The sequence below is a fragment of the Notamacropus eugenii genome, chromosome 1 (assembly GCF_028372415.1).
Source record: "Notamacropus eugenii isolate mMacEug1 chromosome 1, mMacEug1.pri_v2, whole genome shotgun sequence".
NCBI classification, from domain to species: domain Eukaryota; kingdom Metazoa; phylum Chordata; class Mammalia; order Diprotodontia; family Macropodidae; genus Notamacropus; species Notamacropus eugenii.
The window spans coordinates 415,828,133-415,960,687 of record NC_092872.1 but is presented as its reverse complement, the minus strand read 5'-3'; the positions used below and the strand labels follow the sequence as shown (position 1 = coordinate 415,960,687).

The 132,555-nt window shown below is 38.3% G+C and overlaps 1 protein-coding gene across 1 annotated transcript; it reads right to left on the bottom strand.

Moving 5' to 3' along the window:
* Nucleotides 1-18,997: 18,997 nt before the first annotated feature.
* On the bottom strand, nt 18,998-80,951 carry GFPT2 (glutamine-fructose-6-phosphate transaminase 2). The gene is made up of 19 exons (XM_072631222.1): nt 80,626-80,951; nt 58,403-58,510; nt 53,191-53,289; nt 52,434-52,559; nt 50,633-50,691; nt 48,530-48,664; nt 46,280-46,341; nt 42,355-42,434; nt 41,631-41,748; nt 38,420-38,583; nt 35,794-35,889; nt 35,592-35,689; nt 35,153-35,273; nt 34,147-34,304; nt 33,571-33,685; nt 32,849-32,976; nt 21,570-21,737; nt 20,317-20,478; nt 18,998-19,880 (listed from the first exon to the last, which is right to left on the bottom strand). Exons 1-19 carry the CDS (start codon nt 80,630-80,632, stop codon nt 19,836-19,838), a joined length of 2,049 nt encoding a protein of 682 aa, XP_072487323.1. The 5' UTR covers nt 80,633-80,951; the 3' UTR covers nt 18,998-19,835.
* Nucleotides 80,952-132,555: the final 51,604 nt, after the last annotated feature.

The window sequence follows — 132,555 nt, the reverse complement described above, 5'->3', positions numbered from 1 at the left end:
CTACTATTGCAATAACCTTTTAATTGGACTCATGCTTCCAGTCTCTCCTCTAATATATTCTCTACATAGATGCCAAGTAAATATTACTAATGTTATAATAATAGCTAGCATTTATATAGAACCTCCTATATGCCAGGCACTCCTATGTGCTAAGTGCTCTACAAATATTGATCCTCAAAGCAACACTAGGAAGTATATACTATTATTATCCTCTGTTTTACAGATGAAGAAACTGAGGCAAGCAGAGGTGAAGTGATTTGCCCCGGTCCACATAACTGATAAGTATCTGAGGCTGGTTTCAAATTCTGGCTTTCCTGACTGCAGAGAGAGCACTCTGTCCAGAGCCACCTGCACTAGTAAAGGTCTGACCATAGTATTACCCTGCTCAAAAAGGTTTAGTGGCTCCCTGTTGCTTTTAGGATAAAATACAGCCTCTTCCTTTTGGCTTTTTAAAGTGATTTGCAATCTGGCTTCAGCTAAGTCTCCAGGCTGACAGCACATTACTTCCCTATGTGCACTCTATATTTCAGCCAGACTGGCTTACTTTTTATTTCCCATACATTCATCTCCCTCAGACATACCTTTGCTTAGGCTATGCTCCATGCCTGGAAGGCATTCTCTCCTCACTTCTGTCCCAAAGACTCTGTGGCATCCTTTAAAACCCAGCTCAAGTGCCACCTTCCAGTTACTAGAGCCCATGAGCCCCCAAGAATACTTTGTAAATATGTTGTATTTGCCTTTTTGTGTACATGCTCTTCCTTAGCCAATAGAATATAAGCTCTTTGAAGGCCAACACTGCTCCCTTTCTGTTGTGAATCCCCAACCCTGGTACAATGATTGGCACAAAGGAGGTGCTTAATAAATGCTTCCTGAATGAATGAATGAACAAACAAATGAAAGGGAGAGCATTTTAGACATGGCAGTTGGCCTGAGATACATAATAATAATACCTGACACTTTAAGAATATTTATAAGATGCTTTACATGTGTCATCTTTTTTGATCCTCACAACTACCTTGTGAGATTAGTATGACCTCCCCCATTTTGCATGTGAGGAAACTGAGGTTTAGAGAGGTTAAGTGCTTTGCCTATGTTGTATGATCATATAATTAGTAAGTCACTGCGTTGGGATTTAATCATAAATCTTTCTGGCTCCAATGTCAGAGCTCTATCCATTACCTTGACACTGCCACACCGATTAAATCAGAACAGTCAGTAAGTAGTCCATTTGGACAAGAAGCAGAACTCATGAAGGAGAAGGATGTGATATAAGGCTGGAAAGGAAGGTTGTAGCCTGAATATAGAGGGGTTGACCTTTCAAAGAGAAGGGCCAACTTGACCTTTAAAAATAGTCATGGAAGTTGAGGTTGATAAATGAGTCATCAATGTGAACACTGGTCACCAACTATGAAGGCTGGTGTTGAATTAGAGAGGAAGACTAAGTCATTAGGAGAGATGGGAGAGTGCCTTAGAGGATGGACAATACAACAAGAATTTTTGAGCACTTACTACGTGCCAGGTATTATGTTAAGTGAAAGGGATGCAAAGACAGAATAAAGCAATCCTTTCCCTCAAGCTTATATTTTATTGGCAGAGAAGGGACAACATGTACATGCTTAAATAAAAACAAAATATATACAAAGTTGTTTCTCCACCCCCCCGGGGGAGCAGAGGTTTATTGAGAAGGGAAGTTTATTAAAAACAGAATAAAACATTCCATCTAGCCAAATGTGGTAGAAGTAGTACCTACAAGAGTCTCTGCCTTGTAGATTAAGCTAATTTCTTTCCCTAAAAAGCAGGAAAGCCATTTCTAAGACTTGATCAATCATTGAATTCTTTCTGTAAGCAATGATGGTATTGATTTGATTACAGTTCCCAGACAAGAGGTGGAAAGTGGGAGGACTGGTACAGCAGTACATCAGATAGGTGTCATAATGGGTCAGTTGAGTAGAAGCTGCCAATCCAGGTTAGGAAGGTACATGGCAGCAGTCAAGCACACCATGACAAGAAGATGGTTATAGTGAGGTCCCTGGGGCTGGTGTTGAAAACCAGGAAAGACTATAGTCTAGTAGTTCAGATTCAAGATTGAAATGAAATAAGACATCTATAGACCACCTAACAGTAAGAGAAGTTTTGTTCTGCCATATAATAGAAAGGGAGCAGCAAGGTGGCACCACAGTGTACAGAGTGCTGGCCCTGGAGTCAGGAAGACTCATCTTCCTGGGTTCAAATTTGGTTTCAGACACTCACTAGCTGTGTGGCTCTGGGCGAGTTACTTAACTCTGGTTGCCTCGGTTTCCTCAGCTGTGAAATGGGGATAATAATGGCCCCTACCTGGCAGGGGTGTTGTGAGGATTAAATAAACCCTTGGCATGATGCCATTGACAAGCATGATTGACTGAGAATTGGCTGATCCTGACCTGGTTTAAGTTCCCAAGCCAATGAATTGCCTGGGGCTGACCAAACATTGTCACTCTGGCCTCTGATTATTTTATAAATCTCTTAAACTCTCCCCTCTTCAGATTCCGTACCTTTCTTTAAGACCTTTGCATGGTATAGAAAACAAATTATCTGGTGATACTGTGAGATACCTAACCCCTTCCACCAGTGACCACTGTCATTCTCTCTGCCTTGATATTCTATGTAAACTCTGTTCCCAGCCCCCTTCCTTGGGTACCCTAGCACTTGCTGTGCAGTACTGCAAGCCACAACTCCTTTGTCCCGATTAAAGACCTCCATTTTGTTGTATTGACTGTTTTCATTACAATTTCAGGTTGACACCATGCACTTAATAAATGATTGTTTCTCCCAGTGCCAGCTCCCCCAAAAGAAAGTCAGGGCCTTTGAAGGGTGAGAGCCAAAAGCATGAAGAAGGGGAACACTGGAACTTTTCAAAAGTTTTACATTTAGGATGCCACAAGGATTCAAACAAAGACACCTTTATGTGCATATATTGGACTGTATAATAAAGATACTGAGACAGCAAAGAGATTGGGAGGAAGTGTAAGGTGTTTGAATTCTGATCACTTGATTAAAGAAAGAAAAGGAAGGAGAGGCAGGAAGTTGGATTTCTACTTAACACCTTCTTTGAGACAACAGCTGTGCTTAGTTTCTGTTTTCATTTCAGCTTTGGCAGAAACCTGCTAATTACGGATCAAAGCTGCAAGTAGTCTCCTGGAGTAAGAGTAAAGCCCAATACAGATAAAAGTATCTCTTCGGAACTACTGACAATTAAGCCCCTCAAAAAGCAAATAGGGGCCCCCAAACTAGCACCAAAAGCAAGAGAAAATTTTGGCTCATAAGAATCCCATGAAATTTTAACGGGCTTAACATATATTATCTTATTTGAACCTCCCAACAATTCTGTAAGGGTTGATACTAGGGTTGTTATTATCCCCATTTTATAGATGAGGACCCTGAGACTCAGGTTGCAACTTGTCCATGATGCAGAATCAAGATTCATGCCAAGGACTACCTTGAATCCAAGTCTTGCCTCTCAAAATCTCAGTTATAGTGATTATGAAGAGCATGGATACTTTTATAGTAAACTACTGAGAGACTTGTAGAAAATATGTAGGGGGTTCCCAACCAAAGAAGAGCAATTGCTTTCCAGATTATTAGGAAGAATGATGTGTTCATTAACAGAATGGAAGCCAAAGGAAGAGATGGTACTAGGAGGATGCTGGTGAAACCAAACAATGTCAAAAGGTGAAGAGATGTCAAGGGAGATGAGGTCTAGGAAACGGGCCTCATGTTTGGCAGTGGATGCTGTTGTTCTGGAATTCATGGATAATCTTGATGACAGCAATTTCAACAGTCTAGGGGGCTGGAAAACAAATTGCAAAGAGTTAATAAATGGATTAGAGATGAGGAAGTAGAGGTAACTGTGAAAGGGAAGACAATAATTTGAGGAGATGAAAAGGTTGTGAATTTATGAGTGTAAAACTGTAGAAGCTTCAGAAGAGAAATACATATTTGAGAACTGAACAATTTCCAAAGAAATTGTTGTCCAAGAATGAGCTTTGATTAAGATATAGGAATGAACCAGTGATAGAATATATCTAATGAGAGCTGGAAAAAAATAAATACATTTAACTGGACACACATAAATCTAATCATAGAGACTTAAAGCTGAAAATGAAAGAGCAAGGTGATAAGTGCTCACATATCTGGCAAACTAGATAACACAGAAGTGAGCATGTGGAAAGACAAATATCAGTGGAGAGGATAAATAATTCACAATATATAAGAAGAGAGACATCAATAAAACTCATAACTTCAGATGTCTGAATAAATAACAAATAACAAAATTTTGGTTAAAAAACTGCACTAGATAGCTTAGTGTAAGGAGGTAGATTCAGCCTCTTGAGTATCATTGAGATTTGGTAGGATGTGACTCATGACTATAACTTGACCATGAAAGGACATAACTTATATAAAATTAACAGATTAGGTAAAATGGGCAGTGGGATAATAGTGTATACTAAGAACATACTTCTGGGAAAATCAACAACTCATTTCTATATTGCTTTTAAGATTTGCTAAGAACTTTCCTTGCAACACAAGTCATACCACAAAAAAATACAAGTGATTGAAAAATGAGGAAATGACTAATTTAGGATTATAACCTCAATAGATCAGAATTTGAACTTGAGGTTGTACCAAAAACAGAGCAGCTAATATTAATTTTTTTCCTTAATGTTGATTTCATTCTTCAAAAAAGAAAAGTGGCAAGGGAACATGTTATTGTGGACCAGATTCAGATCACATGAAAACCTTAGAAGGAAGTAACCACTCAGACTTAGTTTATAACAGACAATGGGGAGTAAGGTGGGTCAACATGTATCCTAGATTTGGGGAGAACAGATTTCAAAGAATTTGGAGAGATGTCCCTAGGGGGGTACAGTGGTCCCAAGAGGAAAATTCTGATGAAACAAACCTGACTGTGATGAGGAAGATAAGGTGTCTAAAGAGACCAATGTAGACACAAGTGAAGCTCACTGAACAAAGTAAATTTTAAAACTAGCTATAAGTAAAATATCTATAGGTATAAAAAGATCTATAGGTAAAAGGATTTTGTTCCTCCCTGAACAAGACACTCTATTTTCTATCTCTGAGCCTTTTTTACTGGTTGTCTCCCATCCTTGAAATTCTCTCCCTCCCTACCTTGGTCTTCTGACTTCTCTGGCTTCCTCTGAGTCCAGTTAAAATCCCACTTTCTGCAGGAAGCATTTCCTAATCCCCCTTAATGCTAGTGCCTTCTGACTGTTGATTATCTACATTTTATCCTGTATATTTTTACATAGTTATTTGTATGGTGTCTCTCCCATTAGACCATAAATTCCTTGAGAGTAGGGACTGGCTTTTGTCTGTCTTTATATCTCCAGCCCTTAGTACAATGCCTGGCACATAGTAGATAATAAATGCTTGCTGAAGACTTGACCTATGCAAAGATTTTCCTCTAAAATTAAAAGAAAAAAGATTGGTAGAATATTTGCAATAAAAAACATGGATAAAAGTTTGCTATCTGGAGTTTGTAAGGGTCTGGAGTATTACAGTAGCCTAATTGATCTGCAAGGGCAGCTATTTGGCTCAGAGGATAGAGTGCCAGGCCTAGAGGGAGGAAGACTCTTCCTGAGTTCAAATCTGATCGCAAACCCTTAATAGCTGGGTGGCCCTAGACAAGTCACTTAGCTTTATTGAGTCTGTGACTCAAGTTTCCTGCCTCTCCAGGATATTTCCCTTTCCCAAATACCGAAGTGATATTACTAAAGCATAGTTCTATCTTACTTCCCTACTCAGTAAACTCCAGTGGATCCCTATTGTCAATTAAAACCATGTATTGGCTCCTATATACAGCCTGACCCCAGTTGATCTGTGTAGGTTCCTTCATGTGCTCTATAGTTTAACCAAGATGACTTTGTTATTGTTTCCCACATGTGACATTCCTTCTCCACCTCAGTACCCTTGCACAGGCTGTTCCCATCCATCGCTTGAATGCATTTTCTTCTTGCCTCTGCCATTTAGAATACTGAGTTTCCTTCAAAGTTCAGCTCAGATGGATCCCACCTCTTACATGAAGTCTTTCTAGATCCCACTATATACTAGTGCCTCTCCCTAAAACAATCTCATATATATATATATATTTTGCATATACTTTTACGTGTAAATGTTGTTTCCCCAATAGAATGTAACCTCTTTGAGGGCAGGTACTGTATGGTTTTTGTTCCTCTATCTCCAGGATTTAGCATACTGTCTGACATATAGAAAGTGTTTAATAAATACTTAGATATATCTGCACACATATGTGTGTATGTACATGTGTATACATATATATGCTATATATATTATATATGTATATATATATGTACTTCCCATAGTGCAACGGTGAAATGGAAGCAAATTCCTTAATAATCAGGGAAATACAACTCAAGATGTGTTGGGGATGGAAGCTCAATTCCAGGTGGACAGTCTCGGGCGGGTAAAGGTGGGAACTTCTAAATCTTAGAGTTCTCACGAGACCCCCCAGGAAACGGCTGGGAATCGAGGTGAACCGAGCTATCTCGTGTATTTCCGCCTCTTCCCGTGAGAAACGTGATGGGAGAGAGCTCTCCCCGCCCTCGAGATTGTCCCGGATCTGGGCACACCTAACAGCACGGTATTCAGATGCAAACTATGCTGCTGGAGGGTTTAAGTAGGATCAGGAAAGCCTGAAAGTTCTCTTGGGCGGAGGGGCCACGTGTGAGGACAACAAGGCTCCGCTTTTCCTCTCTCCTCTCTCCCCTCCCCCTCTCTCCCCACTTATACTTCTACTTCCAATCTCTTCTTGTAAGATCTTTGCCTCCTTGGGAGATCTTTCTCTTTCCCTCCTAAGGAAGAATTCCCCTGCACTTGTAACTAGACCCTGAAATAAAGCTCAACCCTTGTTCGACTCTGGAACGTCCTTTCTCTCATACGAGCATCCGGTTTGGCCAACCGAAGACCTCCGATAGAGGTAAGGGAAGACTCGGGTAGCCCTCAGGCCTCTAGGCCTGGCAAAGATGACCTTAAGATAAAATGATAATAATAGGGCATTTATATAGTGCTTTAAAGTTTACAATGTACTTAGACAAGATTTTCATTTTATGCATTCATTTTGTCTTCATCTTGGCAGGTACAGTGCTATTATTATCCCCATTGTACTCATGAGAAAATTGAAACAGACATCAAAAGACTTACCCAGGGTCATATGGTTAGTAAGTGGAAGATAGATCTGAACCAAAGTCTTCCTGAATCCAAGTCAAACACTCTATCCAGTGAACCACCCCGTTGTGTCAAGTCTCTATACAACCTTATAATTTGTAGAATGACAAAAACAGCAAAAAAAAACCCCCAAACCAACAAAAAACAATGGACAGAATTCAACATTGGTGGGACTGTGAGGAAAAGTACTCTATTATATCTTTGGAAGTATTGCAGAATGGTACCTACTAACTTTTGGGAGACAATAATCAGACATAGTGACATATGTGGTTAGAGAGCTGGCCTCGGTTCTGGGAAGATTTGGTTATAAATCTTACTTCTGAAAGATATTGACTGTGTAAGTCTGAAAAAAAAATCTATCCTCTCAGTGGTCTAGGAAACGCTTTAAGATTAAAAATTGCAGAGATGGTGCTGAAAGGCATTGGTAGGAGTAGTTTTTTCATTTGAGAGTTCTCTCTATTTATGAAATTAAAGCATAATGAAATAAAGGTACAAGCCCTGTCTTAAATATGATAATATGCAATCAGTCACAAGACTGATCATACCCTTTGACCCAACTATTCAATAGCTAGGATTTTATTCCTAAAAAAAAATCGCAGAAAAAGAAAAAAATATATTTAACCCCAAAACAATCATAGCTGCTTTATTTGTAATGGCAAAAACCTAGAAATTACCTACATATCCAGTGATTGAAGAATGCCTGAGCATATGACGGTATATTAATATAATGAAATATTATGGCACCATAAAACAACAAACATAAAGAATATCAGAAAACGTGGAAAGTTCCATATAGAATGATACAAAGTAAGATCATCAGAGCCAGAAGAGCATGTACACTAATGACAGCTATAATTTAAAGAAGGAAAATAAAACCAAAGTTAACAAAGCTTCAGGAGGACACTGTGAAGGAATATAGAACAAATATATTTTTGTGTGTTGCCATTAATTTGGTGTCTATTTCATTAAATGTGAAAGATTTATATAAGCTTTTATGTCTCATTTTGCATGTTTATTTGATTATTTTTATTAGTACTTAATACTTTTAAAATAAACTATTTTTGAGATAAAAAAAGATGGAAACAAGTACAGGTAACTCCAGATGAAAACAAAATAATGATGTAGTCTTGTAATGTCAGGATGTCAGGACTGTTCCTAGCTAAAAGCTGGTTATCACTGCCACAGATTGCAAAACGTTTTTTAAAGGTTGTTTGGAGATCAAAAAGAAGATAGAAGGAATAGGATTGATGATTCCCAGTGATGATGGTAGTGCACAATGGGTCAGTGGAGAGAAGGTAGGACTATTTAAGTATCTTTTACTTTTTTTTATAAATTTTTTGTTTGGTGGGGGGGAAAGCAAGGCAATTGGTGTTGTCACTTGCCCAAGGTCACACATCTAGAAAGTATCAGATATCTGAGGCTGGGTTTGAACTCAGGTCCTCCTGACTCCAAGATCAGTGCTCTAGTCACTGTGCCATCTAGCTGTCCCTCAAGCATCTTTTAAAGAAAGTTTTGTAATGTCTTTTGTTCTTCATGTCATAGTCAGTTTAGATGGTCATATAGCCCTCTTGTCTTAAATAGTTAAGCAAAACCAATTGATGCAGTGTATCTGACAGCATATACAACATTCAGAAGCCATATTCCCAACTTCTCTATCAAAAAGAAGGAAGTTATTTAACTCTTTCTTTGGTCTGGGAAGCCCTCCCTTTTTTAAAGTAACCAAAGATTGAATCAGTTTTTTTGGTTGCTGATTCATATTGAGTTTATCATCCCACAATACATGCATGCTTGCCCTACCTTGTATTTGTAAAGTTCACTTTTTGTACTCAAGTGAAAGACGTGACATTTACCCCTGTTCAGTTTCATCTGACTAGATTCAGTTCAATGCTCTAACCTTTCAGGTTTCTTTTGAATACCAACTCTGTCATCCGCTGTGTTACTATCCCTACCAGCTTTGTGTTATTGACAATTTTATGAGTCTGCCATCTATGCCTTTATCCGAGGCATTGATAGAAATGTTTAACAGCCAAGGACAGGTTGCTAGGGCATTCCACTAGAGACATCCTTCCAAAGCGCCACTAAACCATTAGTATTTCTTTTAGTCCAGTCCTCCAATTAGTTGCATTACCATGTACTCTGTAAGTTTCTATCATCTCCACAAGATGATAGATGAGATATGATTATGTATGAGATATTATGATAGTATGAGATAATTTATAAAACTTCATTGAAGTCTAGATAAGCAATTTCTACAGCATTTCCCATAATCTAACAGGTCAGTCAATCAACTAGCATTTACTAAGCTCTTACTATGTGCCAGACACTTTGCTAAGTGCTGGGAATACAGAGAAAGGACAAAAACCAAAACCAAACAAGCAAAAATCCAATCCTGGCATTCCAAGAACTCAGTCTAATGTGGGAGACAACATAGAAACAGCCACGTACAAATATATACAGGATAAATTGGGGATAGTCTCAGAGGGAAGGCACTAAGACTAAAGAAAACTAGGAAAGGCTTCTTGCAGAAGGTAGGACTTTAGCTGAAACATGAAATAAGCCAGGGAAACTAGGTGAAGATATGGAGGAGGAATATTCTAAGAATGGGAGACAGCCAATGATAATATTTAGAGTTGGAAAATAAACTATAGTGTACTGAAAAGAGCATGGAGGCTATTTTGCAGAGTATGTGGAGGGCAGTGAGATGTAAAAAGATTGTAAAGGTAGGAAAGGTCAGGTTATATAGGACTTTGAGAGCCAAACAGAGAATTTATTTGGTCCTGGAGGTAATAGAGAGCCACTGGAGTTTAATGAATGGGGTTATGTGTGTGTGATACGGTCAGACTTGTGTTTTAGGAAGATAATTTCAACAGCTGAGTGGATAATGGATTGGAGAATGGATGGAGATGGAAAGTCTTGATGCAAAGAGACCAACCGACAAGTAGGCCACTGCAATAGTCCAGGTATGTATGAGGTGAGGAGGACCTGCACTACAGTGGTTGCAGTGTGAAAGGAATAAAGGAAGCATGTACAAGAGATGTCACAAGGGTAGAAATGACAGGACAATTGAATATGGAGAGATATGGTGTTATGTATGAGAGTTCATCTTCTGTTAGTTTTGCTTCGATCTTCTGTACATTTCTTTTAAAAGTGTATGTTAGTGATTTAGATGTCCTCTGAGATACTTTCCAATTCTTAGTCTGTGACCCACGATTCTATTATGATCCCGTGGCTCCCAAAACAATGAAATTGAGAATGGTGACAAGAATCTGACCAAATCAACACAAAAGAAGTCCAAGATAGAAGCAACAAAGTTTAAAGGCAAAAAAGAAAAAAAAATTAAGTTGGTTAGTGAGTTCACTGTGCATTCCATGTCAATTGCTTCTGACAAATACCGTTTTTCCTCTTAGTGGAATTATTCCCCTTTGTTCATTCAGAGTATTTTTTTGAACATCTACCATCTCTCCTAGATTGACTTCCCCTGAAGCATTTTACTCCGTAGAAGGGCCTACCTATTTTCCCCCTGAACTCTTTGAAATCTGCTTTCCCAAAATCTATAGTGCAGGTCAGACTGACTAAATTCCCTTTCTCTCTCTATCATAAGCTCTAGGACAGAATGATTACTTCTCCTCAGGGTTCCCATGATTTCTACCCCACAAGCCAATTCCTCCCTATTATTAAGAATCAGGTCCAGAACAGAATTCCCCCTTGTTGGTTCCTTCACCTCTTGAAAGTGGAATTATAACTTAGTGAAATTATCACACAAGCAAATCTAGAAGTTCTAGCAGCAATGCTACCCCTTCCCATTTTAGTAGTTCTATTTCTTTTGAATAAGGTATACCTTTCTATAGTCATTTTCCTGAATGGATTTTGCCCAGTAGTATGCTGGTAAATATTTAATAATTGGGGGTCTGAAAGAAAGGTTGTATACAATACATTTTAAAGTTCAATCTGCATTATCAACACTTCCTACATCACTTCCTTAAGTCTGGACAATCCATAAAACAATAAATAAAGCCCTAATTAGTAGCATTTTCTGAGTTCAAGGTATAAATGTTTACATTGAAAATTTAACAATTGGCAAATTGGTTTGAGCTGGCCCCAACACACTCCTAGTTTCATCCCACCAAGTCTCACAGATTGTTGTTTGTCTCTTATTCTCAAAGAGGACATCAGCAGGGTGATGCAAATGAATTGGATTTAAGTGAGGCAGTACTGTTCAAGGTCATAAGCCTCACTCTTTTCTCCAGAGTCATGGGAGCCAAATGGCAAAACATAAATCAAGATGACTGGTGATAGCCCATCAAGTCTTAGTGATACCTATAAAGACAAATGTTTCCTTACTTTATGACTTCTAGTTTCTATTGTTGTTAAACTTTGAATATTTGTGTATAGATATTTGAGGCCATAGGATTTTACTACTGTTCACTTTCTTGGATCATGTCTCTTGTAAACTTCTGGGTATCTCAACTACTATTCTTTTTCTATCATTGTAACCATTCTCTATAATATCTAACTTGTGAGTCATTCAAAACCAGTCTTCCTTCCTTATTCTTTTTAACTTGAAGTTCTTGTGATTTTATTTGTAAGACACCTGGCAAATGTATTCTTACTAGCCTTTGTTAAGTATACTCCATCTGTGGCCAGCTATCTGTCAACTTTTTATTGTAAGCTGTAATTCAAAAATTTAAACTCCTTTTTTAGACATCACCCTCTTAGCTAGATGTTGGTGAAGAAAGATTGAAGATACACTAGAGAGAAGGGATAACTACCTGGACAATTCCTTGCAGGAAGAGAAGGGAATGGGATCAAAGGCACAGGTAGGATAAGTCTTAGTGGGTTGTGGAGGCTACCTAGAAATATTGATTTGAAGTTGGAGAATGGTGATCTTGGAGACAAGGGATTCTAGATTAGAAGGTAGTGAAACATGCAAGCAGTAGATCATGTGATTAAGATTAGTTTATGGAAGCAAGGGATGCCAGAGTGGGGAAAATAGATTAGGAGAATAACATTTGCTCAATTAACTATGCTTATTCTCCCTTACAATGACTGTTAAATATAGGTTAATCTAAGAGGTGAAAGTAGTGAACGGCTAGATAGTTGTGATCAGAAAGTGAAATTTCAAGTTCTGAATCAATCAACAAACATAGATTAAGCACTTACTGTGTGTGGGCTCTCTGTATGTTTGTGCTGAGAATAAAAACATAGAAAGTTTACGGCTGGTGCTCAGGAGTTTTGCTGCTGCTTTCTGGCTGTTGTGAGCTTGATAACCTATGCTTTAAGAATGTCATTTTGGCAACTGTGTGGAGAGTGAGCGAGTTGTAAAGGGGAGAGACTGGATGGATGGAGATCAATTAGGAATCTGTTGTAGTAGTTCAGATGAGAAATGATAAGGGCCTGGACTTGGGTGATGGTAGTGTAAGTAGAGAGAAGGGGACAGACACCAGGGATCTAAAGCAGTAGAACTGGTAATACTTGGCAACTGATTGAACGCTGTGTGTATGTGTGTGTGTGTGTGTGTGTGTGTGTGAATAACATGTTTACTGACATCCCTGAAGATGACAGCAGAGTTAAGGGGGGATGGAACAATGTGATATACATACTGAAGTTATTTTTTTTTATTTTAAAAAAATATATAATTCATTTATTTTTCAGTTCTCAACATTCACTTGTACAAGAATTTGAATTAAAAAATTTCTCCCCATCTCTCCCCACCCCCCCACCCCAGGACAGCATGCACCCCATCCATCCCTTCCTCCAGTCTGTCCTCCCTTCTTTTACCCACCCTTCTTCCATTCCCCTCCCCCTCTATTTTCCTGTAGAGCAAAATAGATTTCTATACTCCATTATCTGTATCTCAACTTCCAGTTGCATGCTAAAACAATTTTAACATTCTTTATTAAAGCTTTGAGTTCCATATTCACTCCTATCCTCCCTCCCCATCCACTCTCACTGAGAAAACAAGCAATTCAACATAGGTCATACATGTGTAACAATGCAAAGCACTTTCATAATAGTTATGTTGTGAGAGACTAACCATATTTCTCTCTGTCCTACCCTGCCCTCCATTTATTCCATTCTCTCCCTTGACCTGTCCTCCCACAATACTGTTTGCTTCTGATTATCCCTTTCCCCAGTTTGCTGTCCTTTCTATTATCTTCCCACTCCTATTCCCTTCTCCCTTGCCTTCCTTCATGGTGAAAGAGATTTCCATATCCAATGGAGTGTGTGTTATTTCCTCCTTAAGTCAAATCCCATGAGAGTAAGACTCACTTATTTTCTTTCTTCTCCCCCTTCTTCCCCTCCATTGTAAAAGTTCTTTTTTGCTCTTTTATGTGAGATGATTTGCTACATTCTACCTCTCCCTTTTGCTTACTCTTAGTACATTCCACTCAATAGTAAATCTTATTTTTTAGGTATTCTCCCTCATATTCAGCTTACCCTGTACCCTCTATGTGTGTGTGTATATGTGTGTGTGTATACACACACATATACACACACACACACACATACACATACGCTCACCCATGTACATATACACACCTGCACATGCATTATAAACACATACATAGCCATACATACCTACATATATGCATGCATGTATATACGCATATACATGCATACACACATATTTACATGTATATATATATACACGTATATATATATATATATATATATATATATATATATATATATATATATATATACACACACATATATATATATATATTTCCTCTAACTACCTTAGTACTTAAAAAGGTCTCATGAGTTACAATTACATCTTTTCATGTAGGAATGTAAACAGGTCAACTTTAATGAGTTCCTTAAGGCTTCTCTTTCCTGTTTACCTTTTCATGTGTCTCTTGATTCTTGCATTTGAGAGTCAAAATATCTATTCAGTTGTCTTTTCAACAAGAATACTTGGAAGTCCTCTATTTCATTGAAATTTCATTTTTTTTCCCTGAAGTATTATGCTCAGTTTTGCTGGGTAGGTGATTCTTGGTTTTAATCCTATCTCCTTGACCTCTGGAATATCATATTCCAAACCCTTCAGTCCCTTAGTGTAGAAGCTGCTAAATCCTGTGTTATCCTGATTGTATTTCGACAATACTTGAATTGTTTCTTTCTGGATGCTTGCAATATTTTCTCCTTGACTTGGGAACTCTGGAATTTGGCTACAATATTCCTAGGAGTTTTCCTTTTGGAATCTCTTTCAGGAAGTGATTGGTGAATTCTTTCCATTTCTATTTTACCCTCTGGTTCTAGATTATCAGGGCAGTTTTCCTTGATTTTTTCTTGGAAGATGATGTCTAGGCTCTTGTTTTGATCATGGTTTTCAGGTAGACCAATAATTTTTAAATTATCTCTCCTGAATCTATTTTCCAGGTCAGTTGTTTTTCCAATGTGATATTTTACATTGTCTTCTATTTTTTCATTCTTTTGGTTTTGTTTTATAATTTCTTGGTTTCTCATAAAATCCTTAACTTCCTTCTGCTTCCTTCTAATTTTTAAAGAACTATTTTCTTCAATGAGCTTTTGAACCTCCTTTTCCATTTGGCTAATTCTGCTTTTTAAAGCATTCTCTTTATTAGCTTTTTGGATCTCTTTTGCCAATTGAGTTAGTCTGTCTTTAAAGGTATTAATTTCTTCAGCATTTTTGGGGTCTACTTTAGCAAGCTGTTGACTCACTTTTCATGGTTTTCTTGCATTGCTCTCATTTCTCTTACCAATTTTTCCTCCACTTCTCTTACTTGATTTTCAAAATCCTTTTTGAGCTCTTCCATGGTCTGAGACCATTGCATATTTTTTGGGAGGCTTTGGATGAAGAAACCTTCATCTTACTGTCTTCCTCTGATGGTATGCTTTGCTCTTCCTCATCCAAAAGGATGGGAATAAATACCTTTTCACAAAGAAAGTAACCTTCTATTGTTTTATTTTTTCCCCTCTTTTTGGGCATTTTCCCAGCAAGTTACTTGAATTTTGAGTCCTTTGTCAAGTGAGGGGTATACTATCCTAGGCTTTAGAGGTTTTGTACAGTTGTTCTCCGAGATATCTCTAGGAACATGTAAGTTCTCAGTACCTCCAAGGTGGCACAATCAAGGGATCCTCTCTTGGACTACACTCTGGTCTGTGTGCAACCTAAAGCACTCTTTTCTGTCCTGGAACTGTGAGTAGGATTACCTCTCCACATCTGCCACCAACTTTGCCATGCCAGTACTCCTCCTTACCCCAGGACAACCACTTAGGATTGAGACTCAGATCAGCTGCTCGATTCCTCCAGTCTTTAGGCCAAGGACTCCAAAAGTGGACGCTCCTGGCACAGGGGCTGCTGCTGCCCTGGGGCCAGGACTGGGGCCTGACCTTGTTCCCCTCTCATCCAGGTGAAAGGGCTTTCTTACTGACCTTTGAAACTATCTTTGGCGTTTGTGGGTTGAGAAATCTTGGAACTGCAGCTGCTACCCATGATTCCATGCCTGGAAGCCTGTTCCAGAACTGTCCATGCTGCATGACCTAGGCTGGGCTGTGTTCTGCTCTGAGATTGGTGCAATAGACCTTTCTTGTCAGCCTTCCAAGCTATTTTAGGCTGGAAATCTGTTTCACTCTTGTCATTTTGTGGCTTCTGTTGCTCTAGAATTTGTTTAGAGTTATTTTTTAGGTATTTTATGGGCTATGGGGGAAGAGTTAGAGTAGGACCATCCTTCTACTCCGCCATCTTGACTCCACCCCTCAGGTACTAAAGTTATTGAGGAGGTTGGGAGAATAAACTGGATATTCATAGAGGAAAATAATTAGTATGGGTAGAAAATGCTATAAATGAACATGGATGTTGAATGAAAAGGTCTTTTTGAGGGATTATTATACCTTAAAAGAGGGAAGAGAAATAAGAGAAGGGGAAGAAATGAGTATATCTACCTTCTTCTTGGCCCTGAAAGTCAGGGATAGTGGAAGGAGTAGCTTCTGTTGGAAAAGATTGTATCTCAGAGAATGAATGATCAGATTTCATTTAAAATGAATAAGTGAAATTAATGTTGAGAAATTATAGACTGTTAGGTAGAGTTTTTGTTTTTGTGAATAGAATTGGGGTTCCAAAGGGCATGGTGCAATGAATTTAATGAAAGATGAATTATCCAGGATTGGTTATAAGGAAGGGTAGAATTGTTTACAAGGATGAGGGTGAAGGAAAAGGTAATGTGAGTGTATCCCTCTTGCACCCGAGGCGGTAATGACCAGGATTGGAGAACCAGTGAAATCAGAAACAAATTGGTGTTTGCTCTATTAAAGTGAACTTGAATTCACCTAGAATCCCAAGAATGTAGAGCATTTTTATGAGATTATTTCCCTAGGTATCCTTTGGTTCCTTGATTGAGGGCATCTGGCATATGGAGTAACAAAATGCTATTTTTTAAAAAAATATAAGTATATTGAGTAAATATATATTTCAGTGTATTGGTGATCTCATTAACATAGATGTTCCCTTTAGTGGTGCAGAGTGCAAGCTACTATATACTTCCATTTTTGTATGTGTTTTCCCATAGATGCTCCACTAAAGAATCTATCAAAAATCATGAGGTTTTCTTGGCTTTCTTCTCCTAGACCTTTTTTCTATCTTGTGGTTATCAGTTGAGCACTTTGCCTGCCCATCTGTTATCCCTTTCTCATAATAACCAGACCACCTACTTCCTCTTCCAGTTATATTTATTTATTGGTGTGCATTACACTGCATCTTGTGTCATCAGTGGAAACAAGTTGTAGCCAATTTGTACTCCCCATGCATTTTTTCATTGCCTTTTGGGTCACCTGCAACTTTGATTCTTCTGGGATTGAAATATTCAAATATTCACAAACATGCAGCATTGTCAGATGAACATATATTTATTACAAAGATATTTCTTTAAGCCAGGGAACAGCATTCAAGGCATTGTATCACTTTTTAAATTACATCAGCTCGCTCCCTTCCTCTTATTCCACTTTTCTGCTTGGTTTCAGTTCCAGGGAACAAGATGTTCCTCTCAGGATAAGCTGATCACTCCAAATCTCTTCCCCATACCACTGATTTAACTCCTTCCTAGCTCCCTCAGACTCCTCTCCCCTTTGATTAAAGGGCAGCATTTGGCCTTTCCAACTGACTCTACATCTACAGCTTTGTTTGGTTCCAACTACACAGAACAATATATCCCCAGATGGATTACTCCTTGTGGTCCCCCCCACCTTTTTCCAACTTCTTCTCATATGCCATCTTCCTCTGTTGCATTGTGAGCTCCTCAAGAGAAAGGACTAGCTTTTTTTTCTTATTTGGATCCCCAGTGCCTAGCACAATGCTTGACACATAGTAGGTGCTTAATGTTTGTTGAACTGAATTATTCACTGGAGAGTTCCATTTATCATTCATCTTCAGTGCTTGTTCCAGGTATGTGTACTACTGATGTGCTGACTCAATGAGCTGGTCATCCAACTGCCTGTCATGATTTGGATAACAGGCATTTTTCATACCTTCAGTTTTTCCTGTGTTAGTACGATCTCCTTTAAGTACTCATGGATCTCATCTAGGAGGCCATCTAATGTTCTGGAGCCTAATGCAATCAGTATCACATCCACAAACAGGAACATTTGGAGGATTTATAGGTATCTCTCTCTCCACTGCATATACTTATTCTTATATGACTTTTTTAGAGCAACACTTATTTCTAGCCCATTTGACTCAGTTATTGTTCATTTATGAAAGTCACATTTGATAAGTTACACTCTCTTACCCATTCATTGGATCCGTGTTACATGCCTGGAATAAGGAAAAGAAATGGATCTTAAAGGATGAAACCTGTAACAAAAATGACTATAGTACCAAATAGGAAGTAACTAATGCCACAAAAATGGAGACTAAGCTCCTCAGTTTCAAAGAGGGAAAGATACTTTCTGGCTGGAGAAATCAGAAGTGTCTTCATTGAGGAACTGTTGGATCTGGACCTTGAAGGGTACAGATGAACCATGTTACTTCAGTTCTTTTCAGCCCTCATTGAATGCTGTGGCTATTTAGTAAACACTGATACATAATAATGTCTCTCATCCAGCCATCACCCAGTGGCACAGTTATAAAGCAAAGTGAGTGCTAGGACTTGGGGTAAATAATAGTAATGTTTTCAATGTACATAACATTTTGTAGTTTACAAAGTGCTTCCATATGCATTCTCACACTTCAGCCTCATAACATGACTTTGGCAGGGTAAGAATTCTTCATCTATTCAGAGGATCAGAGACATCAGATGCTAACACTGCTCACAGTACCTGTGTTCCTGTTCACCTAGTGTAATTCCCAATGTAACAGATTGGAGATAACCTCAATTGTCATTCCTACTAGCAAAACAACTTGATTTAAAGTATTCTGAAAAATCACACAGACATGGTAATAATCCAGGCTTGAAGGGCTAGTGTATAGAGATGTAGACAAATGGCTGGATTTGTTTTCCCCTCATGACAAGACATAGTCAACAGCTTACGTATGATACGAGTGTGAAGTCACAGACTGCTTCACCATGCTGTAGTGCCTATACTCAGGTGAGGCCTTACATCTCTGGAATAAGTATTGTGTAAATTATAAAACTGAAGGAATTTCTCATTTTTATATTAGGAGACCCACAATCCAAGAGTAACACTTTATTAGAGAGGTCACTGGGGAAAGGGGCGTGTCCAACTCCCAGAGATGCTAAATGCACTCGTTATTTTAAGGGTACGAAAGGACCCAGGTAAAAGACTACACAAGAAAAAAAATTGCAATATCTTTATTTTGATTGCATAGTAATTTAATTGTACACTCATAAATAGAGATCAAAGTAGCCACTTGAAATTATCCTCCTGAAGGAATTAATTTCAAGCAGCTTTAATGAACCAAAACATGGCTTTGGCTTTAGGAGAGCTATTGTTAGATAAGACTGAAGTTTGAGAGCTTAAGGAAATTCAGCCATAGGTAAGAGGGAAATTGCCAAAGAATTACCAAAGATACAGGGGCTTTGCAATGGTATAAGAAGTGTTTAGAGATCTAGGTCAAGAAAGAAAGAAGGGAAGCAAAGTGACACTTTTCCATTCAAATCTATGTGGTGAATTATACCTGTAGTAGATTGGGGTCCCAAACAGACAAAGGACTGGTGCACATTCGGGATTTACAGGCTGGGCATTACCACTGCTATAGACAAGCAACATACTAAAAAAATAACTTAGAAGCTATACAATTGTAGTTATAAATATTTTGTCTTTTAAAACTAAAGTATTGGCTAAAAAAATGTTCACAGTTACTCTGAAGAGAGCTGTATACACATATATATATTGCACAGTAGTAGAAAAGTTCATCCTGTATACCATATGTAAACAATGATTTTCCTTCTCCTTTGGCAATTCCAGGACATCTAGAAACAGTATTTGCCATAAGCAAAAGCACTTGGGTACAAGGCACATTGAGAGCTTTTAAAGCTGCAATTAAACATTGTACTCTAGAACGCATTTTCTTTCCAGTTTATCTTCTCATTCTATTGGCAGATGTGTAACCTACAAACTACTTGAGTTTGTAGAGCTTGGATGGCAAACAATATTCCCCAAATCTCATGTTCTTACTCCACGGTTACAGATTTAGCCAGATTTCTAGGAAAGTCCACCTAGAAAGAGAAATCACAGGATCTCAGTATGCAACATTACAGCAATCTACTCTACATATTAGCATGATAGAATATGATGGAAGGTACCTTAATAACCTTCTCCTATAATCTATAATTCAAAAGCAAATGAAATTCTAATAGCACAAATATTGCTTAGGCAAAAGACTGTCAACTTCATGCTCTATTTCCACAACACGGCTCATGTTCTAAAGTACAGGTAAAAAAAATCCATTACTATATAGATTTCTATGCCAAAAGTGTCTTTGAAAAACCAGAGAAGAGCTTTTTCATTTAAGTTGAATACAGTAACTTTAATAGAACCACTGCATCACTCTTATGAGAAGCTCATTTCCTCTCCATCTGAAGAGAAAGGCATTAACAAGTGCCCTCATCCTTATTGCCCTAATTGGGAAATCTAAGAATAGATTAGACTTACATCATATCCTCTGAGAACAGCCAGGTGGAATGAAAGGAGCTGTAAAGGAATAACACTCAAGACTCCTTGGAGACAATCAACTGTATGTGGCAGTTCAATAGTTTTATATGCATACTTTGAGCTCTCAGTATCATCCTTTGAACACAATATAATCGGTCGACCCTAAAACAAATATAAGTGTTACCATGAAAACCAGCAGACACCCTAAATATAGAATATAGTTACCTTTTGTGTATTGCTTCTCCCATTAGAATGTAAGCTTCTTGAGGGCAAGGAATGCTTTCATATATTATATTCCCAGAGATTAACGTAGTAAGCACTTAAATATTCTTCCTTCTATCCTCCTTCCCTCCTTCCTTTCTTCCTTTCCTCCCTCTCTTCCTTCTTTCCATTCAATTTCTTTTGAGTTAAGTTTGGCATGGCTGTCACTAAGCTTTTCGCTGTGTTTCTATTTATGGGTAAGGTGATAAGACATCTTCCAATGGGTAGGGAATTCTTGGGTTTCAGCTTCCTATCTTTCCTGACATGTCTTCAAAATGTCCTTCACTAATATATTTAGCTCCTCACTGGGCTTCCCACCTTCCCTTATGCTTCTTCTTTCTGCTATTTCAACCCCTTCATTTAGAAAAAGATTTTATGGCTCAGAGGAAAGACCTTCTCAGAGTCACACAGGTAGCAAGCAGGAGAGCTGGAATTTGAACCAGATCCTAACGCTAATTCCAGTTCTCTCCCTCAAAATCCATGAATCTTTCCCTAAGAGTCATATTTACTTGCTAAACTCTAACCTTTCTATTGCTTTTATGTTTATGGAAATTTTGTGGTTTGGCCTCTTTTCTTTGTTCAATAAAATCTCTTTTCTCACCCAAATTTCCAAAACCAGGACATATCCGGGGGAAATTCCTTTACCCAAGAACGTTTCGTACTGTGTGTCCTAAACTGATGAAACTTGAAGTCAATTACTTTGTTCATGAGTTATCAGCAGACTGTATAACTATTTATTTGCAAAACCATATTACAGTGCCACATTTCAGCAGGCTAATTCAATTCTATGACCTTGACAAATTACATTCTTACCCCTAGTCATACATTTCCCAAATGTATGCTGTTATTCCAATATAAAGGATTGGGAGAGTGATGGTTCACTGCAGCTCATTTCAAAGTAAATGACCAGAGAAAGCATTAGCAAGGACCATGTTCCCATGTGAAGAAAAAAACAGCTATAAACCTGGTTCAATAGTAGAATCTGCAATTACCTGACGAGCAGTGACCTGCTGCAGGGCATTCTGACATTTAGTGAAGCAAGGATCTTTCATGATGACCATGATAACTGGCATGTGCTTATCTATTAGAGCCAATGGTCCATGTTTCAGCTCTCCTGCTAAGATGCCTTCTGAGTGCATATATGTGATCTCTTTGATTTTCTAGTAAGTGAATACAAAAGAAAAATGAATATATTTCAATTAGCCATGTCGATTACTTCCTTTGTTCAAGACATCAATAATTTAAAAACATGTACTATTATTTCAGAGTAGTCTAGCACATTGTTAATTTAGACAACCTTACCTCATTTATATAAAGTGAATTTCCCTTTGTTAGAATGTGATTATTTTCATTCTACTTCTAATCTCCTGTTATTATTTTTTAATCACTTCTAAGTATATACAATCTTATTTTCAATTAACAATAAAGTTGGGTCATTTGATTGAAGTGTATTAGAAAACATTCCTCAAATTCTCCTTTTAGAAATATTTAATAAGTGTTTATAAATTATTGCTTAGATAAAGTGAATTAAATCATTAAACAGGAAATTCACGTAATTAACATAGTAACTCCCTTGAACATGCAGACAATCAAAGGACTGGTACATAAGGAGCACTTCAGAAAATCCATTGATAGTATACAAGATCTTCTCTCTCTTTCAAAAGTATAAATGTGACAAACTAGAGAAGCAAGAAGAAACTGCTTTTCAGACCTATGGCTAGAATTCAAGAATTCATAACCAAACAAACGAAAGAGAGAATAAGATCAAATTGATAATTTTGATTATATAACATTAAAAGTTTTTGCAGAAACAAAACCAATTTGGCAAATTTTAAAGGGAAACAGATCAATGGGAAAAATATTTGTAGCAGATTCCTCAAATAAGAGTCACATTTCCAAGATATATAAGGAACTGATTTAAATTTATAAGCATGACACATTTCTTAATTGATAAATAGTCAAAGGATATCAAAAGGCAGTTTTCTAAGGAAGAAATTCAAACTATCAATAGCCGTGTGAAGAAATGCTCCAAATCACTGACAACTAGTGAAATGAAAATTAAAGCTAGTCTATGGTAGCACCTTAACTCATCCAGACTGGCAAACTTGACAAAAAAATGGAAAATTGCAAATGTTGGGGGAATGGCCAAAAAAAATGGGCACATTGATGCACTGTCATGGGACTGTGAACTGGCACAACCATTATAGAAAGCAATTTAACTATGCATCCAGACTTGCTAAACTGTGGGAGCCTATTGACCCAGGGAATACTCCCACTAGTGGTCTATAACCCAAAATCAACAAAAGAGGAAGAATATCCATAGACATGCAAAATTTTATAATAACTTATATTTTATAGCTCTTTTGATGGCAAAGAACTGGAGAAGGGGAGAGCTTATCAGTTAGGGAATTACTGAACAAATTATGGTATAGGAATATTAATAGAATAGTATTATGCTATAAGAAATGATATATGGGATTTTTTTTTAGAGAAACCTGGAAAGAGTTATATGGACTGATGCAGGGAGAAATGAGCAGAATCAGGTACACAATTTGTATAATAACAACATTGTAAAAAACAATTTGGATAGTTTGGAAAGACTGGAGAGCTCTGATAGACACAGTGGCCAACCATAGACAAAAGAGGTGGTTTTATTAAATATCTAAAGACAACAAGGAACATCTTTTCAAGGTTGCATAATATTACATTGCTTATAAGTATTTGCAAAAAGATCACCATGAAAATAATCATAGCTTATGTACCAATGTTTTTTGGAGAAGGTGAAAAGGTAGAGAAATTCTATTAAGAACTTAAGACCCTCTGAAATAAAATCAACATATACCATGATAGAGTGACTTCAATGCAAACATGAGAGTAGTTGATGACAGTTAAAAATGTTGATTTAGGAACAAAGAATGAAAGAGGCAAAGCTTGAGGAATCCACTGAAGCCTCGCTCCTACATACAGTTTCTCAGTTGGTCAATCTGCTCAGTTCTTGTAACCTATTTCTCCACTCTATCTTAGCCACACACAGAGATGGCCATACTTTTGATCTTGCCATCAGACATTAATATCCAACTTTCAAGGGGAAAGAAAGGAGGAATCAAATAAATATTTATAATTCCTACTATGTGTCAGGCACTGTGGCAAGTACTTTTTATGAATATTATCTCATTTGAGCCTCACAACAACCCTGTGAGGTAGATACTCTCCATTTTACAATTGAAGAAACTGAGGCAAACAGAGCTTAAGTGACCTGTATAGAGTACACAGCTAGTAAGTGTCTGAGGTTGGATTTGAGGTCTTCTGACTTCAGGCCCAGCACTTTATTCATGTTCATTAACTCTGAAATTCCTTTATCTGATCATAATCTTGTCATTTCATCTGTTTCCATGCCTTATAACCCTTAATCTTTATCTTTATTATCACCTCTAACTCATCCACCCCTTAGTATTTTCCTAAGCTATCTCCCCTACGCTACCTATATGGTCCTCACTTCCTAATCTTGATTCTTTGGTGAACCATTGTAACTCTACACTATCAATTACTCTCAAATTCCTTGCCTTCTTGTCTTACTACTGATTATGCTTTATTGTTGTTTAATTGTATCCAACTCTTTGTGAACCCATTGCAGTTTTTTTGGCAAATACTACATAGAAATAGTTTGCCATTTCCTCCTCCTGGTCATTTTGCAGATGAGGAAACTGAGGCAAATGGAGTTAAGTGACTTGCCCAGGGTAGCATAGTTAGTAAGCTTCTGAGGCCAGATTTGAACTCAGGAAGATGAGTCTTCCTGATTCCAGGTCTAAGGCTGTATCCACTGTGTCACCTACTTGCCCAACCAGACCTTACTAAATCTCAATACTGGGATTACATCTACTATTGTCCTCTGCTTTTATTCACATGCTGCTAACTGAGCTGGAGGAAGCCACAAAACTGGGTTAATTAGATTCACTACACATTCTCAACTAGGCCTTCAATGCAGCAAAACAATTCTTCTACTCCTCCTAATAGAGAGTTGATTCTCTATCCCATTGATCATAGTGGCTGTTCCAAACTTTTTTCCCTCTCTTTTAGCCTCCCAGGGCACCCCTTTCCAGTTGAGCACCTCTGTCCCCAACTTGATGGCATTTACCTGGAGCTTCCTCTTCTTCTCTTCTCATCATTATATATCCCCTTGACATCATTCCCTACCATTTCCTCCTTCACTCAAGTCTCCAATGATGAGATGATCTCATGCTTCGGGAGCTCTGCCTGTGCCTTTTCATCTTCAACAAACTGCTGTCACTCACCATCTCTCCATGATCTAATTTCCCCCTAATGAATTGTTTCTTCTCTGCTGCCTACAAATGTTCCTATTCTACCACATTCTTTAAAAACCTCATTTAATTCCCTATTCCCCACTATTGTCATAATATCTCTCCACCCCTTTTCATCTAAACTTAAAACGGCTGTCTGTACTTGGTTCCTTCCTTCCTTCCTTTCTTCTTTCCAGACAAAAAGATACTTCCCAGTAAATGCTCAAATAATCCACCTTACAAAGTCCATTTCCTGAAAAAAGTTAGTTACTAATTGTTAACAGAATAGAGATAAGTGCCCTTTAATTTTGACATACTTCACAGGGATCCTTTATTTCTCTGAAGTCTCCATGTTTGTCTAACTGGAATTTCTACTGTTACTTTTGATAGAGATCACAAGGAGCAAGGATCCCTGGTAATATCTCACCTTACGACAACATACTTCTTGTGAATGTATGGGATGTTATAAATGATTATTCTTTATTAAAGAACTACAATAAGACCCAGCTTAATGAATTTGCTCAAGCTATTATTATTTATCTTAAGCAAAGTTTAAATTCAATAAAAAAGTGAAAATTCTATTCAAATTTTTGTTCAAATTAATCAACAAACAGTAACTCCCAACTAAAAGAAGGTATAGTGCTATGTTCTGGGGGAAAATTTTAAAAATTCACATAGTCCATGCCTTTGTGGAGGCTGTTTTCCACTGGATGGGATATGACACATATGTGTAACACAAGAAAGAGAGTAATGAAAACAAAGGAGTTAGTCATTCTGGTTTCAGAATATATAGTCAGAAAGGTAAGTGGGCAAGTCTAAGAAAGATGAGATGTCTTAGTTGAAAAAGACAGAGCAGCAGACTAATGAATTGCTTTAGGGAAAAGCAGAAATGCCTATTACCTAAAGATGATCTGAGGCCAAGTTCATCTTAGGTGAACTTGAAGAGGCACCAAGTTGATTTCATGACGTACCCAGAGGAAATGAGAAATACAATTTATGGGATGCTCAATCATGTTGTCTTGCATGCAAGGAAAATGTGCAAACAGATAATAAGAAGATAATTTCTATTTACGTGTCAACATTTGTTGTAAAAGATTTTAGAGGAATTTCTATAAAGAATTTAATAAAATCCTCCAAACTCAGCCAACAGATATTCTAATTCTCTTAAGTTCAGTGTGAAAGTGAGTATTGAGGAAAGAGGCAAAAAAATAGGCTAAAAAATATGATTGGAGATCAAGAAATGAAGGATGTCAAAGACCTAGGTTACTCAGATGTCTCATATCAGTATGTCATGAATATTTTTTAGAGTCAGAAAACAATGAAAATTGTGTGTACTGTATTATGTAGAATTTCATATCTTTTTAAAGACATCTTTATATTTTGTGTACCATATTACATAAAAAATTAATATCTTTATAAGAGTAGAAATGAGTGGTTGTGGACATAATTAGTTCAGAATCAGCTATAAAATCATTGATGGATTAGAGATAAGTCACAGCAAATAACAAATTGGATAATAAGACAGTAGCACTGGATGCTCCAAGATAGCCATTCCAACAAGATATACTCGACATTTAAAAATGAGAAATGGAGAGAAGTAAAAATATTGATTCTATCTATTAGTGGTAACTGGTGGTACAGTAAATACAGTGTTAGGCCTGGTGTCAGGAATCCTTGAGTTCAAATCAGACCTCAGATACGTAAGAGCTATATGATCCTAGCAAGTCACTTAACCTGTATCTGTCTGTTTTTTCAACTATAAAATGAGGATCACCTAGCACCTAGCTCACAGGGTTGTTGTGAGGATCAAATGAGATAATATTTATAAAACATACTTAGCACAGTCCTGGCATATAGTAGGTGCTAAAGAAATGATTATTCCCTTCTCTTTCACCTACTGCCATTTCTAAGAAAAAGTTTAACTGGTAAAAAATAATCATCAAATTTAGGAAGCAGAATGGGAATTAACCCACCTCAGCCAGCAAACACAATCTCATTGTCAAACAGAAAGATATGACAGTCAAAGAGATTCTGTCCCAGAGTACAAGCTCGAAAGGAAATGGCAATGACACTAAGGAAGATAGGCGGAAACTGACCAAACATAGGCTAAAATTTATAATTTTAAAGACACTCAAGGACAAATTTTTAAGATTTTTTTTTTTGAAAAGGAGAGATATGGCAGAGCCAAGATGGCAGATTAGAAAGACACATATACTCTGGTGCTTCCCTCACAGCCCACAAAATACCTGTAAAAAATGACTCTCAACAAATTCTAGAGCAGCAGAAGCCACAGAACAACAGAGCAAAAGACGTTTCCAGCCAAAGATAACCTGGAAGGCCGACAGGAAAAGTCTATCTCATGGGGGGGGAGTTGGGGGGGAAGGGATAGACCCTGAGCGGAGTAGAGCCCAGCCCTGGCCATGCGGCAATGCGAGGAACAGGACATGAACAGACCTCCAAACTCCCAGCAGGGAGAATCTCAGATCCCTCAACCCACTAGTGACAAAGAAAGCTCCAAAGGTTAGTGTGGGAGGGCTTTCCCAGCTGGGCAAGAGGGAACACGGTTCCTCCAGCAATAGCCCCAAGCTACAGCAGAGACTATGGGCAGCAGACTGCAGGCAGCTACTGTGGCTGGCTGGGAAGCAACCTGGGTCTATTGTCTAAGCAGCTCAGCTTAAAGCCTCTGGTGGTAGGGAATAGCTGATCTACTCTTCAGCCCGGAGTGAGGGCCCCAGCCCCGCTCCCACCCAAAGCCCCAGGAAATCAAGCAGCTGAGTCAAATCTCAGCCTTCAACTTGGTACTGGGGAGAGGAGAGACAATAGGACCATCCTCTTGACAAAGGACTCAGAAGTCAAGTAAGTAGCTGGGAAAATGCCCAAAAAAGGGGAAAAAAAATAAGACCATAGAAGGTTACTTTCTTGGTGAACAGGTGTCCCCTCCCATACTTTTGGATGAGGAAGAACAAGGCATACTGTCACAAGAAGTCAAGGCCCCTGCCTCCAGGGCCTCCAAAGGGAACTTAAACTGGGCTCAGGCCATGGAAGAGCTTGAAAATCAAGTTAGTAGCTTGCTAAAGGAGAACCCAAAAAATGCTGAGGAAAATAACACCTTTAAAAAGAGGCTAACTTGATTAGAAAAAGAGGCAAAATAAATATTGAAAGAATCCATCAATAACCTCCTGAAAGAGACCTGAAAAGGGAAACTCCTAGGAATATCATGGCCAAATTTCAGAGTTCCCAGGTCAAGGAGAAAATATTGCAAGCAGCTAGAAAGAAACAACTCAAGTATTGTGGAAATATAATCAGGATAATACAAGATCTGGCAGCTTCTACATTAAGGGATCAAAAGGCTTGGAATAGGATATTCCAGAAGTCAAAGGAACTGGGATTAAAAGCAAGAATCACCTACTCAGCAAAACTGAGTATAATACTTCAAGGGAATAAGTGGTCATTCAATGATATAGAGGACTTTCAAGCATTCTTGATGAAAAGACCAGAAATGAAGAGAAAATCTGACTTTCAAACACAAGAATCAAGAGAAGCATGAAAAGGTAAACAGGAAAGAGAAATCATAAAAGACTTTCTAAAGCTGAACTGTTTATAATCCTACATGGAAAGAAAATATTTATAACTCTTGAGACTTTTCTCAGTATTTGGGTAGGTGGAGGGATTGTACATACATACACACACACACACACAGAGTATAGGCTGTGTTGAATCAGAAGAGATGATATCCACAAAAAAAATAAAATAAAAATTAAGGGGTGAGGGAGGAAAATACTGGGAGGAGAAAGGGAGAAATGGAATGGGGCAGGCTATAACTCATACAAGAGATAAGAAAAATCTTGTTCAATGGTGGAAAAAAAGGGAGATGCAGAGAGAGGAAAAGTGAAGCTACTCTCTCCATATATGGCTTAAGGAGGGAATAACATGCCCACTAAATTTGATATGAAAATCTATCTTACACTACAGGAAAGTAGGGGAGTAGGTGACAAGCAGGGTAAGGGGAATTATAGAAGGGAGGGCAAATGGGAGAAGGGAGTAACTAGAAATAAACAGTTTGGGGAAGGGACAAGGTCAAATGAGAGAATACAAAAATAAGGAGGGATAGAGGGCAATATAGTTAGTATTACACAGCATGATTATTATGGAAGTCTTTTGCAAAATGACACATATTTAGTCTGTATTGAGTTGCTTGCCTTCTCAGTGGGGATGAGTAGGGAGGGAGGGAGAAAGAGAAGTTGGAATTCAAAGTATTAGAAATGAATGTTGAGAATTATTATTGCACATAACCGGGAAATAAGAAACACAGGCAATGGGGTATAGAAATTTATCTTGCCCTACAAGAAAAAAGAGAGAAGATGGGGATAAGGGTAGGGTGGGGTGTGATAGAAGGGAGGGTACACTGAGGAAAGGGGTAATCAGGGTGGGGGAGGGGAGAGATGAGGAGAAAAATTGGACATGTTACAAAGTGATGTAGAAGCAATTAGTATTAAAATAATTGACTGAATTAATTACTGAGACTATATCAGAGACATCTCTAGTTTGGGGAAAAGAATTTTAGTCTAAATTTCCTAGAGGGAGGTAACTTCAGGTAAAATTTGGCATTGATAGAAAAGGTAAGGTTTTAATGGTAAACTTGATTTTATGATTGTTATTTAATCAGGAACTAGAACATGAATAGAAAGGCATGTAAGCCACTTAAGACTTGCCTCAAAAGATGTTCCTTAGCCAGTGTGAAATTATAGTCATATCTGAAACCTGGTTATTGGAACTTGCTATTTTAAGATGCTATGGGATTATTAAATGACTGTTCTTCTGAGTCTAACTCCAGGTATGGATAGCAAGAAAGGTGGTCTGAGTCTCCAATCCATGATGCCAGTAAGCCTGTGAGATGTTGATATGAACTGCAAAAGGTGATCTCATGGGAAGGGTGGGAGACAGGCTGTTCAGCCTGGGCTGAGGTAAGATTCTCCTGACTCAGTTTGTCCACTGACACCTGGCAGACTTTAAGCCTGACTGAATGCAAGCTGACAATCTACTTCTGCCTGGAACTGACATGAAGTTGGAGAGATATTGTTTCTCTACAATGTCCCTACTCTTAGTGGCAATTTCTTATAATCAAAAGGTTTGTAAGCTTAATACCAGATCTATTAAATTATAGATTGTTAGTAGGGGAACATCTGAGGTTAAGTTTAAAACTAAGCTATTAGGCTTAGGACTTCAGACCAACAACAATAAGTCAGGGTCTTTTAATTCTTAGTAATACTGTGGAGACAATTAGGTCAAGGGCTAGTGAAGTTAGCATATATAATTATTATTTGTGTCTCGGTTAATGTTAAAAAAAATTTGTTTGTGGTCTATATTGTGAATGCTTTAAAAGAAGTATCATCTGACCAAAAGTTGAAATTGTCTTATGTAATATGAACTGTGTTAAAAATGAAAAAAAAAAAAAACAAAGAAAACCCAGTTCTTAAATTGCCAACCTCAGTTTTACATCAATTCCTAGTCATTTTAAAGGTCCCTTTTAAGGAATAACTGATCTGTGAATTTTGTTTGTTTGTGGCTGTTGTTTTCATTAAACTCTACAGAGTTTGATAGTAGTTTATAAACTCATCAAAATACTTTATAAAGACATCCACAGTATACTTTAGAAATGAAATAAATTTGATTATTCTTTTTTCACAAAAAAAAAAAAGAAAAGGAGAGATACCTCTTTCTTTACCATCCTTACATTAAAGAAAGTAGTGATTCTATGGCCATGAAACTTCCATCTGTCAACTTAAATGTTTTCTTATGTAAAAAAAATTGTTTATGCCACTGGTCTGCGCATGTATTGAGGTTAATCTTGGATTTAAATATGAGGGAACAGGCAGATTTTTATGGTCGAATTGCTATAGCTAAACACATTCATCATAGTCATGTCTAAGTAAAATTGAATGTAGCCACAAAACATTAGGAGATTACACTGAGACTCAGCAGAATGTCACACACCTGTCTGAGATGTCACCAGATTCTACTCTCTACTGTTCATCGAGTTAAAACAATACAAGAATAAAATTCAGTCTTAAAAGTTCTCCTCAAACAAGGTGACCATGAAATGTGAAAATTACATGAGATTGACAGATACAACAACATAGTTAACTTTTTTCAGTGATCCTTTGAATATTATCTAGTGAAGTACAAAACAAGGAGACAAATGTTAACCTAAAGGGGTTGTTAGCATAATGGAAGATATCTTATACAGGGTCTAAATGTTGGTATTCAGTCTTTTCAGTTGTGTCTCACTCTTCATGAGTAAGTATCTCCAAATGCACAGATAGCATTATATTAACTGCACTGAACTCTGGAACAGTACTCCCTCTTAAGTGAAATACAGAATAATGAACAAGAAATTATTTGAACTATTCACACTGAAAAACAAAGTGTAAAAATAATGCCTATTGTACAAATAACGAAAAACAAGTGGATAGACAATTCATTACTACTGATTTATGACAGGCATTTGTAGATAGGCACTAAGTTCTTCTCAGAACTGAGTAGGAGGTGAAAATCAGGCTGCACCATTTGAATCAGGGCGTTTGAGAAACTGTGCCATGCTTTCAATGATCCCAAACTGCTCAATGATGCAAAAACCAATCTTTTTAACACTAATAATTCTCCCAGTAATGCTAAGTGGCAAAACATCATGTAATAAACAATCTCAGATAGATTAAAATTACAAGTAACTTAAGGGATGATGGAAAGATACATAGTAGGTATGCCTATACTTCGGCATTTTATCTAGAGATCTTGAGCACCTGATAAGTGGCATAAAATTGAGAACATGTCCAATAGGAAAAGGAAGTGGGTCAGTCATAGAGTAGGAATGAGAAATGACAATCTGATTTCCCAAGTGCTACATCAATACCCTTGAGATGATAAATAACCCAAGGAAGGCTGCTTCCAGATTAGACAAATCCTTTATGGAAGACTTTTGGAAACACAAGATTAACAATCATGCTACTTATTACATCTGTGACCTTGAGTAAATTATTTAACCTTTTTGCCTCAGTTTCCTCATCTATCATTGAACTAGAGGACTTCTGGGGTCTCTTCCAGTTCCAAATCAATGATATTAGGGTAAAAAGGCATGGAAGGGTTGGCATTTAGCTTCGGAGTATTACCATTAGGAATATCACCAAAGTATTAATCCAGACATATAATTTGCATATAATCTATACAGCACAGTGCCTGATATTTAGTAGGTGCATAATAAATGCTTATTGATTGGTATCTGTAATTTAAATGTTCTTAGATTGTGTGTATATATCCCATGCTTGCTTGTCTGAGGGCAATGTTACAATCTAAGATCTTATAGCCCTGTAACTGTCTCTTTTATAAAACCCACCTTTATTCCTCATTTAATGTTATGAACATATACATTTAGTGGCTGTGTGTATCTAAAGTTTTCCTTTGTCTGTCAGCCAAGGCTAAACACAGGAGTCATGATACGACTCCTAGTTTTGGTTATTTCCTACAGAATGGTGAGTTTGGATTAATAGCACCAGAATCATCTACCCTCTCATTTCACTAAGTTTTCCCCCTCTCTGTGGATAAGAAATTCCCAGAGTTTTCTCAGCATGTGCTGAGAACGATAGCATACAATAGCCCCAAGTACTCATTGATCTTACATTTATCATTCACGTTACAGTTAAGTATTTGGGAGAATTTTTAACAAATGATACCAAATGAGGGAGTTCGCCTAGAAGATGTCTGGGGTCTCTTCCAGTTCCAAATCAATGATGTTAGGGTAAGAAGGCATGGAAGGATTTGCATTAAACAAAGGCAGCTTCCTCAACACTTTAGACACCAGAAAACTCCAAAGGAGCCATTAGGACAGTCACTGAATAAATTTACAATGGCATAGTGCATCATGCTGAAAGTTCTATACCCAAAGAGAAAGAAAAAGACCCAGAATCAAAAAGACCTACCAAAGCTCCTTCCAGGCAAGTAGCATAGTTATACCCACGGCCCATCACCAAAAGGGATCTTTGCTTATAAAGTTCAAGGGCCAAGTCATGGATCTTCTCATCCAAAGACAAAACTTCTTTAATCATCTCTAGAGTACACAGACAAAAGAAAACACTATTATTTATATTTCTCTAAATGTGACACATTCAAAATTGTAAAGAAATCAATGATGACCTCAGTCTTTTTTTTTTTAATTTCAAACATGTTTTAGGTTTACATTAGAAAACTTTTGCCCGTTAAACTAAAATTTGTCATGACAAATCTGGGGTTTTAATTAACTTAGTGATTTCCTTATTTTCATGGTCTATAATACAAAAACATCATTTCACATGGAGTTTGAAATGTAGTTTTCACCTGAAGGGAATTATATTTTAAACACATTTAACAATAAACTAATTTCCTGAAAACCCCCACCCTCTGTCCATATCTTGTATTATCCCTATTCTATATTGGGTGCAGCTCTACTGGAGTGATCTGAATAGGAGCTTCGTTCTACCTGTATATGACCAGAGGAGGGGCTGAAAGGTAAATCAGAGAGCACGCTCTCTTGTTATCTGATGGGGGCAGACCAGGAAACCTTCCCACATTCCCACTAGCTACCTACTTTTCAAAACCTGATTTTCAAAATCGTTCCCCAAATATGACTGGGAATGTTTTCATGTTTTAAATATAACCAACATACCAGGTAAACATCTCAGTCCATTGATGATTTCTTGTCTCCTGCTTTGTAATGAAATTCGATCTTCAGACATCATCAGGCCAAACATTACTAGGGAGATGAACTGACTGGTGTAAGCCTGTAGATAAGAGTAACACCACCTCACATTTGTGCAGTGATTTATAGTTAAGTGTTTTCACACATATTATCCTAATTTTCTCTTCAAAACTACACTATGGGATAAACAGAGCACATATCATATCCACTTCACAGATCAGGAAAAATTTTCCTAGGCAAGAGAATTGACTTTCCTGAAGTCATATGACAGAGCTAGAATGAGAATCTAGATATTGCAGTCTCTTAGTTCAATTCTAAATAACTCTCTCTATATGTAACTATAACATGGTCTCCAAAAAAGGGATATTCAAGTAATATCCAGTTCTCAAGGTATAAAACTTAAGTGTGGTTAACGATGGCAATTGTTAACACAAATTAGTAACCTCATCTATCAAACATTTAGGATGCTTTGTCCTGTCCCAGTATTTGATTTATCAGATAATATCAAAGAAAGCTACACAAGCTGGAATCAACAGAAATTACCTTTGTGCTTGCCACGCCAATTTCAGGCCCTGCATTGATATGTACACCACAGTCAGTCTCCCTGGATATGGAACTCCCCACTGTGTTTGTAACACCAACTGTTAGAGCTCGGCGATCCTTACAGTAACGCAGGGCCATAATTGTATCAGCAGTTTCACCTACAAAGTAAGCACATTTCACATGTATTAAACTTAAAAATTTTTATTCTATGTGTCTTATGCAAGAACCTTACTTTGATCTATTGCAATGTTCATATGTACATAGAAAGAAATATATTCATTTTCCCAGATTATTTCCAAGTTAAACCCAAAGTATAAGCAAGCAAAAATTCCTTAAAGTTTCAGAACAAGCTACAATCAATCCCATATATTTTAAAGGAGTACTATTCTGTGGATTTCTTGAAATCAGAACTGCAGTGGATCTCAGCAATGTACAGTCTCCCCATTTCAAAGACAAAGAAAATTAGGGATCTACTCAGAATTAGGAAAGGGTTAGTAATTTGTAGGTACAAGGCGATATAGTGGCAGATCCTGGATTGTAAACCAGAGATGACTCTCAGTCCTTTGTTCTTTATGCGACACCACACTATCTCCCACTTCTCAGGAGAGGTGACTCTTATATGCTGCAGGAGGAATGATCCCTAAACTGTGGAGATGATGCAAATATCTGGGCTAATCATGAATTACTGGGTATCTGCTCAGTCATAAAGTGGTGATCCCATGGGCCTGATGCTTTACTAAACTACACATGCCCATTTGAAGCAGATGTTCTATATTGTGCAATATAGACTTAGGCAGAGGTGGAAAGAGGAAATGAAAAAAATTCTCCATTCTAAAGTTCTTCATGTGTTATGCATGTGTGCATACACGTAGACATGTATGTGCTTCCATGTGATTCAGAGCAAAATGAAAAACTAAAGGGGTTAAAGCCAACATTGACTTTCAAATTCTGTGTTTAAATAAGAAAACCCATAATGAACAAATAAATGAAGACTGACAACACTCACCTGATTGACTTATGAAAAAGCAAACATCATCCCTGAATACAGGTGTATTTCTGTCCAGAAAGTCACTAGCAAGTTCAACCATCACAGGTAACTCTGTCAGTTCTTCCAGCACCTGTCGTGTCTAAAAGTAAGAATAAAATGTTAACCTCAAAGAGTTGAAACCAAGCGATAGAAGAACAGTTCTACTTTTAAGGCAAAGTCTGATAAAAAAAACTAATTTCATCACTATGTCTGTGCTTCTCTGATTTTAGTCAAGTGTAGTTAATGACACCCAAGAAAGGAATTGATTTAATTTTGTAATGATGAGTCAAGGGAATGGATGGAAGGAAATTTATTTTGCATTGTGTAGTGAAGATCCCACATCAAATTTTGAAGAAAAACTCAGTGAATTATTATTCAAGAATAATTTCTTATTCTACTTCTTGTTGTAATTACTTACAGCAACTGCAGCATGATAACTAGTTCCACAGCCAATGATGATCAATCGTCTGCATCTTCTTATTTCTTTTAAGTGATCTTTCAAGCCACCTAACAAAACTACAGAACATGAAAATCAGTGCCAGTTCTCTTACTTAAATGAGTATGTCCAGTTTTGAAGGTTGAGGCTATAACTTTCATTATGTATTAATTATCTGGATCACCTGTGTTTGTCTCGAAGTTCACTCGGCCCCTCATAGTATTGAAAACGGATTCTGGCTGCTCGAAGATTTCCTTCTGCATAAAGGCGCTGAAGTTACCTATATAAACAAATAGGCTTAGTGTTAAATGAGTAAATTTTTCCTAATTTTAATTCTATCAGAAAACACATTTTTACTCTGGTATAGGTGACAAAGGGGACTGATAGTTTATTACCCTGCTTGGGACAAAAAGAACCAAGGAAAAAATTCTAAGAAATCCACACATATTTAAGTACAAAATGAGCATGCCCAAGAAAATGAAACAATTTTCTTAGTAATAAGTGCTGAACCTAGAGCAGTTCTCCTAATTCATAATCCCATGGAAGTTTAGGCCTTTGCTTCTCCATTTTTGGGGACCTGGAAACCTTTAGGAGCTCAGAGATCCATTGTTCTGTTCATTGAAATAACACCTAAAGAAAACTCTAGTTGGTAAAAACAAAAACACCAGCATGCTAGACTTTGCCTTGGACTCCACAGTATATCTACATATGTTACATCAATCTACCTCCTATTGTGCTAGGTCTTCTTCTGTCAATCCAGTTTCACCACCTTAGCTACAAGTAGTACACTAAATGGATAGAGGGCTGGGCCTGGAGTCAGGAAAATATGAATTCAAATCTGACCTCAGACACTTATTAGGTGTGTGTCCTTGAGCACATCACTTAACTTCTGTTGGCCTCAGTTTCCTAAACTGTAAAATAGGGGTAGTTAATAGCACCTACTTCCCATAATTGTTGTGAAGATCAAGTGAAATAATATTTGTAAAGTGTTTCGCTGATACACAGTAGGTGCTTTGTAAGTGCTAACTATTATTATGTTGACACTGCTGCTTTCTTCTCTAATCTAACTCTTCATTCTCCTTCCCAATCCCATTTTAAAGTAGTTTATCCACTGCTTCTAGACTGTACCACTGGGTCCTTTGGAACCCTCTCTCTATTCACAAAACTTCCCTATATCCTAAAACTCTTCTACCAAAATTCCTTTGACTTTTTATTTTAACAGAAACCTGGTTCTCCTCTCAGGATACAGCATCCCTTAAATTCCTGTCTACTAGTTAGTTATCCCACTAAGGTTCCCAGACTTACTTGGCCTATCTCCTCCTTAAAAAAATTATTCAGCAGCCCCCCTGGAAATCTATTTTCTTTAACCTTTTAGTGGTTTTTAAAGATTTGCATCATTTCAAATAAATATGAAATATAATTTTTAAATGATACATCTTAAATTTAATAATTTATTGTAATTTTGTGGGCTTTTTCCTGTATTGAAATTCTGATAATGCAATGCTGCATCATGTAACTGTATAGTATCTCACTGTAAATAAGTCATTACACACATAATGGAGACAATGCATGTTGGATGCCTGATAATGAGTGACATGCTCACCTACCAACACTTGCTTGTTAAGACCTGTCAGTGGACTTGATCACTGATTGGTTATAACTTGCATTTTGTGTGTTAATTTGGAAAATACTGTAATTGCTACAACTTTAACTCTGTTACACAACAGATGAAACATATACCAATCATTTTTCAAATATTTCTTCTCTTCTTTCCTTATATTTCTACCATCCCCTTATTTTATTCAATGTTCCCCAATTATACCTGAGGTACTATCTTTCCCCCGGATCTTTCCAGTACACCCCCAGGGGCTAGTGTCACCCACTTTGGGAATCTATGCACTAGCACTTCAACTTCATGAAGATATCACATGATTAAGATGATAAAATATGTATCTAGACGTCCTGAGGCAGAGAAAATAGACTATAATTAATATTTTTTTAAAAAGGGATGGAGATCTCAACACTTAGGCTTGCAAAGATAATATAAAAGCAAGAGAAGGGCTAGGATTTAGAACTAGAAAGTACCTCACAGATGAAACTCCATTTTAGAGGAGGAAACTAAGGTCCTCAGAGAAGTTGAGTGACTTTCCCATGGCCATTTATGTAGTAAGTAGCTGTACTGGAGCTTGAGCCTTGGTCTTTGACTTTAAGTTCAGTGATTTCCCCCTCACTGCACGCTGCTACTTACATGGAGGGGATTTGCCTGAGAAACTCATGCTAAGACCAAGTTCCATTTCTAACACTTCAGAACAGGAATCCAATAGCAATATTTACATTCTTTGAAAATTTATCAGTCGGTGGTAGTGGTAGTGGCGGAGAAAGCTGTGAATTTGTTCAGTCATTTTCGAAAGCAATTTGCTTTCCAAACTGCCCCAAAAGTTATGACCCAGAAATATCTAAAGAGAGCCTAAAGAGAGCAAGTAAAGGGAAAAGACCCATATGTACAAAAATATTTATTGTACTCTTTTGGTGATGGCAAAGAAGTAAATTACCCTAAATTGGAGAATGGGTGGACAAAGGATGGCACATGAATGTAACTGAATACTATTATCCTGTGAGAGAGGATGTTCTGGAGCTTATTTTTAACTTGAGCACTTGGAGTCATCTGGAGGGTAAAAAGACCTAATACCATTACTTCTGAACCCTTTCCTCTTATAAATCTAATATAGTCTTTATTTAGGGAGGGCTAAGCTAAAAATACACTAAATTGTGAATCAGTTTATGTGTAGGACTTCAGATAAGATACATGCCTTTCATAATTTGCTGTAATTCCATCTGTAAAGTCTGGATAGCTCGAGATGGATCATCACTAGCTGAACGTTTCACTCGATGAATAGACAGCTTCCCATCAGCAACGGCTGCAATGTCATCATCTTCAAGGAAAATTACTCTGTTGGTATGTTCGATAATAGCACTAAAGGGAAGAAAAGTAGGCATTAGAATCTGGAACTATCTCTAATATTTCAGAACAAGGGCTGTTTAATTCCGTAACTCACTGGGGAAAAAAACCAGTATTCCATTGGCACTGTTTTTGAGGGAATTATAGAAATCAGATTAAAATCTGCTAGAGAAATCTCTTTCTAATACAGGGAGTAGGAGATTGGCTATAAGATAAACCATAGGCTTTCATTTGAAGTGTTCTGGGTACATCCAGGCATAGCTTATTGTGCTAGAAACCCTTTTATTCATTGGGGTTGCTTGGGATCTGGAGTTTGTCAGAGACTGGGGTTGTTTTTCCAGCCTCTGGGGTTTCCTGGTTGTTATGGACACAATTTCATTTGCTTCCTTGTTCCATTTCCTACTTGTTTGCCCTGTCACCTCTCAGAGGTTCTGAAGTAGGAGAAAGGAGGTGAGTCTAGTGACTTGGTCACCCTACAGTCTAGGGCCCCTCCCTCTATGACCTTACCCTCTTGCTATGGAGCTGCTACTGCTCTAATAGTACTTCTGCATGGCAGAGCCCATTTCCTATTAGGATCAAGTGAGGTATTTTTTCCCCTTCTTTCTACCCTTGGGAATCTTCCTTTTGCCCTTAAATTCTTAAAAGCTGAAGTACAGACAGGAGAAAAAAATCAATTAAGATTTAAGATTTCTCTGGCTCAGCCTGTAGTATGTGGCACTGAGACTTTGTATGGTACTGGTAAAGAAGGCAGAAAGTTAAAGATTCAAATTTCGAGAGGATATACCTGACCCTTGTCCTTCATGGCAAATTGCAGGGACAGGTGAGTAGGGTCCAGCTAGCAAGATGATTTTTTATTTTTTGTAAAAAAAAAAAAGTTATTCTGTATTTTGGGGGCAAGAGGGGGTTTTATTCAAAGAAAGCCCCCCTCCTTTTCTGGTCTACCTCACCAATTTGTTTGATGACTGTAAGGCAAAATGTCAGGGCTGCTTTGATTTGCATTTTTCTAATGATTAGTGACTTGGATCATTTTTTCTTTATGGCTATTATTGATAGTTTAGATTTCTTCCATCGAGAATTTTCTGTTCATATCCTTTGACAATTTATCATTTGGTGGTAGTGGTGGGGAAAGCTGTCAATTTGTTCAGCCATTTTAGAAAGCAATTTGCTTTCCAAACTGTGCTCAAAAAGTTATACCTACCTGTTGACCTAGCAATACCACTATTAGGCCTAAAGAAAGCAAAGAAAGGAAAAGGACTCAAATATTTATAGCAGCTCTTTTTGTGATAACAAAGAAGTGGATTACCATAAATTGGGGAATGGGTGAGCAAAATATGGTTCATGAATGTAATTGAATGCTATTATATTAACCTGCAAAAGATGATGAAATAGACAGCTTCTGAGAAAATGTAGAAGACATATGAACTGATGCACAGTGGAGTGAGCAGGACCAGAAAAACAACTATATTATGACAATAACATTATAAAAATAGACAACCTTGAAAGATTTAATGTAATGGCCAACTATGATTCCATAAGACTTATGATGAATTCATAATTCCATCTTGTGGCAGGATGCAGACAAGAACACAAAGTTTTGGACATGGCTGATATGGGAATTTGGTTTTGACTGACTATTCATATTTGTTATAGAAATTTTCTTCCAGTGGGAGTGGGGGAAAAGAATGTGGGAAAGAGGGGGAATAAATTTAATTATTTTTTAAAAAATTAATGAATAAGAATTATATTAAAAGTTCTTTGTAAAATTTATATTCTTAAAATAAGTTAAGCTTTTAATTAAAAAATAAATTTGATTAAGTTTTAGTTTCTTTAGTGCTGTTTGATCAATAAAAAGAATGTCCTTTATGACTGAGCATTAAATGTTCACCTTTTAAAAGAATTATAAAAATTTCCTGGACACATACCTTACTGATATGTACTATGAAGACAAGAGAGATCCTATGCCATTCCTGAATGTTTTTTTATCAGTCGACATAGAGGGAAGCTGATTTTATTAGGCAATGAAGACTTTTCCACTTGCCATCTTGCACTGAGCTCCATCTTCCTATCTCTCCCCATTTTTCAGTAAGTCTCCATTGAAGATGGAGTCACTCTTTGTGACCTTTTCCAATTCACTTTACCAATGAGGAAACTAAGGCAAACAGGGTAAAATAACTTGCCCAGGGTCACACGGTTAGTAAGTGTCTGAGGCCAGATTTGAACTCAGCAAGATGACTCTTTCAGCACTCTATCCACTATACCGCCTAGCTGCCTCCATTGAAGATAAAGAGAACAAGGTCAACAGAAGGTTAGTATGATAGAATCCAATACCACAAACTTCTTCGTATACTAGTAGTGGGAATCTATCCTAAGTAGGAAGGAAAGAAGAGAGATAGGAGACAACAGACACATGGAGAATAGAAATGAAAAAGAGCGATATAAAGCTGACTTTTCTGTAGTGGGGTTGCCTTTTTTCTTTTGACTGGGGGGGAGAAGGGTGTCTTTTTGCCTTAAAATGGAAGGAAAATGGGATTTACTTAAATTCCACATTTAAGTATGATAATCTTTAAAGGAGATAATAGCTATACAGTAGTTATTGTACAAATGTTATGGTGGCTACTCAATTTCATCTATAAAATTTCTGCTAAGCATAGTATCCAATGATCACAAAGAAAATAACACTTCACAGATCATCAGAGAAATGACAAGCCTAAAAGTCAACATTTAACATTTATAATACAGTTCTGGAGAAAGGACCATATTAATACAAAGTTATCATTGAGCACATATAATAAAATGGTGAGATCTTTATTTAATAGGTGTTTGAGGGTACAGTTAGAATTAGAAGATATACAACAATGAACATTTATTAGGCATTGTGGGTGATGTAACATTTAGACAAGACATGATCCTTGATCTCATAGAACTTATAGTAGGGGGTTAAGACACAAAACACAAGACATGGCAGGTTTTAGTTCTTCATGAAATAACGACAGTGTTCCACCTGTCAGGAAAACCTGAAAACCTTTGTTAATCCTAAGAAGTAAAGAAAAGTTTCCCACTACCTTGCATCAGAAGCGAAGAAAAACTCCACTGCTTTGTCCCCAACAGCATGAAGACAAGTTGAACTATCAAGTCTCTTCATTCTTGTTTTACATATATTCTTCACATTCTCAATATTGCCTGTTAATAAAATCATTTCATTGATTTCATACTTCTAAAGATTCTGTGTATTAAAATATAAAATTTAAATAATATGTACTAGGAATGGGATCTATTTTATGCGGTTGACATGGAGAGTAATAGGAATTTCTTAGGTTATTAGTAGTAAGAGTCAAATTCTGAATCTAAATCACAGATCTCAAAATTTACTACAGAGCTATTTAAACTACTACAGAATGAGTTCCAAAAAAACTGGATCATGTCTGCCAAGTCACGTAATGATAGTAGTAAGTTGTACATACACACATATATATTCAATTTCTCTCTCCCTCCCTCTCCCTTTAATTCTCTCCGCATATTAATGCTTCCATATTTCCCAAAGAGCTGGCATGCATTAAGTACATCTGCTGAATCTTGAGGAACTGGTCAACAGTTGTATCTTTTACATGCTTTTCAAATAACTTACATGGGGGCAGTTAGGTGGCACAATGAATACAGCATAGGGCCTGGAATCAGGAGGACCTGAGTTCAAATCCAGCCTTATTAACTATGTGACCTTGGGCAAATCACTTAACCCCAATTGCCTTGCCTTTCCCCCTCCAAAACAAAAAAAAATAAATAACTTACATGTCCTATATAATATGGGGATCTGTTCAGTAGAAAGTTTATATTTACTACGAACTCCAATGAGCAGTGGGCTCCCTCTCCTGTTAAGGTAACAATGAGTAACATTACACATAAAATATTTTGCATATAGACATACAGACAACTACCTTTCATTGAAAACAAGTTTTGAATTTTGCAAGAAAAGAATAGTTTTAAGAGCTGGATACCCTCAAATAAACAGTGCTTAGAACAACACCTTCCTCTGTTCGTTACTCAATTCAGATTCTATGAAAATGCCAAATTTCATACATGGAGCATGCAGAACAATGTACTAAAGCCAATGAATTTTTTACTTGACATTATGTAGATATTTTTAGGCCCGATGAGGTAACTCACAGAGCTTCACAAGTTTATGACTTCATTAACGGTACATAACTTTTCTGAAGCAGACAGATGACAACTGTTACTATTTCATTTTGTAAGAAAAGTAATCAGATTCACTTTTGAATTTCTCTACAAGTTCAAGAAATGCTAGTAGTTTTGTTTAACAAGCTTATCCACCTTCCCCCAACCTGGGCACTGATTACTTTCCACTTATGCCAATGTACAAGAAGTATTCCCCTACTTCTTTCAGAAATTGTAGAGAAGGGATTCTTCAACTCAATATATTTATTGCTGGCAATGTAATGTCTCAGGTTTAGAGGCAAAATTCAATTAGAAAAGTGTTTGTTCCAACCCAATACCTTTCTAACTTTTGGTGTCCTTCTGCAAAAATCTATTTATTAGTTTTGGCTTTTAAACCAATTCCATGTTCAGATTAACATCAGCAAAGACCATTCCATCATTTTGCAACTCAAAGTGAATTCAGGATTCAAAACAGCCACATAATGCTTAGCCAGAATCTTTCTATCAGAGTAAAATCTCAGTCATCACTAATAAATATGAGGTTTTTTTTAAAATTGCCTTTATAGAAGAGTGGAAGAATTTTAAAAAATGTATCAAGAATTCTTTCTCTAGTAATATGAACTCCAAGGCAACATTTGTGTAAGATATTTGTTCAGAAGGCTTCTAAGCAACTTGGATGAATAAACTATTCATTGCTTTGATGCCACATGAATCTAGCCCACATACATTCCTTTTGATCTGTTAAAATGAACCAGCAAAGCTCTAATAAGACTGGTGACAGTAAATCTAACTGCCTTTCAGATATCTCAAACTGGATATCTAGTAGACATCTTAAAATTATCATGTTCAAAACAGAATTCATTCTTTCTCCCCCTAAATCCTCCCTCTCTCCTACCATCCCCTATTACTGTAGAGGGTGACACCATCCTTCAGCCCCTTAATCATTCTTGATTCCTCACTATCTCTTAACTGCCCCCTTCACCCCCCGAGACGATCTGTGTTAGGGCCTCTCAATTTCACTTTTGCAACACATTTTATATGCCCCCTTCTCTCCTTTGACACTACCACCATTCTATTATGAGCCAAGATCACCTCACATCTGGACTACTTCAATAGACTACTGGTGGGACCATCTGCTTCAAGTCTCCCCACACTGTCCTTGATTTCAAAACCAAAGTGATTTTCCTAAAGTGTAGGTCCAAGCATGTCACCCCCCTATTCAGTGAACTCCACTGGCTCCCTGTCACCTCCAGGATCAAATGCAAAATCCTCCATTTGGCATTCAAAGTACTTCATAACCAGCTCCTTCCTTTCCTTTCCAGTCTTCTTACACCTTACCTCCTACCACCTACTCTTCAATCTAATGTCACTGACTTCTTGTGTGTTGCACAAGCAAGACACTTAATCTCTTGGGCTCCTGGCATTTTCTCTGGGTGTCCTCCATGCTTGAAATGCCTCTTCCTTTTCAACTCTACCTACTGGCTTCTCCAGTTTCCTTTATGTATCTTGTCTTTTACAGGAAGCCTTTTCTGATCTCTCATAATTCTACTACTGTCCTTGCTAATTATTTACTGTTTATCCGACATATAACTTGTTTTCTATATATATTTGTTTGCACGTTGTCTTCCCCATTAGATCATAAGCTCCTTGAGGGCAAGAACTGTCTTTTGCCTCTTTCGAATTTGCACAGCTTGGCACAGTACCTGGCTATACTATGGGGGTCAGGCACCTCCTAAATAGACTATATAGTGGGAGTCCATGACATAGTGGTTACACAAAAATGAAACACAACATAATAAGTTCCTGAAGAAATTTATAATCCAACAGAGGGGATGCGATTAGTAGAGTGCAAACAATCAGATCTTAAAAAAATACGTTTGCAAGATATGCTTTTAAGCTGAATCTGCAATGTTAACGTTTTTCTCCATCACTTTCAGAAAACCTGGATTCTGGTCCTGTGGCTCTACCACTTCTGGCTGTGTGACACTAGGCAACATAAACCTTCTTTATGTTTATTTGCTCATCCATAGATTGGGATAGAAGGTTGTGTTCGTCCTTCATTTTCTAAGAGGACCATAACATCAACAAAATGACGAGATGACTTGCACTTGACTTTGTTTTGCTTGAGTGAGGGCTGATAGGGAGGGATAGAAGGATCATATTTGAAAACTTTATCATGTTATAAAACATGAGTTAATGATATTAGAGTGGCACTATGGTACAGTGGATAGAGCCACCCTTAGACACATATGGGATGTATGATTCTGGGTCACTTAGCCTCTCAGTGTCTCCCCCCCACCATTATTCTCAAAACCAGAAAGTGGCAGAACAGCTTCAAATCTGTATCATTAGTGGTATTTTTCTCCCTGGGAGTTTTTTACACCAATGAAATCACAGGTACAGCACAAAATATTATGAATGAGACTGGAGGTAACATTATCTCTGGACCAAGAAGGCTACAGAGCCACCTGAACAATACTTCTTCTCCTGTATCTGGGTGATTAGCACACAGACATATATCAGTACTTTTCTTCCTTCATTAATGTAGGTTTAACCCTCAAAAGTCACAGAGGAAAAGAGAAAGGCTTCTTACATCAATTTTCCTTAACCACAGGGTTCTAGCATCTCACCTACTGGATTATAAATTTCTTCAGGAACTTATTGTGTTGTGTTTCATTTTTGTGTAACCACTATGTGTCATGGACTCCCATTATATAATCTATTTATTGTGATAAAGGTAAGGAGAGGAGTGATTCCCTCTATTCATCTATTTTGCCTGAAGACAAAGAAATGTGACTGTGTAAGATGGAGAGGAGTTAAATACTTTTTAAACAATAAAACAATGAAAACCAAACAAATCTCAGCCAGCACATCAGCCCTATTATCATCATTTGGTTTCCCCTTCTCAATGCCCTATTGCTGGAGAGAGAAAGAAAGCCAAAGCTTTAGTTTCATTTTCAAGTTGGTCATTTTCAAATTTAAACATACATTTTCAAGTAATTGATAAAAGCAATTTTATTCAAGCTTGTTTATGGCTTTGGTCTTTGTTGTTCAATCATTCTGGTAGTGTCTAACTCTTTAAGACCCCATTTGGGGTTTTCTTGGCAAAGATACTAGAGTCATTTGCCATTTCCTTCTCTGGTTCAAATTATAGATGAAGAAACTGAGGCAAACAGGACTAAGTGATTTGCCCAGGGTCACATCACTAGTAAGTATCTGAGCTTGTGTGTGTTAGTTCTTAAATGCTTTTTCCTCACAAAGAATAAAATGGTCATACTGGATCTCTTACTTAAAAAAAACTTAATGCACAATTTTGAAATGGTCCGATCAAGTTCCTAAGTTTTTATTGCTGTTTTTTACAATATAAAATACAAATGCATTTAAAAAACTAACCTGGGGGCAGCGAGGTGGCTAGGTGGAATCAGGAGGACCTGAGTTCAAATATGATCTCAGACACTTACTATCTGTGTGACCCTGGGCAAGTCATTTAACCCCAACTGCCTTCAAAAAAAACCCCAAAACACACATACACAAAACTAACCTGGTAGTGACAGCTTCCCCTGGGTAATGGATGCTCTTGAAAACCAATGCAAATGCTCCTTCCTGGAATTACATAACAAAATTGGAGGAAAATGCACCTATGGCTAAAAAGAATCACATGGCATCATTGGCATTTGCCTGAAATAGAGCTTGCAAGTGGACCCCTAGTTCCCTTATGTGCATACATCAACACTTTGTGGAAATCACTCAAGCAATCTGTATTGGTAGAGATGGATAAAGACCTGACAAAAGACCATTACTTTACTAAAATCAAGAATACCATGATAATCAATGGGTAATTCTCAACCACTTAATTAAAGACATAGATTAACAGTGTCTATCAATGTCTTACTGAATATAGGTATTTAATATACGTTTGCTGATAGCAATTATCTTGAGTATATCAGAGGAGAGGAAAATACTTTTGATTGTAAAACTCTAAGCAATATATGTGTGTGTATACATACATATATATAATATATATATTTATCAGAGATTTGTATATATAATGATTTAAATTTATTACAATTCTATCCTATACCTGTTTACCATGACTGTAAAGCAAGATGTGACTGAGAGTTGAAGTCCTCAGATTACCAAGTCTAAATTATCCTTTTCAGAAACATAAGAAAAGGAGAGTTTGGGGACAGTTTGTTTCTAATTAAAGCTTCCCTTACTGTGTTGGCTTTATCAAACAGCTAGAAATTGTAAAAAAACTAAGATTAAAGAGTATTCCCAGTATGGATGTGATAAATTGGGAAAAATCAAAACAAAACCAAAAACTTTCCTGGAAACAGTAGATGACATCGCTGGTATAGAAATGACTTCACCCCACAGGCAAAGAAAATAATTAAGTCTTCTTTGATTACAGATGCTTGCAGCAAAAGGAACTAGGTCAGAAGACTAGAAGATACCAGGGTCAGCCTTATCTTTGACTACAAATCAACTGTATTCATTGAGATTCATGTGTCTTCTTGTGTGCTGGCATGTGCCATTGATGAATCATGATCTGTCTAGGGTGTGTTCAAAAATTTTGCTTTCCCTCTCAGCTTTACCACTACATTACTTTAGATGAGGGTTTTCTCTTTGGGTTTCAATTTGCTTATCTATAAAAGGAGGGGGTGGCTCTTGCCCTTTTGGTTTACACATGAAGAAGGGGAAGGCAAGAGAAAGACCAGGTCTCTGCTTTCTAGATACTTTGCCCTTGATTGCAGGTCATTAAAAAGGTACACATAAAAGGTTCCCCAAATAGAATAAATGCTCAATAATGACTGGCGATTATGCTGGCGTTCTTACTCTCTTTTTCACTCCTTATTTTCTTTTTAAGGGATTACTTTTTTTGTTTATTAAAAAAAAGCTTCATGTATCTTATTTTTTAAATTTTAATTGAAAATTTAAATTTATAAGACACAAATGATACAGCATCAACTGTATTACTTGAGTACTCCAGAAGGTAGATATACCTCTTCCTCTTCTGAAAGAAGAGAGAAGAAAATATTTAAACATTGGTTGTTAGCAGAGATGTGGATTTTAATTGAATAAATAGTCATTAAAATCTTACTTTATTACTTCATCATATTTTTGGCCTTTTATTTGTATTTCTAAGAAGGAAGATTTCTCCCAAATCTCAAGATTCAGTGACTATGTAAATGAAGAAGCAGTATTAAATTGAAGGAGAATTTCTTTCCAGATAGCAGTGTTCCAAAGCAAGTGTTCCCGACTGCATCAGGTAAAAGATTGGGCACTAAAGTCTGACATCAGGATTAATGTAGGATTTTCCAGAATTGTTATTTCTAATACAACAAAAGAAGTTAAGTCCGACCAATATTTGATGCATTATCATGTCTTTAATTCTTTTATCATTGGCATTTTAATTGATATTGGATTAAACCATTTTACCAGTGAAGAGCTGGCTCTCACAAATCATATAGCCCATGATGTTATAGCAAAAGAGCAATATCTTTAAAGTTCCCTTTTTTCCCTAAGTAATTTCTTTTTGTCAGAATATTAATGTGAAAATATCAAAGTATGCTAAAACTTCACATTGGAGAAGCAATTCTACCAATTCCAGTGGATGCCCAGTCCATATATCTTCTCTGTATCTTTTTTACCTTGTTCTCCCAGGACTTCCCTTGACATTCACTCACACAAGCAATCTATAATACAGGAGCTATTTTGAGGTAATTTCTATGGGTAGATGAGCCCATACCTGCATGACTGAGTTAGAGTGCAAGGGTAAATTTTGACTTACCAGCTGCTGGATGACTCTTTCTACCAAGGTTGAGAATCTGATGTCTTCACTTTCTCTGTTATCATATACATATTTAATCAGTTTTGCAATGGTTTCTGTATCAGTTTCAGACTCAAACTCATAGCCTTTGGTTTCCTGAAATATTTAATTGTATATGCAATATCAGCTACCCATTGTGATATATTCTATAGCCCAATTATTCTAATAGATTTGCCAGACCTTCCTCCACTCCACCTCCCTTTGCCTTATTTTAGGATGACTTTAGGTAAAAATAAAAGTATTCTCTAAGCCTGGTCCAATGATCATAGGATGGAAGTATCTGTAAGAACTTGAAGATTCTAGAGCTCCTACTAACCTGGAAAAGCTTTGAGTTCAGGACCAGTTGGAGACCATGGTCTGTTGTATGCCAGCCCAAGTTTATAGCATCGAGCAGAAAGGGGGTTGGGTTGATCTCATCCTACCTGACTACTTAAATCAATCTTTGCTAAAATATCCACCACATCTGACCTCAGTTGTGATTACCCCCAAGGCCCTCTTCTGTCCTGGGCTGCCTTCTCTTTTCCCTTTTAATGACTTAGTGGCTTATGGGTTTAGTTATTGTCTCTATGCAGGTGACTTCCTGATCTACATATTTAGCCTATCTTGTCTTTCTCTTGAGCTCCTGTACTACATCCTCACATGCCTAATGGACATTTTGAATTGAATGCCCCGGAAGCATCTCAAACTCAACATGTCCTAAACAGAAATCATTAACTTTTCCCACAAATTTACCTCTCTTCTGAATTTTCCTACTTCTGCCAAAGGTTCAACTGTATTTTTGGTCACCTAGACTCAAAACCTTGGAGTCAGTCATCTCTTGGATATATGAGATGAACCCATCCCTGGCTGCACATACCCTATCAGTTACCATCTCTTGATTAAAATATTGCAAAATCCTCCTAATCAATCTTCTTGGGCTACCTAGAAGAAAGGATCTGTCTCCATTCAAATTTAACTTTCAACACTCCACTTTAGATTAAATTCTTTGTAAGGTTGGGTGGGCTCTAAGATGGAGAAGAATGAATGCAATCTCATTATCAGTCACGTCCTTCAAGAGACATTAAAAAATCAGGACTCTGGAAAAAGGAAGGCTTCAAATCTCTCAGAGATGTTGGCTATTAACATCTAAGTGAGTTATTAGGGGAAAAAAGTTAATACCCATTAGAGGCTGGTGTCAAATGGGGCTTCCAGCTAGTGGTGACATTTGAATTAAACCATAAAGAAAGGGCAGAAATTCAGCTGAGGGAGGTAGAAGTGGGAGAAAGAAGGCTTTACTAAAACATAGTGTAATCAAATGCAAAAAATGGGGAAAGGACAGGATAAGAATGAGATAATAAATCCAATTTTACTTGGATGTAGATTGTATGAAGGGGAAAGTATGATAGAGATGGAAAAGTACATTGGAATCAGATTAAAGATTACAACTTATTCAGCAGACAACAGGAAGTCACTGATGTTTTCTGAGAGTGAAGAAAAGGGAAAAATCAAAAGTGATACTGGATCACAGGCCTAGCTAGATAAATGGGATGGCTATTGAATCAAACAAAATATAGAAGTTAAATGGAATGTCAGGTTTCTGGGGGAAGATAATGAGTATAGTTTTGGAAATGTTGTCACATTCAGGTAGAATCAAGGATATAAGGTTGGGATAAGGGAGTGGTGGGGAGATAAGAGTATGGGTCATTTGCTGAGAGATGATTCTTATAAACAGTTCTTATTTTATGGCTTTATTTGTGGTCCAACTGCACATTTTGCTTATTTGTATTTGTTGAGAATGTAATCATTTAGAATGAAATAAACAAAAAAAAAATCCTCTGGATTTGGAAAGCATCATTCTAAGCTAGTGGCTGATATTGACTTTAGGATACATAGGGTAATTGCTTCATTTTATTAAATGGTCCTTTGCTTACTGATCCTTCATCTTCACAACTTCTCAAAGTTCCCTTTTGAGCTTTCTTCAAAAAAAATTGCAAACTAGAGAATCTTACTCATTAAATCCCATCCATCTAAACCTATGATAACAAACAGCTTTAATTTCTAAGTCAACGATTAACTATGACATACCAGGAATTTCCTTAGATCTTTATAATTTGTGATGATTCCATTATGTATAACAACAAATTCTGAAAGAAAAAGACATAAAGATGCAATTATCAATATATTATAATAAATAACAGAATAATTTGAATAATTCTCAGAACATTTCCCCCGAGAAAATAGAAGTTGTCAAAGATCTCATTTAAAATAAATGATCAGCAGGAACCATAAATTTGTATGAGTTTTTATGTAGAGAGATACAGTGAATCAGTTGGTTTGTATGGATGCTGCAAATTCTTAACTGTGGTGACATTATAGGTTCACAGATCTAGGGTTGAAAGGGACCTTAAAGGCCCAACCCTCATTCTACAGTTGAGGAAACTGAGGCACAGGGAATTTAAGTGACTTGCCCAAGCTCGAAAATATAGTACTCATTAGAGGAAAGATTTGAACTCCAGAGTCGGTACTCTTTCTACTGTTCCATTATAAATGAACAGCCACTATCTGTGATGAAATACATAGTATAGGCCAATTGTTACCTCCCTGTTTACTTTAATGAAAAAGCCCAGTCCTGTAATCCTATTCAGAGAGACATCACCAGATTTTAAATCTTCCAGAAAATGGGTTCCTGACCAAATTCTCTGATGCTTCGCTGCCCCCTGGTGTTCCATCTTTCTCCGGTGAGATGCAGTATCTTGGACAGAAGATTCCCTTTTTCTAAAGTTTGGGAAATTCAGTAGCATGTTGTTTGAATTATATTGTGATACTCTCTGCTAAAGATGGGGCTCTGACAGTTTTGCAAACCTATATATCCATTAAATGATGCAAAGTGGCCACCTGCCCTGGGTGGGGCTATATTTCTTTGCTGTAGGTCATTCTTTCCAATAGCAAATGATCCTCTGTGGATCCATCTAAGCCTATATAAACTTGATGGACTTCTTTGTTGTGCAGAAGTGCATCTTTTGTGATATACATACATATACACCTTTATATGTAGGTGTGTGTATATGTGTATGTGTCTGTGTGTGACAGAGAGAGAGGGAGAGAGAGAGAGAGAGACAGAGACAGAGACAGAGACAGAGAGGTAAGAGTAGTAGTGCTTTATGGCTCAGCACCAACCTCTCACATGAGGAAAAACATCCTAAAAAACAGAGCTAACCAAAAGCAGAATGAGCTGCCTTCTCAAGTAATGGGGTTTTCCTCACTGCAAAGCTTCAGGCAAAGACTAGATGATCACTGTTTGGGTATACTGTAAAGGCAATCTATGTCCAGCCATGGGTTGATCTAGATGAACTCTGAGGTCTCTTCCAACTCAGAGTGTGAACTGACTCTAGGTATGGACTAGTGAATTTTGTCTAATGGTTCAGGGGTATACTGACCTCTAACAAATACCTCCTTACATTAATTAGTATCAAAGAACAGTAAGGTCCCTCAGTGCTCCTCTGTTTACAATAGTTTACAATAAACTATTCAGATTTGTTGATATTTCTAATTTCCAACTTACTCTACTAAGCCTGTAAGATTGATAACACAGAAAAAGTTTTCTTTTTGGTTTCCAAGTTCTCCATTTAACCAGGGAAATGAACATTTTTTTTTCATATAGTGCTTTCCAATACCTTGATGCATAAAATTTTACCTTATACTTATTCACTAGGTTTTAACACAGTTAAGTATCTTCATGATATACTTTTTTCCACAACTACTCATCAAATATCAGTATCAGAATAAGTGAAAAGTGTACAGAAATAATATAAAGAATAAGGAAGTTTATGAAACCACTTAATTTTCTAATTTTATCAACACTTCCAGATCATAAAACAGTACATACCATTAGTTTTGTCTGATCTCTGAGGATGACTGTTCACAGCATTGGGGACTCCGTGGGTTGCCCAACGAGTGTGGGCAATGCCAAAGTGTGTTTCAAATTCTACTTTTAAGTCCATTCCATCTTGTTCTGTATTAAATAATAATAATAATAATAATAGTCCCTTATATTTTTCATTTCACTGTACTGTGTACAAAATATGGTAATATACATGATCTCATTTGTTGCTCCCAACAACCCTGTCATATAGGCAGGACAAATAATATCCCTATGTTACATATCGGGAAATAGAACTTCAGAAAGGTTATGCATCTTGCCTAGTTTATAGGATCATGGAGCGACAGCTAGAAGGCACCCCGAAGGTGCCCAACCACTTCATTTTACAGATGAGGAAACTGAGTTCCAAAGAGGATAAATGCTTTCCTCAAGGTTACATGGATGGTAAGGTCACGTGGCTAATAAGTATTACAACTAAGACTAAAAATGTGCTTGTTTGACTTTTAGTTCTATATTTTTTCCATTCATCATTTTTTTTTAACTTTTCAAGTTACAGTAAGGTTAGGAGAAGCTATTTAATTTCATTTAGTCTCAGAAACATAGTGCCTTTCAGAGATTTTTTTCAAACATCTATTTTTGTGGAAAATAGAACTATTCTTCAGGCTATGTCATTTTCAGATAGGAGTATCTCTTATGATAAGTATAAATTGAACAAAATATTTCAAATATCCCTCATTGTAGTAATTCAGATTTTTCCACTTACTATACAGTTCTTCATCCAGGGCCTTGACTTTTCCTCTTTTCTTAACTAGTTTGATATGCCTTTCTTTGTCTTCATTATTATTTCCATCGATTGCCACACCTGTAATTTAAGATACATTATTTTTATGTTAATCAAATTTTTGTAGAACATATATATACACATATACGTATATATATACACGCACACATATGTATCTGCTTTTGGTGCCTATGTTCTATAAAGACAGCTGGACATCTTATGGAAAGAACTCATGTTAAAAAGACTATTTATCTGCAACAATAAATATTGGAATAAGTGAAAAGAATACAGACATTTACAGAATAAGGAAATTTATGAACTCACTTAATTTTCTTAGAAACACAATTATTAACTCACAAAATAATGTAAAATGCAGAATATACAATGCCTCAGCAACAAAATTTTTAGCACTAGATCTAAGTTTATCATATATCAGCAGTAGTAGTACCCAGTAAAGGCATTAAAAAAAATTCTTCACCAGTAATATCAATATTTGTTTTTTCAATTGTAAAACATTGCTTTTAATCATATATGGCATGTACTTATCTCCCACATTTTAGCTTAATAGAAGGACCTTAATTTTTAGTTCAATTCTTTCTGTTTGTCAACTTTGGGTAAAAAAATACATATACATATAAACACGTATACATATGTGTGTGTGCATGCACATGCATGTATTGCACAGGGCATACTCTTTCTTCTTCCTTTCTCCCCATCTCAGTGTTTGACACCTTCCTGTGCCCCAGACCTCTCAGAATTACACTTTTTGTCTCAACTTTCCCTCTTCCCCAAGTTTCCCAGAACCCAAACCTATTTGATTTCTCACAAGGCTTGGATAAAATTGGAGTCACCAACTCTGTTCTTTCTGGCGAGATATGAGAATTGTGGACCACTAGACCTTATCATCTGCTCTTTCACTATACTTTACAGATGTCTAATACTGTCATCAGAACAACTAATATAGTCTATGGACCCCTGGGCCTAGGCCTCTATCACATTGTACCCTTAGGATTTCTGGGTTTTTCCATTCACCCTGTAGCTGAACTTTCTTCTATGTGCTGCCTCAGTGTGAATTCTTTGAGAGCAATGATGACCTTGCTTTGTCTGTTTTTTATCCTCAGGTCTTAACACAGTACTTGCCACATAGTGCTTAATAGTGCCTTTTCATTCATTCATACACACACTTTTATTTATACATACATTCATATATTACACTTTGTTTAACAAATATTTTATAAAATGTGTTGCCTAGAGATACAAATATTATAGGAGATCATCTGGTACCTATTATTCTTTCTAGGCCATTTAAGAAAATGTCTCCTTTGCTAAGAGCAAATTAAGTCTATTGACTGATTATTAATAGGAAGTACTCCGACAGGGACATGTGAGCTACCATAGGAGGAATAGCCAGTCACCCATAGGGTAACTCCTAGAGCTGGAAATAGCAGCCACCCACTAGAGATCCAGTCTTTGAGTCTGACTGTGAGCTAGGGGAATAGCCCAGCAGGAATGCTCTCTCTCTCTACATATATATGTATATGTATATGTATATATATATATATATATATATATATATATATATATATATATATATATATATATATATATATGAGACCAAGAATTCTCATACCCCCTGGAATTAAGCCCAGTTTGCTCATGTGTATCCAGAACATAGGGGTCCTTTAGTGGGAATAGAGAGGGCAAGTGCTCCTAAATCCAGTGCCAGTGTGTTGCAGTACTTGATACTTGACTGAGCCCAGATCACAGAAATTTCTCAATTGGAAAGAGAAAGGCTCCAGACCCCAATTGGTATGAGTGGGTCCATGTTGTTACAAAAGCACCATGACACTAAGGTTTGATGCCAACTGGATGAAGACAAATGGCATCTCACAGAAAACATCTAGTGATCAACTAAGGGAATCTGTTATGCCCTCTTAGTCCTCAACATAAAAATGTAAGCAATACAGCTGGAGGAATGTAGAAGACAATCCTGCAAGCGTAGCAGGAGCCAGCAAGGCAGGGAGGAGGGGCTTGCCTTTTTCCCTACCCTCACCCTTATTAGTTACTGTACTAATAGAAGATAAGTGAGGAGGAGAAACACATATTTTCAGGTAGACATCGATAGAGACTTATCCAAGAAAAGAAGCAGCTTCAAAGACTGTAACCTTAACATTAAGAGTTGGACTGACTCTGAGAGCCCAGAATGAGGACTCTCTATAAAAACAGAAAGGACTTCCATGACTTGAAGTACCAGGAGTTGTGAGTTGCCTTGCCACATGTGTATTCTACATGTATGATTCGTTATCTGGTACTCCAAGTTTGAGCCCATTTGTGGGATGGGTGCCCAGATATGTGAAGTCAGGGAATTGTTTTATAACTAACCTTCTTGCTTTGCCATCTGACAAACTGCCTTTACTAAGAGATTAGTGACTGATTGTCAATGGGAAGTGTACCCTTGGGGACTTGTAAGCTACAGTGTATAGCTTCACAGAATTACCATTTGACCTCAAGGTAACTACATCCTTCTGCAACCTTAACCCAGTACAAGTTGGAAGAGCAGTACATAAGGGGTATATACCTCCCACAAATCTGGGCTGCTTCCCCTCTCAAAATTCTCCTTAAAAAAAAACCTCACATCTCCCATTGAAATTTTTATCTCACCTCACCCCACTCCATTTGTTCTAGCACTTATGTAGATTTCTGTAAAGTAATACTTGAGGATAACCCTTATGAAGATGCTTCAGGGTTTAACATGGATTTTTCTCACAACAACCCTGTGAGAGAAGAGGTACCAGTATTTTTATCCCTCTTTTACAGGTTAAGAAAACTAAGTCTCCTATAGTTTGAATGACTTGACCAAGGGAACTCTGCTAATAAATGACAAAGTCAGAACTCCATGATACATGGAGTTGTTTATCTGTCTGTTCTTTGATTTGTTCATTTTTATACCATATAACAAAGCTTTCTTGAGTGTCTAGAGTGCACTGTTCAAAGAAGATCTTATTTCAAGAACTAAATGCAATGTGGATAATTAGACATCTCTATCCTCACAGGGCTTTTAATTTAATGGTAATGTGAACAGAACATAAGTCTGTTTCTTTTCTTTTTTCATTTGGACTAATAACTAACTACTTGGGGGAGAAGACCATTCCTACGGTTATTCACAGCATCAAGTAAGGGACTCTGTACCGAGGAGATATTCATAAATATTTTTGGCTGACTGGATTTTCAAGTTAAAACAAAACCTCTTTGATCTTTTTTTTAAACAAAATTATTCTGTTGGGGAAATTATCTGGCTTTGGATATAGGTCATTGGCCAATTGAAGTTGAGCTACATATCACACAAAAACATGTCCTTTCTTAAGACATTTATGCTTCACTGAAGAAAGGGAATGACAACGTGTTCTTAATAATGGCTAGACCAGGGTAGCAGGGTGTAAGGGCAGAGTTGGGGAACCTTCAGCCTCAAGGCCATGTGTGGCCTTCTAGGTCCTTGGGTGCAGCCTTTTGACTGAGTCCAAGTTTTATAGAACAAATCCTTTTATTAAGGGAATTTGTTCTGTGAAATTTGAATTCAGTCATAGGGCCTCACTTGAGGACCTAGAGGGCCACATGTGGTCATGAGGCTGAAGATTCCCCTCACCCCTAGCGTAGGGGAAAGAGCCTGGACAAATGCAGTTCCAATGCTGGCTTCTGCTACTTATTATTATATGTCTATCACTTTACCTCTGTAGTCCTTAGTTTCTTGACCTATAAAATTGAGGAGTTGGACTTGATGAGGTTTAAGCTCTCTTACGGCTTAAGGTCCTATTAAATCAAAGGTCTGCACGTGCTAGAAAGCCTTTCTAAGCTGAAGAGGTTTCCAGAAGGAGCCTGGTGTCCTACACAGATCAGACTAGTTTAGTGGGAAAATCTTTATGAACAGGAAGTTGGCCACTAGATGGCGAATTTTTTGGCCTCAGTAACTCACTGAGGAGAGGCTGGGGTAGTGCATTGAGAGCCTGCCTCAGAGTCAAGAAGGCCTGTACTCAAACATGGAAAAACCATTTAAACTCTCAGTGGCCCAGGGAACTCCCTAAGACTATAAATTGCAGAGAAGCTGCTTAAAACACAGAACTGATCATATCACTTCCCTATAAAATATCTTCTTAGTTATGTCAAACCAATGAAATCACAGGTCTAATAAAAAACAATTTTTTTTGGAAACAATGTTGCCTCCATTATTTTGCATAGACTGAACTCTCTCCTCCCCCTTGTATTTACGTACTTTGTGTAAACTTATGTATGGATGTATCTTCCCATTAGCATGTAAGCTACTTAAGGGCAAGAATCATTTCACTTTTGTCTCTGGACATCCATCACTTGGCTCAGTCACTGGCAAGCACATAGTATGCGCTTACTCAAAGGTTTATTAAGGCAGCTAGGTAGTGCAAGAGATAGAGTGCTAGGCCTGGAGTCAAGAAGACCTGAGTTCAAATCCAACCTCAGATACTTACTAGCTGTGTACTTCAGGCAAGTTACTTGACCCTGTTTGCCTTAGTTTCATCATCTGTAAAATGTTCTGGAGAAGGAAACAGCAAATCACTGACCCGAAGGGGATCACAAAGAGTCAGATACAACTGAATGACAATAACAAAAGTTTACTCATTGATCTACTAAGGCATTAAGGTTTGTTTTTTTAAAATTAGCATCAGTGGAAGGAATGCCTTTATCACACCCGCTCAAAAGTATTGAAGGTGAAGGAGTTTTCAGAGAGGCAGTACAGTGTGGTAAAATATGAGGAGTGTTGGACTTTAAGTCTGAAATGACTTGAGTTCAAATCCCAGCTCTGACACCGTGACCATGGACAGGTCTCTTACCTACCCTGAGTCTCAGTTCCCTCATCTATAAACTGAGAATAATAATACTTGTAGTACTTAACTCACTGCGATGGATAATCCATGTAAAGTATTTTGTGAACCTTAAAGTCCTGTATAGATGTGAGGTATTATTATTCTATCTTCCAACTGTAATGAAGTACTTGATTAATTTTATGACTAAAACTAGTATCACAATATTCCAAAAGAAGACTTCAATGAAAAACATACCAGAAAATGCCTGGACTGTGAGAAGCAACAAGAAAATGGATGTTTAGAAAAAGAAATGAACATATGCAAATACATTAAAGCTAATTTTAGCAGAAAAATAATCCTACCTGCGGAATCATATCCTCTGTACTCTAGCCTCTGAAGACCCTTTATTAACGTTTCAAAAATCTCCTTTCTTGTTCGCGGCACTCTGTAGTTCATATAGGCAAAGATTCCTATCAAAAGGCAAAAAGAGAAACAGGAAAAAGACATAAATACATATTTATAAGCTACTTGGAATGCATTAGACAGTAACATGCAGTAAAATTGAAGTCAAGATGCAAGACTTCAGAATGATATCTGAATGCTGTCATCCTATAAATGGCATAGCTGTGAGATGTAAATGGATAAAAAGAATCATTTAACTAAAAGCAACCTTTTCTCATCTCTAAAATGGGGGGGGGGGAAGGAGCATTTGAACAACTGATCTCTAAGATTTCTCTACCTCTAAGACCTAGAATATTATGAACTTTCAACTGTAATGTATCTGATTTAATAGAGCAAAGCAATTGGCATAATTCATTCCAAAATTATCTGAATCTGGAATGTATAATATTTTTTAAAAGCTTTTCCTTCCTAATTACATTTTGCCTCATTAATCCTCAAATTTTCTATCCTAAATACACAGAGAAGCAACTCTGTGGGCTATTGATTTTAAAAAAAAGCATAGGTAAAGAATCTGTAATTTATTCAGGCTTTTTGGTGTGTGAACTCCCTCCAAAAACTAAGATCAAGGTCCCTGTGGCAAGTTGTTTATGACTTAGTAGATAAATCTGAGGGAGTTGCCTGAGAAGTTGTGTGTGTTTGTCCTTTGTTGCCAAAGAAGACCATGCCATCAGAGAAATAATGACATGACTTGCATTTGACTTTGTTTTGAGTAAGGGAGGGCTATGCAGGTCACCAGCCTCACTTCTCCTCCAGAGCCATCTGAATCCAGTGACCAGATATTCATCAGCATGACTAGAGATGACCCAGGATGAGGCAATTGGGGTTAAGTGACTTGCCCAAGGTCATACAGCTAGTGAGTGTCAAGTGTCTGAAGTGAGATTTGAACTCAGGTCCTCCTGACTCCTGCACTGGTACTCTATGCACTGCACCACCTAGCTCCTCATTGCTTGAGATGTAGAGGTTAAGTGACTGTTTTAAGGTCACACACCTATTAAGTGGTAGAGGTAGCATTTGAACCCAGGCCTTCCTGACTTCAAGGACAGTACTCTATCAACTATACTAAACTGCCTCTTGGGATTAAAGATGGCTATATTTGGGATTAAACATATCTTGAGGATAATCTACACTTAGATAATTAAATATTGACTATATTTGTATATGGTACATCTTTTACATAGTCCTACTCATTTAAAATATATATGAATTTGTTGCTTGATTACAGTTGAAAGAATTAAGGCTCTTATGACATCTTCAATTCAATATGAAATAAATATATGAATCGCTGAATCTCCCAAATTCTCAATTAATTGAGATCGATTCTCCTGTATGTTGAAGAATACGTACATTCAGGTACTACAGCAGCCTAGAGGCCACATGTGAACCTCTACCTTTGAATCCAAACTTCACAGAACAAACCCATTTGTAGCACTTGAAGACCTAGAGGGCCACACGTAGCCTCAAGGCTGCCGCAGGTTCCCCACCCCTGTTAGATTATAAGCCTCTTGAGAGCAAGGGACTTTTTTTTATTGACTTTTATGTTCCTCACAGTGCCTAGCACAAAGCCTTTCATAAGATTCAATCAATCTCAATTGACAACAAATGAATGAGGCCATAATCAGATTCCAGCAGATCTAAAATAATTAGCATCAGATCTTTTTATAGCTAAAGGAGATAGATGTTATGTTGTTGACAATGGAATTTAGTAAAGCTTTTTATAGTATCACAAATGGCTTATGTTCTTATCTGGTTTCTTGGCAATAACATCTAATACTGCATGCAATTCAATAAATAGAGCTTAATTAACAGCTATCCTATATGACCAGAGGCAAACAACCAAAAATGATCACCAGCCATACAACCATTTAAAAATAGACATTTTTTACCCTACACCCAAAGGCAGACATACTACTCTTTTCAGTCATATTCTTTCACTCATTTCTGTGCCAAATTTTGCAATATATTTAAAGACATGTCAGGCACGTATGTTGGTGTGGCGTCTTTGTGACTACAAAGATACAGAAAACAGGCTTTTGGAGGCCTGCCTTTGACAATGTTACCAGTGTGCTGCAATTGTTAAAGATTCCTTGTTTCTAAGGAACTCCAGCTATGCTTCTGCACATAAAAGACAGACTCAACTAAAGTCCATGAAAATAAGAGTTTCAGGCTGGGCAGCTAAGAAACTCACATTCCCCCCTTGCCCCTCCCCAGGAATAAAAATAAGTTTCAACATTAACCATGTGCAGTACTTTCCTCATAATTATTTATTCATATAATAATTTGTCATTATTTTATATAACATTTATGCCATATTATTTTTATATAACATTTCCTTCGCAATAATCCCGCAGTAGAAAGCACAAGTGTTTTATCCTCATTTTATAGGTGAAAAAACTGACATTCATAGAGGTTATGTGATATGTTCAAGGTCATATGAAGAGCAAACATCAGAACCTGTAATTCAACCCAACTCTCCTGATTTCAAAACCTCCAATGTTTAAAAACATTTCATTGGTGCTTTAAGAAATCTCACTATACTTTATCAACAACAACCTCTTGCCTTCTGCATTAGAATCCTGCCTTGTACACAGGGAGTACACAAAGATGGACAGTTCAGCAAAAACAAAAATAAGAACCTCTGCCCACTGCCATGCCTGGTAACATAAGCCTCATTCTGCACCTGCAATCCATGGCTCCAGAGCCACAGAAGTTTGGTGAAAACCAAACCTCCAGCTTCTACTACACGTGTAATCTCGAACACATACTCACTGGGGCCTCAGTTTCCTCATTTACAAAATGATAGAGTTGGGTTAAATGACCTTTACTGTCCCTTTTCGGCTCTAGAGCTATATACACTACATTGCCTCTTCTGGACTTCTCTTTCCTCAATAAAACATCCTTTCCACTTGATTCTCATTATGCATCGTCACTAGTGTTATACCAACATAGCATTTATCTGATGTTCTTATTAATGTTCTTAAAAAGACATTTTCTAATTTTGTGTCTTTCTATACGCATTGGAATTTCTTCTAGGAAGCATCCATGCGGGTAGTCTGTAAGGTTCCAAGCCTCACCCAGGAGACAAATCAATAAAGATGTTGATGAGATCCCTATGACCAGGTTGTTGGACCCTCTGAAATCTGGGGTACACTAAGGGACCTAGTCTAAGTCAGGCCAGAAGACAATGGCCCTTTCCCTTAATATGGATACTGAAAGTTATTAGGAAAGAGAAGCGATAACCTGGTCCCATAGGAATTAAGCTCAGCAAAAATGAATTGGGTTCTTTTTTATCAGAACATTTTATGTATAGGCCTGAATCAGATGACTAGGTCTAAGGCATCCAAAATAAAAGCCCCAGTTCTGATTGCAGAATATTTCTCTTTAAAGGGTTTATTTAGGATAAGTCTATAAGATGACTTAAAGGTTCCATCAAAGATCAGCTCCCCTCCATCAGCTAGCTCCAGATATCAAGACATATGCCAAATAAAACTACATCAGAGAAGAAAGGAAAATTTCTCAATTAAAAGATATTAAACAGGGAAGCAATTCTGGGTTGTGGAACCTGTATTTGAATCCCTGATGTGCTACTTATTGGTTCTGTGACCTTTGAGAAGTCACTTAACCAGCAGTTTCAAATTCAGATATAAACAGGGGCTGCTAGTCCACACCCAAGGATCCCTGAAGATGTCATCTTGACTTAGTTTTAAGATGTATTATTATTCATGTTTTATTTTATTTTTACTTATTTTGTTAAATATTTCCCAATTACTTTTAAATCTGATTCAGGGTGGCCATGGGAGTGCGGTAAGACATGTGTTCGACACCCTGACAGCCTCTCTGGGTCCAAGTTTCCTCAACTGTAAAGTGAAAGGGTTGGACAAAACTGTAAGGTACTTTCCAGTTCTAGCTTTATGACCCAATGATCCTATGAAAAGGAAGACAGAGGGAGAAAGCTGTCTGTGTATGAACACCAAGCTACATAGAGAGTTCATAAAAAATAGCAGTTACAACACCCAGCAATACACAGTAGACATAATCCAAGAAAGGAACCAGATGGATGAAAAAATCCAACAAAGGATCTGTCATGTGGTGTGGTAGGGAGAGTGCTGGAATTGGAGTCAGAACCACCTAAGTTTGGGTCCTGCCTTGGACATAGGATAACTCTGGAGCTTTTTGAGTAAAGGATTTAAATCTTTCTGCAACTCATTTTCTTTTATCTGTAAAATGAAGGACTTAAAAACTTGTATCTAAGGTCCCTTGTAGTTCTAAATCTATGATCCTATGACCCATTGCCCCAGATGTCTATTAACAATGCACAAGGAATGGCCAGTAAGCAAAATATCCTAGATGTTTTAATTCATGAGGAGTTGACCTCATAGCTATCACTAAGATGTGTTCCATGACTAGAATGTAACTCTGGATGGGTACACTTTATTAAAAGTCCCACACAGTTCTGTCCTAGGCCTTCTTCTCTTCTCCCTCTATACCACTTCACCTGGCGATCTCACCATCTCCCACAGATTTAATTACAATCTCTGTGCTGGCTTTCTTAAATCAATCTATCCAGCTGTGGCCTCTAGGCTGACTTCCAATCTTGAATCCTCAACTGACTTTCAGACATCTTAAACTCAACATGACCAAAACTGAACTCGTTATTTTCCTCTCTACACCTTCCTCTCTCCTCCCTATTTCCCTATTATTGTCAAGGGCAACCCAGTCTCTTAGACTCATGCAGCCTAAGTGTCATCCTTGATCCCTCATCATCTCTCATCCCCATATGCAATCTGTTGCCAAGACCTGTCAATTTCATCCTTGCACCCCTTCTCTCCTCTAACACTGGCCACCACTCTGGTTCAGGTCCTCATCACCTCATGCCTGGACTATTAGAATAGCCTGCTCATGGATCTGTCTACCTTAAGTCTCCCCTTACTCGAACCCATCCTCCATTCAGTCACCAAAATGATTTTCCTGAAGTACAGGTCTGACCATATCATTCTTCTGGTCAATAAATTCTAATGACTCCCTATTATCTCCGGGATCAAGTACAAAATCCATTGTTTGGCATTCAAAGTTCTTCATAACCCATCTTCCTTCTATGTATCCAGTCTTCCTACACCTTATTCCTCATAGGGTATTCTTTGATTCCATGGCATTGGTTTCCTGGATATTCCACTAACAAGACATTCCATCTCTTGGCTTTGGTTATTTTCTCTGGCTGTCTCCCATCCCTGAAATTCTCTCCCCTCTTTTTCTCAGACAATTGACACCTCTGGCTTTCTTTAAGCCCCAACTAAAATCCCATCTTCTATAGGAAGCCCTCTTCAACCCCTCTTAGTTGCAGTGCCTTCCCTCTGTTAATTATTTCCTATTTATCCTGTATACAACTTGCTTTGTATGTTTGGATGTTGTCTTCTCCATTAAATTGTAAGCTCCTTGAGAGCAGGGATTGTCTTTCGCTCTTATTTTTTGTATTCCCAGTACTTAGCAAAGTACTTGGCGCATAGTAGATGCTTAATAAATATTTACTGAATGAATGAAAAGAAGCAGGACAGGTAAAAGGGGGTACTGGATAGCATCTTTACTAACAAAATATACCCATGAAGAAATCCACAACCAAGAGGAGGGAAGGATGGTAGTGAATACCTAAATGTGAAGACTAAGGGAGGCAGAATCAAGACAGATATTGTCATCAGTGTATACTACAGACCACCTAGACAGAAAGAGGAATCAGGTGAGTTCAAGAAACAGGTCAAGCCTGAAAAAGAGGAATGATATAATCTTGATGGAGAACTCTAATTATCCAGGCATTTACTGAAGATTTCCCCCTTAATGATAATTTCATCCTTCAAAAAGTGGAGGAACAAACAAGGGAAAATTCTATTTTTAATCTAATTCTCAGCAATAGGGAGGAATATGCCACTGAGGGAAGAAATGACCAATTGGGGAACTAGGAGGAAAGTGACCACTCCACCCTAGCATTTATAAGAGAGAAGGGAGGACAGTTAGGGACAATTTGACATGCACCCTTGATTTTGAGGAGAGCAGATTTTAAAGAAGTTTCAAGGCTGATTAAGTGTAAGGCAGCCAGTCAACAAGCATTTATGAAGTGCTTGCTATGTGCCAGCAATGTAGTAAGTGCTGCTGATGCAAAGAAAAGGCATCTCTGTTCAGGAGCACCAGGGATAAAATACATATTCCTATTCTAGGTAGAGAGATGGAGGACTGTGGGTATAGAATGTTGCGTGTGCTGTGAGGCAGACTTTGTGAGGTTGGTTCTGCTTATTTTATTTGTTAAAAATGGAAGTTTAATGACCAGAAATGACTATTGGGTTTTAAAAAAACTTTTTAAAAACCTACGTGCTTGCTGAATGATAATAAAGAGATCAGAAAGCATATTATATATAAAATATTGTTAAATTCGATGTATTCTATGATTATATATCTATATTCATATTCATATTCAATAAAATTTCTACAGTGGATGTCAGCCTAGGAATAGGAAATGGTCAAGAGGGAAATTTTAAAGATATTAGGAAAAACAATTTTAATGAGAGGAAAAGGGTAGTTTTCTCAAAAGAAAATGTACAGGAGATAGCAGCAAGGATAGGATGGAAACAAAAGCATGGCACCATCCTGGTTTGTTTTTTTCCCCCAAAACTGAGGAATGTTAAGTCTCCAAATGAGCTAAGGCTCATTTCATAAGGAGAAAGCTAAGGATGACAAAAAGGGTGGAGTTTGTTTTTAGTTGCGTTGGAATGGAAGATAATGAAAGAAGGGATAGGACTACTGCTCAGAGAAGATGGAATGAGAAACAATAGCAGAGAGAAAGTGTAATTCTTATTTTCCTTTTGTTTTATCTGCTAAGGAGAATGACATTTGGACTAGAAAGGCTTAGATCACTGCAAATGCATTAGTTAGAATTACATCTAGAGCTTAGATAAAAATTAACCTAAAAAAGATGAAAAATTATGGCCAGCAACAATGGAGGAATAGCTGAGCATATTTTGACATGTACATGAAATTATTCCTGTCCCATAAGAAATTATGAAAATTGAGAATTTGTGGAAACATGGGAAATTTGTTTGAAATTATGCAGGGTGAAAAAAAGCATATTTTAAACAATATGTACAATAATTTCAACAATGAACAAAGTCAACTTAGAGAGGCACCAAAACTGTCGATAAATATGATGGTCAATATTGAACTGCTTTGTCAAATTGAAAGGACAAATCTCTTGGTTTTTTAGCAATCAATAGATTTTTTTCAGGGAATGTACTTTGAAAGGGTATCTACTTGTAGGGAAGTACCTGGTGTCACAATGACATTTATTAATAAATCTTTAGAAAAATCAATTTTTATGGCAAATAATATGATTTCCCTGGTATTTTTAAGACATAGTTTAGACGGTGCCTGAGTTGCAGCTTTAGGACTATGTCAGAATATTCAGCTTTGAATGAGCACAAGATCTGACACAAAGAAAGTCCCATTCACTGTGATTAATAAAAATGTTTTAACCTGGAAGTCTATGTTTAGTCCTTTTGATGTGTCCCTAATTCATGGTAGGGCACCTGCAGTCAAGCAGACCATACCTAGGATGGACTCAAGCTCTAAAACTTTAGTGGTTAGCTCATGGTGCTGTGGGTCCAAATCTCATGGGACTGCTTTAATTCAGAGTGGTCTACAAAGGTCTAAGAACTGGTAGGTTATCTCTGTCCTTCATAGAGCCAACTCAATCTATTATGTTAGATTCTGGATATATAAAAACAAAAATTCTATTGTATACAATATGTACACATAAAAGCATATAGAATGTATGTACCTGTATAATGTATACATTTAAATACTACTAAATGGCTAAAGCTTAAAACTACACTAAGACTTTTGAGAAACCCTATATATATACAAAGTGAGTAAAAGTTAACTGGAGTAGGGAGAAGGGAGATCAGGAGAGGACTCATGTAGGCTGAATTACTTGAGTTGACCCTTCAAGTAAAGTAGAGATTCTCACTAAAGAGTGAGGAGACATGCATTCCAGACATAGAAGATAGCTCAGGCAAGGGCATGGAATTGGGAGATGGAATCCGAGGTGTGAGAAACAGCAAGTTGAGTCTGGCTACACAGTAGAGTGTGAGAAGAGGAATAAGTCATAAAAAGCCCAGAAAGGCAGGCTGCAGCTTAGTGTGAAAGGTTTTTGTTTTTTTTAAGGCTGTATATGTACAATCATATTAAAGATATGCCCACATTAGTCATGTTATAAAGAAGAACTAGAACTAAAGGGAAAAACCAAGAGAAAAAGAAACGAGAGAAAGAGAAAGAAGAGAGAGAGAGAGAGAGAGAGAGAGAGAGAGAGAGAGAGAGAGAATAGTATGCTTTGATCTGCATGCAGATTCCATAGTTCTTTCTCTGGATGTAGATAGGATTTCCCATCATGGTGCTTTTGGGAAGGGAAATGGTTTTAAAAGACAAGCTAAGGAGCTTGTGTCTGATCCTAGAGGCAGTAGAGAGTTACTGGAAATAAATGAATAGGGAAATAAAATGGTTAGACCTGTGCTTCAGGAATATCACTTTGACAGCTGCATGGAGGCTGGATTGGAAAGGAGAATGAGTTGAGGCAGGGATACCAATTAGGAGGCTGTTCTAATAGTCCAGGAGAGTTGATGAGAATTTGAACTATGATGTTTGTCAGTTGTAGAAAGAAAGAGGATATATGAGAAATTGTGGAGGCAGAATAAGTAGACCTGGCAACTGATTGGATATATAGAAGGATGTGGACCTTAGTTATTGGAAAGCTGGTTGTACCCTCACCAGAAACAGGGAAATTTAGAGACAAATGGATTTGGGGAGTTTGGGGAGAAAAGATAATGAACTCTGATTCAGATATTTGAGTTTGAGATACTTACAGGATGTTTAGTGCCAAATGTCCATTAATTAGGCAGTTGGTGGTATGGAACTGGAACTTAGAAAAGAAGCCAGAACTAAATATATAGATTTTAGAGTCACCTGCATGGAAATGATCAGCAAACTAGCAATCTGCTAGAGATTGGAGGAGATGAGATCATGAGTACAAGTAGGATTGACCACAGTGAGAAGAAGAGAGTATCTCCTTTATCAGAGGACAAGAGAATGAGACTTGACCTCAAAGGGTTTTAAAATTACTTCAATATCACAAAATGCATTAAGTAGCTAAAAAGAACAGCTAAAAAGAAGGTAAAGGAAAGAAATCCACATGGGAAAATTACCTTGCAAAATAGAGAAGAATGACTAAAAATGTGTAACAACAAAAAACTCCATTACATACAATAAATATAATAGGACAAAAGAAAGCAAGGAAAAGAACACAAAAGGAAAGAAGACCACAATAAGAAGACCTCCAAAGCCAAAATTGAATGTATTACAAAAGTCTTCAGATTCTGAATGACAAAAATTCAAATTTCCAATAATTTGAATAAGGGATGCAAAGGAAGATCTGGTATTTATAAAGATGGAATTAAAATCAACAAAGAAAAAAAAACCCCAAAAAGACAAACATGGAACTCAAGCAGTTTGGAATGTTTGGCAGAAAATCTTAATAAAATTCTCTGGGGAATAGAATGATCCAGATGGATGAAAAAATTGCTTAGGCAGTAGAACAAATTAAACAACAGCACAATTGGAAAAACATTTGAGAGCTCAACAAAGGTAATGAAGCTAAAGGACATAGGTCAGAAAAACAATCTTAAAATTATGTTCTTCCAGAAAAATATTAAGTAACAAAATGCATCAGTATCATAGTTCCATATCATATAAGACATTTCCATGGAAGTACTGAAAACAGAGGGCAAAGTGCACAAGTTGTCGATAGTTAAGGAGAACTCTAAATTTCATGAATTCAGAAATGTAGGGAATAAACTCCAGAGTCTCAACAACAAAGAGAAGCATTTAGATGCAGCCAAGAAGAAATTAATCCGATCTAGCACGCGCACAATGACACTCATGCACCATTCCTCAACTATAATTAGAAGCAAAAGTAGTAGAATGCAATATATTGGAAAATGACATTGAAGGGCGGATGGAGAAGTATGGAAGTTACAGAAATGGTAGCCAAAAAATGAAACAAAAGAGAGGGGGTCATTGAAGCATTTTTTTATAATACACAGAAGCGAAAGGATCATAAACGAGTAAACAAGCTTTAAAAGTTACATGGAATTTGCTATATATTTATAGAGAAAAGCAAGCTATACATAATGGAGAGTCACAGTTTCTTGTACAATCCTTTTTATTTTGTTCTACTATGTATATGGAAATGTTCCTTTTATCTGACATTTGATAGTCAGAATTTTTTTAATTAAAAAAAGTGAGAAGTTGACCATTACTCCGATATTATCTTGTATAGCAAAACAAGATATTTTGTCAGGACCTGTGTGTGTGTGTGTGTGTGTGTGTGTGTGTGTGTGTGTGTGTGTATACACACATATATTTCTACCACTATTTTATTTTTGAACCACTGTTTTTTATACTTTTATACCACTATTCCTATAAAAGAAGGCAGCACTGGGTTAAAATTTTTGCCAGGCAAACCAGCCATGAGTCTTGGTAACTCAATGTTTATATTCTCTAAGGAGTGAAAAGATTATTGTCTCTTTGATGTTGTACCATACAAAAAATGTCTAGGTATCATGTGAAAAACTTCAGAGAAAAGGAATAGTAGAAAATAGATAATCCTGATGAAAGGAGATTATTATTGTACCTTGAATGTGGTAGCCATATGTGAAATTCAAACTAATGAAGAGGTTAGAGTATGGGATAAAAAGAGTAATTCCTAAATTATACCTCTTTCTAGAAATGGGGGAAAAGACAGAGAAGTGAAATATGTAGACATTTTAATTTTATTTGGATACAAGTCACTTCCAAATAAATTACACCTATCTTCTATTAAAAAAAAGTGGTACATATATACACATATGTATATCTCTATCTCTATATAATTGCCTAAATATGTGTAACTTTTCATTTGGGTAATTTACCACTTATTAAAAGAAAGGATGTATGTTCTAACTTCAGCAATTTGGAACTGACCTTTAGTTTTGTTGTTCTCACTTCCATATTCTAATCATTGTATGTTTTGTTCTTTTGGTCCTACTTTCTTTAAGAGAGGGAAGATTTGAAAGCATATCAATAAAAGTAGAATTCAGAAATCTATTATGTATGGATGAGACAGGATTCAGATGTGGGTATGTATGTACCTGTATATAGAATCTAGGACTGGATGTGAACTGATAATAAATATATAATATGTAATTAATATAATAAAATATGGTAGGAGGAAAATCAAGCTTAACAAATTACAGCCTTGAATATAAACAAAATGAATTAATTAAAGCCTATGGGAAAATCTTTTCACTAAACTTTACAATCTCTAATAAAAGTCTGATGCATATGACTCTTGAATTAATGAAAAAGTTATAAGTTGGAGAGCCACTTGCCCATATATTCCCTAAAACTAGATGATACTACACACAGATTCAGTTAACTTGATGCATATGACATAATACAATGAAAGTGAATGTCAGGGCACCACTACTGTCTGCCTACTCACATTATAAAACTTCTACTCTTCCCCACCCCATATACTTATTTATATGACACATGACCATCTGAAATACCCACCAAGAGAAAGCACCAGTGGCAATTTGTGTATTAAGTATTACTAAAGCTTGTTTTCTTTCTTTTTTTTGATTAAAAAATTTAAAGAAGAGTTCTAATATTTTCATCCTACATTTCAATGAGTGAGTAATAAATTCCACCTTAGAGACCAATGATTTAGAAGTTTATGAGTATGTGATGGTGTATACATACACACATACACATATACTCACATGTGTATATCTACATCTACATATGTACACACATGTATAATATATATTCGTATTTAATACCTTATTGTGCAAAGTGAAAAAATGAGCAAACAAACCTATGAACTTCTCTGAGACCCATGAGGCTCATTAAGAAAAGATTATCTTTGCTCAGGACACTGAGCATGTCCCATCTTGCTGTCTAATACCCATACCCTGTCATTTTATACCATGGTTGTAGGAGATAATTGCTCTAGGCAGGGGCTGTACCATCATTCATTACCCAGCATCTTCCCATCTGTAGCACTGGAGTCAGGAAGCCAACTATACTCCCCAAAGTGAGATCTTACCTCCTCCCTAAAAAATCCATAACTTTCAATTGTCTCAGCAAGCTATGCTGGTAAGAAGAAAACTATGCCCCAGGCTCGATGCACCAACTAGGCGTGACAAAATTGGATAAAACTAGGTAGGCAAACAGCAAGGGCTAACATCATTGACTCCCTTTTGTCTTCCTATTCTGGTGTGAAGACCATCACCACACCTAATGCCTCTGTAATGAAACTAGTTGTGTCTTTTCTTTATTGCCTCTGCTTTCTCCTTGCTCTGTGGGGTTTTGCTTTGTTTTGTGTGAGTTTAAAAAACACACACATGATCTATAATAAAAGGTCTATTGATTTATACATTATCGGTTAGTCTCACAGAAAATACTGAAGTGGGACATGGGAGAGACTGGCAAAGGAACAGAAATGCCTGTGTCAAAGAAAGTGCTGTGCTCTTTGAGCAAGGCAGAATTTCAATAGTTCAAAAGAAACACGAAGTGTGCAAATCTAGGGACATCACTCCAAATATTCATGTGGACTATTTGTGCCTGACCTGTGGTAGAACCTTCAAAGCTCATATTGATCTGATCATTCACAGTCTGACACATTGTACATCGACTCCAACATAGTGATGTCATTTTGGTCCTCTCTGAGAATGGACGACAACAACCAGATCCAGACTGGTTTAGTTTGATTCTTTGGTGAACCCTCCCCCCCAACCCCCCAGTCATCTAAAAGCTGAGATTCATAATTCAGCTTGTTTTCTATACTTGTTAGTGAGGAGTCCGTCAATTCTATACTATTCCTATTGCATATTTTTTCTAAAATTCTCCAAAAAAGGGGCTTACAAGAGTGTTAAGATTTGGGGCAGGGAAATTATACAATCACACAAATTCCTATATTTAATCAGTTATCTAGCTTCTTTCCTTTCCTGAGTAACTGGCCCTTCCCTTGAGCTCTAAGGTTAGCAAGTTGATTTTAATGCAAAACATTTTTTACCCAATATATGCAACAGCACACAAAGTCACAAGGATGATTCCAGATGTTTAAAGTTTTCTTAAATAAATTCAGAGTTTAATTATTTAGCAAGTGCATATAGTTTACATGACTTCCTCTTGATATTTGTTATCTAATTTATTAAAAAAAGCTGGAAAAAACCAATCACAGCTAATCTGTATGAGTGTGTGTAAATATGCATATATATGTATACATATATATATACACACATATTTGCACTATATGTGTATTATTAGGACTGTATGGGAATCACATTTAGAGCTGGAAGGGGTCTTAAAAGATATGTGATATAATCCTTTTATTCTACAGATGAAGGAATCCAGAAAGGTTAAGTGATCCAGTTTCATACAGGATAGATATGGTAGAACCAAGCTTTGAAACCAATTCCTCTGTTTCAAAAACAAACACTCTTTACCCTGAATAGAGTACTTCATCTTCAGTATCTTCCATCCTCCATGTTAAGTCCATAAAGACAGAATGTGAATTGGTAGAGAAAGCTTAACATTTCCATCAGGGAAGTATTCTACTGCTTATAAGAGTCACAAAAGTTCAAATAAGTATAGTCATTAACTGCAGTACCAACAAATTCTTTTACTCCTTTCATTTCTGTTTTCAACACAACCACCAACAAAATTCCAAAAACTATTTGATTAGAAGGGTCCTGTTCTGGCTCTAAAATTCGATGGGGGACCCACATCTAAATTATAGTATCTAAGACTTCCCTCGTATCAATGGAAAAGTAATGTTTTCAAGAAGGGAGTCTTGAAGACTAGGAAAGTATAAGCAGGAAAAGGTGTTTAAAAAAATTTAAATGAATACAAGTAGAAAGAGAAATAGAATAATCTCTTTTGGACAAAAAGAGAGGAAGCTCCTAATTCCCAAGGACACTGGGAAATTTATGAGTTTGATTTTCTTAGTAGCTAAAAATGAATAAATGTTTAAGTTAAATCAAGAAGCCAAGAAGTAATATGGAGAAGAAATGTGTCTAATTTAAATTATGCTTCTTTAAGGGCAGCTGGGTGGCACAGTGGATAGAATACAGGGCCTGGAATCATACTCATCTTTTTGAGTTCAAAGCTTGCCTCAAACACTTACGATCTGCATGACCCTGAACAAGTCACTTCAACCTATTTGCCTCAGTTTCCTCATCTGTAAGATAGGGTGGAGAAGGAAATAGCAAACCATTCCAGTATTTTTGACAAGAAAAACATAAAAATGGTGTCAAAAAGAGTAGGAAATGATTAAACAGCCAACCATTTTAAGTTCCCTTTCCAGTTTGGGGAGTTTGCTTCAAGTTAATTGTACCAAGTGGTACAAAGAGCACTGGTTCTCAAATCAGAGGGACTTGGGTTTGAATCCTATAATAAAAAATAGCATAATATCCATTCTGTTAAACTTTTTAAAACTATGGAATTTACTGAAGATAAAATTACTCATCTCCTTACGAATTCATGTCTTTGATAGACTTAGAAAAGATAAGGGAGATTAAGCAAGAATCACACATATAGTTCGGAGTCATGAATAGTAATTCTGACAACCCAGGCAAACAGCAAAAAATACCCTTCAAGCCAACTTGTTAAGTCAAATTGATTTGGTAGATAGTATGACAGAAAGCCCCCATGAATGAACGTACTGAAACACCTTAGGTTCATCATACTGGGGAGTCCTAGGGAAGGGACATCAGGCACAAAGGCACAGGGGTGGGTTAGGAAGGGGATCAGATGGGGTATGGTGTCACCAGGCAGCTTCCTATTTCAACTAGGTTTTCTTTTCATTTTTATATTCATTTTATATTCATTTTTTACATTTTTAAACATTTATTTAAAAAAAAACTTGAGTTACAAATTCTCTCCATCCTTGCAGTCCCTCCCCCACCCATTGAGAAGGCAAGTAATATGTCAATTATTCATGTGAAATCATGCAAACACATTTCCATATTAGCTATATCACAGAAATTTTAAAAAAGCAAAAAAAAAGTGAAAAAATTATGTTTTAATCTGCATTCAAAGTTCCTCCATTCTCTCTGAAGATGGATAGCATTTTTCATCGAGTCCTTTGGAATTATCTTGAATCATTGTATTAATCAGAGCAGCTAAGTCTTTCACAACTGGTCATTGTTAAATATTGCTGTTACTGTGTACAATGTTCTTCTCATGTCACTTTGCATCATTAACTAGTTATTCCTGCCAACTCTCAGTTATTTCTATACTGCTGAAAATGTGCCCTCTAAACTTTTGGCTCCTGGGACCTAGACCTGATTGCATACCCTAGGGAGTGCTAACTTGATAGAGAAGACCTCACATTTGCTGCTACTGAGATGAACATTAGTTTGATTTTGTGAAATAAAATTGTACATTTGAAGGCTGCTTAGTGAATATATTTATATCAGAGCTGCGGCAGCTGCTGCTATTCTTGTTACTCAGTCCTGTTCAACTCTTCCTGACCCCATTTGGAGTTTTTCTTGGCAAAGATACTGGAATGATTTGTCATTTCCTTCTCCAGCTCATTTTACAGATGAAGAAACTGAGGAAAGCAGGGTTTAGTGACTTGCCCAGGGTCACACAGCTAGTAAGAGACTGAAACCAGATTTGAACTCAGGTCTTCCTGACCCTAGACCTCATGCACAATCTACTGCATCACTTTTGTCAAAGCTAAGATATGTATATAGCTACGATCATCTGATCTGGCCACCCTCACCTTCTTCCCTAGCTGGTGGATAAAGAAGCATAATATGTAAGTTTTTCTCCAACCTCTATTTTCCCCCCAATATTTCTACTGACTCTCTCATTTCTTCAAGAGGTTTGTGGGGGCAGATCACAGGGTCTATCTATTTAGCATTATCAAAAAAAGGGAGGCATAATTATCACATCTGCAGGTGGCATAAAGCTGAGAATGAAAACCAATATGCTAAGGAAGGGAATCAATATTTTAAAAGATCCAAACAAATCATAGCTATGAGTTAAACTTGGTAAGATGAAATTTGACAGACATAAATGTAAAATCCCTCCCTCAGGTTCAACAAACTAGCTGCACAAATACAGAGACAGGGGAGACCTGACTTAGGAGATTTAGCTGACCATAAATTTGGTACTCAGTGAGTCACTGATGTGACTGCCAAAAAAAGCTAATATGATCTTAGTCTATGTTAACAGAAATATGGAATTCAGAACAAGGATATAATAGTCTTGCTGTTTTCTATACTGGTTAGATCAGACCTGGGAGATTTTGTTTAGTGTTTTAAAGGAGACACTGAAAAATTAATTTATCCAAGAGGATCTTAAAATCATTTTATATAAGGAAACTGTTGAAGGGATTAGGAATACCTAACCTGAAGAAGAGAAACTTAAATACTTAAGTAAAATAACTTAAGAACTTGAATATTGAAGGAATAGCATGTAGAAAGATTAGACATTTTAAGTAGCTCTAGAGGGTAAAACTAAGACAAATGGGTAGAAGCTACAGGAAAACAGATTTGACACAATATAAGGAAAAAATGTCTTAACACTGGAGCTGTCCAAAATTGATATGGGTTGCCTTATAAAGTAATGAGTTCTTTAACTAAAAGTGTTGGAACAGAGCCGGAATCTCTACCTGCCAAGACTGAATAATCACCTTTAGTCCACCATTTCAGTCAATATAGGTCTGTTGTGGAGGGAATACTTACACTGAGTGCTGTTATTCTGGAATATTCCACAGATGTGATGATACTGTTCCTTTGCTCAAAAATTTCAGTGACTCCCTACTGCCAATTAGGTAAAGTTCTAATGCCTTTGTTTAGTGTTCAAGGCCCTCCACACAAACTGGGGCCAACCTAGCCTTCCAGTCTTAGCTCACATTACTCTCCTTCACACACTCTAACTAAATTATAAATTAGACTATTTTCTTTCCCCAATATATCCTTGACTTTTCTGCTTCCAAATCTTTCTTCACGCAACGTCCTAAGTATGACATGTCTTCCCTTCCTCTCTTTACCTTTTGAAATCTTAACAATACTTTACACAGGATTCAACTGCTAGCTTATCATATGAAGCCTCTTTTGATCCTTCATCCCACTGTTGCTAAAAATATTCCCTTTTCAAAACTATCACATAATGTTATATGTTGCCAGGATATGTATCTTTTCTCCCTCCCTTTTCAAACTTTGTGAGGGCAGTAATCATGTTTTATTAAACTTAGTGCTTCTCCAGGCACCTGGGATAGTGTTCTGCATATAATAAATGCTTAAAAATTGCACGTTGACTTCAGGTATGTGCCAGAGCCAACTCTTACTGGCTGGCTGAGAGCCAATTGTTAAATTTTCAGCATGAGCATTTATATTTCAGAAGTCAACAATCACTACAACAAATCAAATATCTTGTTGATTGTTGAGGCTTAAAAAATTGTTTATGATACATATTAAACTTAAAAGTTTGTTTTCGATCTGCCCCATTCCCTCTCCCCCAACCTGGTTGCTACATATTTATCAGCACACTCTTGTGGAGTTGAATTATAACATGTCAGACCTGGAAGGGACCTTAGAGATTATTTAGTCAGATTCTTATATTTTACAGATGAGGAAACTGAATCCCAGAGGGTTAAAATAACTTGCTCTAGGAAAAATAGGAAGACAGAGATTAAGAATCTAAATTTTCTAATTACTAGTTTCATCTTTTTTCTACTGGGTCATAATTCTCTAATTAATCTGAGACTCTAGAATTCTGATTACATAATAATCTAGTTTGTACCAAGCGAAAGCATACACTTTGTCTTCTTTAGGTTTTTGTGACACCACATTTTCTTGGTCCTCTCCCTACTTGTCCGACTATTCTTCCTCAGACTTTTGCTGGATCTCCATCTATGCGTAGATTAGTGTGCCCCAAGCTCTATCTTTTCTCTTTTCTCTCTATACCTTCTCCCTTGATTACTTTATCTGCTCCAATGGGTTCAGTGGTCATATATATGCAAATGATATATATCCAGCCCTCATCTCTCTCCTGAACTCCAATTCTGGGTCTTTAACCACATATTGGATGTCTTCACCTGGATTTCCTACAGGCTTCTCAAAAGTTTAAAATGAAACACTTTTTTTTGCTCTTCTTTCTAAAAGGCTGTCTTCATGCAGCCTCTATTCTGGAAGAAAATTTAAACTCCTTTGCTTAGCATTCTAGGACTTCATTTCTCTTTCTCTCCTATTTCTTTTAAACCCAACTCAAATGCCATATCCTCCATGAAGCCTTCACTGATCTCCCACTCAGACCTCAAAATGCTTTGTTTCTAATATCTTAAATGCACTTATCACATAGTATAGTATAGCATAGTTCTCTATTTCTATGTGGCTCTGGAATCAGAAAGACTTAAGCTCAAATCCTGTTACAGATCTTCCTAGCTGGGTGATCTTGGGCAAGTCACTTAATATGTCCACCTCAATTTTCTCCTCTGTAAAGGGTGGATAATAATAGGACCTCCTCCACAAGGTTGTTGTGAAGATGAGATCATATTTGTAAAGTGCTTTGTGAATCTTAAAACATGATATAAATGCTCACTATGATACTCTCCCACAGCCTTTCAGAGTACTTACATACAGTGGGTATTTAATAAATGTTAAATGAAAGAATCAATGAATCAATACCACCATGGGCAAGGTACTATGGAGGATACAAATAAGTGTTTCTGAACCAACATGACAGATAAGACCTTTCTCCTCTCATCAAAGCTGACAATGTTCATTCCTTCCCTGAATCTCTTCTACCCTTATCATGTATTATAGTTATTTATATAAATGTCATATACCAGCCTCCTAACCCTCCCTAGACTGTAAGTCTATAAATATGGACTATAAGCCAATGATAATAGGCATGGTATATTATCTAACCTTTGAATCTCCTTACTTCTTAGCATAGGGTAAGTCAACCAAACATTTATTAAGTGCCTTCTGTGTGCAAGACACTATAAAGCACACAAAAACATTTACTGAAGTAAGACCGTTTGTGCCATCAAGAAACTTGCAGTCTCTTTAAGTAGATAGGAAATACATACATTAAAATGTATGAGAGGCATAGACAGTAGGTGCTATATTCATTCATATAATGGACTAAAGTGAGGTAAAGTAATTAAGTTTTTCTAAAAGGTAAAGGCATTTGATCTTATCTTTAGAAACTGAGTGTGATTTAGGCATATAGGAGAATAGGAATAGTGTTTTAGATGAGAAAAATTTCATTGGCAAAGAAATTTGGATAGTTGGGTTGGAGGGGACAGTATTAGAATCATTCTATTGGTGTGAAGGGTGGTATTAGGACTCAGACAGTCGAGAACCTTAAATATTAGGTATGAAGTATGAATTTTATCACAATAAGGAGCCATTGACATTTCCAAGAAGGAGGAGGGGTGTGATGAAGAAAATATTTTAGAAAGTTTATTCTGGCCATGGTATGGAGTTATGTCTTTTTAGGGGTGTCAGGGATAAACATTATGGCATAAAGGAAAAACCTCTGGATTTGGATCTGGGTTACAACCTAATCTCTTCTACAGTTACCTGTTTAGCCTCCAGCAAGTTTCGACAACTCTCAGAACCTCAGTTCTTTTATTTGTAAAATGAGAGGGCTGGACTATGTAAATACTAAAGTCTCTTCCAGCTCCATCAATCAATTAATCAGCAAGTGTTCATTAACTACAAAATTTATGAAATCTTTGAAGACTACAGTCAAGAAAGACGTTCGTCTACATATCACAACGGTAAGGAGACAACCCCTAACAGCTTGCTTTCTTTCTCTCCTCAATTGTAAATACTTGCCCAGTAGCCTCTTTACCCTTTTGGGAACAAAACAAAAAAAAAGGCTTTTCTCTCCTGGAGTTCTGTTTATTTTGTAAATGGCAAGTGACAAGGAGGTACTTCCTGAAACTTTTGTAGAGAAGGCTCAGGATTTTGAAGTCCCAGCTTGACCACTCGAGACTTACAGATACTCACATTCCCTAAAGTAAAAATGTACAAAAAGCACTGGTCACAAGATCTGGATTTTAATGCCCTTAAACTAGCAGTATTACCTTGAACAAGTCCCCTAAAATCTCTGGGTCTCAATTTACCCCTAAGAGGAGTAGGATGGGTTTTAAGGGCCCTTATAATCTTAACATTTTACTAGTCTAAAAGCAAATGAGACCAGTATTTTTATTCATCCAAATTCATTTTTAACATGAATAGTAGGGATGTGTAACCATCCTATAAAAGTCTCTTTTTCTCTTTCTCTAGGTCCAATTCCTGTAAATACAGCAATGCCCACACAAGTTACAGTGAAAGGTCTCTCACTGAGACCTTTCATAATTCAAAAAGTTTGACCTGGTATTCAGCCATATTTTGTTGGTTTTGAGTAACTTTATACCACTTTAGAAAAAAAAAAAGACACACAGTGACCTTTTGTCCCAGCAGGAGTTATCCTGTTCCTACTCTCCAGAGGGTCTTACTGGCTGCACATACACCAGGAGGAAGTCTAAAGGGATTACAGATGTGTGCATGTTCACAGCTCAGCCAGTAGAACTTTCCCTCTGTTCCTCATTCTCCATGATGCCACACTATTAATTCTTAGGAAGGCAAACTTCTGTGCCTTCACCTGAAGGGAACCACTGTCCTTGACTCACACAAGGTTCTTATTAAAAGGAAACAGCTTCCACCCCCCCACACCCCCATCACATTTCCTGTTTAGCAATATGTTAATAACATGCTCTGTTTAGCAATATGTTAATAACATAAAAAGCTACTAAACCAAAAGGTTATTTCAAGTCTAAGATTACAACAAGAACTGAGTTTCTGAACATTCATCCCAACTCAGCCTTCCCCCTTAAAAAAAAAAAAAGAAGAGGAATCGGGGACTCATTATCTGCTTGAAGGGAAGGGGAAATAGAGAAAGAAAGATGAGGAGAAGAAAGAGGAGGAGGAAAGTGACAGCACAAGGGGGCTGCTCAGTAACACCTCTGGAGTTGGGGGTGGGGGATAGGTGAGGCAAGAGTGAATTTAGAATCCTTGGGTTTTCCAGGCTGGGGGGATGGACAGGTCCATTCACTGCTCCCACTATAAAGGATAAGAGGTTAGTTGTACCTTCCCAGGCTCAGGAATATGTGTGCATGGGAGAAAGGAAAAATCACTACTAGATCCCAACAGCCCTGGGTCATGGGGTGTGGAGACTAGGGAGGGTTCTCCCTATTTATGAGAAGCTTAGTGAGAATGTGTGTTGGAAAACCTTCTCAGAGATAGACCTGGGTTAGTGGGGGAAGAGACGATTCTAGGGGTATCTCCTTTATTAGTGACAGGACTTGAAAGGTGAAGGAAGTATTATGGGGGGCGGGGGTCAGACCTCTGCTGAGCAAGACCAGATCTCCTCTATTGGGGGGAGGTAGGCTGCACCTAGCAATATCTATATGTTCGGCTGCAGTGGACATATAGTGTACCTAACCCCTTTGCGGAGCGAGTTGAACATCCTCCTCTTGGGGTGGGGGTAACAACAGTCTCCTTTGTTGGTGGGTTTGACATAGTCTTTTACTGGGGGAGGGAGGTTTTGCTGGGTGGGTAGAAATACTCCTCTAGTGGGAGAGCATACATTGGGAGGGGTGAACTTCCTTCTCTGCTGGAGGCTCAGATCCCTGTTTGGGGGTACCTCTCTCTACTGGGGGGCGGTCTCCTCAGTTGGGTGGGGTGGACAGATTCCTCTACCGAGGATGTGGGCCGACTTCTCTTTTTGGAGGAGGACAGATCCCTCTGTCTAGGGCTAGGAAACACCTCTATTGTGGGGCTCGGGGCTCCCTTCCCTCCCAAGGCCAGGACAGGTCAGAGCTCCGCCCTCCGGCAGATCGCGATGCTCCGGGGCAAGAGGGCAGATCCCGGCGCTCCCGAGCCGGAGGCGCGATCCTGCCTGGGGCTGGGGCTAGGGCGGGGGCCAGCTGGGTCGCAGCGAAGGCAGCAGCCGGGGCTGTGTCCGTTTCGGCCTCACTCACCGCACATCTTGTCGGCTCCGGCTCTGCCTCGTCGTCTAGTGTCTCGTGCGGGCGACTGTACTGGCGGTGCGTCCACTGTCAGACTGTCAGCTCGGCTGGGCTCGGCTGGGCTCGGCTGGGTGGCTCAGCTCTGCTCTGCTAGGCGCCTCTCGCCCTCCCTCTCCCTCCTTGCGCTAGTTCGACTCCCTCCCAACGTCCCGCGCCCGCCCCGAAGCACGCCTCTTATGTGCAGCCCAGCCAGCCAGTGGAGTTGGGGAGGGGGGTGGTAGGGGAGGTGGATTGGGGAGGGAAGGCTCGGAGCGGCGGCTGCACCTCCTTTTCCGGCTCCTCATTGGCTGCAGGTTGTCTTGGGAACGGTGGAAGGGTGGGAGGGAAAATCCCCAGGGTAAGAAGGGGCGGGGGGGGCGATGAAAGCTAGAAGAATAAGGGTAAGAGAGAGTCAGAAACTGAAAACGAGGGTGAGAGAAAAGGATGAAAAGAGAGAGAATAGAGGGAGATGGACAGGAGGGGAGGGGAGAAGAGAAAAGGGGAGGAAAGAAAAGGAGGAGAGATGGAGGAAAACGACAGAGAAGGAGAAAAGGGAAGAAAAAGAGAAGGGAGAGGGAGCGGGAACTCTGATCTAGTGGGTGGCGTCTGCACTGGCGGCGCTGCTTCGTGTAGTGGACAGCAGATGGCCTGACGGCTGTGTGGGGGCGGTGGGGGTAGGGGGCGGCGGGCGGTGTCAGAAAATGGGACCCAGGAAGGCATTTAGGAAATGTCTGGGAATTAGACTCAAGCCATGTGGGGGGTGGGGGGGTGGTGGGAGAGGGAGGCTGGGCACCTTTGGAAAGCTAGCCCACCCAAGGTGTGAGCTGGCTTGGGGAGGCATCCCCATTTACCTGCTGGACAAGTAGGGCCAACTGGGCGGGATGGGGAGGGGTAAGGGGCACCTTGACAACCCACAGTTACCTTCCCTCAGCTCTCACCATTTCTCTGGGGTCAAATTTCCTATCCATTCCCCCTTCTTTTTATGATTTTGTCATCAATACACCTATTTAGTATATTTCTCTGGGGTTTCGAAAGTAGCAGCACTATATACATGTCCAGTATTGGAGAAAAAAAATAAATCCCCCAGCCTGGGAAAATATTGTTTGGCCTCTGGCTGCAGCAGCTCACAGGGCGTTATCTATCGCACCCCTCGCTAGCCCCCGCATATGACTCAGTGCGAAGGCCGGCAATGAAGCAAAAAACTTCCTTCAGCCCTTCCCTCCACCGCCAGTACTCCAGACTAGGCAGGGCCAAAGAAAGGGAGATTTGTTTACTATGGCTATCTTTCTCTAACTCCACCTCTCCCCTCGCTCTCCTCCTTTCTAGTCGTCCCCTTCCTATAAGTCGTCTGGTCAGTCTTACTTGCCTTACGGATGAGGAAAAGAGGCCAAAGAAAGTGAAGGGACAAAGTCACAGACTGAATTAGGGAAAGAACTCCCAATGCAGTTTTCCATTGTATATATTCCACATTCGTTCTGCCTTCCTTCCTTGGTTCTTTCATCTGACCTGAATCGAATATTTCTGTTCAGTTTGAGTGCTTTCTGGTGCCTGGGGTTACACTCATCACCTCTCTAGGGTGCTGTCCTGGGAGTGGTTCTGAAATTCTATGGTTATCTAACCTAAGTGAGGCACTAGTGCTAAGAGAATATTTCCATACATTAGATCAATCAGTGGCTTCAGCTCTCATTTCTACCAATTCCATTATATTCAACAAACTTTTATTAAGCACTAAGACAAGGGTACAGTTGGAGTCCTAAAGAAATTTACGTCCCACTGGGGGAGATTCAACAAAGAAATGAGTACAAAGTTATTTCACAGTGGAGGGGAGAGGAGCAGGATTAGGAAAGGCTTTCTGTAAGAAGTGACACTGACTGAGTTTTGAAGAAAGCTGGAAAGTATAAGAGGCAAAGATAAGGAGGGAATTCATTTCAGGTCTGGGAGACAGCCTATACATGAAGAAGGGAGATGATGGCAGGTCATGTTTTGGGAACATCTAGTAGTCCAGTTTGGCTGGAACACAAAATTCATGAAGGACAGTGATATGAAATAAGTCTGGAAAGTTAGGTGTGAGCCACATTATGGAATACTTCATATACCAAGCTGAGGAATTTATGATTTACCTAAGTTATAGGGAACCATTGAAGATATCATACCCTAAGTCTTGACCCTTCTCCTGAGCTCCAGACTTGTTTTTTCCAATCCTTTGCTAGAATAAGGGATAACTAACTGGTGAGCAGATCCCAAGTTGAACTCATCATTTCCCCCTCCACCTAAAGCTGTCCTTTCATCCAGTTTTCCTATCTTTGTTACAAGAGGCCCTCTGGGAAGAAGAGGAGAAAGCAACATATTTAGAGGTGAAGTAATGTAATCATTAAAGGTATAAGTAGTTTTTAAAAATGGGTTATTTTGGAGGGATTCTTAAGAATTTGGGTTGAACTTGTGGTATCTGCATAGGAGACAGTTGGTACTGCATAAGTATAGGGCTTCCTTTCTTTGGGGCAAAGAGGCTTATATTTTCAGGGCTAAGGTCTCCCCCCAAAAACCCAACCCCTGAATGCTGAAGCTACAGGTGCCACCAATCTCTGCTAAACACCAACAAATAGTGACTTCCTGAGAAGCACAATTTTTTTAGCTATGGTATGTGCAGAATCAGCAGTACTGAAGTTCTAACTAATCTTATTACCGCTGTCAGAATTCCACCTTTCCTCTCCATAGACTGGCCTCTATTGTGCTATTCAAAGAAACCTTGCCAATGAGTCTGGCCTGAGAGGCTGTAACTGTAGTGGCTCACTCCTTTAGCCTTATCTGCCTGGGAAGAGCACTCAAAGGGCGTTATATCTGAAGAGAGGACATAGGATTTACAGTTTGGGATTTTCCAGGGCCATCCTTGTCAGCAAACAGATTGTGTGCTATCTATGGAGATATCCACTGGAGGTCAACTCAAATCAACAAGCATTTATTTAACATTTACTATATGTTAGGTAGCACTGAAAATACAAATACAAGCAAAAAGGACAGTCCTTGCCCTCAAGGAGCTTATAGTCTAAAGGGGGAAGAGAATGCATAAAAGGGGGCTGAAAAACTAGAAGGAGGGAGGTACCCATGTTGAGACCTGGTGGCAAGGTTCTGAGAATGAGCAATGGCTTCTCTGAGCCCTTCCTTGAAATGGAGATTCCAGGAAAAACTCACCAAAGATTGGAGGGAGAAGGCAGCAGAAGCAGAGTGGCTATAGGTTTAGAACTGGAGGGAATGTTTAAGACGCCATCTAGTCCAATCCCACCTTTTTACAGATGAGGAAACTGAGGCACAAAGAAATGAAATGATTTACCCAAAGACACACAGGTATTAGATGACGAAGATAGAATATGAAATTAGATCTTCTGATTCCAAACCCAATACTCATTCCACTGCACTTTTATTTATTTCTTTGTTGTCTTTTCTGAGTAAATTCTCTCCTAGGGTGCAAAGGGGACATATTACAGAAGCCCAAACCCCAGGCAGCTTCATGGGCTTTCAGTTTACCCTGGTGGCTCTCCTTTTTAAGACCGGAAAGGGTCTGAGCAACATAGAGGATGGCAGTTTCAGGAGAAGGTGGGAGGCATGACATTTCAATATTTGGAGGGCTCAGTTTTTAGGTAATATTCTTCTGGTTCTTAATTCTAGCAACTGGACTCAAACACAAAGCAAATCCAGTTCCCACAGACACAAGAATGCCAACCACCACCTTCTCTTACCCCACTGGTAAAAGAGTCACAAAGAAAGAAAGAAAGGGGAAATCCTGTTTCAATTATAAGATCATTCAGTGCCAGAAAATTGTTATTAAGAATAATTTCCCTCAGGGCCTAATGTAGGCCAGATACTTTTCAATGGGAGATCCAGAACCCTTTCCAGAAATGGATCTTAAGTAGTTTTCCCAGCCACCTGGGGGTTTTCATGAACATAAGCTCAATATGAGCCAGCAGCAAGATACAGCTGCTAAAAGGGTTCATGCACTATTAGGTGCTCATACTGACTGTATACAGAAGAGGGAGGTGAATCTTACTGTGCCTCTGCATCAATCAGACCAAACTTGGGAGTATTAGGTCCAGTTTCAGATGCTGCATTTTAAGGACACTTAAACCAGGAAATGTTTATCCTAGAGAAGAGAAGACCAAGGGGGCTATGAACCCTGTCTTCCAATGAATGAAGGCCTTTCAAGTGGAATTGGGATTAGAGTTAGTCTGCTCAGTCCTAGAGGATAGAGCTAGAAGCAGTGTGGGGGAGGGGGGAGGAATAAGGGAGGTACATTTTTAGCTCAACATAAGGAAGAACTTTCAAATGATTAGAAAGGTCCCCAAATGGAATGGACTGTCAGGGGGAGATTAGAAACCCCTCCCCTGTTCCCCACTGGAAGTGTTCAAGCAGCTGCTAGATGACTCCCTGTCAAGGTTGCAATAGAGGGAATTACAATACTGGAAGGGGGTTTGGACCAGATGATCTCTAATGCTCCTCTTCAATCTGAGATTTTGTGATTCTAAAAACAAAATAGGTAGCAGGGTTCAGAAACTTCAGGGATGGGGGATTAAAGGATACACTGAAGCATGGAAAAGAGAGAGAGATAGACAGAGACAGAGACAGAGAGAGAGAGAGAAGAGGGGCATAAACAGTTCTCCTCCCCCTCCCCAACCTTTTTGGCTCCTTTTTATGTAGTGTCTGACCCTAGTAGGTCACAAATTCCTTGAGGGTTGCCATTCTTTTTGCTTGTATTTATATACCCTTAAGTATTTTTATTTTATATATATAAGTAATATATTAACATATATATGTATTTATAAACCCATAAGTATTTATATACTTAGCACAGTGCCTAGCACATACTGAGTGCTTCTTGATGTGCTAGCTAGATCCCTAAGGTGCACATAAAGATCCAGTCTTACTACTTTTGTGACCTCAGTCAATTCCCTTAACCTCCCTGAGACTCAGTTTGCTTATATGTAAGATGAGTGTTGGACTTGGCCTTTGAGGTCCCCCCCAATTCTAGAGCTATGATCCTTTGATAAGAGTATTTACCACAGCATGATTCTATCACCCAGTGATCCAACAAGCATTTTTTAAGCTCCATTCGCTATAGGACACTGTGCTAAGCTCTAATGATACAGAAACAAAGCTAGAGTTCTTTCCCTTAAGCAATTTATAGTCTATCGATCTCATGCCTTTTTCTAGTTACTAACTTAGACATTTATTTCCTTATCTGTTAGTTCTCTGACCTGGGCCTTTCTTCCCAAGATACTATATGGAGAACTTGGTCATGGAACATATAACATAATAAAACTGGCAAACAGGGTTAAGTAGAGAAGAGCCAAGAAAGGAAAAAGCCCAGGAGGGATGTAAAGGACTCCAGAGGCAGATCAGGTGATGACAAATTAAAACCAGAGGTCAGTGACCCACATCTACCACACCTCTAGGTATTTCAAGGGCTGTTGTGAATTTTCCAAAACAAAATCCATTTTAATTCTCTTAAATTGTGAGTGACGGATTTAAATAGAGAATGCAAGTCAATGTCCAGAAATAGGAAGCCCAATTATAAAGTTAAATCACTGGGGCCATGCTCACTATTCTTTTTACAACTATGATCTTGTCTTTTAAACCATGTTTCTTGGTGCCTGTCAGTGAGAAATGACGTGCTTGAAGTTCCAGAGGCCCTTCGTGGATGACTATATTACAAGGCAAAGTATGGTAAAGTACCAAAAAGTCATTTTAAAATGATGAAGAGATTCAGAGGAACAAAGGATCCTGTCTTGTGAGAGCAGTTTCAGGAAAGACTAAGGACATTTTCTGCATCTCCAGAGACAAGTGGGATTTCAATAGGCTGACATGGGAGGGGGTGGAGAGAAACAGAATGGCATTCCAGACAGAAGGAGCCACAGGAGCCTTTCTGGATCCTAAAGTCGGATGTGATCTTTTCCACTCTGGAAACCCCTCCCTAGCCCAAACCTATGGCCCTTTTCACACTCTGCCTTGCCCTATAATTATTTTTATGCATGTCCTTGTACCCCTGGGAACCCTTTGAAAGCAAAGGACTGGGCTTTACTCCCTCATCAATGTCTTTTCCACAAGTGTCAAGTAGTATCACTTAAATGAATAAATAAGCCGAACAGTAGCTTCTAAGCTGTTTCGCAAACAGGCTGTAAATAGGTACACTTGGTTCACATCTATATATATATATTTAATTGAAATTTCATTTTTGTTACAGTTTCTGATCACACCCAGGGCACACCAAGGTGATTCACAGAAAGCATTAGAGTAAAAACTAAGATGTATGCATCTCCTTCTTCAGAGTTAATGATCTTTATCTTACCTATTTCTATTACGCATCCAACTTCAAATGCAAAATCATGCCAGCCAATTCCAATTGCTGAACCCCCAACTATGTAGAATCAAAAGAAGAAAAGCTTGCCTAGCTCTTCAGGTATATTCTCCTTGATGGTGTATTCAGCTAGGTAGGCTCTTTCTATCTTCTGAAGTCCAATGGCCTTTGGTTTATTGTATTGATCTTAAAGAATTAATCACATTCTGTCTAGATAGTTACTTGTCTGAATGTCCACTGGAATGATCGTCTTCTTTCCTCCATTATATGAATTCTACTTATTCTTCAGGGGAAGCTAGGTGGTACAATGGATAAAGTGCTGGGCCTGAAGTCAGGAAGACTCACCTACTTGAGTTCAAATCTGGCCTCAGACACTTATTAGCTGTGTGACCTTGGGCAAGTCTCTTAACCCTGTTTACCTCAGTTCCTTATCTGTAAAATGAGTTGGAGAAGGAAATGGCAAACTACTCCATTATCTTTGACAAGAACGCCCCAAATGGGGTCATGAAGAGTTGGACATGACTGTAATGACTAAACAACAACAAATTCTTCATTCTTCAGGCCAATCTGTTCATGTGTGTGCATGTGCCTCCACCAAAGTCCTATGTAGGTGGGGGTGGGGTTTGGGAAGGGAGCTAATTGTTCCAACCTAGTTGATATAATCATAGAAAGTAAAGGGCAGATAATAGAGAGATGATGTGCTAAAGTGTTACATGAGGTGCAAAAATGTGTTTGTCCTCTGTTATCCCATTATGAAAAATGAATGTTTCCTTAATAGAATTAGAGGGATTGATTGCCATAGGTTAGTCAAAGACTGGCTATGCTTCTGGTGGCCCTTAAAAGAAAGCATTGAATCAGCCTTGGCAGGCAACAAAATTGTGGAATGTGGCCCATGAGCCTCTACCAGAGGGCAGCAAGGGTATAGAATGGAATTTCTGTCTCTGCCACCCCCATCAGCCATGCTATCTTTTGGTGAAACTCCCTTACCACTCCAGCCCACAAAACTTGCCCCAATGCCTCACCAGAGTGTGGAGGCTGCCCTGACTTTTCTGAGACTCTGTCAGTGGATCACAAGTTCTAGGAGGTCTTCCCAAGTTACAGAGGCTTCAGGTTTGGGCCTGATTACAAACTGTATGTATGAATGTTGTTCAAGGACCAGTCTAAGTTTGGAGGGGTTTATTGCTATGTTGGCTGCAGGGTACTTACATTTTCAGCCACAGCAAGTCTAGAAGAAACATCTATTAGAGCCACAGGGTCCATGCAATTTGCATCAGTGGAGAGAGGACATACCCACTGGCAGCTTACCACCAATCCCTGAAGCATTGGCACGTGCTTGCATACCTTGTCACTTGTACTTGAGTATGTGCTACTATAGGGCTGGATTAGTATCTTATTTGTCTCTGTCTCTTTCACACTGTCAAAATAGCCTGAGAATGGCAAGCATTATGAAATACAAATTGCAATTTCAACTGTTGATCTCCATCTCAAATTTTGTCTTGTTCATGTCATACAGCCTCAAATCTTGAAAACCAACCATTTCTTCTTTCTTGAAACTCTTTCATTTGCCTTTTGTGATACTTCACTCTTCTGGTTTTCCTCTTATCTCTCTGATACTGCTCCTGAACTGTCTCTCTCTCTCTCTTTCTCTCTCTCTCTCTCTTTCTCTCTCTCTCTTTTAATGTTTATTTATTTATTTTTAGTTTGCAACATTAATTTCCACAAAATTTTGAGTTCCAAATTTTCTCCCCATCTCTCCCCATCTCCCACTCCAAACACCATACATTCAGATTACTCATTCCCCCAATCCACCTTCCCTTCTAATACACCCCTGCCTTCCCTTATCCCCATCTTCTCTCTTTTCTTTTAGTGCAAGATAGATTTCTATACCCCATTACCTGTATTTCTTATTTCCCAGTTGCATGCAAGAACAATTCTCAACATTTGTTCCTAAAACTTTGAGTTCCAACTTTTCTCCCTTCCTCCCTCCCCACCTATCTCCACTGAGAAGGCAAGCAATTCTATATAGGCTATATAAGTGTAGCTTTGCAAAAGATTTCCATAATAGTCATGTTGCATAAGACTAACTATATTTCTCTCCATCCTATCCTGCCCCCCATTAATTCTATTCTCTCTTTTGACCTTGTACCTCCCCAAAAGTGTTTACTTCTAATTACTCCCTCCTCCCATTTGCCCTGCCTTCTATCATCCCCCCCCTCTCCATTTATCCCCTTCTCCTCTACTTTCTTATAGTGTAAGATAGATTTTCATACCAAATTGAGTATGCATGTTATTCCCTCCTTAAGCCAAATGTGATGAGAATAAGCTTCACTTTTTCTCTCTCACCTCCTCCCTTTTCCCCTCCATTGAAAAAGCTTTTACTTGCCTCTTTTATGAAAGATAATTTGCTCCATTCAATTTCTCCCTTTCTACTCCCAATATATTCCTCTCTTACCCCTTAATTTTATTTTTTTAGATACCATTCCTACCTATTCAACTCACCCTGTGCCCTCTCTCTCTCTCTCTATATATATATAAATGTGTATGTATATGTATATAATCCCTCCAAGTACTCAAATACTGAGAAAAATTTCAAGAGTTACAAATATGATCTTTCCATGTAGGAATGTAAACAGTTCAACTTTAGTAAGTCCCTTAGAATTTCTCTTTCCTGTTTGCCTTTTCATGCTTCTCTTGACTCCTGTGTTAGAAAGTCACATTTTCTATTCAGCTCTGGTCTTCTCATCAAGAATGCTTGAAAGTCCTCTACTTCATTGAATGACATTTTTCCCACTGAATTATTATACTTGGTTTTGCTGGGTAGGTGATTCTTGGTTTTAATACTAATTCCTTTGACTTCTGGAATATCATATTCCAAGCCCTTTGATCCTTTCATGTAGAAGCTGCTAGATCTTGTTTTATCCTGATTGTATTTTCACAACACTCAAATTGTTTCTTTCTGCCTGCTTGCAATATTTTCTCCTTGACCTGGGAACTCTGGAATTTGGCCACAATATTCATAGGAGTTTCTCTTTTTGGATCTCTTTCAGGAGGTGACTGGTGGATTCTTTCAATATTTATTTTGCCCTCTGGTTCTAGCATTTCAGGGCAATTTTCCTTGATAATTTCATGAAAGATGATGTCTAGGCTCTTTTTTTGAACATGACTTTCAGGTAGTCCCATAATTTTAAAATTGTCTCTCCTGGATCTATTTTCCAAGTCAGTTATTTTTCCATTGAGATATTTCACATTATCTTCAATTTTTTTCATTCTTTTGGTTTTGTTTTGTAATTTCTTGGTTTCTCATAAAATCATTACCTTCCATATGCTCCATTTTAATTTTTAAAGAACTATTTTCCTCAGTGAGCTTTTGAACCTCGTTTTCCATTTGGCTAATTCTGCTTTTTAAAGCATTCTTCTCCTCATTGGCTTTTTGGACCTCTTTTGCCATTTGAGTTAGCCTATTTTAAGGGTGTTATTTTCCTCAGCATTTTTTTGGGTCTTCTTTAGCAAGCTCTTGACTTGCTTTTCATGATTTTCTTGCATTGCTCTCATTTCTCTTCCCAATTTTTCCTCCACCTCTCTTACTTAATTTTCAAAATCCTTTTTGAGCTCTTCAGTGACCTGAGACCAATACATATTTATTTTGGAGGTTTTGGATGCAGAAGCCTTGACTTTTATGTCTTCCTCTAATGGTATTCATTGTTCTTTCTCATCCAAAAAGATGAAAGAAAATACCTGTTCACCAAGAAAGTAACCTTCTATAGTCTTATTTTTTTCCTTTTTTGGGCATTTTCCCAACCAGTTACTTGACTTTTGAGTCCTTTGTTAAGAGGAGGGTATACTCTAGGGACCTGTAATTTCTCATTCCTCCAAGGTGGCACAATCAAGGGAGAGGAGTTTACTCCTCTCCTGGCCTGCACTCTTGTCTGGGAGCTACCACAAGCTTTTCTGCCCAGGGTCTAAGAGTAGAATTCCCTGTCCAGAGACTCCACCAGCTCCACCATGTCAGCATTCTTCCTCACCCCAGGACCACCACTCAGGGCTGAGATCTAGATCAGCAGCTCAATTCCCTCAGGGTCTTTAGGTGGAGGGTTCCAAAAATGGATGCTGCTGCTGCAGTGGCTGTTGCCAGCAGGGTCAGACTGTGTTCCCTTCTCACCCAGGTGAAAGAGTTTTCTCACTGACCTTTGAAGCTGTCTTTGGCGTTTGTGGGTTGAGCAATCTGGGAACTGCCAGGCATTCCACCCTCTGAGGCCTGCTGCTGTCCTGTCCCTGCTGCACTGCACACACAAACACGGCCAAGGCTGGTCTGTGCTCTGCTCTGCTCCTGGTGTGATAGACCTTTCATCTCGGCCTTCCAGGCTGTCTTGGGCTGGAAATCTTTTTCACTCTGTCATTTTGTGGTTTCTGCTGCTCTAGAATTTGTTTAGAGTCATTTTTTACAGGCATTTTATGGGCTATGGGGGGAGAGCTAGAGTAGAACTGTCCTTCTACTCCACCATCTTGGCTCCACCCCCATCTCTTTCTTTTTCTACCCTGTGCTCAACTCCCACTATATCATTAGTCTCACAAAGCCTGTTCCCTTCCAATTTAGAGATTCTATGATTCCACTGAGTACTTCTTATGTGTAAGAACTTTTGTCTAACACCAGATTATAGAGACAAATATGATACAGAACCTATAATCACAGATCCTATAGTCTTCTTACTGTCTCTTGATCTTGCCATCAAGAATTTGTTCATTTTCTTTCATATGTTAGTGTTTTCCCCCCTTCTCTCTCAAGATAATTTTACATATAAAGGTCCAACTAAGATTCCTCTTATTCCAACAATCTTCTTTCATAAGAGAACACTTAGGTGAGCCTTCTTCTAATCCTTTTAATATATTGACATAATCAATGTACTACTGAGATTTTCTATTGTTTTTCACTCTCAATATATGACCAAGCTACCCCTTTGTCTAGTCATATATATCCCTATGTCTTTAACATGCATGAGTCATCATTAGTAATAATGATTTAGCCTACTTACACTACCACATAGTTTTCCATTTCTGTTGTAATTTTGATCCTTCTGAGATTATGATATTCTGTGATTTATAACCATAGAGCATTACTAGAAAACACTGGTATTCAAGAAATAGGTTTTTGCAGTAGCAAACAATTTGGGATTATTGAAAACAATAATTTCTCAAATGTGATCTACCCTGATCTCCTTTTTAATTCTGATCCTGGCTCATTAGCTAGTTACATGTGTGTTTGTGTGTTGTTTTTTTGTTGCCCATGTAGATTATATACACCTACATGGGTCTATCTAGAAGTGGGTTGAAGAGAGGCAAGAATAGACGCGAGTGTCTCTTTCCACCTCACCTCACCCTTCACCAAGGGGGACTTTATTCCTTCCAGAAAGGGAAATAGGGAGTTGAAGCCAGAAACTGGCCACTCTGCTTTCCTTAAAGAAAGGGGGAACCAGCCTAGAATTATGTCTATCTGTTCCCTTAAATATTGTTAGTCAAGAAATAATTTTAGGTTCAATTGCTCTTCTGATCACTATTTACGAATGGGAAAGGAAGACCCAAGCTTTATATTCAAGATTTGATCTTCTTCCCACTAGATGCTAGTTCCACAACAAGGATACATAGCAAATAGAAAGCAAATCCTTTTATTCAGGTAGATGGCAAACAGAAATCAGAGAAAGTGTACATAAGAGAATATATACTAGATAATATAGTGTGAAGGAATTCCCTTATTGGGAGTGAGATAGTTTGGCTCAGGTGCAGGGAACCTGCAGCCTTGAGGCCACATGTGACCTTGGATGTGGCCTTTTGACTGAGTCCAAATTTTACAAAACAAATTCTTTTACTAAGGGGATTTGTTCTGTGAAGTTTGGATTCAGTGAAAGGGCTGTACTTGAGGACTAGAGGACCATATGTCCTTTCCTCTCAGAAAAGTTCCCCACTCCTGATTTGGCTCAATCCAGAAAGAGAGTGCTGTATCTCACCCACTAGGAAATTCTCTGAAGTGTAACAAGTTGGGGATTGGGACATGGTGGAGACTGTCTGCTCCTTTCAGGTCAACAGCTTCCCAGAGTTTTTATCTCTCTTCAGTAATCTGAAGAAAGGCTTGAATCTTGCATCTTTCCTCTAGAAACTGAAATCAGAGGAGCCCAGCAAAAAGAGAAGATCTTTTCTCTTTAGGTCTCAGCAATTCCACCAGTCCCTCATATAGGCATGGGGTATTGAGTAAACCATCTCCACTAATAAAGAGTCCCATAAAATTGTCCCTTTGAGCCAAGAATTACACATATATGTATATTTATTTCTATATGCCTGTGTCTATATACATACAAACCTATATTACATATATAGACTCTGAGCTCATACTCCCAACCCCCTCCCTCTCCACTCCTGCATTGGCAGGCTCACCAGGCTCTCCAGTTATTGGCTTATTTTCCCCTAAGAATTCCAAGAGTAGCTCCAAGGAGTTGTTTGTTTAGTCCTATGGCTCAAAAGTTCTTATCTAGCATATTCCTTCCAATATCTTTGCCACTTAATATTTTCCCAGTATCATGTAATGCATGGTTACTGCTCCAATAACCAGTTGATCTTTCTTCGTCACCAACTATTAATGTCAATTAGCTTTTACAAAGTAATATTTGCTAAAAAGATAAAGTGATACCTGAATACTCTGAAACTGGGAGCCCATTCTCCCTTACCATCTTGAACCCTGGAAAAGATGGAATCAGTCACTCCCTCTCCCCTCTCTCCCCAGCAAGTTTACTTATGGCTGAATCATAGTCAATGGACCAGTTCCTCCCATTCTTTCAGGGCACAGTGTCTCTGCTATTGGTTGGGATCAAGCAGGTCACTCCTTAGGCCTGGCTCCTCATCAGGCCCAGCTGCTTTGAGTGCTAGTAGATTTTGCTATTGACTCCAGCTGCTAGACCTCTAGTGGCTCTTCTGACCTTCTGAAGTTCACAAAGTCATAGTTTTCATAGCTTGTGGTAGCCTGAGTAAGGAGATAAGGCAGCTAGTGGCAGTGCCTGCTATCTCTCCACTGGAGGCTGGCAGTTTTGAAGCTTCCCACTGGGGAGGGGGAGGGAAGGAAGAGGAGGAAGGGGAGGAGGAGAGGGAAGACAGACAGACAGAGAGACAGAGGAAGGAAGAGATGAAGAGGGAGAGAGAGAGAAAGAGAGAGAGAGAGAGATTTTGTCGTTTTATATAAAATTCAAGTTCATATTCAATTCAAGTTCAGCTACCAATTAAAATGTTTTTCAGGCCCATACAGTAAACTTCCAGGAAACAGTCAAACACTACCTGTGAGAGCTCTGAGTCAGTGAGGGTGCCTCTGTCGCATCATTCATTTCATGAAGCAGGCTTCCCAGGGCTCCATATGGTTTGATACCAAGTAGAACATAGTTGTATAGGGGAGAAGGGAGAGGGGGAGAAGGGGAGTAAAAGGTCAGGGGTGAAAGATAAAGAAAGGGAATGAGGTCGAGGGAGGAGAACCAGAAGGAGAATGAAAGAGGAAAAGGAAGAGAGATAGAGGAAAACTGGATTAATTCAATGGACTGTCCTTTGGTCACTTGTCATAGTATGAGAAAAATGCATTTTAAATCCATTTTACTTTTCCACTGTGAATGGTTATACTCATTCTCACTAATGTGAATTTTACTAAGGAGGCTTTGTAGTATTCTAGAACTCAGTGCAGTTAGTACAGTATAATTTGTGATTAGGAGCATGTGAACGGTCTAGACATTAAAAGGGAATCCTGTCTGAACTCTTCACAGGGCATCTGCCATGACAGTGAGCATATGTCTCCCTGTTTTATAATCTGGCTTGATGCCAAAATCTTATGCTCACTGAACCAAATTATTCTGTAGGTGAGTCCCTCTTGCCTTACTTGAGGCAGCTAAGTGGCATAGTGGATAGAGCATTGGGCCTGGAGTCAAGAAGACCTGAGTTCAAATGTGACCTCAGATACTTATTAGTTGTGTGACCCTGGGCAAGTCATTTGAACTGTCTGCCTCAGTTTCCTCACCTATAAAATGGAGATAATAATAGCCTCTTCCTTACAGGGTTGTTGTGAAGATCAAATGAGATCATCTTGGTAAAGTAAGCACTTAAAAATGCTTATTCCATCCATCCACATAGAAACTTGCATAATTTTAACAAATGTGATAGTTATCTTGTTTGAGGAGAGCCCTTGGGCTTCATTTTATTCTGTCCAGTCAAATACTTTTTGAAAGGCAATGAGCAATGGATGTCATAGTCTGTGTGACTATGATTTTATAGAAAATGATCTCCAAAAGGCTGCCTGTTCCTTCTTTGTGTTTTCATTTAGGATGCCCTCTATGGGATCTCCTTAGCATTCTGATGCCTTACACACTTAGTGGATGTTTTTTGAACCTCATTGTTGCACGTGACTTGGATTTGCATCCTCTTTCCATCCTGGATATGCCCCAACTGGTCAGTGTCCTTCCAGAGACAGTCTGGCTGGGGTAAAGGATGGCAGATCTATCACTTCCTTCATTTCTAACACTGCTCAGGGAGCCTGAGACAGCACCAGCTTTTTGGCTGCTGTCACCCTCCACCCCCACCCCCTTAACTTAAAATATCAGAAAAATGTTCATTTTCAGGAAATGTATTCTCGGGGGAGGGGGGCAGGGGATTATACTCCCAGAAGTCTTGGCTGAATGGTATTAAATATCCAAACCAAATGAATATTAAAATTCACAGCTCTCAGCCAACAGCTCCAGGCTTCACAATGTGTGTTTGTGTGTCTCTATCCACTTGTATAGGCTTCTCCCATGGAATCAATCCGGCGAATTATAAGCCAAGAGTATCCTCAAGTCCCAACTGTCATTACTTATTTATAATGATGAGGCGCCTGAATAGAGGCCCTGGATCTTCATGAAGGAAAGGTTGGCCTCATTCTTCCTGGAGGAGAAAAGCTGGATAATTGCATATAAAGTCATCCTCTGCTTTTGAAAAATATTGCTCTCACATTCTCCTCACACAGAAGCTCTTTGTAATCCTACAGGGTTTGAGCAAATTCAGAGAAACATTCAATTTCATTTTTGCAAATGGAAACCATGACAACAATTTAGAACTCATTTTCCTGGACTGTCTTATCCTGGGCAAACCTCCCTGAGGTGTCTGAGTAGATGTTTTTACAAACAGTACAACTTCTAATTTTCATTTCGGATCTTTGTGAACAGACCCATGCACCTCCCTGTCTAGTAGCGGCTTAGGAAAAGATTATCTTCCTCTGTAGCCCTAGAGTCTGTTCCCCAGACCTTTCCTTCTTCTTCATTCATTTGACATATATTTAGTGGCGCCTACTATGTCCAACCCTGATCTGGATGCTCAGAGAGAAACAAAAACCACAGCTTTGAGAATTTAAAAGAGACATTAGAGATGACCCAATCTAATCCCTGGATTTGGAAAAAAAAAAAAAAGAAATCAGAGGATGAAAGAGGTAGAATAATGACTGGCCCAGGGTCACACAATAAATTAGTGGTGGAGTTGGGAATATTACCCTTGTCTCTGACCTCTCACTTTTGATTGTCTGCTACTTTTATGCTGTGATAAAAGTAGATTCAGTTCCTGATCTCATGGAATTCACAGACTAGTTTAGAGACTAGGACAAGTATATAGATAGCTCCTACACAGAAGAAGGTACTCAGTACCATAAGAAGTATAGCAAAAAGCTTCTGTGGGGTTTCTGAGAAAGGAGAGGTCCCTTCTACTTTGGGAGATGGGGGGGGAGGAATGAGGGAAGTCTTCCTAAAGGAAGTGGCATTTGAACAGTCTTAAAAGATAATGGGCACTGATAAGAAAGAAGGCATTTTGGATTATAGAGGAGGGGGTGAGCAAAGACATTGAGTCAGGAAAATGGAGATTATATCTGAGGGACAGAGTGCAGTCCAGGTAGGCAAGAGAGCATGAGGTCTGTCAAAGAGAATTTTACTGTGGCATAGAACACGATGCAGAGGGAGCACCGTGCACTTGGAATCTGCAAGCCTTGCTTGAAGAGGCTACCATTTCATACCCCACACACTGGACCTACAACTCCATTAATATTGGGAACTTCCTACATCAACAGAGAATCATAAGAACACCACTTCAATGACTGCTCAGTTTAGTATACTTGGGCTACTGAGAGCATAAATGACTTGACCAGAGTCACACAATAAATCTGAGAGATGGAACCCAGACTTTCCTGACTTCTGAGGATAACTCCTGTCCTTCCCTCTGCCACTTAGCATAGGATCTTTGGCAGGTCCCTTAATATCTGTTAAGCCTCACCTTTCTTGCTGATAAAGTGAGCATAATGCTTACCTCCCTGGACTGCTATAATAACAATGCTTTGTAATGTGCTACAAAAATACAAGCTCTTGGGGCTAATTGTGGGAACCGAGTGGCCCACACTGACAGCATCTTGTGACTCAGTTCTAGAGCTAGCTCAGTTCCCTTTCTATTCAAATACCGGTCTGGTCCAATTTCTCTCTTGCAGAAAACCTTATTGCATTATTGCATTGTTTGAGCCTAGTCCTGTGTGGCTGGGAAGCTGGACCATCTCTACCTGCTATTTAGAGACTCTTGACTAAACTGGGTCAGATTCAAAGACTGATGCAAGTATTCTCACAATTATATATCCCAAGCAACTCATGTCTTCTCTGAGAACTGACCTCATACTGGTCAATCAGTTATTGTTTCCACATTCTGGGGGGAGTGGGACACCTCTTTTTCTGAATTTGGGGAATTGCACCTATTTGCTCTCCCCCTCCCAACATAGAAAGCCCTTAATCTTTCCTCCAATCAGAAATCAGATGAACTCATTTTTTATGCTGGTTAATTATATTCTTTTAGTCAATTGGTCTTATTGTTTTTAATAAATAAAAATCTGTCTCTCCCTTCCCCCCCAAAATGCTCTTATTACTTAAAGATAAGGAAAGGCAGTGGGAAGGAGGGGAGCTATCTCTCAGACTTATTGTGTGACTCTGGGCAAGTCATTTATGCTCTCAGTTGCCCAAGTATACTAAACTGATCAGTCACTGAAATGGTGTTCATATGGCTCTCTGTTGATGTAAGAAGTTCCCAATATTAATGGAGTTATATAGGTCCAGTGTGTGGGGGTGGGGTGGGGGTGGGGTATGAAATGGTAGGTTGACATCAGACTGAGTAAGGTCTTTGACTGTCAGCTTAAGGGGTTTGGACCTTAGTATATCATGAGGAGTCATCAAATTTTTTTTGGTTGTTATTGCTTTTCCTAGTAGAGGGATGATGTATCAGAGTAATACATGACTTGCAGTTTGGCGGTGGGATAAAGGATGGATTGGAGGGGAAAGGAATTAGGAATAGTCCAGCTGACTATGGACTATGACCTGGACTTGAGTGGTAGCTATGTGTATGGAAAGGAGGGGATAGATAGATGACATATTTTGGAAGTAAAATTGCCAGGACTTAGTGACTAATCAGAATATCTTGGTGCCTAACATAAAAGTTGCACATTTCCCCAGCCTAACCCATCTGGCTGGGTCTGGGAAGTTTTCAGGAAAATGAGTCCAATGTTAATCAGAGTCAATTCTCTGAGTTGCTCTAAATAGAACAGAATATTGGGGCTGGAAAAGATTTGAGGAATTATCTAGGCCAACCCTCTACCCCTTTTACAGACAAGAAAACTAAGGTGGTGACTTGTTCAAGGTCACTTAAGGAGTTGATGGCAGAGAACTCAAACTTCTGACTCTCAGTTCAGAGCTTTTCAACATGACCTAGGGATTCAAGCATTTCTTTCTCACTTGCTAATGAGAAAAACTTTCACTCTCGTGTTTCTTCAGCCAAGCAAGTGATTTCAGCAACCTACAAGTGAGTTACTCAGTTTCCTACACTAATTCCAATGTTCTGCCCATCTCTGCTTCCAGACTTTTCATTTCACCCTTCTCTTGCCCTTGTAATTCAGAACCATAGAATTTTAAAGCTGGAAGAGATCTCAGCAACCACCTAGTCCAATCGAAACCAAAAAGAATCCCTACTCTAACATACTGGGCAATGGGGTATTGAACCTTGATTAGAAAACCTCCAGTGAGGAGAAATGCAGCTAGGTTGTGATTGGCATGAATAATAAGTCCCATTAAGTAGTTATATAATTCAAATTCTCACTGCATATTTCCATTGAACTGGAACCAATTACTGTATTTTACATAGCTGTAACTTCTAATAGTGCTAATTCAAATACATCTGTCCAGTCATGGAATTCATTACTGGCACTAATAGCAACCTAGCTATATATATGCAGGAAGGGAATCTTAACTATGTTGAAATTCAAAGGAAGATAGATTTTTAGCAGTCTTTAAACCCAGAGGATAGTCTTGGTGAAGTGAAGAAATTAAGTTATTTGGGAAGGAGGGGATAGTAGGAAGGAGGGGAAACAAAGTTCTTTGTCCCCCTGGGAAGGAAGGAACCAGATTTACCATTTTACCCTGCTCAGAGACCTCACATCAAAAATCTACCAGTTTCTCTGATTTATTTCAGAACCTTCACCTCCCAGGAGAAAAGAGTGCCCCTACCATATTTTCTCCTGATTATGGTCAATAAGTTGCTTCTGATTAAGGTTAATAATACAATTAATAATGCTTCCTAAAGAAAAGGGACATGTCTAAGATGTGATCAGATCAGTTAGTCAATCAACAAGCATTTGTTAAATGTTTACTGTATGTCAAGTGCTGTGAATACTCTGCTAATTTATCCAATTCAATGAGCATTTAAAAATTTTAATTTTCAGTTCCAAATTCTCTCCTTCCCTTCATCCCCCCCCACCTATTGAGAAGATAAGCAAATACACATATGAAATCATGCAAAACACATTTCCATATTAGCCATAAACAAGAATTTATTAAGTACTTACTATGCACCAGTCAAAAAGCAATGTGTTATAGTGGCTTCAAATTCTTCCTCTTCATCATTGGAGCTGTGTGAACAGGGGTCAGTCACTTAACCTCTCAATGTCCCAAACAGCTAAGATTACAAATTGCAGATGCCCTGGCAGTCTGCCTCAGTGGCAGAAATTTGCACACAAGAAATTCTTCATGTGGGAGCAGCTAGGTGGTATAATGGATAGAACAAGATAAGACACTTAGTAGTTGTGTAACCCTGGGCAAGTCACTTACCCCCTATTTGCCTCAGTTCCTCATCTGTAAAATGGAGACCTGCTGGAGAAGAAAATGGCAAATCACTTCAGTACCTTTGTCAAGACAACCCCATAGACAAAAGTCCTTCGGGTCATGTAGAGAATGATGCAACTGAAAGACTGAACAACAAATCTAAAGAAATAAATATTCTAGGCACTGTGCTAAGCACTTAGGATGCACAGATAAAAGTAAAACAGCCCCCATTTTCAAGGCTCTTATGGTCTAATGAGGTAGACAGCATGTGCATAGGTAAGTACAAAATGAATACAAGTTAGTTTGGGGGAAGGAGTAAACTAGCAGCTGATGGTAGGGCAGGGTTGAGAAAGTCTTCATTTAGAAGAAGGTTGCTCTGGAGTCTTAAAGGAAACCAGGCATTCCAAAGGGGGGAGGTGAGAAGGAAGGCATGGGAGACAGCCAGTGCTATCTACAAAGAGAGCATACAAGACTTTGTCTGATGTTTGGCTGAAACCTCAGTGTGTGTGTGTGTGTGTGTGTGTGTGTGTGTGTGTGTGCGCGCGTGTGTGTGTACATAGATATGCATATAGACATGTAGACACCTTTATATATATGTATATATAGATGTGTGTACATATGTATGCACATACACATATGTGGCATTCCCCTGATTTATCAGTCTAATAGCCCATTCAAAAAAGGAAATGAGGCTAATTTGGCATGACCTGTCCTGAATAAAGATGCCATGTGATCACAGTTTCCATTTCTAAAGGCTTATAAATTATTCCTATAATAATACATTCCAAAATTTTGCCATTATTGGTCTGTAGTTATCCTTCACACTCTTCCTTTTTTCAATAAATCTGGATAGCGTTTGCCTTTCTATAGAGTCCATAGCACCTCCTTCCTTCACAGTCTTACAAAAGTTCAGTATAGCTGCTCAAAAATCACATCTGCCAGTTCTATCAGTACACTAAAGATGTGGTCTGTCAGGGCCAGCTAACTTTAACTCATTAAGGGCAGCTAGGTTCCTTTACCACCTTCTTACATTTCTATGGTTACCATTTCCTCATCTTTCCCAGCTCAAAGAAGATTCCTCTTGGCCAAGAAAACAGAAGCAACACAACCTCAGTGTGTATATATGTGTGTGTGTGTATATACAACTGCATGCATATATACATATATACACATCTATATGCACATATGAATATGTGTATATAGATTGTTTTATACATACATATACACACTGCACACACACATATATATGTATAAATATATACACATATATGTACACATATATACACTTTCCTCTGATTTATCAGTCTAATAGTTTTTTCTAAAAACTTCAAGGATGTAAAAGTAAGAATTGAGTAGTTTTACCTCGGGGTAGATAGGTGCTACAGTGGACAGAGCTGCCTGGTCTGAGTGAGCAAGATTTGTCTTTCTGAGTTCAAATCAAGATTCAAGCATCCGTTAGTTATGTGACCCTGGACAAGTCACAACCCTGTTTACCTCAGTTTCCTCATCTGTAAAATAAGCTGAAGAAAGAAATGGCAAATCACTCCAGTATCTTTGCAAGAAAAGCCCAAATAGGGTCACAGAGAGTCAGATATGACTGAAACAACTGAAAAATGAACAATGGTTCTACCTTCTCATCATATATCATTGCCTTCTTCCCACTCACCCCAAGCATCAGCACGAGCCTTTCTTCCATTTTTCTTTTACTACAAACAGACCTTTAAAAGTCTTTTGCATAGTTCTTATCATTTATTACCTGTCTCAGTTGGTGCTAGTGCACCTGATTTTCAAGATCATTTCATTTTCTTATATTCATCTTCACTGAATGATTCTTGCTTCCATCTTTCATACACATCTCTGATAAATCTGAGTTGATCATCGAGCTCATGGAGTCATGTGAGTCCCTTAGATAGCTCTCTCTTCTGCCCTCAGGGGAATTATTTCCATTTGTGTTTTCAGAATTTCTACAGAGCATCACATTACTCTTAGTTTGACTTACCTGTAAGGTCTTCGATTCTTGAGTGCTTAGAAATCTGCTTGACCTAAAATTATGGTACACATCAGACTAGTTTTCTTTTCTTTCTTTATCATGAATTTTAAGACTGAGTGTTCACTGGCCTCCAAGGTTGTGGTCATTCTTACTTCCATGATTATTCCCTTTGATGGTCAGAATCAGACCTAGAATACTAAATCCCCTGATCACTGCCTCCATCTGTTAAAGAATGAAATTATCATTAAGATAGGAATTTTTCAGCTACCCTGTTTTTATTTTTTTTTTATAAAAGAGATCTAGTAACTATCAAAATAGTTCACATTCTCCCATCACCATGATGTTAGCACTGTGACACATTTGTGATCACTTTTCTAAATTTCTAAATCTAGCTTCTCCTTCTGTCCAGGGCATTTGTAGTATACTTTCATAAGAACATTTCTTCTGTTTCTCTTTCCATTGATTCTTACCCAAATCCTTTCCACAGTGATTTCTTCACAAGTATATTTTCTTACTATATAGTATTACTTCTATCAGCTGGGGAATACCTGAACAAATTATGGTAAATTAATGTAGTGGACTATTACTGTACTACAAAAATAATGAATATGAAGAATATAGGAAGGCATAGGATGACATATGAACTGATGCAAAGTGATGTGAGCAGAATCAGGGAAACAATCAATACAATGACTACAACAACAACCTGTAACATATGCGTGCTGACCTCTTCTCCCAGAGGTCAAGCTTGTCACACCTCTTGGTGTGTCTTTTCTGGCATGTCTTTTCTCTTGCCATTGAGCTTACAAAAATTGTGTTCTCTTTAATGATTAGGGATTTGTGACTAATACCCTAGTTCCACTTAACCACTTAGCACTGGGTAGCTTTTACAAAGGATTATTTGCTCCAAAGAGCAAATATATAAACATTTCCCCAATATATTTGGGACACGCTTTCCCCTATACCACCCTGGCTTCTGGGGAAGTGAGCTGAAAACTTAGCTCAGTTCCTATACAGTAGTGATCCCAGTACGCTCATGTCCAGATGTGTCAAGACTGCCGTATGAGTCCTTCCACTGTATTAAAACCTAGAAGGTACCTTCCAAAGCTCCCTGCTGCTTGGGTCAGCAATGCTGAATTGCCTACAACACCAGGCTTGGGTTCTAACTCCAGGTTTCCTTTGGCTTGCTCTCTCATCCAAAATCAGATTGTCTCTACTCCCTGCATGCATCTGCAACAGAATTTAGTGAAATGACCATGGACTGGGAATAGTGGTGGTGGTGCTGGTGGTGCTGGTGCTGATGCTGGTGGTGGTGGTGGTAGTGCTGCTGGTAGTGGTGCTGTTGGTGGTGGTGCTGGTGCTGTTGGTGGTGGTGCTGGTGGTGGTGGTGATGGTAGTGATGGTGGTGGTGGTGGTGGTGGTGATGGTGCTGGTGGTGGTGGTGGTGCTGGTGGTGGTGATGGTGCTGGTGGTGGTGCTGGTGCTGGTGGTGGTGCTGGTGCTGGTGGTGGTGATGGTGCTGGTGGTGGTGATGGTGCTGATGGTGCTGGTGGAGGAGAGAGTGCTGTGAGACTATTCCACTTACCTCTGTTTTCTCACTGGATGCTACGAGACAGTAACTGAGCACCCTCAGCTGCAAATAGGACAGAGGCAGTAACTGAAGCTGACAGGACTTTTTGAAGACATTGGCAGCTCTGGCTCTATAGCTGATCAAAAAAGACTCCTCCCAACCACATGATTGTCCAGAAAAAAAAGTTACAGATTCCTACACACGCTCTAAAGTCTCTCTAAGGCATTTTCTTTACAAATCATCCCAATTCTCCCAGAAGCAGTTCCCTAGCATCCTTTACATGAACAATTGCATCAGGCGAGCAAGCGGATGAGGTCTGTACATGTGCCAGACCCCCATTACAAATGTAAATGGAAAAAATGACAAAAATCAAAATGAAAAGCTATTGAATTATAATAACCAATTCAGACCTAGGAGAAACAATAAAAGAATACATCTCCCTACCTTCTTTATGGAGGTGGGGAATAGGCTGACATTTGATTGATGTGTGGATTAGTTTTGATGAATTGGTTTTTTTCTTCTTTATTTTTGACTTTTTTTTGGTCGTTGTTATGGGAAATGGCTCTGGGACAGTGGGAGAGGGAGGGATATATTGAGAATGAAAGTAATAAAAAACCAAAAACTAGTAGTGATTTTAACAATAAATAAATATGCCTGGCTGCTCCGCAGGTCCAGAGCAACAGGGTACACATTTAGATGGGCACTGCTTCCTTCTCAAATCAACAGTCACAATTTATCTCTTGGCATCCAAATGCACAAACAGCCAGACCACAGTAGGAATTGTTCTTATGTTTCCCATTATGAGCACCACAAAGGTGAAGGCAGGGAAGCTCAAGAGACATGATTAGTGGGCCTTTAGGTGAGTTCTTCCTTGCCCTGCTTCTGCCTTGCTCCCTTGCCATGTTGGTCTCATGATCTATCCCCAGATTCACAATTCTTCACCCTCCAGCCACTTGATCTAGGGACAAGAATTCTTAGAATTCTGCTTTTTGTGTAATATGTGCCAGGCTTCTGGGCTTCCTCCAGATTGGCCTTAACATCTGCTCTGAATACCTTTAAGAATATTCTCCCTTCCCTTCTCCTCTGTTCTAACAATTTATTTCAGAAAACATCCTCTTTTTACATATAAATCTCACTACAAATTTTTTTGAATCAAAGCCTTAGCAAGCTCAGTTTACTATAGTGATTCATATCTATCTTATAGGAAATTCCTTACAGGATTTTACTCTAAGGTCTCCAGTCCATTAGATTTAAAAGCAAGAACTGTGCAAGTGAGTTGGCTCAGGAGGGACCTTCTGAGATGAAAAAAACCATTATTGTTTAAAGAAATTATTTTATTTTCAATTCACAAAACAAAACAAGCATTTCCATTACACGGTGCAATAAAAAAATATGATTGCACATGAAACTGAAAATCTACCATGTATAATTTGCTATTTAAAAAAAAATCAAATCATTATCATTACTTAAAAAAAAAACCTCTGTTTTTTTAGCTCCTAGCAAACTCTAAGGAAGGCAAAATTTTCTTTCCTTCTGGCCACTAAATTTCTAACATCCAAGGCCAGGAGAGGGGGAGATTATTAGATTAGCCTCAAAAACTTTAGCTTTAGTCATCTCCCTGAAGCACTTACCTCTGTGAAGTAGAAGAAACCCAAAGGATGAGGGAGGGTTGGGGGAGAAGGTGGTCCAATGAATACAGAATACCTAGAAGGGGAGGCAAGAAAGCTAAGGATTTGGTTAACTAGTCAACAAATGAGGCTGGCAGTGCATCACTGGCCAGCATCCAAAGCAGCTATCTTTTCTCCTATACCATATACTGGGCTCCACCACAGTGGTGTGATGCCTCTCTCAACACTACTAGGATTGTGTACACTATGTGTGCCACGTCTTTTTGTTATATCCTAGGACAATGGTGCCAACTGCAATGCCTTCCCTTACTAGTGGGGGAGAGGAGGAAACTTGAAGAATTCAAAGTTGTCAATTGTACTATGAAGGATGGGGCTACAGGCTGATCCATGAGTCCTTTGGAATTGTCTTGGATCATTGAATTGATCAGAGTGGTCAAGTTTTATACAATTAGTTGTCACTACAATATTGCTGCGCTGTGCACAATGATCTCTTCTCACTTCACTTTGGATCTCTTCATATATCTTGTCATGTTTTTTCTGAAACAACCTCCCTTGTCTCTTCCTATAAAACAATAGTATTTCATCACATTCTTATGCCACAATTTGCTCAGTCATTCCCCAATTGATGAGTGTTTCCTCAATGTTGAATTCTTTGCCACCACAAAAAGAGCTGCTATAAATGTTTTTGTACATATAAGTACTTTTTCTTTTCATTTGATTTCTTTGGGATACAGACCTAGTAGTGTTATTGGTGGATCAAAGGGCATGCAAAATTTTATAGCTCTTTGGACGTTGTTCCCCAGAGTGCTTGGACCTGTTCACAACTCCACCAACAGTTCATTAGTGTATCTATTTTCTCTCATCCCCTACAGCATTTATCATTTCTATTAGGTGTGAGGTGGTACCTCAGAGTTGTTTTAATTTGGATTTCTCTAATCAATAGTGATTTAGAACTTTTTCATATGACTATAGATAGCTTTGATTTCTTTTTCTGAAAGCTGTCTGTTCATATCCTTTGACTATCAACTGGGGAATAACTTGTATGCTTATAGATTTGACTCAGTTCTCTACATATTTGAAAGATGAGGCTTTATTGGAGAAATTTACCATAAAATTTTTTGCGATTGTTTCATTTTCTATGGTTATCTTTTAGCAAAAAGTAGTTTGTTTGATCATCTCTTTTAATTAGGTCTCTTTTTGCTTTTGCTTTGTCTGAGATCATGATTGTTTACCCCTGCCTTCTTTTTGTTGTTTAACTTGAGCTGAAGCAAAATAGATCCTGCTTCAGTCTTTTAACTCTTATTTCTGTTTCAAGTGTGTCTCTTATAAACATATTGTTGGATTCTAATTTCTAATCCATTCTGCTATCTGCTTTCATTTTATAGCTGAGTCCATTGCAATCATATTCACAATTATGATTATTAACAGTATATTTTCCTCCATCCCATTTTTTCTGTTTATCCTTCTTTCTCTTTTATCCTGTCCCTCATTTAAAGTCTGTTTCGTTTCTGACCACTGCCTCCCTTAATCTGCCCTCTTTTTTATTATCCCTCCCCCATATATCTTATCCTCTTCTCATCCTATTTCCCTATTTTTGTGAGCTAGATTTCTATATCCAACTGTGTATGTATATATATTCTTCTCTTTTTGAACTAGTTCCAATGAGACTGAAGTTCAAGCAGTGCCTGCCTGTGCGTCCTGCCCCCCCCTTTTCCCCTGTACCATAAAAATTCTTCTTTGTGTGCCCCTTTTATAGGAGGAAAATTTTCCTATTCCATCTCTCCCTTTCCTGAGGATGGGGAGGCATTGTCCCAAGCTTCAGGCCATTTTATACTGCTGTCTTCAGAGCTAGTTCTGGAGGTTTGGAAATTTTCAGTGCTTCCAAGATAATATGATCTGGAGAGAGATATGGACACTGTTCTCCTGGTCTCTCTTTGGTCTTTATCCAGGAAGGGGCTCTGCTCCACTGTAGTTGCAAGTACTAATAGTTGTCTTGGTCCTAGAGCTGTGATCAAGTGCCCTATTCTTCTGCAGCCACAAGTGCTAGCTCTGCTCTTGGCCTTGGAAGGCAACCAGGGTCCCTCTTCCCTTGTGACCTACAAGAAGCACTCCTCTCTCTGGAACTGTGACCCAGAACTGCTTGTGGGCAATAGAGTTGCCAGTCAGGGTCAGCTGCACCCAGTGCCATCAAAAGTTTCCTGGAATCCCTTTCTGACCAGTTGTCCAACCTCCCTTACCACCTCTGGACAAAGAGCTTCTAAAGCAGCTGCTACTGCTGCCACTGTTGCAGCTGCCTCCAAGGCCCAACGCTGGTATTGCTTCTGCATTCCAGGCTGGCTCCTGGCCCTGTGCTGTAGACCTCTCCTGCTGACCTCCCAAATGGTCTTAGGCTGGAGAAATATCTCACTCTGATCTCTTTCTGGCTCTGCAATGCCAAAATTTATTTGAAGAGTTATTTTAAAGTTGTTTGGAGTGAAATATTGAGAGAGTTTATCTGGGTTGCTCTTTGCCATGTTGGCTCCACTGTGCTCAGTACTCAATTCCTCTAGTCCTTTCTCTCTAAAATTATCTCCATTTATTTCTCTATATCTTGTTTGTACATAATTGTTTACATGTGTCTCCCCTATGAGACTATGAGCTCCTTGACAGCAGGGACTATATTTTTGTCTATGTATTGCCTATACCCTTTGTGGTTAGCAGTATATGGCATATAGTAGGTGTTTAATACATACTTGTTGACTTGAATTTACATAACTTAGTTTGATGTCTTGCCAATGCTTTCTTTCAATTGGTTTTACCTTCCAGTGCTTCTCTCTGATTTATGAGACAATATTGCTCATTATCATCTTTCTTTGTAAGATTCTATATATTTGTAAGATTCTGTATATTCTGAGTTGGCAGTTATCTCTCTCTTTTTAGCAAGTAATATAGATTTTTGCTGACGAAGACACCTTCTGGTCTCTTTGGGACTCTGTGGCAATTAATTTATACTGGTTAAATATCTGCATGTATTTTTATAATCCTTGTTAATGTTATTTCTGCTGCTCATTTATGTTAACTGACTATTCTTTCTCTAGCTCCTTCATTAGAATGAAAGTTTCTTGAGGACAGATACTATTTTTTGCCTTTATATCCCCAGAACTTATCCCAGTGCTTGACATAGAATAAACCCTAGTAAGTGCTTGTTGACTGGCTAAATCATTTGTTTAAATGGGTTGTTTCAAATGCTTGTCATATTTTGTCCTTATTATTATTTTTTTCCTGTCTAATTCTGATCTTAGTTCTAAGAAGTTGATGATCTTAACGTATACAGACAGCTGATTCATGGATAATTCTTACATCAGTAGCAAATAATTTATATCATTCAAAATGTTATTTTTTGCTTGCCAAATCCAGCATTTATCAGTTATTTTCTCAAATGAAGAGTCTATAACCTAAAAGCAGAGATGAGAAGTCATATAAGGGAAGATAAGACAAGGGAAAAGCAAAGGAGGACAAAGGAGAGGAGAAGAGAAAAGGAGAGATTGTGTTGTTGTTGTGTTTGTCCTTCATTCTCGAAGAGCACCATGACATCAAGATGATGACATGACTTGCAGCTGACTTTGATTTAAGTGAGGGCAGGCTGTGCTAGGTCACCAACCTCACTTTCTTCTCAGAGATAGATAGGAGGAAGGGAAGAAGACAAGGGGATGGGGAGAGCACAAGAAAGAGGAGTGGAGAGGAAGAGGGGAGAAAAGGAGAGAAAGATAAGGTAAGATCTACAAATATAATAGGAAATGGGATAACTCAAATTTGCTACTTAGAGATCTCTGTTTATGAGAGGCATAGATAAGATAGAGAAGGAACACATAAAGCAATTACCTATAAATGGCTGAACAGAATTCATGATAGTTTTAAAGAGTATAGAAATAAGGACAAGATAATTTAAAATTTATTAGAAAATGGGATCACAAAAACATGTTACTTAAGATTAAAAGTTGGAGAGGAAAGGAAAGATCCAATTCTGAACCACATGCTTAACAAGGCAAAAAGAGGTAAAAGGTCCAAAGGGGAATTTGGTTAAGACACATTTATAGGAGTGACAAGTGTGGGATAGGGTGAAGAGAATGAGCCTGTGGGAACAGACTGGTATCAAAGTAGTTTTTAAAAACAACTAATCACAGAGACTTATAAGAAGAAGGCTTCACAAATCAATTTAAAATAAATATTGAGGAAACCTAAAAATCATAACCTTAAATGCAAATGGATTAAATACTCCAACAAGTGAAAGAGAATGGCAAAATGGATGAGAAAACAAATAGTCAGCATGGTGTGATGGAGAGGACATTGGATCTGGGTTGAAGAAAATTTTGAATCAGTCTTATCTCATATATTTACTAGCTATATGTTCCTGGACAAGTCACCTAAACTCTCTGTGTCTCAGTTTCCTTATCTGTTAATCCTCATACAAACTGATAAAAGAAGTCTATAAGATAGGCAAGACTTCCTATCCTGAGTGAAAGTGGGGGTGAAAGATACAACCCTAGAGTGGGTGTGGAGGAGATGACAGAGAGAAGGTTAGGAGACCAGTTTGCTCTGCTTGCCAAAGGAACCATTCCACTATGGCCTCCAGTATGAGACTCTCTCCCACAACCTCCATGCCCAAGTGGCTTCATCCATGACAGAGGAGTGGAGGTGACTAGAGGTTTAGTCATTGCCAGCTTTTTGAGGGTGACTGAATGAAATGAGAGAAATCTGCTGGAATTATGGTTGTCATTGTTCTTATAACTGCCACTCTCAACATCAAGTTCCAAACTATGTGGGACCACCTAGAGCCAGTGCAGAATAAACTGTAATTATTCTCTTTTATGGAAAACTACCAAGAGTAAAGCTCCCTGCTCCTCTTTTGCCTTGGAAGAGTATGTATCTTTTCCAAAGCTAACTTCTATTCTTCAAAATTTATATTTTTTTCATCATTGTTCACCAAACCTCTAAAAAAAACCATGTTAAGATAAAACTGTGGCTAATCCCAGATTGTTATTGGAGAGGGAGGAGAGAAACAGAGACACTCTTTATACATCACAGGGTTGGTTATCTACCTGGGGGTTCAAATGAGCCTGAGATTTTTATTGAAAACACAGTAAACTCCTTGAAAGGAGAGAGAAAATGAATTTAGACATTTACCTGAGCAAAGAATGACCTAATGTTGGTATTTGAGGGGAAAATGCTTGGTGAATAGGGAAGAAGGGTTTCCTTCTGAGGTAGTTGCCTTAGAGGCCTGAGAAATATCTCCTTCTTCTGATTTCATTTCCTAAGCGGTATTCAAGTAAATTTCTCCCTTCCTCTTGGGGTAGAGATGAAGGTGGCAGCAAGAGAATCATATTGAAAAGTAGGAGCTAGCAAAGTAAGGCCACCCAAAAAAGGACTGTCATTTTCTCTTCAGTCAAACACCTTCAAACCCTCAACTACTACTTCCAATGAAATTGAAAAGCTTTTAACACAGTTAAAATAAATATAGCTAATATGAGAAGGGAAATTGTTGAGTAAGGAAAAAAACCTTTCTATCAAATATCCAATACTTAGTACAGTTCCTAATACATACTAGATACTTGATAAATCTTAAGTAACTGACAAATATCTCTAAAAAGATTTATATCTTAAATTACATAGGAAATCCACACAAATATATAAGGTCAAAAGACATTTCTCAATGGATAAGTGGTCAAAAGATGTGAACAAGCAAAACAAAAATTGCAAACTATTAACAACCATAGGAAAAATTGCTCTGAGTCACTAATGAGAGGAAAAACAAATTCAAACAACCCTGAAGTTTATTTTTATACCCAGAAAATTGGTAAAGATAAGAAAACACAGAAATAGTCAGTGATGAAAGGGTTATGGAAAGATATAGTTACTAACACATTGTTGGTAGAACTGTGACTTGGTCCTGCTATTGTAGGACACAATTTGGAAAAAAATTATCTATATCTATATCTAAAATAGCTATACCTTTTCATTCAGTGATCCCACTACTGGACAGAAACTCCTAAGGAAAGTCAGAAAGGACAATCCCACATATATCAATTATTTATAACAGTATTTTTTATGATAGCAAAAAAATAGAAATAACTTGGGTGTTATAGATTCAGGAATGATTCAATTAATGGTGATACATTAATGTAACTCAATATTGAGTCAAAAGAAATGATGAACAGGGAGAATTCTAAGAAACATGGGAAGATGTATGTGGACTGATGCAGACTTAAGTAAGCAGAACCAGGAAAATGATATACATGACTTCAACAAAAAAAAAAAAGAGAAAGAATAATAAAGTGAAACTGAATATGTGTAATTAAAATGACCGGGGCTGATTACAGGGTAAAGTTGAGAAAATGTATCTCTCTCCTTTCATTGGCAAGACAAGTAACAGTGAGCATACAACGTTGTATATACTATCAGATAAGATCAATGTATCTCTTGGTTTATTGAATTATTTTTTTCTTTTCCCTTTAAATTGTTATGGGAGTGGGTGGAGCCAAGATGTCAGAGAAGAGGCGGGGACTCATCTGAGCTCTCCCCCAAACCCTTTTCAACACTTTAAATAATATTTCAAAACAAAACAAATTCTAGAGCAGCAGAACCCACAAAAGGACAAAAAACCCCCAATTTTTCAGCCCAAGACAACTTAAAAGGTCATCAGGAAAGATCTGTCACACCAAGGTGAGAGTGAAGTACAGTCCAGTGCAGACCATGCCAGGGCAGACCTGGCCAGGAAAACCAGGAGCAGGCTTTGGAAATGACTGAATCTTTGACAGTGGCTGCTTTCAGAACTCAGCCCACAGGCAAGGTCTGACAATTGGTCAGAAGGAGATTATAGGGATCTCTTTGCTGGTACTGGGGAAGGAACTCTGCTGCTTTGCTCATACTTGGATCTGGGTTGCAGTCCTAGGTGGTGGTCCCAGGGCAAAGAGAAGCAGTAGAGCGGGAACCTTCCTTACAGTTCCAGGGCAGAAAAATGCTTTTGGTCACTCAGACACCAGAGCACAGGCCAGGAGAGTAGTAAACACACCTCTCCTTAGATCACACCACTTTGGAAGAACTGAAAACTTACAGGTCCCTAGAAATATCCCTGAACACAGCTGCACAAAATCCCTGAAATCTCAGACAGTGCACCTTCCACCCTGGAAGCTGAGCCCCACTTTAGCAAAGAGATAAAAGTCAAGAAATGACAAGAAATAAGCAAAAAACCAGAAAAATTATGACTATAGAAAGTTACTATGGTGACAAGGAAGATCAAAATACACACTCAGAAGAAGACAACAAAGTCAAAACTCCTATATCCAAAGCCTCCAAGAAAAATATGAATTGGTCTCAGCCCATGGAAGAGATCAAAAAGGATTTTGAAAATCTAGTAATAGAGGTAGAGGAAAAATTGGGAAGAGAAATGAGAATGACACAAAAAAAGATGCAAGAATGATGCAAGAAAAATGAGTCAACAGCTTGGCAAAAAAAAAAAAAAAAAAAAAAAGAACATAAAGAAATACTGAGGCAAATAATACCTTAAAAAACAGATTAGGCCCAGGGAAAAAATTCACTGAGGAGAAAAACCTCTTGAAAAACAGAATTGGCTGAATGGAAAAAGATACAAAAATTCACTGAAGAGAATTCCTAAAAACCAGAATTGACCAGATGGAAAAAGAGGTACAAAAGCTCACTGAAGAAATCCTTAAAAACTAGAATTGAGCAAGTGAAAACTAATGACTCCATGAGACATCAAGAAACAAAATCAAAAGAATGAAAAAGAATAGAAGACAATGTGAAATATCTCATTGGAATAACAACTCAAATAGAAAATAGATCCAGGAGAGAGAATTTATAAATTATTGGTATTCTTGAAAATCATGATTAAAAAAAGAACTTGGACATCATTTTCAATAAATAATCAAGGAAAACTGCCTTGTATTCTAGAACCAGGGTGTAAAATAGAAATGAAAGAATCCACTGATCACCTCCTGAAAGAGATCCCCAAATGAAAACTCTCAGGAATATTACAGTCAAATTCTAGAACCCCTCCACCAAGGAAAAAATAATGCAAACAGCCTGAAACAATTCAAGTACCATGGAGTCACGGTCAGGATAACACAAGATTTAGCTGCTTCTACATGAAAGAAGTGGAGGACTTGGAATATGACATAGTGAAGGGCAAAGGATTGTAATTAGGGTTACAACCAAGAATCACCTATAATCCTTCAGGGGGAAAAATGGATATTCAATGAAATAGAGGAGTTTCAAGTATTCTTGATGAAAAAACTAGAGTTGAATAGAAAAATTGATTTTCAAATACAAGACTCAAGAGAACATGAAAAGGCAAACAGGAGGTGGGTGGAGACAAAATGGTGGAGTAACAGCATGGACTTGCTAGTGTTCTCTCCACAAACCTGGCCAAATACCTGTAAAAAATGACTTTTAACAAATTCTAGAGCTGCCCAACTCGCAGAATGATGGAGTCAAGCAAATCTTCAGGCCAGGACAGCCTGGAAGGTTGCCAGGAAATGTCTATCATGCCATGCTGAGAGCAGAGCTCAGTCCAGTGTTGGCCACATCTGCACAGATGGGACCTGAGCAAGCACGGGGGGGATTGAATCTCGGGCACCTCTGATGGTTTCCAGACTTCACCACCCCAAAACGCTGAAGATAAATTAGAAGGTCTGTGAAAAAAACCTGTGGGACTTGTGTGGGAGAGTAGAGTGGTTAGGCCCCAGCCCCAGAGTGGCAGAGCGGTGGAGGAGCCCATGGAGGAGGAGCTTGCAGCAGCAGCAGACAGTGACAGTGACTGTTTCTGGAGCTCTAGGCCTGCAGATTGTGGGGGGATCTAGTGACTGACAGTATACCTCCCACCCTCACTGGAAGCAGAGAATGACCTTAACAGAGAGCTCAGAAATGAAGTAAATAGCTGAGAAAATGAGCAAAAAGCAGAAAAATAGTCAGAATATAGAATCTTACTTTGGTGACAAGGAAGACCAAAGCATACAAGCAGAAAGCAATAAAGTCAAAGCTTCTATATCCAAAGTTTTCAAGAAAAATATTAATTGGTTTCAGGTCATGGAAGTTCAAAAGAGATTTTGAAAATCAAGTAAGAGAAGTAGAGCAAAAATTGGGAAGAGAAATGAGAGTGATTCAAGAAAATTATGAAAAACTAATCAACTGCTTGCTAAAGGAGATCCAAAAAATGCTGAAGAAAATAGTACTTTAAAAAATAGACTAACCCAAATGGCAAAAGAAATCCAAAAATCCTATGAGGAGAAGAGTGCCCTAAAAAGCAGAAATGGCCAGGTGGAAAAGGATGTCTGAAAGCTCATCAAAGAAAATAATTCCTTGAAGATTAGAATGGAGCAAATGGAAGCTAATGGCTTTATGAAAAATCAAGAAATTATAAAACAAAGCCAAAGGAATGAAAAAATAACAGACAATTTGAAATATCTCATTGGAAAAACAATTGACCTGGAAAATAGATCCAGGAGAGACAATTTTAAAATTATTGCACTACCTGAAAGCCATGATCAAAAAAGAGCCTAGACATCATTTTGCAAGAAATTATCAAGGAAAATTGTCCTGATATTATATAACTAGAGGGTAACATAGATATTGAAACAATCCACCAATTGCCTCCTAAAAGAGGTCCCAAAAGGAAACTCCTAGGAGTATTGTAGCCAAATCTCAGAGCTTCCAGGTCAAGGAGAAAGCATTGCAAGCAGCCAGAAAGAAATAATTTGAGTATTGTGGAAATATAATCAGGATAACATAAGATACAGCAACTTCTCCATTGCAGGGATTGCAGGGCATTAGGATATAATATTCCAGAAGTCAAAAGAGCTAGGATTAAAATCAGAATCACTGATTGCAGGGCATTAGGATATAATATTCCAGAAGTCAAAAGAGCTAGGATTAAAATCAGAATCACTTACCCAGCAAAACTGAGTACAATACTTCAGGGGGAAAATAGTCATTCAATGAAATAGAGGACTTTAAAGTATTCTTGCTGAAAAGACCAGAGTTGAATACAAAATTTGACTTTCAAACACAAGAATCAAGAGAAGCATGAAAAGGTAAACAGGAAAGAGAAATCGTAAGGGATTTACTGAAGTTGAACTGTTTACATTCCTACATGGAAATATCATATTTGTAAATCTTGAGACTTTTCTCAGTATTAGCGTAGTTGAGGGATTTTATACATATAGACAGAGGACACAAAGGGTGAGTTGAATAGGTAGTGATGATATCTAAAAAAATAAAATTCAGGGATGAGAGAGGAATGTATTGGGAGGAGAAAGGGAGAAATAGAATGGGGCAAGTTGTCTCACATAAAAGAGGCAAGAAAGAGAGAGGAGGTGAGAGGGAAAGAATGAACCTTACTCTAATTGCATTTGGTTAAGGAGGGAATAACATGCACAGTCAATCTGTAAATCTATCTTACGCTACAAGAAAGTAGGGAGGAAAGGAATAAGCAAGAGATGGGAGGATGACAGAAGGGAGGGAAAATGGAAGGAGGGAGCAATTAGAAGTAAACATTTTTGGAGGGATAGGGCCAAAAGAGAGAATAGAATAAATTGGAAGTAGGATAGGATGGAGGGAAATGTAGTTAGTCTTTCACAGTATGACTGTTATGGAAGTGTTTTGCATAACTGCACATGTATAACCTATATTGAATTGTTTGCCTTCTCAGTGGGAATGGGTGGGGAGGGAGAAAAGCAGAGTAGTTGGAACTCAAAGTTTTAAAAAAGAGTGTTAAAAATTGTTTTTACATGCAACTGGGAAATAAGATATACAGGCAATGGGGTATAGAAATCTATCTTGCACTATAAGAAAATAGAGGGGATGGAAATAAGGGAAGGGAGGGCTGTGATAGAAGGGAGGGTAGGTTGTGGGAAGTGGTAATCAGAATGCCTGCTGTCTTGGGGTGGGTGAAGGGCAGAGATGGGAAGAAAGTTTGGAACTCAAAATCTTGTGGAAGTGTCTGTTTAAAACTAAAAATAAATAAATAAAATTTTTTAAAAAAAGAAAAGGCCAACAGGAAAGGGAAATCATAAGGCACTTAATAAGGGTAAACTATTTACATTCCTACACAGAAAGATGATGTCTGTAACTAAGAAGAACTTTCTCATTTTTAGGGTGACCAGAAGGAGTGTATATAAACAGAGGGCACAGGTGTGAACTGAATATGAAGGGATGATATCTAAAAAGGGAGAGGTAGAATGGGGTAAATTATTTCACATAAAAGAGGCAAGAAAGAGTCTTTATAGTGGAGGGGAAGATGGGGTTAATGGTGAGGAATGCTTGAAGCTTACTCTCACTGGAATTGGCATCCAAGAGGGAATAACATAGACATTCAGTTGAATGTAGAAATCTATCTTACCCTACAGGAAAGCAGAAGGGGAAGGGTATAGGAGGGAAAGGGTGCTGATAGAAGGGATATAGGACTGGGGGAGGTAGCAGTCAGAAATAAAACACTGTTGAGGAGGTACAGGGTGAAAGGAGAGAGAGAATATAGAATAAATAAGGGGGAGATAGGATGAAGGAAAATAAAGGTAGTAATCATAACTATGAAAAAAGTTTTTAAAGCAAATTTCTCTGATAAAGGCCTCATTTCTCAAATATTTAGAGAATTGAGTCAAATTTATAAAAATAAGAACCATTCCCCAATTGATAGATGGTCAAAAGGTATGAAGTCAGTTTTCAGATAAAGTAATTAAAGCTATTTATAGCCATATGGGAAAAAATGCTCTAAATCACTGTTGATTGTAAGAATACAAATTTGAAAAATTCTGAGGAAAATGACAAATGTTCTAGGGAATGTGGAAAAATTGAGACACATGCATTTTTGATGGAGTTGTGAACCGATTCAACCATTATGCAGACCAATTTGGAACTATGCCCAAAGGCCTATAAAACCATAGATATCTTTTGACTTGGTAATACCACTACTAGGTCTATGTCCCCAAAGAGATAAAAAACAAAAAATAAAAGGATCTATATGCACAAAAATGTTAATAGCGCTCTTTTCTGCTGGCAAAGAATTGGAATCTGGAGGGATGTTGGGAAATAGCTGAACAAGTTGGGATATGTAATTGTGAGAGAATACTATTGTGCTATAAGAAATGATGAGCAGGATGCTCTCAGAAAAACCTGGCAAGACTTACATGAACAAAGTGAAAGAAGTAGCACCAGGAGAACATTGCACACAGTAATAGTAATATTGTAAGCTGTGAATGACTTAGCTATTTTCAGCAATGTTATAATCTAAGACAACTCTGAAGGTCATATTAAAAATTCTGTCCATCCCCAGAGAAAGAACTGATGGAGTCTGAATTCAGATTGAAGTATACTTTTTAAAAAAATTTTATTTTCCTAATTTTGTTTTGTTTGGTCTATATTTTCTTTTAAAACATGACTAATATGTATTGCATGACCACATGTATAACCTATATTAAATTGTTTGCCTTCTCATTCAGCAGGGTGGGGAGGGAGGGAGAGAATTTGGAATTCAAAATTTTAAAAAAGAAAGTTTAAAATGGTTTTTATATATAATTGGGGAAAATTTTTTCTAAAAATGCTAAATAATTAATTTAAAGTGGAAAAAATAAATTGTTATTATAAGGTTGTCCTGAATTAATGAGAAATCAGCCAATATAGCAAAAATTATGGTCTTTAGTCAGGGGAAGGAGTTGTGATTGGGGTTCCATGCAGCAGCAAGTGCTGGGGAGCCCCAACAAGGGGCTAGAAGCTGGGCTCTTATAAAGTATTTAGGCAAAGGGAGAGGTGTTGCAGGTACAGAGGGGTTGGGACATTCTATGGCTTTTCAGTTTTTCTTTTGAGAACTGTCCTTTGACCATTTATCTATTGGGGGATGGTTATTAGTTTTATATATAGATATACACACAAATATTATATTATACAAATTGCTTATAAATCTTGGATACCAGATCCTTATCAGAGAAATTTGATACAAATTTTTTCCCCATTCAACCACTTTCCTTCTTTTCTTAGTAGTCTATGCAGTAAACAGTATTATGTTTCTTTAATTATTTTAATTTTTTATAGGTGACTGCATTCCCATTGGCTCTCTTTCCCTCACTCCCAATCCCCTCTTCTCATTTGATATTCTCTTTTTGTCTCCTCTCCTTTAGCCAGTCCTGTTCCTTAGTTTTTAAAGTTCATTTTTGTATCCTTTTCTTTAAAAGTATTTCTCTCATTCTCCTCATTATTTGTCTTCACTTTCTGTTTACTCTACACCTTCTTTCTCTGATTTATGACCCTTAAAATTATCTGGCCACTTGCTTTTCTTTATATTCTTCACACAATCAAAACTTCTAAGATATTCATTCTAGGCTCTCCCTTCTAAGTGCTTCCTGCCATTTTCATGAGGGCTTGCTTCACATATTCTCCTTTTCTATTGTGCCCTATTTTCAGAACAATGGCATTTATTACAGATATCAGAGAGGACACTGCTGCATGATAGGTCCCCTTCCCCAACATGTCCCTGATTATGCAGCCCACCACTAATCTATACCCTTTCTTGTAGACCTTTTTTTCTTCATGTGTCTAGAAATTTCCTCCTGGTGCCCATGCTTTCCCATTCTTCCAGGCACAAACTCCTCTAAGGATTCCAACTCCTCCACTCCCAGGACAAGTAGATTGCAAATCTTCCAGTCCTCATTCAATATTAGATCTTCATCTCTTTTCACTGACTATCTTTCTTCACCCATAGAGTATTCATTAGTGGAAAACCCTACCACCTCCAAAGGGAGGCCTCCTTCCTTTCTTCTCCTTTCTCGGTGTCTACCCCCTCCTCCCCACCCCGAGATTCTTCTTCTGAGATCATAGACTTCACCTTTCCCCTATTTCTACTTCTTGATTTGACCATGGCTCACTCCTACTTATCCATCTGATCTTCTCCCCCACCTTTCAGGTACCCCCCCATTTTTTAATGTAGTCCTACAAAAGAAGCATTCACATATAGGTGAGGTTTCACAGAATTCTGTCTGTAATACCCCTATCAACCTCCTCCAACAGATTTTTGCCTTCACCCTCCCCATATTCCTCCTTGTTTCTTGTGTATGGTTAGGAAGAAGTCCCTTACTCTGTTGCCATTCTATTGTTACTGTCCTAGCCTGCTGCATTTGTTCACTCGTTTTGCATTTCTGTTTGTTTGGGGGTGTTCAAGATACAAATAATCCCTTCAGTTCTGTTTTTTTTTTCTAAAAATGTTTCAAACTCTTTATTGTTGAACATCCATCTTTTGTCCCCAATGGCTAAACTCTGATTTGCAGGATAGATGCCTGCATTGTGGTTAGGCTGCATCCTGAGCTTCTTTGCCCTATGGTATACATTATTCCATTCTCTCTGTCTCTGTCTCTGTCTCTGTCTCTGTCTCTGTGTCTCTCTCTGTCTCTGTGTCTCTCTATCTTTGTGTCTGTGTCTTTCTCTCTCTCTCTTTTAAAAGTGTGTGGAATCACCTTGCGTTATTCAAATGACCTTTCCTTTGTATTTAAAAGTGTTCCTCCTGATGACTTACAGAACTTGTTTCTGAATGGAATTATTAAATTTAACCACTTTCTTGGAGTTTGCAACCTTGTTTTCGTGTGTGTGTGTGTTTTCTGGAGATGATCTGTGAATTCTTTCCCTTGGAATTTAATTTAACATGTTCAGAAGCTCTGGGCAGTTCTTTTCTAACATATCCTTTATTATGGAATTATATTTTTGTCCTGTCACGTTCTTCCGGAAGACATCCTTAGAATATCTGTGCACATCCTGTCCTTGAGTCAAGTAGATTTAGTTTGCATAATGAGCATATTTTCTTTAAATGTTGGATTTTACTTCTTTTCTTCTAAGGTGCCTTCATTTCTTTGCATTTGCATTCCCAATCTATGGGTCCCCTTTTTGTCTGTCTCTTTGGTGAAGCTTGCCATTGCAGATTCAAATTTTTCTATTCTGCTTAGTTTTTGCTGTGCAAAATGTAAATTCTACTCTTGTAATTTTCATTCTCTTTTAAACCACTCAGGAATAGTATGTTGTTATTCCACATTCTCTTTAAATTCCACAAAGTCCCCTATTTCATCAAGTGTTGGATAATTTTCTTTTATTTTTCAGTATTTATTCATAGATGCCTGAAGTTGTTTACTAGTTCTGGAGGCCAGGTTTGCTTCTATTGTTACAGTTTTTCCTATTGATTTATCTATTTACGTTCAAGACCTTCAAAGTTTTCTGCTTGCTGAAATCTTTGGTACTTTTAGTCTTCTCTCCCTCCTTCCCCCTCCCCCCCCCTTTGCCTTCTCACTCACTTTCTGTCTCCCTCCCCTCTGATTGTGGTTTTCCTTGGGGGCTAGATCTCGAAGAGTCAGCCTCCTCACACACTGGGCAATTCATGGTTCATCACCCTAAGTCTCTGCCCCAATTAATTCTTGAGTAATCAGAACAGGCCCCATCTGGGTATTGTATACTTTCCCTTAGGTTTGTTGGAGTGCTACACAGATCCTGGCCTGTCCTGGTGACCCTGATCCACTTCCTCTGTTCTTTACTTCTCTGGGTCAGCACAGGCAATTCAGAGCCTGTTTTCCCCAGTACTGCCAGTTCAGTACTTTGCAGTACTGGTGCTTCTTGGTTATAGCTCTTGGAAGGCATTTGATTTTGAAGGGTTGTGGCTGAGCTGACTGGTGAGCCCAGAACAAGTTCCAGTGTCTCCATGGCACTGGAAGGAGGGAGGAAAGACTGGGGTGGGCTTTGATGTAGGTCTATGTCATGTCCTTGGGTTTGCTAGCACAGCCTCACTGCCAATAGCATGGGAGGTTGAGAAGGGGTGCTGAGTGAGCTCAGGGCCAGTGAGCATCAGTTTCTGGGTTGTTTTTTTAAACCTTCTTTTGGATTCTGGGTGTCCTCTACCATGGAAACAGCTGAAATTGTTTTATGTTTGGTGCATAATTTCTATTTTGGAGAGGTTTGAGAAATTGTGGTGATTGGAGAAAATTCCTCGTCTAACATCTGATTGCTTACATGACCTAGAGTTAGAAATGAATGTAATTTTAAGTCAAAGGCATCCATAGAACAAAAAGTTAAAACCTGGGAAAAGCAATTAGCTCATATATATAAAAAATCTAAAATTGTACACCAGCAATTTAACTTGAATGAATTAATTTAATAGGAAATAATATCCTGGTCCTTTCCTACCTTTCAAGTCCTCTTACACATTAATCTCTTTCATGTATCTACTGTCAACCTGAAATGAGGGCTACCAGAATAGCAAAAACTTGGGTCTTTAATTGAGGCAAGGGAATTGAAATTCAGCGCACCATATAAAACCAAAGTATTGCAGTGCCCAAGAGGGACAGAAGGGGTGGGAGTTTAAATCTATTTCAATAGGGAGGAAGTATCATGGAAGGCACCACCTGGCAAGTGTTTTGCCTAACAACAGGTTGAGCTGGGGAAACTGGGGAGTGGTGGAATTTGGTCAGAACAGTGGGCTCCAGGTATAGCAATGGGGAGTTTCACAAGACCAGTCCCAAGTAGTTTGGGTCTCTTCCAACTATGGGGTCGGAGTAACATGCCATAGCCTCTCTGATGGCTCATTCAACGCTACAGTCCAGTAACACTGGCCTCTTTGCTGTTTCTCAGCTAAGATATTTCTTTTCACTCTGGGTATTTTCTGTTCTCTCCCTCCTCATCTCTGTTTCCTGGATTCCTTCAAATTCCTTTAACTAAAGTCCCACCATCTGCAAAGAGTCTCTCCTAATCCTCCTTAATCTTTGTGCTTTTCCTTTGAAATTTCTTCAATTTATCCTGTACGTATATTGCTTGCACACAGTTGTTTGTTTGCACATTGCCTCCCCCATTCGACTGAGAGTCCCTCGAGAGTGGGCACTGGTTTTTGTCTTTCTTTGTATCCTCAGGGCTTAGAACAGTTCCTGGCACACAGTAGATGCTTAACAAATGTTTTCTGATTTGACTTGAAATCAAAGAAAACACCAACCCATATAATAATGGCAAATTTAAAGATCCCCCCAAAGAAGGTAAGAGTAACTCCATAACAATTATAGACAGAGACTCAAAGGGAAGGGGTGAAAAGAATTTTTCTAGAAATATGTATGAACTTTGAAATAAAGAATGAGGTACAGGATAATATAGTGCGAACAATCTAATGAAGGAGAAGAAATTTGTCCCTTTAGAATTTTAATATCTCCAATGGGTATTAAGGAAATTAAATAAGAAAAAAATAGGTTTGTGTGTGTGTGTGTGCGTGTGTGTGTGTGTGTGTGTGTTGGTCCTATTCTAAGGGTCTGACAAGGGGAATGAAAAAGCAGAGTAAAAGGAAGAAAGAACTAGTGTACAAAGGAGGAAGGAGGGAGTGGAATTTGCTATTTCTTATAGTTGGAGTGCACACAAGGAAGAATACACAAACATGGAGGAAGGAGCAGGGGAGATGGTTTCCCTTTTTATCTCTTTTAATTAGATCTAATTTTGCTTTTGCTTTGTCTAAGATCATGATTGCTACCTCTGTTTTTTTTTCTTCATCTGAAGCATAATATATTCTGCTCTACTTTACTCTGTGTGTCTTTCTGTGCTTCAAATGTGTTTCTTGTAAAAAACATGTTGCAGTATTCTGGTTTTTTATCCATTCTGGCTATCCACTTTTGTTTTATGGGTGAGTTCATCTCATTCACATTTACAGTTATGATAATTAACTGTGAATTTCCACCCCCCAATCCTATTTTCCCCTTGTTTAACTTTCTCTCTTCCTTACATTTAGCCTGTTTCTACTCACAAATGTTTTTCTTCTGATCACCACTTCTCCCAATCTGCTTTCCCTTCTATCAGTTCCTCCCCTTTCAGTTATCCCTATCTTTTTTTAGTTCCTTATAGGATAAGATAGATTTTTGTGTCCAACTAAGTGTGTATGCTATTCTATATTTGAGTTAATTCTGATGAGAGTAAAATTCAAGCTATGTCTGCCACCACCCCCCCATTTTTTCCTCCACTAAAATAGTTCTTTCATGCCTATTTTATATGATATAATTTACCCCATTCTCACTTCCCCTCCATCTTCTTCCTTTCTTCTTTCTCATTTTTTTCTGGGGGAGAATCATCCCATCAAAGTAACCTTATATCTACACCCTCTGTCTATGTATACTCCTTCTAATTGTCCTTATAGTAATAAAGTTCTTAAGTTACAAATATAATCTTATCATAGAAGTATAATTTCTTATTATATCATATAGAAATATAATTTCTTATTTAATTTCTTGTTTTCCCTTGTTTCTTTTTTACCTTTTTGTGTTTCCCTTGAGTCTTGTATTTGAAGATTAGATTTTTAAATTTAGGTCTGATCTTTTAATTAGGAGTACTTGAAAGTCCTCTATTTCATTAAACGTTAATTTTTTTCATTGAAGGATTATGCTCAATTGTCCTGTGTAGGTGATTCTTGGTTGTCATCCTGGCTCCTTTGCCTCCCGGAATATCATATTTCAAGCCCTCCAGTTTTTTAATGTGAAAGTTGTTCAATCCTGTGTAATCCTGACTGTGGCTCTATGATAATAGAATGTATTTTTCTGGCTGCTTGCAGCATTTTCTCCTTAACCTGGAACTTCTGGATCTCCCACTCTTAAAATATTTATAATATAAACACTTTGTGATCACTTAGTTGATTAGATGTTTTGAAGATTAAAAAAAATTCTAAGTGTTCTTCCAGGTACTACTCCACCCAACTATTTCTCCAAAGTTCGCCTGACTACACTCCCATGCTACTATACTTGAGAAAAGCCTCAAAGCAGTTACATCTACCATCTGTGGAGTAGGAGTTAGAGGTGAGTTGTGTTTATGTTTGAGGTCCCAAATCTGGACTTGGGGGCTTAAATAAGAAGCCTGGAGCATCATGGAGAGACATCAGTCTCTCATCCCTGGCTCACCACTTCTACAGATGTCTTCTTAAGTTAAGAGTTTTATCTTATTAAGAGAATTTGTTCTCTGAAGTTTGGGTTCCATCACAGGGTCACACTTGAGGACCTAGAAGGCCACATGTGGCCTTGAGGCTGCAGGTTCTCCACTCCTGTAAACCATGCATCTGCTTATGTTCCTGATCTAGACTGATCACTTCCACCATTTGTCCCAGCACTGGTCCTAATGATCACAAATAGAGGTTTCTATCAGTGCTCCTTCCTGTAGTCTATTTTTAGCTCTCCTGCTACTGGTTCCAGTCATAGCAGGTGAGGTGCACAAGAGCTGAGAACGCAGGAGTCTGACTCTCTGAATCCACTCTTATGTTTCTGTCTGGTAAGAATGGAGATCCTAGTCAACTGCAGTTGCTCTTCCTGCACAGTGAGCCTGATTGACCAGCAGGAAATCTCTCTAGTATAGGAACTCAGAGTCCAATTCTCAGTCAATGATCACTCTACTACATATCAGGCAGAAAACTACCCACAGCAACTCTTCATTCTTGAGTGACTGATAGAAAGTTACTTTCAAAGGCAAAAGAAGAAGTTGAACACTAGAAATTTATGCACCCATGCCCAAGTGTGACCAGCTTTGAGTATCTCACCAATTTGTTTCCTTGTATCATAACTCTGGGATCCTCTAGGCTTCTGACAGAGTTGAGTAACATTGCAGATACCCATGTTAATCAGGTACTCATGCCTCAAGGTTTGATTTTCTGCTTAAGGCTTTCCTTCTCCAGACCCAAGTTCCTCTATCTCTTTTCTATTTGGAAGGATAAGGCCCATATTTATACCTTTCACTTGGCTCTGCCACCATTCTGAAGACATTCTGTACAAGGCCATATCAGAAAATATTAAATCACAGGCTTAGTCTGGAAACAGATTAATTGATGCCCACCATTTAGCACCTGTGGTCCAATTTGGGACAAAGGACTGGATAATATATGTTGCTTCTCTTCCTTAGATAGAGTTTATTTCCTATTAATTAGTAATAGCAAAATCTATTGATTTATGTTCCCACTGATGTCACAGAACAAAGGAAGAAAGGAAAAAACCTTGCATCACTGGCCTAGGGTGCATTGCATATGACAGACAGATGACTATTATTGGGTCTTCATGGGGACCCTGTGCTCAGCATAAGGCTTCTTGGAGTTTGATCTATCGTCCCTGCAACAAGAAATCTGATCTAGCAGACGGTCTCAGATCCTTCTTCCTCTGGTGAGTCTATAACAGGTAGAAGAAATAAAGGGAAGCAAGTCAGTGTAGTGTAGGGTAGGATCCCTCATAACAGCACACATGTTTGATATTGGCATATCTTAGCATGTAAGAAGTTGAGGCTTAGGGATGGCTACATTGATTAGTGCTGTTACTACAGGATCAACCAGAATAGATCACACATCTGATGATTTCTACTTCATTCCAAGGATCCTTCAATAAATACTTCTAGGCTTAGAACTCTTATTCTTTACAATATATTAATTTTTATCACTTTGCAATTGAAACTCGACTGGCTAGCAGTAGTCCATCAGATTACTATACACCACAACGCTGAATCCTCTGTGCTGTGATTTCTCCACCACTCTTCTCATAGGATGATAGATTTAGAGCTAGAAGGGACCTCAGAGGCAACCTAGTCCAACCTTCTCATTTTATAGGTAAGGAAAGTGGAAACCCAGAGAGATTAAATTACTTACCCAGGGGGCAGCTAGGCAGCACAAAGCACCAGCCCTGTTGTCAAGAGGACCTGATTTCAAATATGGCCTGACAATTACTAGGTATGTGACTCTGGAAAAGTCATTTAACCTTGTTTATCTCAGTTTCTTCATCTATATAATGAGTTGGAGAAGGAAATGGCAAATCACTCCAGTACCTTTGCCAAGAAAACTCCAAATGGGGTCATGAAAAACAACTGAATAACAAAAATTATTATCAAAGGTAGAATGGGAAGATATGGGCTAGATGATAATAAACTCAAGTGTATTCATAACAGACTGACCATCTGGGAAGAGTCAAAATGAATAATAGGTAATGCTCATTTGGCTCCTTAAGGTTTGCAAAACACTATACATAGATGTATACATACACACATATATACATACATATATTCACACAGACACATACACACATAATACATCTGTGTGTATACATGTGTATGAATATAGGCTTAGAGGAGGGATTCTCCGGAGTTTGAGAAAGTTACTCAAGATTTCATTGTTCCAGGCAACTCTTGAAGACTATACATTGCAGAGGATAGTGTCATTCTGCATTGGTAGATGGAATTTCTCATCTAGTGTTCTCTATACCATTGAAATCATGGTTCTAGTAAAAAATAAATAACATATTAGAATTCATTAACAAGAGAGTTACCAAAATGGAGAGATGCTCAGTCACCTTAAATCAGACAGACAGAAGAAACAGGGTTGCCCTGCATTCATGGTCACATGGTAGCCAAGGAGAGGTCCCAAGGTCTCTCTCTCTCTCTCTCACCTAGAAGCCCACCATAGTTCTTGTCTTACTCATTTCTGACTCATCAGCCAATTGAAAGGATTTTCATCACCACACGGTAAAACAACAGGAAACAGAGAATACCTGAGCCTGTCCAGAACTGAGGAGGGACTGGGCCCTCTATCATATGTTTATGGAAGAAAGTTCACCAAACTTATTTGTAGATTTGCTGCAAATTTAGGATATTGTGCATGCTGTAAGGCCTGGGCCCTCTTTGTCCAGTCCCTTGTTATACTAGTTTCAAACTTCTATCCATCTGATACTACATCCCAGTTCTCCCCCTCCCCTTATCTTCCCTTTCTTTTTTCTTTTTTTACTTAATTTATTTTTAATTTATGCAATAAAACAAGGATTTCTCTAACATAGTAGCATAAAAAAGGATGATTACACATGAAATTGCAAATCTAGTAGGTGAATTGATCCCCTTCCCTTTCTAGCTAATCTACTTTGCAGTCATAGGAATTGCCAGGGGGCAACCCTGCCTTCTTTTTTTTTCTTTTAAAAATATCTTATTACTGTTCTTTTTTTTTTTCAGGTTTCTATCATTTCCCAATGACTCCCCTCACCCCCAAAAAAACTCTAACAAGCAAACTAAAGTAACGCGCTGGCCATATTCAAGAAGGGGTATCTCACTCTGTAATTATTATTCACCAAATCTCTGTTAAGAGGTGGGAGATAGACTTCACCATTATGTTCTCTTGAAATCATTACCGGTCACTATACCAGTCTCCTAGTCCATTGTAGGCTTGTAAGATTTCCTATAAACAGCCTGTAGCATTCTCATCTAGTTACTACTGCAAATGGTGCAGAGGTGAGTATGGAGGAAGAGGAGGGAAAGAGCAAAAAAAAACCTTACCGTTTGAATAAAAGGGAGTATTCAGTATGGAGGAAGTATGTCATTATGCTGTAAGGGAAATGAGCAGTAGGCAGGACCATACACTAACTGTCCTCTGCCTGATCCCTTACTATTGTACCAGAAATATCAGGTAGTCCTTTTTCATTAAGCTGGATTAAGCTATGATCAAGGTAAACTGCTCCTGATTCAGCAGGTCCTTCAAGACTGAATTTGAAACTGGTGACTCTGCACAGCTCTCCCTTATTTAAATCTGATTCACTTGCATGTCATGGCATCACCTCCCTGATGTCATGGTCCTCTTAGAGAATGAAGGACAAACAGCAACAAGACTGAATTTACAAAGTTCTGGGAAGTCATGAGGGCATGAAAACCCAAATGGAACAACTCTGTCCTCAGGCTGCCTACTCTGAAATGTCATTCCCCATTTATCTCCCTAACAGCCCTGAACAAGTTTACAGGCCCTCCTCAAGCCCAACTTAGTGAAAAGAAAAAACAAATAAGCAAAACTGAGCAAGAGTTGGCACAGAGGGCAATGATTCCTCTTTGTACTGGTATTAAGGATCTGATGGTCACATGAAGAACCTCAGTTCCCTACTCTTTTCCTTCATGAATGGCAAAGGGAACCTGGAAGAGGTATAGAATGATCAGTGAACCCATTATGCACATTTTTGTGAGATCATAAAAATTAGAAACTTAAAATTGTATACTAATATAAGCTAGACTTGCTTCATGATGATTTGCATTTAAATTAATTTCAAATTTTAAAATACTTCCTCAGTCATTCCCTTTAAGTCTCAATCAGGACTTTTCTTCTACTTCTCAATGAATTTTCTTCATATGATTGTATAATAATCAGCCTGTACTTCATTTCCATGATTTCCTTCCTTCCCCATCCCTACTTTGCATCATATCATAGTGTAAGGGGTTATTCTATCAATTATTACAGAGGGCTAGGGTTTCTCTATTGAATCAGTCAGAGGTATGAATTAGGTATGAACAAGGCATTGTTGTTGTTCAGTCATGTCTGACTCTTTGTGACCCCATTTTGGGATTACAAACAGTTTGCCATTTCCGTCTCCAGTTCATTTTAAAGATGATGCAACTGAGGCAAACAGGATTAAGTAATTTGCTCAGGATCACATAAAACTCGTGAAAATGAGTCTCCCTGGTTCCAAGCCCAGGGCTTTATCCACTGTGTCACCTAGCTGCTACTGAACAAGGCACAGATGTCTACAATCACTTAATTAAAGACATTAAAACAAATGCAAATAACATACTTACTCAAATTTAGAAAGATTGAAACCATTGGATGAAATGAAGTGACTACACGGAAAGTGTGTTGGGATTTTTTGAAGAGACTCAGGCACACACTGTAGGTTTTATATAGGTTGGCGAGCTAGTTTGGGATCCAGGATTGGAGTATCTGGCAAATTAGGGGGGAGAGCAGTCTGGCCAAGGCAGTGAGAAGGAATCATTGGGGTGAGGGAGATGGAGAGAAGAAAATAGATACCAGGTGATGTTGGATGGGAGATTACAAATAACCAAAGGGAACGAGAAAGGCTTCATGGGTGTGGGGTACATTTACCCAATGTCACTTTGGCTTGTATGCCATCTCTCTCTACTACCCTTTCTTCCCTGCAATGCTATATGGATTTTTCTAGACTGTTTCTCAGTATGTACAGGTTTAAAGTGAAATTAGTTAGGTATTCCATGAGAAATTTTTTATTTTCTGAGCTACAAGTGGTAGTGTTTATCTATTATGGAGCACTGTTTGATGAGACTTGGTCCTCATTGGCTCAATTCTCTCCATTTCATCATGAATAGGATCCATCAAGCCTGTACAAATGAGCACAGTGCCTGGCCCAGAGTTAGTGCTTGATAAATATTGACAAGGCCAACTGGTTCCACTGAAAATCCTGGTCCAGGACACAGAAGAAACTGGAATATTCCACTTGGGAGACACTCCTTTGCTGAAGACAGTGGATGTCTTGGTTGGAAAATTGGACACTAACCAGGTCTTTAGAAAACTTGTGCAATACCTACAAGCATCCTTCAAAGTTTTATCAGGGCCTCATTCACTTATTAAACTCTACTGAGCAGTGGTTCCAGGAAGACCTACTGCCTGACTAGAAATTTTCTTGGAGGCATTCACAGAGTGGCTCCATATCTGTGCTACCCTCTACACTATCCAACTATATTTACTAACAAATATTTTTTTTTTTTTGATGCACAATGGCTAACCTACCTTGGTTCAGCTGCTAGTGTAGTGCAGTATTGTGAGAGCTAGCACTGAAGGGTTTCCTTCCTAGCCACCAGGGCTGGCATAAGCAAGGGTGGGAACATTCTATTATCATATCCTGGGGACAGGGCTGGGATAGAGGCCTATCAAAAGCTGCCATGGGATCTAGGCTCCCTATTGAATCCTATGAGGGGTTTTTGGGAAGCCAGATGAGGGGGAAATTGTAGATAAGAAATTCCTGCATAGTTGAGGGAGAGAATCCCAGTGCCATCAAACTTCAAATAAGAAGACAGGCACATCATAGAGTAGAATGGAGCAGAGAAAGGAAGATATGTCTATAGTAAAGGCAGGGTCCAAATCCAGAATAACAAGATTCAAGATAGAATCAGAAGGACGATACTTCCAGGGTGTAGGCTGCAATGGCTTAATACAAGGTAAGTTATACCAGTAAATTTAAACTCCTTGAGGACAGGGACTGCTTTCTCTTTGTGAATACCCTAACATAGTGCATGGCATATTTATTTATTTAGGTCTAGACCTGTGATTTCATCAGTGTGGGAAACTCTTGACTGTTGCTGACACAGATTGCCAAGGCGTTTCTAACTCAGCATCTGAGAGCTGTCTGGAACACTAAGTGATGTTCCCACATAGATAATATGTGTCAGAGGAGGAAATTGAACCCAGGTCTACCAACCTAAAACCAACCCCTTTAACTCTCTATTTCATACTACTTCTAGACTGGAATGTCATAAATTATTAATTAAATGCTTGTTGAATTGAGGGAGAAAAAAAGGTGTAGGATGTCATAATTATCATAATATTGCCACACTCAATTGGTCTATCTATGTGAACACTTCTGTTTGTATGCCCAGCTGTGTACAATGAACCGCATATTCAAATGTCTAAATTCCCTTTAGCAGAAGAATTCAATCTATCATTTTCTTCTATATTGATAGCTCAGATGACTTCTGAGACATCATGCTAGGGCAACCAGGAATGGATTTGTCAAGTAAAGGACTGGGGCCTATAAAGCATAAAATGCTTCTGGCAAGTGAACTCCTATTGGCCCTTAGAAGATCAAAGGGAGAAGTACAAATTTCACTTCCATAGGGGAGAAGATTGAGGAGAAATATGATCTGCTGCTTTAGTTAAAAGGCTGACATCAATGGGTCAATGCAAAAGTATTTATTAAGTACCTACTATATGCCAGGTGCTGATCTAGGTACAAAAAAAGAAATAATTTCTCCTCCCAGGGAACTTACATTCTAGTCGAGGAAATAAATTCAAAGAAAAACATATGCAGCATAAATGTAAAAGTTCATACATACAAATATATACAAAGTAGTCAAATACAGGTAGTTTGGGAAGGAGGGCAGTAGCAGTCTTCATGCAGAAGATGGCATTTGAATAGCATTTTAATGGAGAGAGGGAAAGGGGATGGGAACAAGCATTTATCAAGCACCTACTATGTGCAGACACTGTGCTGAGCTTTACAAATATCTCATTTGAAAGAGAGGAACTCTATAAGGAGGAGGAGGAAGAGGAGAAAGTAATAAGGAAGAAGTAAATTCCAGGCATGAGGGACAGTCATGGGGAACAGAGAATTCATCTTAGAAATTTGACTCTAGGGAAGACCTAGGACCAGAGGATGGAAGTTACAAGGAAGAAGATTTTGATTATATGTCAGGACGGACTTCTTAATAATTAGCTCTATCCAACAATGGAGTATTCTTCCTCTTGTGGATGTGAACTGCAAGATGCAGGGGTGGGGAACATGCGCCCTCGGGGTCACGTGTGACGCTTTAGGTCCTCAAGTGTGGCCCTTTGACTGAATCCAAACTTCACAGAGCAAATCCCTTTAATAAAAAGATTTGCTCTGTAAAACTTGGACTCAGTCAAAAGGCCACACCCAAGGACCTAATCTTCATTGAGATTCCCCAACCCTGACCAAGAGTGTTTAAGCAGAGATTATGTTGTATCAGAGAGGCTGGAGAAGGGAGATGAGTGGGAGATTCGGTTTGATAGTCTCTGAGGTTCTTTCAGGATCCAAGATTCTCTGATTTATTACAGGCTTAAAGAGCTTGAGAAAGAACAATAAAGAAATAAAGCAAAGGGAAACTGTGATCAGAAACTCAGGGAACAATTTCTTTCTAAAGAGTCATTGGGTCTCAAGGCTAATTCTTTGTTTAATAAAGGTCTTCTGCCTCGATTTAATTCAATTGAACATTTATCAAATGATTAGTATAACAAAGCTGATTTGAAATAGAAGCAACTTTCATTTAGTAAGGCCTGAAGCAAGGCAAAAGAACCTCTTGTTTCAACAACCAACCAGCTGTGGAGATAGAAATGTAAACAGAAATTCTTATCTTCTTTCCCACTGTGGCAATTGGCCAGCATCAATCTTTAACAGGACCCTCACTGATCTGCTGCTAGGTAGCTCCTTTTTCCCCCTCTCTGTTTATTTTAGTTTAGGGCTAGAGTAAGGAAATACCTTTTTGTATGTTCTGACTAATACAAATGGTCCGTTAATGGTCCCTTAAAAAAATAAAACCTGAAATAGTTTTACTTGATACTTTTTTCCATTCAGTTTTTAAACTGGCCTATTTGAAAGGAAATACAATTTGTGAATTTCTGATTCCTTTAGACTTAT

Bases quoted from the DNA above. Each gene is read 5' to 3' on its own strand.
- GFPT2 (XM_072631222.1), bottom strand. The intron at 53,290-58,402 runs GTAGGATTATTT...CTTAAATTACAG, and splicing joins CAGAGGATATGATTCCGCAG to GTGTGGCAATCGATGGAAAT. The intron at 52,560-53,190 runs GTAAGTGGAAAA...TATTTAATACAG, and splicing joins CCTGGATGAAGAACTGTATA to AACAAGATGGAATGGACTTA.